The sequence below is a fragment of the Emydura macquarii genome, unplaced genomic scaffold (genome assembly GCF_026122565.2).
Source record: "Emydura macquarii macquarii isolate MOO-44397 ecotype Brisbane River unplaced genomic scaffold, CSIRO-AGI_Emac_v2 contig_3390, whole genome shotgun sequence".
Taxonomy (NCBI): domain Eukaryota; kingdom Metazoa; phylum Chordata; order Testudines; family Chelidae; genus Emydura; species Emydura macquarii.
The window spans coordinates 1,289,617-1,411,512 of record NW_027133527.1 but is presented as its reverse complement, the minus strand read 5'-3'; the positions used below and the strand labels follow the sequence as shown (position 1 = coordinate 1,411,512).

The window sequence follows — 121,896 nt, the reverse complement described above, 5'->3', positions numbered from 1 at the left end:
AAATGATCAGGTTCAGAGTTGAAACGAGAGAGTTTCTGGACATCCGGGTGTAACAGACAGACTATCAGCGGGTACAGAGGGAAGCATGAGCTGCGGTATCCCAGATGGAGGGTAAAAATACAAGCAGTCGTGTAAGGGGGTACGTTGTTCATGCAGCAATTACGTTGAAGCATGGTTTGTAGGAAGGAGAGACGGTCATGAAAGCGGGTTGAGCCGCTTTAAACGCCAACCCAGCCCCCTGCGCTGATCCCTGCTAACCTGCATAGAATGGGGTAGGGACGCTGCTGACCGCAGCTCCGGCATGAGGCTCTCCATGTCCACTCTGCCTCCAAGGCAGGAGAAGAAGGGGAGGGCCCAGCAGTGTGATATGAGCTGTAGATTATGAGCCCCCCCTCCAATAACCTGTAAATCCCACAGTTGCAGCACGGTGCTAGAATTTAAGACTCTTAACTCCAGCAAGGCAGGGCTTCCATCACTGCGCTACAGCAAACTCCTTCAGCTGTAGGACTGTGGTACTGGCTTTATCAGCTGTGGGCTGGCAACCATCACGATATGACTGACATCACTCCACGGTGGGGCAGGTCTGAGAGTCTGTGCAGTACAGGCCAGTGGCGTACCGAAGGGGCCATGCCCTGGGCGCCGGACTGCGGGGATGCCGGCTGGGCCCTCCAAGGAGAAACCACTCCCCTGCTGTTGCAGGTGGCCAGGGGCCGTCGGGCTTTGACATCCCTGGTGGCCGTGCCAACCCCAGCTCAGGCCTGCTGGCGGCTGAGGGCTCCCACTGCAGGGGGAGTAAGCGTCCTTCTAGCCCCTCAGACCTCACGCTAGGTGCAACGAGGGAGCCACAAGGACCCCATTTATGCAGGGGCCAGGCAGCCAACCTAACGGCAGGTCTCTGGGGCAGAGCCCGTCACTCACCCCTGCCACTGGGCAGCCCAGGAGCATCTGCCCCTGTCACTCCTGCTCCTAGCAGCACCCACCACCCCTGCAGCGAGGGCAGGGGGGAAGTGGGGGATAGGAGGAAATGGGCCTGCAGACACACACCCCCATGGGGCACTGCTGCCGACAGGGGGAGGCACAAATGCCAAGTATTGGCCCCCAGGCACCAGAGACCCATGGTACGCCACTGGTAGAAGCTGGTCTGTTTGGCCCCCAGTGGCCTCCAAACATTTTACATTGCACGCCCCTGACCCCTCCCCAGCGGCGGCTGGGAGCAGGGCCATGATTGGGGCCGGGGTCTGTGACTGGGAGCAGGGCTGCGGTCAGGTCCCCGAGGCTGGGAGTGGGCCCTGGTCAGTCAGGGCTGAGGCTAGGGCCGTAGGTGGGGGGCTGGCTGAGGCTGGGGCTGTTGCTAGGTCTGGGACAGGGGGCCGTAGCCAGGGGCCGAGCTGGGAGCCATGGATGGGGGCTTTGTCCGGGCTGGGTCAGAGAACAGGGCCCAAGCATAATTTTTTCAGGCCCAATACAAACTTGTAACACAGGCCCCCTCCCACACACATACCCATAGGGGTTGCATCCTGGGCCGGGCACCCCAGGGCCTCCAGGCCCTGGTAAAGTGTACCCTTTTTCCCCCTCACGTGGGGGCCCTGTCAGAGAGGTCTGGGCTGCAGCTGGGGCCGGGAGCCAAGGCCAGACCTGCAGCGCTGCAGTGGGGACAGGATTGACACTGCCTGGCCTCAGGTCTTCAGTTCAGTGCCGCAGCTGTGGCCAGGGCCCTGGCTGGCATAGAGGAGCGACAAAGCTGCCTCTTGTGTCAGCAGGCTGCAGGAAAGGCAGCTCATCACCCTGCATGCTACAGTCAGTTAAACCCAGGGAACAAATTATTTTCCTGATTTAAAAAAAAAAAAATCCTTACTTCTATGTCCATTTTTCTGGAAAACTTTAGGGCGGGGAGAGGAGAGAGCACCCAAGATGCGCGTCTCTGGGTGTTCACTCGCCGGCAGGCATGGATGACAGGTGCAGATTGATTACGGTGTGAGGGAGAAGGATGGAGGACGAGCAGGGAGCTGGCAGAGGATGACGCGTGGGCTCCAGGAGCTAGATGTGTTGTGTGTACATGCTGTGGAGATGATATTTGTACTTGAACTAAAGCTTCATCCCCCATCTTTCAGCATTAGCATGGAATTTCCAGGAATAACCCTACACGACCAGAAGGAAGTGGGGGAGCTGGCTTAGCACATTTCCAGCTCCAGTTTCTTATGATCCCAAAGCATTTTGCAGATTTAACAAACTGACATACAAAATTGGCAACAGGACGACCTCACCCACCCCCTGAAATGCAGCCTTCTCTCCTTGAGAGAAACAACATCACATAAGAGTTTAGGAGGCTACAGGGGTGATTTTTGTTTTTGTTTAGGTTGCCATCTGTAAATTACCTGAGAGGAATTTGGCCAGGATGCATCTATGGAAACCACAGTCACCTCATGCCTTCCAGCACGTACTTAGCACAGCCCATGGACAGAAGCAGAACAGAAGAGGCAGCCAACTGTTATAGAAAGTAGGTGGAAGGAATAGCAGGGATTAGCCACACCCTACCTATGCTTTCTTGGGGAGAGGGGGCAGGACTGCACCTCTCACAGAGTGGGCTGTGCTGGCAGGGAAGAGGGTGGAGCCAGAACAATTAGGGGATGAGTTCGATTCAGGGCATCCTCCCCTGGCAGAACTCCCATGGAAACAAAAGCTGCCACCCATCCCCGGGCAGAAGCACTAAGGGGAGGGCGGTATTAAGAACAGCACCCACCCTCTCCGGGTATAGCCCCTCCGCCCTTGAGAACAGTGGCCTTGTAGGTTTAGCAGGAAGAGGATTTTTTCTGTCATTGACTTCCCGCCCCTCCATGACATCAACACCAAAGGAATCTTAAACAAGACTTTCCAATGAAGCCATGTCCATTTCCCCCAGCTGCAGCAGAGTTCACAACATTCGCAAATAGGGCAGCCAATCCCAGCTACGACACTTCGGTGGTGGGGTGAAACCTGCTCTACCCTGTCCTCACACTCAGGCAGCAAGGGCCCCTTCCCCTCCACAGCAAAACTCCTCCTGGTCCCTGGGGTCCCTTCGGAGATGGCCCAGCATTGCTCCAGTCCATTTACAGATCGCGCCAGGGGATCTGCTCTCAGCTTCTCTGATGTTGCACCTCTTCTCCTGCCCTACACCTCGCATGTTGGAGTTTCAGCCCAGGGTCAGGAATTACAGCAGAGCCCTTCCAGGGAGAGGTGCCCCCTTCCGTAGCAGCCAATTCCTTCTTCGGAAACAGCAGCTCCCATGATCTGCAGCCTCTGTATGCCAGACGTTCATTTTTCCTTACCTGGCAGCACCAGTTTGCAGCCTTCGCTGCGTCCATCACAGCACCAAAGAGAACCACAACGTCAGCCTCTGCTCCCTCTGCACCCACCAACTGTCCTGCACAACAACCACACTGCCTTCTGTTCTAATGGTCCCTCTTAAAGGGGCCTTGTCCCATTCACTTGTAAAATTCTTGACTTTTCTCCGCTGTTTCAGTCTATCTGCAGGAAGAATCCACTGCCAACCCATCCCCTTCTCCTCCAAAAAGTGCTATGAGACCTTTAGAGACCCCAAGAGGTCAAGATGTTGGCTTTTGGTACATGTGTGAAATGACAAAGGGCATTTCAGGAGACTGTAAGGATGTTTTTGTATATCTCCCTGTCAGGGAAATACCCGCAGTTATTCATCATGGTATTGATGAGCAACGTAATGTAAATAAAGGTAATGTAACAAATCCATAGTCACCTACACCGTTACAGGTGTCATTCTACTGCGCATTATAGCCACTGGGAACAGAAAGCAGATTCTCCCTCTTAGGATCCCTATTCTTTGATTTAAAAGAGATTCTCCATTAATTGTGCGCAATATAGGGCTTATGACATATAGGACAAGTTCCGATTCCCTCCCGCCAAGACCAGCAGTGCATATAGTCTGTGGCTATTTCATTACAAACGACATCATGTTTAGAAAATGCCTAGAGCACAGCAGAAGTCCATTCACTATAGACCGTGCTGCCATACAGCTACGTTACCCTTTGTGTGATGTAGGGTCAGTGGAAATAAGACCTTCAGGAATGTGGAATGTAAATAGAAATAGTGTAACTAGCAACATTCCAGCTTTTGTGTTATAAACTGGGAACCACAAATAGGCAGCTCAAGAGGTAGAGCGACAAAAACCTCTGGTGCGTTTGAAACCCAAGCCTGGAACCAGACCTGAGTTTTGCAAATGACTGCTGGTTTTACAGTGGATATAATCAAAACCCTACCACCAAACACAATCCCTCTCCCCCAACTTGGGGTGTTGGAAATCTGGTTTTAGAGTCTGGGGCTTGCACCCAGCTCTTTATGAAACAATATATTAAAAACAACTTCTGTTCAGGGGAACTGGAGACCAAGGACTCTGTGCTCACATAGTTTGTGAAGGCAGTAGGCCCCTGGATGGAATTTCCTTGTATTCACGGTGGAGCCTGCCTGGTATCTTTGCTGTGTACGAACACTGCAGAGAGGAGATCCTTTTCTCCAAGCTATTCAGATAGCATTCGTGCATTCTAATCCTCGAACACAAGAATGCAGACCTCCAGGATAAGTGAAAGACTTACAAGTTACCAAGCCCTTGTAGGAACCCCTGGTGGGTATTTGGGCCTAATTCATTATGGTCCTGCTGCTGGATGGCGGATGGGGGGGGGGGGGGGAGAGGGGAAGGGTGTCAGGCTGTCACTCTAAAAGCACTGAGCTTGAAGCAGTCTTTATGGGCCAGATCTTCAAAGGTATTTAGGAGCCTCATTTCCACTTAAATCAGTGAGTTAGGCTCCTAAATACCTTTGAGATTCTGGGCCCGTGTGCTTACAGTCAGCCTTTAACTTTGACCTTGAAATAACATTCAATAGCTTCAATCCACAACTCCTTGAAACTGGGTGGTTTCTTTGCAAAGGGGAGCCTCGCCTGCCTCCCCTTTAGTTGGGCTTGGGTCCCAGTCCTCAAGTAGGGTGGTTTACCAGAGAGTTTGGGTATCCCTTGTTATAGGAAAGGAAAAGATAAGGGTACTTGTAGAGCATCTGTGACTATATTGCACCATTTTTCAGCTTAGCATCGGGACAAGACGCACTGGTAGCTGCACTTATTATGAGTGTCTTTCTGAATAAAAATCCAGCTGTGTCCTTATCTGGCCTTCATTGACATTATTTCTGAGCCGCCATCATGGATTTATCCTCACAACAGCCCCTGTTGGGTAGGGAACTACTACCATCCCCATTAATTGAGGCACAAACAGTGACCAACCCAAAGTCACACCAGGACTTTGTGCCAGCATCAGGAATTGAACTCAGATTTCCCAAGTCCCAGTATCACACCTTCATTCCAAGAATATCCTTCCCTTTCCCAAAGCAGGAGCAGCCTCATCAATACGCATTGGTTAAGCCACACCTTTTATTGTACTGTATTCCATGCAATATGTTCATGTTTAATAGCATGACAGATAGGGAGGGGTAATGTTAGACACAAATGAAAGCAGAAAGGTCATTTGTATCAGGTCCTGAGTAGGAAAGGCACATAGTTACCACTTAATTCAACAGAATAAAAAACCTAGACAGAGGAAAACACAACACTGGAGGCCATACGAGAAAGGAGGAGCTTCAAGTTGGTCGACATGGAAGTCAGTTTGATAATGACCTATATTTTCTCTAGGTCTTTAGTTCAAGTGAGCTTTGTGATCTCAACACACACCTAAAATCACTTTCCCATTCCTGTTCCAAGAGAGTCTAAGCTCCCCCAAATTCAGTCAGCACCATTGAGCATCAAAAGGTGGATGTGTGTGGTGGGGGTAGCTTCTTCCCACAGGGATGAGCTAGGAAAGGCTGGGTGATGGAAGTGGTGTGAACTGCAGGTCACATCCATCTGACAACGATGGATTATTGGAGCATGGAGGATTACAGCAGCACCAATGACTTGCCATGGCTAGTAGGTATTGCTATTCCCAAACATCAAATAATACCGGCAATGAAAGGCGGGGGGTGGATACAGCAGTAAAACTGAGCACAAATGCTGTAAAATGTCTCTATTATCCGGTATCAGAAACCAAAATGATGACAGCACCTCATAGTGAAGCAGCAGCAAGACCCCATACTGCGCTTGTTTTAAGGCGGGGAGGGCCAACCTCGCTCTGATCTAGGAGGCCCAAGGTTCCCATGGAAATAGCACAATGGATTCCACATTCACTATGTGAAACAATAATGCCATAATCCTCCAGTGGGCCTGTCAGCAGGAGACATAACTTTGCATGTCTGGAAGCTGTACACAGGGGAGAAGTTAATACCAAAAGTGGGATGAGGTTCTCGGGGATAAGATTGGCCCAGGCCTTTGCTCCTACAAGGCAGCCATGCGAGCAATTCTCAAGCAAGCTACTCTGCCGGAACGCTGTTACAATAGTGTCTTCTCTTGGGGAACAGGAGAAGGAGATGGGGATTTACCTCAACATCAGGACACGAGCAGGGCAATCCTACCCTTCTTCAGTTACGGTGCAGCCAGATCTGCCCCTGTGCCCACCTAAGTGGGCCTTATCTGTATTTTGTCACTCACAATTCTAGCGGGTAGCACCTTAGATTCCTCTTGTGCACCTGGCCTTTAACTCAGTACCAACGCTGCTTTTCACATTCCCCTTACCATTTCCTAGAAGCAGCAGTCAATCCACAGGGAAGTTCAGGGCAGCCCCTCCAACAACACATCACCACGGATCAGAGGCATTTCTGTCACATTCATGGGCCTGGTTGGACAAAAGTCTATTCATGGTGGTAGCTGGTGTTGTGACAGGTTTGAGGAGGTTTTCCAAAGCTGTTGAAAGTGGGAGGAGGGGTAGGAAATTGAGACAGCGACGAGGAAGGGTTATATCTGAGCACTGTCACCTGGACAACTCCAGGTAGATTTGAGCCTGTCATTTTTAATACGAACCGCTGAGCCCTGGTGTCTGAAGTCATACGTCTGCAGAACAGATACAGTCCAGTTTGCTGAAAGGCAGGCTCCTTGCACTGTAGACCCCCGCTATAGGCCTCAAACTTGACCTGGAGTCTAAGGAGGATGGTTCAGTCTTCAGGCTGATCCAGTCACTGGGCGCTCTGCTGAGATGGCCATCACAGCTAGCTCTGAGGACGGATCCAAAGTCCAGTGAAGTCAACAAGAATCTATCCCTTGACTTCAGTGGGCTTCAGCTTAGGTTCTAGGAACAGAACTGGGGTCCTCTCTGCACCCACCGTGTTGCACTTAGGTGCGTGAACGGTGATCAGATTGTAACTTTCACTACCACCGTAGGCTGGATTTGAATATGGCCTAATGGCAAAAGGCTCCATATCACTCTATCAATTGCCGGCCATGCCCAACCCCCTCTGTTCAGCAATAGCACTGCTCGGAGGGTGCTCTGCTATGCAGAGAACAGCTCTGACACCCCTCCTGAACCTAAAGGGCCATTCCCTGGTGTCCATCTAGTGTCCTGCAAGACAGGTAATGAGCCCTCGCTATATTCTGGGTCTCTCAGTGCCATGATGCTGAGTGATAATGGGACAACGTCTTGTCGATAGGTGAGGATATGACAACTCTGAGCCCTGGCGCCCAGACGCCCAGTCACCAGCTGCTGATGCAGCATCAGGACCCGAGGATGCGAGCCCTAACCCAGCATCTAAACTGGGTTATTTCTCCCTCCCGCTCCACATGCCCAGTAGAAACAGGTGTTTCCCTGGCGGCTGTGGCAGAACGGACTGGGAGCAGCAGTGAGGGGCAGGTTAGCAGGAACTCTTGATACGCTTCTTCGCTGCCTCACAGACCTGTGCACGGGACAACACAAGACCGCCAGCGCTTCCGCGGCATGGCATTTCGTGAGTGGCGCGGGAGGGAGTGACAGCATTGCAGAGACGCGCTGTTGCCGCACCAGAAGGGTTCCTTTAAAAATATAGTAACCGAAGAAAATAGCAACTCACATGAATGATGGAAGACGTATATAATGTCCAACAAAAGCAATCCAATCGCACAGGGTCAGATCCTGGGGTCCTTTCTTTGGCACGGCTCCCAATAGGAGTTTAGGACTACGGCCTTCAGGATCTGACCCATAGATAATAACAGGGTCAACTCCAAAGTGGTGCTGCAATTTCTGCTGGAGTCAACAGGTGCTGCCAATGCTCCCCACCTCTCAGGATTTAGCCTAGTATGAATACAGGAGCTCCCTGCACTTCCCAACCATGACCCCTTTAGTTCACTGCAGCCCTTCTAAATCACCAGCAGGAGCTGGTGGGAGGTGCTGGGGGAGAGTCAGCTCCGAGGTTCACCCACGCAACCATAGTGAGTTTCCTAGCATTGCTCCTGCGTGACAGAGCACCACAGCTAGAGCACCGAGGTTCCTGAAACCCCCAAATCTAAATGATCAGTGTGAGACTAGGATGGCATGGAACAGGCCCCTCGCTCCCTGCCTGGCGTGCCAGCTGTCCGCTGCTGCATGAAAAGAGGAAGACAAAAGTCTGACACTGGCCCCTGGAGCAGGCAGCTCTTGGGTCCAGCCCCAGGGGTCCCTAGCAGTCGGGGTTAGTGGACAATACTAGACAGGGCAGTGACCACTAAGCGATCCCTATGCAAATCCCAGGCCTGTGCGGTTTGCTGTGTGGGGGCTGCAGCAGCATCTCTCGCCTCCCCTGCTGCATCTGTCTCCGACCCCAGCCCTGCAGGGCCATTCCACGCCTGGCCCCAGCCTCCTGCAGGGCTGGCATGGGGCGAGTGGATTCCGTAAGTCAGTGGAAGAGCAGATCTTGGGCTGGGTAAGCAGCATGGGGCATTGAGCATAACAGCCTCCCCCTTCTCCACGGGGAGTGGGCACCTTCCCTTCTCCCTCCCGCCCCCGTGGCCTGAACATCTCACGGCGCCGCAGCGTCCTGCTTTGTCCGGCAAGGCGTGTACGTTTGTGCGCTTGCTGGGGGGCTGGAGCCTGCTTAGCTCATCCGTGGAGCCCTGCGTTCCTTCTGCTGATGGTGCTTCTGTCCCTTCCTTGTCACTCACCTCCACTTGGAATCTGGAACAGGCGGAGAAGCGAAGCTCTTGGCCATGGCAGGTATGCCCGGGGCTGAACCCCCGCCACCGTGGCTTTTCTCCCAGCTGTCTGTTATTGCTCTGCTCTCAGGAGGGATACGTCCCCTCACTCGGGGCGGAGTTGAGGATCCAGCAAAATCAGAGAGAGAATCAAACACTTCTCCCCCTGACGGTGTAGCTCAGTTCGTAGCCTCTCTGCCCCTGCCCACCCCTCAAACCACTGGGCTATTGAAAGGTCTGGGCTGAGCAACTGCTCTTTAACAACCCTCCGCGCTGCTGCCCCTGGCTGAGTGAGGCTGATGACAGACCGTAGTGCATAGGTCCTCTTTCCAGGACAGAAGGTATCAGGATCCCAACGTCTCTTTGCCCCGTGTCTCTGGAGCATGCAGACAGAGACCCCTAGCACACACTCATCCACCCTCTGGGACCTGATGCTAATGCTTCTTGCTTTGCCTAAATGGAGCTAACGGACCCAGAACTGGTTCCTCTCCAGCTCCAGCCCACACAGCCCGTGGTGCTGACAGGGCTTTGTCACTGCACTCTTCCATCCCTTCCGTGACAAAAGGGGGGGGTCAAACCCTCTCCACAATCCCCCTTCAGCTCAGGCCGGGTTGATCTGCAGCAGCCCCGCAAACTGCCCGCAGGAGAGGTGGCGCCCAAAGGATGCCCCCAGCCGACATCCGCCAGCCAGCTCCTTGCTTTCGACCAGCAGCGGGGCTGAGGGTGTCGCTGACCGAGGCCGACAGAAGCCATCGCCTTCCACCCCACGGGATGGTGAAAGGGGAGGTGCTGTCAACAGAAACCAGAGCCAGCCCAGCTGTAGAAGGGCCCAGCTGCCATGCATGACCAGGGCCCGGGCGCCAGGTGGGACGGTCACAGCCCACACATCCGCCCTTAAGAAAAATAAGGATTGGGAGAGCGCGTGGGGCTTCCTGAGACCGCACGGTAGCAAAGGCCGCATTGGACAGGCAGGGGCAGGGCGTGCTGGTGTCAGAGCAGGTCGGGCTCCGCCACGTCCTGGGTTAAGGCTGTAAGTGTTCCAGATACTGCGGCAGGGGGTTCTCCTTGACGTATTTCTGAATGTACCAGCACGTCAGGTGAGCTCGCAAGTCCTCTTCAACCACGAAGTCCAGGGCTGCCTAGAACCACAAGAGAGGACAGACGGGTTACAAGCGCCACACGCCCCTGGGAGCCAGCTGTGTCGGGATCACGGCTTCCACGGGACAGCGCAGCGGGGAGCGGCCCTCGCTCCAGGGACGTTACCCCAGGACTCCTTGAGAGCGGTGGCCCTTCAGTCGGGCGACACGAAGGGAAACCTGCCTTGATCTGACCATCGCACAACCCAGGGCACGCCGAGCAGTTTCAGGGACCGTCCCTGGAGCCAGGCAGCAGGCCAGATGCTCCCCTCTGGGGTCAGGGGCAGGGGGAAGCAAGCTGGGGCAGAAAAGCTGAACTCTGCACCCAGCAACCGCAGCAGCCCGAGGGGTGGGGTGGGGGGAGACACACTGCACAGGCAGGATTTGGAGGCACGGTGGCGGGGAGGGCGAGCGGCCAGAATCTCCGTTCCCTCAGGACCGGCGGCAACCAGCTGCAGCAGCAGCCACTCCTCTCAGCGGAGGGGAGCCCACCTGCCTGCTGCACGGTGGCCAGCCTGGTGCTGGCAAGATGCGGCGAAGGCTCCCCAGCGGGAGCCTCCTGCCAGAGCCATCATGCTGCTACGGGCCTGTGGGAAGCTGGCCTGTGTTTCTTGCTGCCCCATCCTCCTCCCCTTTTCCCTCCACCACGGTGCCGGTGGGGAGTGAGGGGATGGGAGTGACAGGGTGGTACTGGAGTGAGGGGGCGGTACTGGAGCCCACAACCCCTGGTGGTAGCGTGAAGTTGCTGTTGCAGCAGACGCTGCCGTGGCAGAGACCCTCCGCTGCACATAAGGGAGGAAAAACGAATGCCGTTCTAGCCGAGAATGGTGACAGGAACGGGCAAACCCCTCTGCCCAGAGCTAGGAAGATGCCTGCTGCTGCTGCTGCTTCCCACCAGGCTGGGGAAAAGTCTCTGCCCTTTTCAAACGTGGCACCGTCCCTTCGCCTCTCCCACGGCCTCATGCAGACAAAGGAGGCGGCGAGCTGTCCTCATCTCCCCTCTGCGTGACGCGGAGGGATTACTGCTCTAGGGAGAAAAGCATCAGCGCAGGAACAGCGTGCCGGCTGTGCCTGGGGTCATTGGAGGATACGAGAAGAACAGCAATAGGAAACTAAGCGCACTGGTATAAACTGGTGCTGCTTGCCCCAGAGAGAGAGAGAGAGAGAGTGTGTGTGAGTATGTACATGGGGATGGGTGGTTTTTCCCACTTCTCCCCTTTTGAATGTTCAATATAAGACTAAGTGCTTTAAAAACATGCCAGAGTGTTCCCCGCTCCTTAACTGATTAATGACTGAGCACCTGGGGTGTAAGGGGCAGGAGATGCTAAGCTGCCGCTGGACCTGTCTAGGAGGGGAGGAAAATGGAAATGCCTTTTGAATGCTGCATCTCAGCCACCCACAGGAGGGTCTCCGCAGAGCTCTCAAGGACTTCCCCAGAAGCAGCACGCTTCCCTCGACTCCGTGCCTGGACGGTCAGTTTAAACAGAGCTGGTCCAAGGTTCAAACCTTCATCCCCCAAGCTCCCGCCATCAAAGTCATATCCAGAGAGAAGTCCCCATCCACTGCCCCTGCTCTGCTAGGGACCAGGCAGCCCCCTGAAGACACAGAGGACACCCCGGCCAAGAAAAGGACTATGAAGCAGTGCTGGAGTGGGCGAGTGAATCCCAGAGGGCCAGGGCAGCCGACAGCCCCTCACGTGTTCTCCTAATCCTCTCTGTAGGCGGTTGTGGGCATGTGGGGGGAGGGGAGAGAAAGTTGGAAGTTGCTCCTCCCCCATTTTATTTTTGGGCATAGATGCACAAAGGATGCAATCAAATGGTTCCAGCTGGAGCAGAAAGGGGCACCAGTTGCGAGGGAGGAAGGAAAAAGGGCTTCACCTGACCCAGGCTGCGGGATCCCCCTCCACAGCCGAGTGCTGGCAGCTGTAAAAGAAATGTGTGAACTGCAGCGTAAAGAAGGATTGACCCTCCCTGTCCAGCAAGCTGTGCAGGAGTGGCCCGGGTAGTGCAGGGGGCCGATTCTGCTCCTGTGTCTCTATAGCTTTATGGGCTTCAAGGGCCCGACTCCCGCTTTAGGGGAGTTCAGAATCATGCCTTTGCAGGGATATAAATAGGGCTTTCATCTGCCCCGCTCTTTACCGGCATTTATGTAATTCACCCCGCCCTAGTCCTCTCGATGGTTAGGCCTGTTTTGCAGGTGGGGAAACTGAGGCACAGAAGTAAAGGGCCTTGCTCAAGGCCACTCACCCGATCAGGTCACACGCTCCTGAAGGTCAAAGGGAGTAACTTGTACACTGCAGGGGGAGAATGGAGCTCTCAATTCCTGGCTGCTAATCCCAGACTCATACCATCCTGTCCTTGTCCCCTCTCCGGTACCGCTCTCAGCTGCGGGGAGAGCAGCAGGGTAGGTTTATTTTCTGATAGAAAGAGGCAGCAGTTGGATTAGTAGCTGGCTGTGATGGGACTTGCATCTGCAGGCCAGAAATAGGAACCTCTGAGTGCAGATTTCCATCCATACGGCCAGCACCCGAGAAGGGGAGAGGACAAGAATGCTGCTGGCTGGTCACCGCGTTCTCACTCATCACAGAAACCAGCTGCTGAGAGCACCCTGTGCCTGAAATGGAGCACGCGGAGCGAACTGTCCCCCAGCCCACAGAGCAAGAGCGAAGTCCCTGCTTCCATGACATGGCTGCGCTTCTATAGGGACTGTCGTCCCGGCCTGGCGAGGGGACAATCAAGCCAAGCTCTCCGATGGCAGGAAGAAGACAGAGCTTTCAACAGGCCTAGAAGATGGTTTGGAGCAGGTGAATTTCTCCCTCGAGCTTCTCCTTCTTTCCTGGGAGCCTCGGGTCCTTTCACCTGCCGGTGGAAACCTCAACCAGATCAGCAGCTTGGAAAACCCCTGGGGAAACCCAGTGAAGCTCAGAATGGCCGTACTGGCTCAGACTGACGGCCCCGTATCCTGTCTCTTGATGGAGGCCAATGCCCGGTGCATCAGAGGGAATGAACAGAACAGGGCGATCATGGCGTGATGCCTCCCGTCGTCCACTCCCAGCTTCTGGCAAACAGAGACTAGGGACAAGGGCCTCAATAAAAGGTTTCCTGCTGGGCACGACGCACATTAATTTAGGGTCTTGGAGCAGCACGTCCCTAGAGCTGGATCGTAAGGGAGTCGCCAGCCCTTCCGCCTTTGTGATTGGGGGTGCCTCCCAACAGCCCCAGAGACCCCCTGCTTGCTTAGCGCCAGCGACACATGCCACCCGCAGTGGGACAGGCTGCTCTCAACACGCGTGAGGCTTTGCAATGTCTGCTGGAAGGAGAGCTGCCCTGCAAGACAGCTCCTGTCTTACTGTCCCTGCCCATGGCTCTAGCCCAGGGAAGGAGCCCCGTGCTTCACGCGGCACGGGAGAGCGGTACAGCTGTGCAGGAGGAACAAAAGCAAACCGCTAATAACGATCACGAGCTGGTCGAGTGTCTCAGGTCATTCAGCAGCACGCAGGGGACGAGCCAGGGGCGTGTTGCGCAGGGAGCACGGGGCATGCAGCGGGGTGGGTGGCAGAAGGGGACAGTGGGCGCAGCAGGAATCAGGAAGATACAGGAAGATACAAACAGGTTTGCCGCACGGTGGAGGAGAGGATGGGTCAGGGGAAGCAGAGCAGGCCCCACAATCACCAGGCTAATGGTTGCCTGGTTCCCGTTCAGATGGGGATGCGCTCTAGGATGGGGAAGAGCAGGCAGAAGCAGTGAGGGACTCACCCCAAAGGGAAGGTTGGTGGTAACAGTCGGTAACCATGGTGGTCCTGGCTTCGTAACAGGGCTGACTGATACCCATCGGGGCCAGAGCCCAGCAGGGAGATCTAGGAGGGCCCAATGGTTCCGGCTCACTCTGGAGCCAGCCTAGAGAACATCCCCCCCACACCGCTTCCACGGAGCGCTCGAACGCTGGTGGCCACGCTGCTGCAGATGTGCCGTGTGTCTTTGCTTGTGCCTGCAGATGCCAAGTGCTGTGGGGCAGGGACAGACTTATGTCAGTGCATCATCTTCTAGACTGACAGCAGTATGGAAAGCAACTCGGAATTGGGGCCAGTGCTCTGCGGCGGAGCCACTTTACCCTGCCCTGCCCTGCCGGCTAAAAGCCCTGGTAGGAAAGGCCAGGCACCAAACTGCTAGGGATTATGTTACTGACTGGGATGCTGCAGTATTGGTGCCTGGCCTGGAAGAAAGAGGGTTCAGTGCCTGGATGGAGTGGGGCTCATGGGACCCCTGGAGCAGTAGACGGTGCTGGTGGCATGGCTCATACCTCTCCCGGCCATCATCACTCCTGCCGCAGGCAATCCAGAACAGAGACTAGTCACCGGTGGCCTTGGAGGGAGAATCAATGTAGCAGTAAGGAGCGGAAAAGCAGAGGCTGCCGGGCTGGGGAGAACACGGGGTAGGACAATAAGCAGAGAGGTGTACAAATGATGGAGTAAGGCCTCAAGAAACCAGCCCAGAGGCAGGCAGGCTGGGGTGCAGAGGCACGACTATCCAGGCAATGAAGTTCGAGGGCAGAGCATCACTGCAATCGCTGACTAGGAGGCGTTTAGCAGAGAATGTCCTTCAAGCGGCATGAAACTGTCAAAAGGGGAAAGTAAAATCACGAGCATCAATCCTGAGTGGGTGGAGGCAGGAGGGCATGGGGGCGAGCGGATTTCTAAAGGAGAGGCAGGCCCATCCCACAGAACATGCAGCGCTGCTTGTAACGGAGGAACTGGGGACCCCCGGGAGGGAGAAAGAAGAAGACGACGACGGTAAGAGATCATTTCCAAGGTCACTGTTGTGAGATAACCTGTCTAAGTCCCCAGGCCTAGAACGTGCAGCAAGAACCGACCTGGGAAATGCACACAGAACCTGGAGGAAGAGGAAGGAGAATATGACATGGGGCGCTTGGAGGTGCACTTGCAGGTCACACGTAAAATCAAACTCCACTTGGGCATCAGGAAGTGAGGAACGCCAGCTGGGATCGGTGCTGGGGGAAGCCAGGGTGTGGAGGCAGCGTGGCAGTACGTTCCTGGCACTGTGAGGAGGCGGCAGCGGACCAGGGAGAATTGGGCAGACTGGAGGACGCTCTGCAGGGCAGCAATCGCAGTCTCATTCAAATCAGACTTTGGGGAAGAGCCACCTTTGCAAAGCTTTTCTTCTGCTAAGGACAGGGTGGGAGGTTCTGGGCTCCTCCAGCTCGCAGCAGTTCTGGAACCCCCTCCCTGAGCCCCACAAGAACACCAGATCCCCCTATCCTCCCAGATCGCCTCCCACACAAAGCTCCGCGTTCATCCCCACGGCACACACGGGGAAGAGACAAAGCACTTGCCAGCCACTTTTGCGAGTCAGTGATAAAGGAGGCTACAAGTGTAGGGCAAGGACATGCAGTGAGTAAGGTCAGTCAGCTGAGGAGACGGCTCCAGGGGGCCCTGGCAGGATTTGAACTGGCAACCCCTGGCTTCCCAGTCCACTGCCCCAACCCCTGTGCCACATGGCCAGGCCCCTGCTGCCCTTGGCTAGGGAATGGGAAGGACACCAAAAAGACTGGAACAAGCCCTCAGCTACATTATCGCATCGGGCGACAGGAGAGCAGCAGAACCATTAGCGCAGTCTCAGGAGATGCCAGCCCTCAGAAACTCACGTCTGCCACAAGGCCCACAAGAAAGGAGTTCGTAATAAAAAATATCCATTCATTCCCCACACTTGTGCATTTCCCAGTGCAGCTTATCTTCCACGGGAACCATTGCGAGCTCTTTGGGGCAGCGGCTGGCTGATTTTTGTTTATTTGGTGCCAGGAAGGAAGAGGAATCAGTGAACTGAACTAAAAATCCAAGCTTCGGGGCAGGGAGGAGAGGTTAACGTGAGGGTCGCAGCACCTGTAATTTGGGGTGATTTGGTTCTGCTCCCACAGTGAAGTCACTTTGACAAAGGGTGTCCGCTTCAAAGTTTACTGACCTTCTAGAAAATAAGGTGCCCAGGAAAAATACAGTGAACAGACACAATGCTTTGGATCTATTCCGCTGTGCAGTGGCTCATTAGCACGACCGAATAATGGAGCAGAGAGACGCAGGGAAGGCAGAGCCTGAAGAAAAGCTGCAAACAGAAGGGGAAAACAAACGTGTGTGTGTGTGTGTGTGTGAGAGTGTGTGTGTGTGTGTGTGTGTGTGTGTGTGTGTGAGAGAGAGTGACACATATGCTTCCACCTCTGCAGCAGGCTCACCAAAATGCTGCCTGCAAAACAAAGAAGGTCTCGGGGTGTCTAAACTAAGGGAAGGAACATAAATCAAGGGGCTCTGTTCTCTCACCGGCGAAGCCATGAGCCAGAGCACATTTGCACTGTGGGAACGCAGCTCTGGTCTCCACATTACAGGAAAGAGATGGAAAGATCGCAGTGGAGAGCAATCAAAGTGATGTATGCATCTAGGCACATGAGTTATGAAGAAACACGAGGCCAATTCGGCCTCCGGAGCAGAAAAAGGAAGAGGAACATTTCCTGCAGAGAAAGATGATCAAGCGAGAGGACAAGGGACGGAGCAATGCAAAGAAGCCATTTCAGAGAGTAACGGATTCGGGAACAGAAGAAAAGCACTAGCCCAGAAGCAGAATTTCCTTCGTGGCACAGGGTGGTCGAGATAGCAAACCGCCACGAAGCGCAGAGGCAGCAGCTGGGCAAACTGCTGGCAAAGGAGAGCAGAAGGAACATGGCCGTTCAGCAGGATTTATTAGAGCAGGCTGTAATTGGCCATATGGTCTCCTCTGGCTTTGAGCATTGCGGAGCCTCTCCGCTCCTCCCCTTGCTCCTTTTGCAGTTTGCTCTTTACAGCCTCCTTTCAGTGAGTGTTTCTAGGCAGCGTTGGTGCAACCCACCCATAGGCACGATGACCTCTCCCCCCCTTTCTCTGCTGTTCCACCAGGGATTTTGGAGAGGGAGGGAGTTGCAGCTTGGTGGCGGTGGCAGGATTTCAAGATTTGGAAAAGGCCAAGGTTTTGCTCTAAGCTGGTCGCGTTTCACCGTTTGGGTCAAAATGGGTCAACTCTCGTGAGCTCTAAACACTCTGCAGAAGCATCCCACTGCTCTTAACCATTTGAGAGAGGCAGTGTGGTGCAGGGGTTAGGGCACTGGAGCCGGCTTCTTGGCTTGGCTCTGCCACTGACCTGCTGTCTGACCTTTGGTGACTCACATCATGTCTCTGTGCCTCTGCTTCTTCTCCCACCCTTTGTCCATTGCGTCCCTTAGCCTGTAAGCTTTCTGGGGCAGGGACCACTGCTCACTATGCATACGTACAGCACCTAGCGCAACAGGGCCATGATCTCAGTTGGGGCATCTGAACTTATTGCAGTAGAAGGAACACTAGTCCATAAAGAAAGCCAAAATGTCTCTAGAGGCTGGTCGGGTCGTACCTTAGCCAGGTGCTTGGCTATTCCTCTTCCTCGGTAGGCGTCTGGTACCTCCGTGTGCTGCAAGTCTACTATCCTCTTCCCCACATACTCATAGAGCAGGACTGCCCGGTCGTGGCAACCTACGGAATACAAGGCAGGAGTGAAACTACAGAAATACCTTGGGGGGGATAGTTCCCACTGCTCGGAGCGAATGCAGCTCCCAATAGCACCACGCTGGCACGGGTGTCCATCCTAACTCCTGGCATCTAGGGAGCATCTCTGCCGAAGCAGCTTGCAACATCCCTGTATCCGAACAGAAGGATGCCACCACGGTCTAGCCCGCTGGAACGTATTGGCTCAGATGTTGCTCTCAGTTACACTCATTTAAATTAGGTGTAACCCAGGGCAGGATCTGGCCTACTGGGATAGCTGTGAGGTTCCCCCACCACACACACCTTACCTTGAATTACCATATTATGATGAAATGACTTTAATATGCACAAATATTGTACAAATTCTGTGCTGGCTAAAGGTTGTAGGGAAAGGGGAGATGCGTGGATTAAATGACCTAACAGACAGATCTTTCCTCTCTAATATATGTCATCATCAAATGTGACACACAAACATGCATGACAAATGACACACACTCAGAACATGTTACAACGCTGCTAGTTTCTCTTTGTAATTCAAGTACGGGGCAAAGATGTACGTGGAAAGTGGTGTGTGATACATTTAAAAGATTTTGAAATTTGACCAATATTAGATGAGAAACCACTTGAATTCTGCATCTCCATAAGGCTGGTTATGTTTAAAGTCTCCCAAAGGGATTTGTACCAAGGATTTAGCTCAGAATGTTAGATCATGACTGTTCACCAGCCCAGACACAGAGGGCACTGTAGCTTGTGCAATCCATGGACTGGTCTAAGAAATCAGTGTCACACACCACCAGATCAGAATGGCAGCATTTCATACCAGTGTCGTGCGAGTGTGATCACAAACTGGGCTGGACCATGCAGAACCTGGCCCAGGTACTTACTCATTCTTACCATCAAGAAGGGAGGGGCGCTGGGTCGGCCCTTCACGATGCACAGTGGGGATGGGAGGGGCGCAGGAGCCTCCCAGCTGCGCCTCGTGAAGGGCTGGCCCGGTGCCCCTCCACCGCAGACCGGCACCCAGGGGACTGACCCCCCCCTCCTGCTTGGTCCGTGGCGCAGACCTGCCGGATCTGAAGTGGGGCCCTCCAAAGTGCAGGGCAGTTGCCCTGATCCTCTTGCATACCCCCCTAGATACTCTGAAGTATCCCCAAGGGTTGAAAATCTCTGGTTTAAAGCAATTTACAAACTGGGGAAGGTCACGGGAGCCTCGTCCATCCAGCAGCAGAACCGCCTTTCACTGGCAGGATTGGCTACCCAAATAGCTGGATTGGTCTCGTTTTTCCTTTTCTTGCTTTACCATCTTTTTTAAAAAGGGAGAAAATTCAATGCAAGAGATCACACGAGGGATGCCCAGTGAAGTGCTAGGTAAAACCAGGAAATTAAGAAATTAAAGTTCCAAGAGCAAGGTCACAAGTGAGCCACAAAGGAAATATTTGATCTTGTGTTCTGTTTTTCAATGTTGAATAAAGGATGCCTGGATTTTTTTAATCAGAGTAAAAGCTTTTTTCATGCTTTTTCCTCCCCTTCATAGATCAATTTAAAATTGTATCCGCTTTGGAAGATTCTATGGTGAGTGAAGAGCTAACAAAATACTGGGGAAAAACATAGTATGTGATAAAAGACGACATCATAATTCACTTGCAGAACAGAAGGGGGCTGAATTAAGGTTGCACAGGAAACCTTTATTCTGGCTTTGCCCAACTTCTGACTGCATGACTTTGCAACCTTCACGTTCTTTTAACTGTTTTTCTGCGTGTGTCATTTCCTAGGGGGGGGGAAAAGCAAACTGAAAATACACGTTCCTTCATGCAGCATCCTATTGACAGCCACATGGGTCATAAGCAGGTTTGCAAGCCCTTAGCTCCGCCGCACAGACCTCTAGCACTTGAGCTAATGGAGTAGCTCATAGCAGTAGTAGGTTATCATCCTCTACGTGGACCAGCACTAGAAGGGAATGAGATGCACACTTTGTCCCAGTGGGTTTCACAGGCATTTGCTGACAGCAGAGGAATGGTGAAACTCTTCAATCTTAAAGGTCCATTCCAGGCTCTGGAAGGGACTGTGCTCTAGTAGGCAGAGACCCCTTTTTCTCCCACTTCCCCCAAAGCTTCATCCCTTCTGCTCACCTTCCCTCCTGTTCCTGGCCCAGTCACGTGTCTTCCCCAGCCCTGGCTCCTCCTCCTAGCCCTGGGCTCCCCATCGAAGTCCCAGTCTCTTCCCTACTTCCAGTCTTCTTATCCAGCCAGTCCCACTTCATCCCTCCTGGCCCTCTGTCCGCTCCTCTCTCCTCTTCCCCTCCAGCTTCTAGTCACTGCTGTATGCCCTGAATTCCAGTTTCTTCCTCTCCACTGGCTCAGTCTCCTCAAACCCTCACCCCTTGTCCCAAATCTATTTCTTTCCCTCCCCCCCACCCTAGTCCAGGGCTTTTGTCCCCTATGAATTTGAGTCAGGCAGATTCCTCCTCCATGCTGGATGCCAGCTGCAGGGGGGTGAGGGAGTCATTAAGAACACGATGTGATGTCCTGGGTCTTGAACCCAGGCCTGGGAGGCTCCAGACAGCCACCACATCCTGGCCTCCACCCAATGTCTGCTGAAACCTGGTGGGCGGAGAAGCTACTAGGAGTATTGCCCCCGCCAAGGCGCCACACAAGGGAGCTCTGATCGGAGGATTGCCTGGCTCCACCGACTGGTCCAGTTACGCTATTTAAGCCAGGAAGAGGAACAGGAAATTTGTCCGAGCAACAAGGTGGTTCCTGTAGTGGCTGCGTCGGACCCTGCGTGTGCCTGCCTCCTGCACCGAACCCCGTTCCTGATTCCTGGCTCCTGCCCTTACGCCTCACCTCCAATCCTCAGTGACCAGTCCTGGCTCTGACCCCAGCTTCTGACCCCGACTCTGGCTTGACCCCTGGCTCGAATAACTGGCAGTTGTGCTGACCCTTGGCTTCATTCCCCAACTGGGATGCCTGCTCTGACTACTAGGCCAGACTGCCTACATCCCAGTCCATGACACACAGGCGAGAGAGAGAGACTCTCTGCTTTTAGTTATGGTGGCCAGCCCCATCCGTGCCCGCTGCAGCCCTGCGGAGAAGCACACTCAGTCACTCTGTGGGGATGGCACCCACGCAGACGGCGCAGTCTGGTCGGCACGAGGAGTGATGAGACGCTTGAGCATGCTCCGTGAGGACAGACTCTTTGGGCACGTAGACATTAAAACTCTAAGGCGGCTCTACTGAGCACGTGTGAACGGCAGTTTCTCGAAGGCCGGCAACCTGGCCAGATTTGAGCCGATTTTCATGGGGATGGCAAAAGAATTTAAGCACGTGCTTCAGTGCTTTGTTGAAACAAGGCCCAAACGATTATAGTCGATTAATATGGCCCTGATCCACCAATGGGTACGCCCAGCTGCAGGCTGTCTCCTTCGCAAATTCCCATTGAAATCAGTGGGACATCGGCGTCTGACCCTTCGCAGCATCACCGCCTGTGTCATTGAACATACAGCATAAAGATACCAAATGCACGACAAAGTCCCAGTCACATTGTGGTTGAGGCCTTCTCTTCCCTTTCTTGGCTTGGTGTGTGCGATTTCCACTTTGCAACCCTACCACTGCACGAACCCTGCTTCTTGTGTGCAGCACAGGGACGGGGGTAAATGTATGAACTGGTTATCATCATTGCCCTGCGTTCGCTACGTAACCGAATCTGACACAGCCACAGGCCAGAACGTGAACTGCGTTTTTCAGATGGGAAGAAACAGCCAAGAGATGATTTTTTCCATATTCCATTCCACTTGCCAGTCTTCCACTACCTATCCCCTCCCCCCAGTCTCTTGGGAGAGAGACTTACAGAGAGGTCTTAGTTGTTCGAATGAAAGCTTTACACAGCATGAAGTGCCACTCACGCTGCTGAGAAATTAGATGAAATTTTTCTCCAGTTTATCTCCGATACAGCATCTGGTTTTCAGTGGGGTTCCTGCCTTTTTCTTCCCCTCTTTTCTCCTCTCTCGCTTTTTTTTTTTTTTTTAAAACATTCATGATTTTCCAGCTGCCTGGATGAAGCAGAGGAGGTCAGGCGACTTTCCTGAGGTCACACAGTGAATCAGTGGCTCAGTGAGGATTAGAATCCAGGTTCCTCCTTTGTTCCAGACACGACACTCCCGGTCTGATGCTACCTGTGCCGGCTGCAGCAGGGCGGCGCTGGAATTCCAGAGGCAGGAAACAAAGGGAGCATCTCCAGTGCGTAAAAATTCAGATGGCAGGGTGGTAACAAGACACCTGCACCAGGTCTTCACCAGCATTCCCCCACTGCCAGAAGTGGTGGCACTATACTCATGCAGGAGGATTGCTGAAAAAGCACCTCCTCTCCCCCCCACCACCAGGACTCTACTGAATGAAACGAAATGAAAACCACAGTGATTCTAAGTAAGAATTAAATAAAGACGAGGGTATTACAGAAGCGCTTCCCCACCCCCCGCATGGCAAGAAAGGAAGCATTCATGAGGCATCAGCTGAAGCAACTAGACCCCGAGACAGCAGGATGTTCAGCCAGCCTGAAGAGCTGAACATCTGCAAGGGAGTGATCCCATGCAATAGCGAGTCCGAGAGCATGTCGGTCTGTCCAGGGGAAGATTTAATGCCACGACTATGGCGTTTGATCAGAGCGCGCTGGAGGTCTCGTCTCTGCAAAGGAACCCTGGACAGGGGATGGGCCATCACAGGGACTGATTACAAGCAGAAATGCGCATGCAATGCAGATTATAGAGCTGATGGAGTAGAGGATTAACCTCTCCACCCCAGTTTAGGGATGGCACAGAGTGACATGAACAGTGCATGTACCTGGTTTCTGTTCTCTTCGGGGAGCCCGGAGACTAACTTGCATAAAACCCACAACTGCTCAGGGTTTGGAGAACTAACCTCCAGCCCCCCAGACCATGCAAACCTACAGTGCAAGCTCCCCATCCCTGTTGCTCACCACCCACCACACCAACAGCTTCAGAACAGGGCCTTATGCAACGGTGGAAGCAAGGTGGAAAACTTAGGGTGTGACCCAGCTGCCACAGGCACTCCTGGGAAACTGCCAAGGATGGCAGTGTAAGCCGGGGCAGCACCTAATGGGGCAGATCCCCAGCAGACCCAAAGGAAAATAGCTCCAGTTTGCAAACTGATGTTTGCCAGAGTGCAACGGTAGCTTTTGTTTATTCAGTCTGGGAGGGCGGGAGGAGGGGGGCAGGGGTAACAGAAGCAGAGGGAAGGCTGCTAAAGGGGGGGCAGCAACTTGGCACTTTGGCAGTGAAGCTAAGTCCACTGGACCCAGTTCAACCCAGGACCGCTGGATGTAGCGGGTTCATCAGGACACTGCAGCAGGATTTCAGTGGACAGACTGCAGCATGCCACGGCAGGGAAGACATTAACCGACCTCCCCTCCACCGCTGGACATAGGAAAAAGCTCACCCTCTGGAATAGTGGGGCAGCTAGTCAGAGGGCAGAGAATCAGCAATTAGGGTGGCTGAGCATAAAGCCACACGGGGTAGGAGAAGCTGGGGGACGTTAGGTGGGATAAATTCATGATCTCCTAGTGAGAGGCCGGATCCAGACACTCGAAAGCATTAGAGACCCCCAACCTCACCGTCCTCCCCACGCATAAGCACGTCCCCTCCCCGCCAGCCACCCCATCCAAGGTTCCCTCTAGACACGGCCACCACCAAGATGACACCATCATGTGACCGGCATGAGTGCTCGAACCCGGACTAAGCTTTGCCAGCCTGTTTGCCTGCAGGGCAATGCCTCCGGCTCTCTCACTCTGAACAATGAGGGCTGTATCAATACTAGGAAGCCTCCGAGCAGGAAAAAACAATAGAACAGGCAGCGTTCGGGTGGGGGATGGAGCAAAAGGCTGCAGTGTTCCAGGAAACATCAGGGATCACCAGCTGGGTGGCCCTGGAAGGCAAGTTATTGTCTCACATGGACTTTCCCTTCAATCCCAGGGTTTTGCTTAACTCTTTTGTACATTCAAGCACTAAAATAAACCTGGAAGAGATTACCCCCTCCCACCACCATCCAGGAATATGGGAAGGGCAAGGTGGTCATGATTCTTTCCTCCCCCTGACACCTGATGTGACACCCCGCCCCCAGTCACAACTGGCAGGTTGAGAAGCTGTGCCTTAGACAAACACACATCACCCCCGAGTTTGGCCCACTGTGCCTGCCAGAGGCTGAGCTGGTGTAACTCACCCGGTGCGCAGCCACAAGCCAGGTCTGTAACAAAATCAGCAGCTCCAGGCAGTTGGGAGAAGATGTAGGTCATGTTACCCACACCCTGGGGGAATCAGCCTGTCCTGGCTACCATGAAGGTCTTTCTAACCCAACTCTCGGAATCCATCTGCTTGCCCCCAATCCCCATAGTACCTGAGCACTTCACAATCTTCAGTGTATTTAGCCTCAAACACCCAGAGCTACTATCCCCATTGACTGAGAGTCTCCCTCTGCCTCAATTTCCCTAAATGACTGTCCCAAAATTCACACAGGAAGCTTTTGGTGGAGAAGGGAATTCCAAGTCCCAGGTTAGTGCCCTAACTCCCAGTGGAGTTTCTGCCAGCTCCTCCATATTCTGCACACAAACATAACTCTAGTAATGATTTATCACCATAGAATCAGTTTTTCGTCCAGCCCCACGGATGCTACTTAGAGGCTTCCGTCCCCCTGCACAGGGTTAGCCAGAAAGCTGCCCTTACAACTGAGGTGTGTTTTATAAGTTGTGTGACTGTGAGCAAATAAATAGGAAATTTCACTCACACCACAACACCCATGAGGAGCCTCCTGACGTCAGGGTGTGGGGCGGGGGAGAGAAATCAGAAAAAGGCAAGATTCCATGAGACTGCAAAGAAAGAAGAACGGCAGCCAGGGAAGTTACAATTCGTTTGTAACAGAGAATGTACGAATCATCCAAGGAGCCAGGGCCATTGCCAGGTTCCAGCATCCCTCCCCTCCTGTGGCTCGGGAAGGCAGCTCCAGCTGTTACAGCTTTACCGCAGGAGAACTTGGCTGTCTACAAATCAAAGAGGGGAGTCCAGGTGGAATTCATGCCTTGAAACAGTCCGCCCCACAGCCCAGGGCTTTGAGATACTTGGCACAACAGGCCTGCTGAAATCAGTCAGGAATGGAAAATTGCCACTGTACACACACTTTTAAGTATCCAACACACTGCTATATATCCTACAATGTATAGCTCTACAGTGTATGTAATAATATCCCACAGAGAACCGCACTTGGGAGAGGAGCTAATTTAGGACGACAACCAGAAATGAAATATTAGATTTAAAGGTTACCAGGAACATCCCCTCAATTCCATAGGTAGGCTTAAGGGGATTAGATTTTCAGTCGGTAAATGTTGATTTCATTGTACACACACAAAAACTGACCATAAAATATTTCCTGTGATAATAACTGAAATCTACAAATAGGCAAACGAAGAAGAACGGTGCTTGAGGATTTAAGAGTAAAAAAATCCAGCGATTCAGACTTTTGAATGAGGCTTGTTACGAAAAGGACTAGCAAGTGAATGGTAAAAACAGGTATGCTTTGTGGTAAACATTTTTACTTTGTCTATTTCAACCTGGGACGCGGACACTTTGTGTTTTAACAGGTTATAACGCTTCAACGTTTCGAACTGCAGTATTACTGTCATTAACTAGTTGTCTGACACCCCCCCTATCATTTCTTGCCATTGTGAAAATTAAAAAAAATAAAATAAATCATTTTAATAAAATGCTCTAAATAAATTGAATTCTGCCAAGCCTACCCATAGGCAGAAACACTGTGCATAATCAAATCCCTAACCCAGCGTGTGGCTTGAATAACTGAGCGGTGAGCTGGGCTTCTGGGGGGAGGAGGGGCAGAGGGTAAAGAATTTGGTCCCCACATGCATGGGAGAAAGGATAGCTCATATATACCGGACTGTAGCCTCCTGCTGCCCCAGCGGCACTTAGCTCAGCCATGACAGCACATGCAGTCCAGATGGGGCCAAACATGGACACCCCCAGCCTCCATCCTGAGCAGCAGGTGAGAGGAGCAGAAGAGAACATAAGAAACATTCCTCCTCCCTTGCTCTGTTGTGTGTACAATGAAGAGAGCGAGGGCTGACTGTCCCGGGAGGGCGGGGGTGTTTGAGGGGCACAGGAAAGATGCATTGATTCATAGCAAGATGGGCTGCAAGAATACAACTGCCTTAATAGCTTTTGCATTTGCCTACATGATCACTGGGCACCCAGTACCTAACTCATCCCTTTGGGACATGGCAGGAGCATGAAAGACACAGATAGTCTCTAAAGAACACCAGCACGTGCTACTCCCATCCAGGGCCCTTTCTGAGCCAATGGGGCCAAGCACAGACATTTCTAGCCAGAGTCGGGATTTCTTTCCTTGACTCTTTCTTGTTTTCCATTTCCAAGTGCTCCAAATGTCCCTCCCCATCCAGCTCTGTTGCGGGGTAAGCCTCCCCCACCCCCACCCCAGCAACCTCCAGCGGGGAAGTTCGAAGGGATGAGGGGAACGGGGTGCTCCCGCAGGGGCAGTCTACCAGACTGGGTTTCCTCAGCCCTGAGTCCTGCAGGTCGAAACGCTATCGGCTACCTCTAGTGACAGGACAGCAGGGCCTAGTGGCCAGAGTCAATAGTCGCCCTCAGGTCAGGGCAGTGTGACCTGGCGGCCCATTTGTGTAGTGTGATGCCCCTTTGCAGGGGGTGGCGCCTGAGGTAGGGGGGCTCTGACCCTCCCTGCTCCTCTGAGCTCCAGCCCAGGGCCCTATTGGTGTTGGGGTTAGTTCAACACCAAGTCAGCGGGGATTCTCCCAAAACAAAGCGGCTCGGAGCCTCCCGCATACCTTCTCCCTCTTCGGTGGTCAGCCGTGAATGAGCTGGGCTGCCCCTTTTTATGCTAGGGCAGCAGTTGGAGCATGCCCAGCAGAGTCTGGGGGGCGGGACTTCCGCCGCCCATAGAGTAGGTTTAACTGTTTCAGTGCGGGGTAAGCCCACCCCGTCACAAGAACAGCCACATCCCAGAGAAATGAAGTTACGTTGCCAAAAGCTTCCCAGAATCCTCTCACCTCCACTCAGACCCCAGCTGTTCACAGTCCAGGATTCCCCTGCAGCAGAGACCATGACCGAGTCAGAGACTAAGTGTGACATCAGATGACTTTTCATTGCCATGTTATAAAGCTTTTCCTACGAGAAGCTGAATGGATTGAGACCCAACGACTCTGGGAATGAGGGGATAGCCATTCAATTAGCTGACTAGAGATCTGCTTCGGAGGTTGGGGCCCTAGTTTGTTTATTAGAACTCAGAGGTGGTGGTCAACAAAGTTTGCCACGTGTAATAAAGCATCTCCACAATTTACATGTAAGACTTTCTTGTGTAGACGTGGCCTCAGCATCTGTTGCTATTGCTAGACAGAGGCTCAGTGCTGGCTTTTTCGGCTGTCTATCTGGAGGCAATTTAGAAAGGATTCCCACCTATGCTAACGCCGTGTTAACATTAATGTTGAATTACTGTTGGCATGAGCAGGAATTTTTTGTCTAAGAGCAAGACCTTCGACTCCCCAATGAAACTTATCATGCAAATACCCCGAGCATGCATTCCAGCCAGTCACGGATGCTTCCAGAAACTTGCATATAGTATTTGAAATTAACCAAGCAAGGTGGGCAGGGAGAGATGCAACACTGGCAAATACATTAGGCAGGACAATGTCAGGGATATAAACCCTTACGTGTCGGGGCAGCAACATCCTGCTAGCTGGGAGACAGTTCCCCCACCACGGGGATCCTTGCTCCTTTATCTGAAACATGTCTCATTTCAAAACAAACTGGGAGCGCAGAGGCGCAATCTCAGGACTCATGTTCACCAGGAAAAAAAGGTGTTGTTCTCACCGTATGTCAGCTAATGAGGGAAACGCCTAGTGAAGACAAGGTCAAAATGCAGGGTGTATAGAAGGTCTCCGGCCAAGCCTATTGCGCTCCCTCCCCAGGCCTCGCTCTTCCCCCCCCCCCACAGGGCAGGAGGGTTCCCAGCATTGCCCCCAGCTGCCCTGGAAACGGGGGGGGGTCTGTACCTGTGGGGGGGGGGTGCAAGGGGGGCACAAATGCAGGCTCGGCTCTGCCACCCCCTCTCCCCCTGCACTTACCCGGCATGCAGCACCCACTTCTCCCACTGTAGCCCCGCAGCCTGGTGCCAGCTTGGATGGGGGGCTGTCTTACCCCCCGACCTGAGGGGGCGCCAGGTCGGCCCTTCACAATGCATGGCAGGGTGGGGCCCCCGCCCTTCCAGCCTCCGCGGGCCAGGTCACCAGCCATCCAGCCCTGCAGCCTGGTCATGGAGGGTGGGAGCCGCAGGAGGCTGAGGGGTGGCTGCTCTCGCTTCCGCTCCTGCACCCCTCCCCCACATCGTGAAGGGCCTGCCCGGCCCAGGCCGGGGGGTGAGGCCACCCCATCTGAGCAGGCCAGCCCTTTCTGATGGGTGGGGGGCGCATGAGGCTCTGTGCTGCTCAGCGCCTCCTGCGCCCCGTGCACGTCATGAAGGGCTGGCCCAGCACCCCGCCACAGGCCGGCGCCTGGTCCCCCCCTCGGTACGCCACTGTCAAAATGCTACTGAGATTCAGGCTGCGTCACATAAGTGGGCTCTGAATAGATATACCGTAGCATCATAGCTCCTAGGAGAGGAGCTGGTGACATCATGGAGCCGGGAACCTGCTTAGAAACAGATCTAAAGGCTACAGATGAGCCTTGCAGAACAGATGCAAGAGTAGCATCTCCTTGTCCCAAAAAAAAAAGTTCCCCTGTCAAAGCAGCCCCTGCAGGATGGAAGAAAGTTAAGAGACTGGGCCACCATCCCCACTTCCTCCCGCTTCGGGTCTTGCTGCAGTGCAGAGGGAGGCTGGCGTCAAAGGGGGAGAAGCAATCTCCATAGCGAACGGATCCTGAATTTGAGTCAGACAAGCTGCGCAGTGCCCCACCTTTGCAACCAGCCACCAGCAATATTCAGTTTGCAGCGGTTCTGGTATTGGTGACCCCTTTCACAGAGCAAACCTCTGAGTGCGACCCCCTTGCTCCCATGGGCGCCTGTCCCTGGGCCCTGCGGGCTCTCCACTCCCCTAACCCCTGCGCTGGGCCCTCTTCACCCCTAACCCCTGCGACCCGCTCCTATGGCACATGGGGAAACAGACCTGCATGCACGGAGAGGCTGGTATTGCTGCCTGCTTCCCTATCAAAAGCCATTCCTACAGGCACCCCTAGAGGGCTTTGGGGGGGTGGGGGGACGACAAGGAGCAATGTCAGGGTTCCCTACATCCCGGTCACTTTCCCCACTTGGGCTGCATAAGGGGATGGCAGAGAGCAGCTGCTCCTGATGTATCTGTACATCACCGCTCAGGCCCTCCCCGCATGTTCCTCCACCAGGAGGAAGCAAGTGGGCCAGGGCTCACATCTTGCAACCCCCACATAACCACATCGCAACCCCCTGTTTGAGAACCAATGACTTACAGCACGGTAAACCAACACTTTCCATGCAAGACAGGCAAGGGTTCTGGCCTCCCACAACAAAACCCAGTTTCTAGCAATGTATCTTCTCAGCCATCCCCACAAGCTGTGGTCAGGCATTTAGTGAGTTGCGATCAGCTTCTTCCATGAGCTAAACTGCTACAGAAAAAATGAGAGGCGAGGCAGGGGAGCGGGAGAACAGAAAGTCAGCCCGATGTCTCTCAGAAATCTGATCAGAAAGATATGCAGCCAACTGCCATTCACTGACTAGCTATCAGATCAAAAGGGTTCTGCAGCTTTATGAACTCTTGGTTTGGTATGATGAAAGCGTATTTAACAGATCTAGTCTTTGCATCAGGACAGTTTTCTCTTGCACTGCTGTCTTGTATTAGCACCCTGGGAGTTTATTGCTTTGTCAGGTATCCCCTAAAAAGAATTTCACTGCATGAGGAGAAATACATGCATATATTTCTCAGCATGAGAGGTTTTCCCCTCTGCACACAAACAGCAAACCTATTCTTCCATTCAGAATTACTTTTATTTTGTACTGAGTGCCTACACAAGAAAGAACACAAATAAGGTCCCTAGCAGAGAACACAGTGTATTTGTGTCCTCTGCAGCAGTTTGCACCTGAACAGAGAATGGCTGCTGAATTCTGCACACGGGGAAAGCTATTAGAAATGGGGTTCAGGACACAGAAAACAAAGAGCCATCATGATTTCATAGGTAAAGAAACCCACCAGGATTTCAAAAGATCTGTTCCTTTCAGGATAGTGGTTTAAGTGGACCACGGCGTGCAGTAGGGATTAGTGGTTCAGATAAAAGAGAATAAGAACTTAGAATAAGAACCCTTGAACTTTCACCTAGAAATTAAATGGAACCTGAATCTTTGTGGTGGTTTAGAAGAGTTAGTTAATTTAACCAAAGTCATTTTCACACGCCTCTCCTTCCCCGAAATGAGCTCTGCCGGCGCTGTAAGAGATCAGGGATCAGTTACAAACTCTTGGTTTGTTAGTTCTGCAAACAACTGAAAAATGAAGCGTGATTCTATTTGGTGCCACCCCAGCTCCACGTAAGTTTCCCCCTTGCCCTGGCTCCCTTCCCTGGCTCCCTTCCTGTGCCCGGTCCATTTTGATCCTCCCTTACACAGATATGCCAAAGCAGGAATCTCTCCCTCTCAGGGAGAGGGGTCTGACTAGGAGGACTGGAGAAATGCTGTAGGAAGTAGTCCAGGGGCTACTGGTGGTGCAGTCACAGACCTTACTTAACTGCTTGCTACAGGACCCTGGACTGGAAACCAGAGATGAGAGCGGGCCTGAGTGCCCATACCAACCACTGCAGAGTGGTACTGCTCACGGCAGCGAGCTAGTGTTTCTCAACAACCAGTCTGTGGACCGGCGCCAGCCCCTGAGATCTCCCTGACACAGTTTAAGAAAGCAGCAAGCCAGCCCCTGGCATCAAAAAGGTTGAGAAACACCAAGCTAGCAGACTGTCCGGGTCACTGCAGGGGTGACAGAGTCAGGGCGGCGAGCATGAGGACTAGCTGACGCTGCTTGAGCAGAAAGTCTTTGAAGGACTTCCAGGAATCGCGAAGGGCCGAGTTACAAAGCAGCCGTTCTGCAGCTCTATGAGCAGGAGGAGAGCTGCAGACGGTGGAAGAGAAGGAATGGGGCGCTGAGTTGACAGAGCTAATCCCCAGAATCGCCTGAAGGGGATGCCACTCCAGCGTGGGTAGTGAACCCTGACACGCCATAGCAGTATACCAGCCAAACGTTCCTAGTGTGGATGCACCCATCCTGGCAACACTCCACTTTTGCTGGTATAGCTTATGCCTGCCCCAAAACACTGAAATGAACCATACCAGCCACGGTGGTGCCAATGCAACTATACCTTCAGTATGGGCTTTTTGCTGGCACAGCTGTGTCGCTCAGAGATCACACCTCTGCACACCCCTGGCCAACATAGCAAAGCCAGCAAAAGTTTATAGTGCCTCAGTTGGTTTTATTCACACCTTATTCTGCTCCTCGGCCCCAAAGATTTGCTCTATTCCAACGTTAAATTCCCTATAGAAGGGCTGCTTTACTTAGACTCACACGCGGTCACCAACATGAAATCCCCTCCCAAGGAAGCCGTGCCCAAGAGATGAAAAACAAACTAAATACCTACAAAAATGTTCATGGCATTAATAGGACCATTTTGCAAACCATCGTTCTGCCGATGCCTTCCATTCCTGTCTCCTCCCCTGTTTCCTGTGTCATTGATTTAGACAGTAAACGCTCCAGGGGCAGGATTACTCTGTGTGTAAAGCAGCACCCCAACCTTGGCTGGTCCCCAGGCAGTACTTGATGATAATGATAGTACTGTGTAACTTGCAGACACTCCCTTGTGCATTACCTCCTGAATTTGGCCCTCTGAGCATTAGGAAGTCTGAGGGCTGAGTTAGGGTGACGTATGGCAGCTTACATCGACGTAACTGCGGAAGCACCTACACTACAATATTCCTCCCACCCACCTAATAACTCCACCTCTGCAAGAGGCATAGCGATCGGGTCAATGCAGTTAGGTTGACGCAGCGTCTCTGTAGACACTGCGTTGCTCACATTGCCTGTTGCTGCCTGTGACGGCCCTAGGATGGTGGAGCTCCGGTCATCAGCACCCCACAATGCCTCACTTAGGTCCATGTAAAGGCTCCTGGTGAAGAGGTGCATCGCTGACAGAAGGAGCATAGTGTGGACACGAAGAGCCGATTTGATCACTGTGGTGGCTGTAGGTCGATCTAACTTAAGTCGACTTAATTTTGTCATCTAGACGTGCCCCGAATCAGTGCAACTCAGTGGCTGAGGGGTCAGAAGAGAGGAATGAAGCAAGAGAAGCAACTAAGAGGATGATGTAAAGAGGTGTAAAGCAACCCTGCCACCCCCAGCTTTTTCTGACTCCTTGGCATGTGACTCACTGATGTATCACAAGGTCTAAAGCAGCCTGACCAAGTGAAATGGAATCTAAGGCTCCGCTTACACTGGGGTGATTGCCCCATTACGCTACTTTACACACCTCCTGTGAATTTAGTTCCTAGTCTTACAAAATGAATTGAGCCCAACCCAGCCCTCCGGGAAATGCTGTGTATTTTTAGTAAGGCTAATGCATGCCACTGAGCCAATTCCCGGGGTGCGGAATGTCTCCAGCCCTCATTGAGTTGTGGGTGCTTGGCCCTTCTTAAACGCAGGCTCTGAGTGCATTCAGCGCATGGGGCTTTTTTTTTTTTTTTAAATGCCAAGATTTTGATCGAGTCAAACCTTACGTGGTCAGTTAGCCGCTAACCCTCCCGCACAAAGAGGAGAACCCAGGGCATCTCTTCTGGGTCTTAAGATCACAAGCCCATCCAGCTCCACCCTCCCCTATAGATAAGGCCTTGTGTAAATTGCGGGTTATTTAAAATAAATAAATAAATAATCGTGGCAGCATCACGGTTAAGGGATGGAATTTCACAGGAGACTCGCAGCCGCTGAGCCCCCACACGAACTGCTGCGACTTTTCCAACACTGGGCAGATGGACGTGGGCATCCCAGCTTCCCCCTCCCAGCTGAGGCCACAGCTGTTTACAGGGCGAGAGAGAGGGGGGAAGCGGGCTGGTCCTGTCCCAGGGATGGGGGGTGGATAGGTAGCAGGCTGGTCCCACTCCAAACTGCATGTGGTGGGATAGGCAGGGGGTGTCTTATCACACGGCACTGTCCGTCTGGCCCAGCTCTGGTGCTGCTTCCTGTCTGGCCAGCATGGGGGTGGCGGTGCTGACAATGCGCAGCAATTAGGAGCCCCAGACTATCTCGGGGCAGCTAGGCCCAGGGGAGACACCGGAGGAGCTGAACCTGGGATCTGCCGTTTGGAGTGTAAACAAGCGTGAGGGGTCCCTGCCCTGGAGGGAGGGATCGGGGTGAGAGCAGGATCCACCCCCCCAACCTCCCACATGAGAGGGCCCCTTTCACATACACAGCCCCATCCACCCACGGTGGGAGGGCCCTCTTCACACACCTACTCGTGCTCCAAGCGGCTGCTTGGAGGGCCGGGCTGGGGCTCCGAATTGCCTCGCCTTGTCAGTGCCAGCCCAGGGTCCCCGCTGGCGGGCCAGCCAGGCAGCAGCTGGTGCCAGGCAGTTAGCCTCCCCTCTCCCTTGGCCACCACGAGTGGCCAAATTAGCCCAGTGCTGTGACTTTTCCAACCGCAAGGAGGCAGACGTGGACACTCTCCAGGCTGTTGGGGGGACGACATCACGATATTGGGCTAATTTCACTGTTTCCAGGCAGTCCGTGAAACCGTGATTTACTCAGGGCTGACAGACAGCTGGCCAAAACGGAGTGTGTGTGTAACAAGGGAGTGCTCTCTCGCCAGCTCCTCCCCCACGCCACCCTCCAACAGCTCGCCAGCTGCGGGATGTTGCACACTAGCGCTGCTTGAGGCTTTCCTGATGAACATGAAGCCACGAAAGAAGGATGGTCCAATGGCTAGGGCATCAGCCTGGGACTCAGTAGACCTGGGGTCAGTTCCCTCTGCTACAGGCTTCCTGCGTGCCCTTGGGCAATTTAGCCTTGTTGCAGCTCAGTTCCCCATCTGTTCAATGAGAATACTGGTACTACCATCCCTCAGGAGAGTGCTGGGGGATACGTTAAAAGAGGTGGGTGCTGTTCAGATACTAGACAGGGGAGATTGAAGGTTCCCACAAGTGGCTTCTGCTGCTTGCCTCCTGTTCACTTGTACACGTTCCAGTCCACAACCGAGCATTGCGTGCACCCAATGTAATGAAGAGTAGGGCTAACAGGAGCTGCTGCCTTTGGGCCAAACTCTGATCTCAGTTACACTGGCATAAATCCCGAGGAACTCCTATAGACTTCAGCAGTGAACCCGACTCCTACTTTGGTAAACTGGCGCAGTTCCTTAAAATAGGTGGAAGCCACACCCAGGGAATGGTTTTATTTTCTCCCCCACTAGAGCATTCCCCAGCTCTCAGCCCGAAGAGGAAATGCAGATGGGACACTACTCCTAAGCTTTGATGGCTGGAGTGTTCAAAGAAGATCATTAAAGCTATTAGAGGCAGTGACTGCAGAAGAGAAAGGCAGACCTAGGAGGAACAAATTGTTCTGTGAAGCTACTGCATCCACCTGACCCAAGGAGCACTCTACCAAGAGCGAGACCAGATTTCTTAGCAATGACACCACGCAACTGGCATGTTACTACGGAGAAAACAAACAGACCGACCCTAGCACACAGTATTAATCAGAGACAAAGCAACTGCCATGGAGAGGAATTTACTTAGAAAACAGAAGGGCTCACACTTTTTTAAAACAGTTTCCTGTTGAGAATTTACCTCAAGATTAAGGAGTCAGAGGACAGCTGTGGTATGTTAAAGGAGCTCTGTCAGCTAAAAAAGAAAATCATATTGTGAGCCGTTTTCTTCACCTGTGTTGCGAACAACACTTTAGCAGATTAAAAATCCCCCTGGCTTCTTACTTTCTGCATTTCCTTCAGGCGGGACAATGAAACTCAGCAAAGTCTGCTTCTGGCCAGTTTCACTTTCAGTGTTTCATGGTTCAGCATTTGGGATGCAAAAGAGGAATGGGAATGTGTTAAAATGAAACAGCTGTTTATAATTCAGAATTCTAGAAGCCATATATGGTAAGGGATTTTTTTTGGAGGAAAGTTAAGTCTTCCCCCTAAAATGATTAATATGCTTCACATGAAAGAAGGGAATTCCATCGTCAGGTCACACACAGAGAGCTAATGGAAACAAATGTTGAACCATGAACAGCTATAGATGCTGATACATTCTTAACTATTTACTTCAGTGTTTCAGGCACATAGGTACCATTAGGTGCTTTTGATATAGCAATGACTCCTGAAGCCCATGTGAGGGGCCCAGAGAATTGTTGGTACACCTGCATCATGTTGCATGTGACAAGAGCATTGTGGTCTGGGTGCTTCTTCATACTCAGAGGAAACACACCTATGTTTGCAGGTTTTACTCTGTTAGGGGGAATTCAAACAACAGCATTAGAGTATGCACAGCAGAAAGGGGAGAGATGAGAGGTCTCTGGGTACTAGAAATTTATTGGAAACAAGCATCAAGCCACGTTCTCCTAATGAGAGATGTTTATCTTGTGACCACTTCTAGGTTTTGATTTTATAAGCCAATGGCTAATAATAACTACAAAAATAAAATAGATTGATTGACAGTGGAGCAATAAACATGGAGCATATTTGAGTGGTTTGAATACATTTGTGGTTTTATTCCCAGCTCAGCCACTGATTCATCATGTGACTTTGAGTGAGTCACTTAATTTCTCTGCACCTCCATTTCCTCATCCATAGGATGGATATACTACTACTAAATTTCTATAAAGTGTTTTGAGCCATGCAGCTGAACAGTGACTTAGAAGTACTTAAGAGTAACATGAATAGCTCATCATACGACTGCTGAGATGTTGCATTTTGAATCACATAGGGCCAAGTTTTCAAGAGAACTCAGAGCCAGATTTTCACGTGCCCTGTACCCAAGCACAAACCACTGAGACACTGATGATCAACACGCCCAGCTCTTGAAAAATCTGATGATCAGGATCCAATCCAACTCCCACTGAAGTGACTCTCATTGACCTCACAGGAGTTAATTCAGGCCCTTACTGAAGTGACTCATCTTTGGTCAGGCTGAAATTAGCTTGCACTTCATGTTTTTGACTAGGTGGTTTTCTGCTTGTTTGACACGTATTCTCCCACAAGCCCCTTTTCCAGACTCTAAGGGTCACTTTGCCAACAACCTGACTGGCGGAGATTTTAATCTGGAGTACTCTGATGAGAAATTAAATCTTAATAACCTGCTGCCCTCAGCCATCCCCTCACTTTTTGCACGTGCAAATGTTTTAAACAATGGCACCAGTTTATGACTCTACAGACAGGTTTCAAAGGGGATCCCATCACAATGGATTTATTCTAATCTCTTGCAATTCAAAGAGACTCCTTGGTTTGATTATTTTCTCTATCCTCCCGTGCTCACCTTGCAATTCTTACTGTTTCTCACCCATTGTTGAACCTGAAGATTGCACTTTGTAATTAGTGGTTTAAAAAGAAAACAAAAACAAAATCTAAAATAAAATGTAGGACTATTCTTGTTGTTTTATTGAGAATGCCTCCTACTGCACGTATAATTTCTCAACTACCCATCCACATTTTTAAACAATCTACCCTGCAATTTCTGGAGAGCAGGAAGATAGACTATTTTCTCCAATGTGGCTCTCAACTAAAAAAAAAAAAAAAAACAGCTTTTAGGATCTTTGTATGTTTGGAACTAACCATTAAAACTGTGGCTGAGAAAAATACCACAGGACGTATTGTTGGGTGCTTATTTCTCATTTTTACAGCTAAGTAAATACAGCAAGAGAAATAGCTACGAGGGTCCACGTTAGAACCAGATTGTGGTGACATTAACTATAATAAACCCTGATCCTACAAATACACCCATAAGTAGTTCTACTGATTTCAATAGGATTTCTCCTGTACTAAGTGTTCGCAGGATTGGGCCTATAACAGATCAAATTCAGGCCCACCCAACCTTGTGCAAAGACCTATCTACCCATGGGCCCCTGCACTTGCAGGATTAGGGCCTTAGAGAGGACTTTACATTTATTTAGCTACATAATAGCTTTAATTGGCATTTTCTGACTGTTATAGGGCAGCTTGTGGCCTCCAAGGCCTTAATCCTGGAAATACTCACACATGTGCTTAACTTAACTACTGGCAATAGTCCCGCTCAAATCAATGAGCCTGCTAGCAGTAGTCAAGATAAGCATAGGCATAAGTGTTTGCAGAATCAGGGCCTAACAGTTTCCTTCCTCACCCCTGTAACGCTACACTTCTAGCTAGAAATTACTTTAAAAAAATAAATAATAATAATAATCTGCAGCCTGGCTTTTTAACATTTCCATGACATGCAATTCGCCAAGAGCACCAAAATCAGAGAAGTCACTCTCCACGAAGTTCCTATCTGCACTTCAGATGTTTTGGATGCACCTATCAATTAACAACATCCCCCTGTCCTGAAAACTGCATGCTATGGGACAATCTTTCACATCCCAATGCAACATATAGAAAGTCTGCCATTTCCACTGTGAGCCCTTCCGCCACCAATCTAAAAACCAAAAGGTATTTAAACAGCGCGCCTGTTAGTTTTGAGTATAAGATCCAGGGCTAGTTAGTTATGTCAGATGGTGAGAGGAGTTTGGGGAAAAAATTTTTTTTTTAATGTGATTAGTCCTTATCTAGGGAGGGCTGGGAGATCAAGGCAGTTAACAGGAAAGTGGGTAGTATTATCCTTACTGGCCTGTTTATAAATAGAGACAAGGTGGGTGAGGTGGTATCTTTTATTGGACCAACTTTTGTTAGTGGAAGAGACAAGCTTTTGAGAGTCACAGGGTTCTTGTTCAGGTCAGAAAAGGTAACCAGCGTGTCCCAGCTAAGAATATTTATAAACAGATCTTAGGGGGACAGGTGTTCCCCTACCAACCTGAGAGGAACAGATACAGTAGGGCAGCTTACCAGAAAGTAACAACAACAGGATACAGGAATGGAAGGTTACTGCAAGAAGGGCTTGCACCACGTTTCTTGGACCTTTCTCTCCCCTGTATCGCTTTGGTATCCAGTGGCTCTTTGTTGACATTTGCCAGAACTAATCTGCTGCATAACCACCCACGATGTTGCTGCAAAATAATTTAGGAGAAGGGAAGAAAGAAAGAGAGAGCATTTCCTAGCTCTGAGAGGAAACCCGGTCTCCGGTTTAGCTAGAGGGCACTCTTGTCGTTCCCAGCCTCTTTGCTTTACTTGCAAACAAAAGATAGAAAACCGGTGGGGGTGGGGATGGGGGCGAGGGTGGAGGATAGCGAGAGAAAAGGAAGAAAGAAAAGTGAGATCCCAGGGTCAGCCGGAACCTTACCATTCAGCCGCACTGTGAACTGTCTTCTCTTGCGGTCGTGCTCCACCTGGATGGGGCAGTTCTGCTCCAGGATATTGAGCTGAGCTGCATGTGCCATGTTGCTGGGGGGGCGGTGTTAAAGGCCTAGGGGGGACAGAGAGATGTATTGACTTCTATGGCTGGACTAGACCCTTCTCTGCCCGGTCAGCTGGGGAAAGGGGCAGACCGATGACCAGCAGGGAGAGACATGATGAGCTCCTCCTGAAACTGACACACCGCAGGCAGCAGCAGCAGCAGCAGCAGCAACCAAAAAAAAAAAAAAAAAAAAAAAAAAAAAAGGCCAGGAAATCAGCTGTGAACTCACGTGCTGACCCCCCAGCCAATGCCCGAGCAGCCTTTTTGTTTTGATACATTCCATTCGACTCTTAAAGGGACACTGCACCTATTGGGTTGAAACCCACCCCCATTCCCGCACCTTCTCCTCCTCCTCGTGTATAGAAGTGAACTTCTCCGCTGACTAAGCAAGAATCAATGTTGCCTTAAGAAAGAGGGTAGGTTTATGATTCATTTCTCTCCACCCCAAGTGGTTCATTCCCTCCCTAGAAATTATAGAGCCTGCTGATTGTCCTCAGATGGCACCTGACCTCACCTGACCTCACAAGCCTACCTCCCTACTCTGTGACACAATATGGACATCCTACATCATTTCTTTTTTTTTTCCTGTGGGCTTACCTACAGTGGGAAATGTTCTGGGGCAAAGCTATGCTGGTACAATGAGACCGCTATAGTTATATCAGTATAAATCCTCATGGGGACATTCTTATTACAGAATTAAAGTGCCCTTTTCTGCCTGAGTGCATGTTAGTTTGAAAGCAGTTGAGGGAATGCACCTGTCTTCAAAGAACATGTTTTTCTCTGTGGGTCATGAAATCCTGACAAGTGGCACCACAGGACGTAACTTTAATTAACAAGTTACGCTGTTTGGCAAAAACAAAGCTAAAAGCAAAAGTTACCCATTGCAAAAACAAAACGGCTGCCTTACGGACAAAGTTCTTGTGCAATTTGTCTTGTGAACTGAACAGGCTCACAACTATCAAAAGAATACATGTTCTGCCACCTTACAGGATACGATCGATGCCGAAGATTAAAAAAAGAATTAAACTGTATAGTCGGTGATTTTTACTCTGGTGGCAAATCATGTGCTATCTGAAACATAGAGGGCCTGATTTTCCACTCACTTATAGAGCAGTTGCTGCTCCCTTCCTCTGAGCCCCCTGGCCCTGGCACAAGTAAGAGTCGCTGCCACCGTTCCCTTCCCTACTCTGCTGGGATGGCTGTCACAAGAGGCAACAGAGCCACCTCCACCAGCTTTTTGCAAATGGTGAGTTCCCCAGCACAAGGGGAATTCTTCACTGGTTCTCTCCAGCTGCTTTCAGTCTACTTTGAGCTGTGTCCGTAGTGCAGAATGAATTTAGCTGACCAGACAATCCAGGCCCCCTTATTTAGGCCCTGACCCTGCAGTAAACTCCATGTGGGAGACCTTTGTGTCCATGCAGTCCCTATAGGTGCAGGGATCTGTCAGTGAAGACCTCATTACTGGACCTCAGTCTTGAGAGGACTGAGTCTCAGCCAGATGTTCCTTCTCTATGGCCTACTCTCCATTAGACACTGAATTAGACTCCATTTGATGCTGCATAAATCTAATCTAAGAAGCTCAGATGAGGGCTATGTAAGTACCTAGACAGAGAATTAATACAAGTTCCTAGTATAAATGTGTCTGATAGTTTTCACACAATGCAAAGCTAGACTGTGGAACTCATTGCCACATGAGGTTGTGTAGGCCAAGAATTTAGCAAGATTCAAACAGGAACTGGATTTTATATGACTATCAAGAATACCCAGAGTTATCCTCATACTTCAGGTCTTAGTCCAATCTTTAGCGGCTAGAAATCAAGATGAGATCTAATGTGGGGGCAGATTATCCCACATCTACCTATTGCATCCTCCTCTAAAGCATCTGATGCCGGCCACTATCAGACTGAATACTGGAGCAGATGGCCAAAGATCTGATCCAGTATATATAGGAATTCTCATATTCCTATTTTTCTCTCTACCAACATGTGTGATACATTTCAGTGAATACATTAAATACTGTAGAAAAGATTACTGTAGAATACTACATCATTTTAATTCTATATCAAATGGGAGGAAACTGGGAATAATAATAATTAATAATACTTTGTCCAGCTATAGAGCCTTTCAACCAAAGACTCAAGGAGATTAACAAACTTGAATTAATTACCTTCATCAAGTCTTTGTCCAAGGTTACACCCTACATAAGCAAGGAAGGATAGTCCAGTGGTTAGGGAGATCTGGGTTCAATTATTTGCTCTGACACAGACTTTCTGTGTGACGATAGGTATGATGCTTAGTCCCTCTGTATCTTTGCTTTCCTCCCTCAGAGTTGTTGTGAAGATATATACAGTAAAGATTACAAGAGATTCAGATATTACAGTAATGGGGGCCATATATGTACCTTGATAGAGAGAGCTAAGCTCAATAGTCCTGACTAGTAGCCCACTGCTATAACTACGTGTAGCTTCAGATGGTCACGTGAAAGTTTTACCAAGAACCATGTGTATTAAATGAAAGAGAGAATTTCATTTCATGTGGACAAAAGCAAAATCCACACACCTGGATTCTTTCAGCAGCCCCCTGAAAGTATGTTGCAATATTAGATGCCATGGATTTATCTTCATGTTGCATGAGGATTCCTAGGGCTTCAAAACAGGTACTCAAACGCCAAAGCGGTGTCTCTCCCAGATGAGCTAAGGAGAATTCCCAACTGCTTTCAGTAATTGATATCTTCTATCAGGTTTCCAGCCACGGAGGGGCAAGACTGTTGCATGTCATTGTCTAAGATCATGGAGTGTTTAGCTGGATGATCCACCACCAAAACACACACTGATCTCTCCATCCCAGAGCCTGCAAATTCACAAACTGATCCACAGCATGTAATAAAACTTTAGAAATGTGTGGTGGCCTTTTAGGAATTTTTAAAATCCATCCCTTTATGGAAAATTATAAGACCATTTGAGCTCTGTGGGGAATTTTATCTGTATCTCTGCCTCAGGCCGGCATTAGAGCTACCTCTGAGCTGTCAGATACGCTTATTCTGCAAAGTGAGAGCTGCAACTGACGACAATCAGCTCAGACAGACAGAGGGAGTCACAGGCCGCAGAGAAGGTAAAGGTGCTCATAAGAGAACCTCGTCCTGGGAAGACAATGGGAGTTCTGCCGTTGACTTCAGTGCTGGTGTCTGCCTGTTATTCTGTGCCATTAGGATTCAGGCCGTGAAATTAACACTCAGGGATGATTTGTGCATTTTTTACACTCTACCTAGCAATGGTGTCACGTTGTCAGATTGAATTTTGATGATAAAATATTGTATTGATACACCTGCAGCACCTTTCTCATCTGAGGCTTTCAAAGCACTTTCGAAAACATGAGTTTAACTAAGCTGCACAGCAGTGTGGGATTTAGCTGAGAAATACAGAGGGATTGTTTCATTTAGCCCTTTCAGGGCAACCACTCCTGGTGTGGAAACCAGCACCTGTTTAACAATGCACAGCAACACTGCACACTGGTTTAGGAGAGGAAATGGAGAACAATACTTCATTTGATTTAAACTAAAACGGCAATTCAGGGAGGCGGAATGTAATTACTGCTGTTGGAATTTCCCAAGATATGAAGCTTCACACCTCTGCACTTGCAAAAAGTCTCAGCGACTCTTTTACACCATAAATGGTCAAGCCCTCAGAGAATTTACTTTTAACTGGAAAAGCAGCATCTCCAGTAGCAGAATTACTGGTTCAGTATTGACTCAGAGGGAAGGGTGCCACCTCCGAAGTCATCGGCCCCACTTCCTGTTGTGGTACCTAGGAGATCTTCGCTCCGATACTGATCAAAGCCCATTCCTTTTCCGAGCTGGAATCACAGGAGAAGGTGGCATGGCTGCCAGTCTAGAGTTCAAACTCAACTACTGATTCATAGACTCAAGTTTTAAAGCCAGAAGGAACTATTATGATCAGCTAGTTGATTTCTGGCATACACAGGCCAGAGAATTACATCTAGCAGTTCATGCGTTAAGCCTGTAATTTGTAGTTGAACTAGAGCAGCTATCTAGTCTCCATTTAAAGATTTTAAAGGTGCAGAATCCACCATCTTTCTTGAGAAGTTGTTCCAAAGTTTAATCACCCTCACTATTAAAAATATGTGCCCTATTTCCAATCTGATATATTTTAGCTTCGGTTTCCAACCACTGGATCTTGTTCAGTCTTGTCTGCTAGATTAAAGAGTTTTCCAGTCCTTTAAACATGTTTTTAGTTGCACTCTGAACCACCTCCCATTTTTCAAAATCCTTTTACAAGTATGGACACCAGAACTGGACACAGAATTCCAGTGACAATCTCACTAATGCCAAATACAGAGGTCATATCATCTCCCTACTCCTATTCAAAATTCCTGTTTATACATCCAAAGATTGCGTGCACCCTTTTGGTTACAGCATCATATTGAGAACTCAGAAATTTGATAACAGAGGGCTCTTCAATCTAGCAGACAAAGGTTTAGCACGACCCATTGACTGGAAGTTGAAGCTGGACAGATTCAGACTAGAAATAAGATGCAATTTTTTTAAAGTGAGGGTAATTCATCTCTGGAACAACTTACCACATGTGGTGCATTCTCCATCACTGGAAATTTTAAAATCAAAATTGGATGATTTCCCAAAAGATATGCTCTAGCTCAAATAGGAATTTATTCCAGGAAAACCTATGACCCGGGTCATACAGGCAGTCAGACTAGGTGATTTTGGTGGTCCCCTCTGTCTTTATCAATCTATTTTCAGTGGGTTTCCAGCATACCCCCTTTTTCCATGGTCATTCTTTTCCAGGATGCAGACCCCCATCCTGTAACTATGACAAAGATTATTTGTTCCAACAATTTATGCCCTGAATGTAACTGTATTAAAACTGTACTGTTCTGAGTTGGGTGAAATTTGTTATGGGTTCTTCATTGAGACTGATAGTTGTGAACACACTTTTCAATTAACATAGCTGTAAGGATAAGCCCTACCTAGGACAAAGTGAATATGTGAACCTGCCTAGGAATTTTTATTGAGTGTTGTTCTGGGTAAGTGTGTGTGTGTTTGTGGGAAGATGCAACACACAGCATCAGAGAGCTATACAGACAGCTGAAAGGAGCAGCTGAAAGTGCGGTGTCTGACCCCGAAAGAAACCTGAGGGGAGGTTTTTTGGGTCAGGGTGCAGGCTGAAAAGAGTGTTCTTGTTGTGAGTGAAAGAAGCTGTTTCCTGCTCTTCGATTCCCTGTGTGTTCAGAGACATGGAGCTTTGTACACTCTTTGTAAATAAACAAAACTGCACCAGAGAAATACCTGACAACCACAATTTCTGCTCCCAACCGGAACATTCCTTGGGGCTCAAACTTGACTAGCCACTCGGGCCAAAAAGGGGCAACAGATAAAAAGTAACTGATTTCATTTCAGAGACAGAGAGCAAATTACACTCCAACCTACTTCTAGGCCAGCCCCGATCTCCACTGGACTTCCTTAGTTATTGTAATCACTGATAACCAGAGTGCATCCTGGGGGGTCAGAGTAGAGTGAGGGGACGGGTCAGGCTGGGCATCATGGGTCATGAGAGCAAAACAGTCCATTTTAGAATGTCAGCTGACAATGCCCATAGGAAATGCAAAGTGCTGGGTAAGTAGTTCCAGTGGTTAATTACCCTCACTGGTAAAAAAATTGGTGCCTTATTTCTAGTCTGAATTTGTCTACCTTCAGTCTCCAGCCATTAGATCTTGTTAGTCTCCATCCTGCAAGATGCTGGACCCCCTGCAATTCACACTGACTCCCATGGGAGTCAGGGTCACTCACGACTTTGCAGGAGTGCCCGGCCCCTTACAGAATCGAGTCCTATATGTGCTAAGCATTATGATGCTGGTTATTAATGTGCTGAATATACTTCTTATTGGCTTGGCTACTGAGGACATTCAGCATGGCTGCCACTTCCAATAAGGAGGTGGAAGTTTCTCCTGAACATAAGGTTTAGTTTGTGGCACCCTAGACTCTCTTCTGATTGGTTTTCCTTTGGTAGAGATGCACTCAGCAGCACTGTCCCCTCCCACCTGCGTGAGAGCCTGGGACAGTAAAGAATTTGAGGCATGAATGTGGGTGGAGAATATAAAATCCTTATGCGGGTGATTTGACTGTGTGTGTGTGTGTTACTCAGGCAGCTTACTCTGCTGGTCCTTTAACTAGAGTTCCCCAGCCTATCCTATGTTGTTATGAAAATATGTGGAGGGAAGGCACAGTTGATTAAAGCTCAGGGCAGAGGAGGAGGATGGTTAAATCGCTAACTTTCCCCCCACTGGAGTCCTCTGTGGGTCACATTCAAAAAAGTGTTTGGTGGCTGAAGCCTACAGATCCATTTTCAAAAGTGGTCAGTAACCATGAGTACTTCCCTTTTTGGGTGTCTTCACTGAGGCACTTGGGGGCTGATTTTCAGAAGTGCTGAGCACCTGAAGCTCCCACTGGCTTCGTACGGAGCCATCGGTGCTCAGCAGCTGTGAAAATCAGACAAGAGATGCCTTAAATTGGGCTCCTTAAACATAAACATGTTGACCTCAGCGCTTGCTTGACACTCGTCCATAACACAAAACCCACCACACAGTGCTGAGCCAGGGAGCAAAGAACAGGGAGGATGGGAAAGGAGAGATGCTCCTTTTATGCTGAAGACCAGGACGGAGATAGGAAATACCAGCGTGCCAGGGGGTGATGGGAAAGCAGAGGAGCTTCCGAGGGCTTGTGTGAGCTGGTGAGCTGATGGTAGGGGTGATGAAGGAGCAAGAAGGAGCGCTGGGGAGTGTCTGATTTCTAACTTTCTCTTTCCTTTGGAAGAAGCGCTGGCATTCAGCTCCAGCTGGAGCAGAGCTGCTATGAGCCCTTCCTCACCATGGTCAATAAACCTTGGCCATTAAAATGCAAAGCCAACATTTGTGCTAAAGAAACCAGGAGGGGCCACTTCTAGAGCTGAAAGAGATGTACTCCAGGGCCCCCTAAGTTTCTGGCCTCTCTGCTGAGTCTGCCAGTGCCACAAGCGGGCCAACTGATGCATTGGTTTTCACCAGGTGGACACTTACCTACAGGCAACTGGCCCGAAGCCACCAGTCTGTTATCAGACAGTGACAATGCTTGGTTATTCCCAGCCGGTATTTGAACCAGTGACCCAGAGGTGGGAGACTTGATATCTCATTATCAATCTCTGAGCTATCCAGTGCCCCTTAAGAGCTGTCATTTAGCATGGGATACCTGTCAAAATCAGATCCATTTCTAGGCCTAACTGTTGGCATTGGCCTTTTAATATTCCTTCCACTAGGTGGCACAATCAACACAAATGAAATGTCAGTACAGTATTCCTGAAACAAGTCTTAAAAACAGCTTTCCCATCAATCAGATTCTGTTCAGGTCCTGGGGACTTCTTTGTTATCTGGGGTGACAGTGGGTTGAGGCAGAGGATGGGGAGTTATGGACAACCTGTCTTGCTTGCTTCTCTTTTTAATGTGCATACTTTAAAAGCATGGAATGTAATCACGACATAGTTACGTATGGGGGATGATAATTGAATCCATACAGAATGCCAGAATCTTGGGAAGGAGACAGTGGACGCAGGATGAGAGAAGGCACCGGTGTGTGCAGGGACTAAGAACCATTAGTGAATTGCAGACTCTGGGGAAGGCTGGAAAAGTGAGCTACGTGTGGAGGGCGAGGCAGTTGGTATCCCAGAGACTCTTTCAGGCTGGGAAAAGGATGGAGATGGTGGGAATAGAATTGACTGGGGCGGGAAGGCAGCAGCATAAGATTGAGAGTTTTGGAGCGGGGAGGGGGGCTGTGGGATTGGGATTCATCAGGGAGGGAAAGCAACAGCGGGAGTGGGGAAAATACCAAACTTCTGTGGCTGTCACTTGTCTTCTTCCAGCAACATTCCTTGAGGTAACCCGAAAGCATGAACTGGCACCTGCCCTGAAACTGATGCCTGGCGTCTTTCGGCGGCTCTTTGTGGCATTCCCGAGTCCTGTGGAATGTCACCGTGTTGTGATGTTTTGTTGTGTAGCGATGACAGCTCCCTGGAGTGTGATGGCATCTCGCTGCGGTGTGATTCAGCTTGCTGCAACCGGGCAACACGATGACACGCCGATGACGAAGCACAGCCATGTTTTGCTGCCCCGTGCCTCTGCCTTTTCTGGCAGGGCTCAGCCAGGTGGTGCCCCGGCATGGCCACGTTTCGACGCGCGGCGGCAGCGTTTGGGCCTGGTGCGGTCACACTTTGCGGCGGCGTGGCACCGTTTTGGAATAATGGCCTGGCCGGCCGTGTTTCGACGCACCCTTGGCCACCCTTTGAATGGGCCGTGGCCACTCTGGCTATGGGGCCACTGCGGTTTAATACCCCGACGCGGCCACGTTTTGTGGCAAGGGCTGATTTCGCCCCTTTGGACCCACCTCCCTAAGGGGGGAGGGGCGAGTGACTGTCTGGGGTCAGGAAGCGGGGCAGTGTAGGGGGGAAGGGTGGAATTTCTCAGACATCCCTCCCCCCCCATCTCAGCCTGCAGGCTGGAGATCAGGGCCACATGGGGGTCAGGGAGGGCGTGGCGACGATGACCACGCCCCCTTCCGCCGGCGGCCCAATGGCGATAGCGTTCCGGCGGCGGGGGGAGGGGGAGGCGTGGCCAGCCGCGCGGGGCCCAGCTGCGTGGCTCGCCAGGCTGCGGCTCAGTGTCTCGCCTTGCGCCAGCTGGGCCCGCGCCGCCCGGGCACATGCTCCGGCCCCCACCCGCGCCTAGCCCTGCCCGGCTCAGCCCAGCGAGCGGCCCGCCACCTGCCATGTCCCTCCCCAGAGGTAGGAGAGATCTGCCCGGCTGCAATCCCCCCCCTGCGCCGCGTTACGGGCTGGGGGAGGGGGTTCTCCCGGGTGTCCCCCCCCTCCGGGCTATGGGGTCCCCCCCGCCCTCCCTGCGGGGTGCCAGGCTGGGGGAATCCCTCTGCCCTGTGCGGCTGCGGGGGAGGGTCCCCCCAGTGTGCTCCGGGGCCCTTCTTCTGCCGGCTCCAGGCTGCGCCCCTCCACTGTGTTCCCTGCGGGGTGCCCCCCCTCCCCCGCCCTGCTGGGTTATGGGGCTGGGACCCCTCTTTCCTGCCGCCCTTCTCCCGCTGCCCCGGCCGCATGCACGGTAGAGTTGCCCCGGCACCAGCATTCTCGCCGGTTCTCACGGGGCTGCCCCGGGTGCGCCCGGTTCACCTAAAAGCTTCTTGATGCGTGTTCTGACCTCTCAGGTCGCTTGTTCTCTTCCCCTCCTCCTCCAGCAGAGAGGGGGGGGAGAGAGTCTGCTACCTCCAGGTGGCATGCTGCTGCTGCTGCAGGAGACCCTCCACACAGGGCTGAGACTGGGAAGGGGCACCCCGGGTACTGGGAGTGTGGCATTAACACCACAGGAGCAGCCCAGAATCCAAGAAAGAAGGTGGGTGGGACAGGGCCGGTTCACAGACAAGGGGAATGATCAGCATGACAGATCAGTCTTGCATATGTCTGGACACTGCTAACCGGACCCAAAAGAATGTACCCATAATAAGAGGTCTTTAATGTGACACAGATTCAAGATAGTGTTGGTGTTACTTGCTCATGGGTGGTGATGCCACTTGGGGAAACTTTTGCGGTATTAGGAACCAGAGTTGTGACTTGGTTGCAGTGGGTGAAATCTCTGCAATTCCGATCGGATCGGACTAAATGTTTTTCCCTTGTATTCCAACTTGGATGCCGTCTGAAAGCCAGCGGCCAGGAGGTGGTAGTTGGAGAAGGTGCTGTGGCATTTCTGAAGCTGTGGGCTTCAATTTGAATAAGGTGTGTGAGCGTTCAGATGCAGGACTTTGCATTGGCCTTTTTCTGGGTGTGTAGGGCCATCGAGAAACCTTTATAAGTATATTTATTCCTCAGTACTGACTCGAGCGTTGAAATATGGACTGGATGGACTTTATGTTATTTGAGTAGTTAAAGCGTAACTGAGTAAGTGTTATGTAAGCTGGGAAGATACCCTGTTGTTGCCCAGTCTTTCATGTGTAAATTTCCTGTTATCTGTGTACTTGCTATACAACCAGAAATTGATAGGGAGCACTAGTTATGGCTCTTTCACTTCACCTCAGTTATGTAGAATAGAATCTTTCAAGTTCAACTCTCTTGTAATCACGTTATAAACAAAGAGCCTAGTGTGATTTTGGTTCTATATAAACAAGTATGAAAGTCAGCATTCCCGTTCCAAGGGATTTACAATCTAAGGCCTTGATCTTGCTATCACTTACATAAATGCTTAACTTGAAACATGTGAGAAGTCCCATAGAAGTCAGAGGGACTGTGTGCGCACACACAAGTGTTCGCAGGATTGTGGTCTAACGTGTTAGAAAGCTACATATGATTAAAGTTGCTCATAGAGAGAGAAACTCTTGATTACAAACCTGAGAGTTTTGGTTTTATTACAGTAAGTTACTTACTTGTTCTGGCTTAATTACTGCAGTAAGTTTGTGGCTGAATAAATAGACTAGTGATTTCCACAGATGGATCAACTGGACAGTGTGCTTTGTCTGTCCTTTGCTGAGGTGTTACAGTCTGAAACTGTCAAGACTGACTCTGGCTTTCATTGGAAGTGTTAGATTAAAATACAGTAACTAAACCAACTGGTTAAACAGTCAGTCTGCTCAGCTGAGTAACTGTCTACTAGAGACAGTATGAGAAATAAAAATAGCCAAATATTAGTAAGTTTTAAGTATATCAAAAGTTAGGGTTTGTATCGCAGTGCACACATAACGGTTGTCATCACTTTATTTCATTTTGACATCAGTTTGTAACCAAGCTGGGTCAGCAATTTCATATTCAATCCGAGTAATGACCTGCGTCGTCATGATGCAAAATCATTATTTTTGTGTATTTTGTGCTTTTAGACAAATAAAAGGGAGTCAGGCCAGTTTGCCATTCAATCCCAAAGATTTATTTGCAAGTTCTGGAGGAAGTGACCACTCGAAAAACAACACAGGCAAAAATGCAATAAACATAATGTTTATGATGACTTTATGACTACATTACTTAAATAGATTTATGGGAAAGATGATGGCAACCGTTTTTTTCAAAAGAAAATCACTGTTGCAGCTTAGTAGACTTTGCGGTGCTCTGTGAACATAAATTTTGGTGGAGGTGTGTGGTGCAGGTACATAGCAGTAGCATGTGATGTGACTTTAATAGTGTGAGAGAGAAGTGGATGTGAAGGAAATACACAGGAGCATCTGTCTGTCTAGCACTCCTGGCTTTGTCGCAGAACTGTGTTTGATCTTTCACTGTATCGGACACTAACTCGGAGTTCTGACACAGACTGACATGACAAGTGCATGTCTGTCAGGCCTTGCCAGAATTTTCCCATGTGTTCTTGTTACGTGCGGCTGACAAACGTGAGCATGTGTCATGGATGTTATTATTTGTATAGCTCCCGTGGTATGCCTTGTGCCTTACTGATGAGTAAGAGGACAAGCTCTCTGCCCTGAGGTGCTTGCAATCTTAAATTAGGCAGCTGACATAATAAGAAATTACATTGGGGTGGGTTGAGGAGGATAGGAAAAGGAGTAGGTGGAGATGGAGAGGAAAAATTATTCATGATAATACTGGTGGTATCTTGCCTTGTTAAAGATGGAGGGGGGGCAGATAACTTCAGACCTATGATTAGTGAAGGCAGGAAGGGAATGCATGAGGTTTAATTGCTGCTTCTCATTTATCACTGGAAATAAACTGGATTTAGATTTTTGGGGGACTTTTCTCCCTGGGTGATGCACAGGAAATTTGAAATCAGGACTCATGTGAGTAGATGAACAACACATAAACATGACTTGGTTTTAAGTGACTGTGTCTGAAACGGGGAATGTGGACTTGAGTTTCCTGTTTGCTGTGTAACTGCAGCATGAATCAGCAGCAATATAATGGTTCTGAATGGAGCTGTTGACTCATATGCAAGGGAACATATGCTAGAACTGGCTTCCTGGATGGAAGGAGATCAGCTCTGCTGTTTAAAAAGGCAATAGTGAGTTGGCCTCATGGATAGAGGAGGTGAGCCCTTCTCTTTCGTTAGCAGCCTTTCTGTCTGATGATGGTGCTGGGAGTTTGTTCTCTGCTGAGGAGCTGGGTGGGACTAGAGCAAGAGCCCGATGCAGGAGAAGCATTTGCAAGGAATCATGCATTAGTTTGCAAGGTTCTTTGCCTGTGGGCAGGTACTGAGTGGGGGGACATGCTTCCCTCGGAACGTGCCTATATTTGCTTTGGGGAAAGCGGGTGTTTTCAAGCTGTCTGCATTTTAAAGCTGCTGGTTGTACAGATTGACCTTTCTAGTCTTTTGAGAAGAGCTGATGCCTGCCCCAAATGCAATTAATTGCTGTTAATGTCCTTCTGGGTGCCCTTCTACAACATCTTAACACGTGTAAGTCATCCATTGCTTTCTAGTATATATGGTTAAATTGAGTCAATTCAAGTATGCTGGTTATCTTATTGGGCTGAGATTGACAACGCCATCTCAGTCCATCTAATTTACAATCCTTTGTCTGACCTGAGTGGTTTTTCTTGGCTGCTTCCCTTGTCTCCTCCAATGCTGCAGTCTACGTTTGGATCAGCTACCCAATTAATCTGCTTCCACTGGAAACCTCTGCTCCCAACCCATGAGGGTTTAGCTACAATCTCTGCACGCTATCCTGTTCTCCTCTGACTTGCTTTGTACCTGCTCATGCCTTTGAAATATAAGCTGGTCAGGACAGGTACTGAGCACTACTTGCCTGTTGTTTGGTGACATATGTTTGTACTATAAGAAAGGCTTAGTTTGGAGCAAGTGCTTTCTCTTGATTAGGTTGCATAGGCTACATTTCATTGACTGTTGTGGGATTAGATCACCCTGGCTATCCTATTGGGTAGGCTGAATTTCCAGCATCCGCTTCTGTTTGAGGAAACTCACTGAGTGGAGTCTGGCCGAGTCAGCTTTCTCTTGTCTATTGCTTCCATTTCTTGGTCTTAATCTGATCAGGATATGAAACGAGGGCCGTTTCTCTCTAACTCTCAGAGGGGATATCTATAAGGCCCTACTTAATGTGCGATATTATGGAAATAACAGATTCTGCAATATTAGGCTTCTGCCGCAGTTTTGACAGCGGGAGCCCTGCTGTGTGCAGGGCTAACAGTGGGAGCGAGCCCCTGCTCTCAGTCCTGGGCGGCTGACAGTGGAAAATTGTAGAAAAGTAATAATGGACTTTATTACCACAAAGAATAAGGACCATTATTACTTTTCTGCAATTTTCCATGGCTTGTCTGCAACTCAACCACAATTTTTTGACAGTCCTCCCGCAATTCAAGCAGGGCATTGGATACCTACAAATGTCTCATTGTAACTTTCAAAATTGGACGACTGTGAGTTCTACTTACTCATAGCATCGTCTTCTGCCTCTGTAGTTTCTTTAGATGCTGCGTAACTTCAAACTCTTGCGGGTGACGCTCATGAATGGAATGATGTTGGGTGAGAGGCTCTGTCTGTCCAAACATAAACACCTTGCATGCACTATATAGAAAGTGTAGCTATGTGCTCAGCTTTCGAGCTGTGTATAATTCACTCACCCATAGATTTAAAGGGATGCTGTCACAGATAAGAGGCTCAGAATATGGCTTGCTTTTTATTGTGCTTTGTTTTTCAAAGTCCATGCTGTTCTTTGTTCTGAAAAGCAGATGCTTTAATTAAAAGCATTAAAGGAACATTTGGGTTCTAAAATTTGGGGGGGGGAGAGGGAATGGGGGAAGGAGAGGGAAGCAAATAAGGTGTTTTTATATGTCCTGAGAAACAAAGGTCCTGGTAGATTTCCCCCCAATAAGGTAGGCAGAAAGCTACGCATTGAAATGAGGAGGAATGCAACCATGACATCTGGAAGAGAATGGGTGTGAGAACTGGGTTGGAGGGAGGTTTTTTTAGCACCAGCAACAAGGTAGCAAAAGGACATTCTTCTCTAGTGGTCTGAGGTTCTCTTCGGAGACAGGAAGAATGAGTGACTGAGAAATGTCAGGTGTCCTGCATGTGAGCATCTGCTTTTCAAACCCATCTGCTTTTACTTCCCTTTTCATACACACTCATGCGAAGTGCTGGATCTGTCTTTCCTGGAGCACAGGCCTTCTATGTGTGGATTGTGGTTACTGTGGCTTCAAAATTAGATTATAAAAGAGAGGGTTAGAAGAAATGTGTTTAATTTTTCTTTGCAATGGGGCTTGAATTGAAATTAGACTCGTATTAAAGGGCAGCTGTATTTCAGGAGAGACAGAAAAATCATCTGTGAATGAGCTGCTGGTTTCCTGGCAATATGTTCTACCCTGATGTAGGTAAATAAAGAGTGTGATTTATTTAACACTGACTAGTTCATCCGACATTTTTCGGCACTGCACCCCTTGGTTTGGTCATTCTGTCCTCCACGTGGAATGTAGCTAGGTTAGATGCATCATGCAAGTCAATGGGTTTAAACTCCTAAGCTGTCATGTAAAATCCAGACTGTTCCTACAGTTATTGCAGCTGATTAAAAATAAAGGACTCAGATCTGAGGCTCCTTTTGTATCCAGGCTTTGCAGTGGCCTTCTACACAGTGAATGCTGTAGTATGGAGGGACAACAGGGGATTTTAGCTCTGAAACCACAAAAGCAGGAGCAGTCCCTTTTTTCCGGTTTGACTGTATTTTAATTTAGTGTTCGAGATTCATTTTAACCATTATAAGGCATAGAGAAGCGCTGTTGCTCTCTCTCTCTCTGTGCACTGCTCCTGCTGTGTTGCACTGTGTCTATTACCATGTCACAGACCGGAAAAACTCTTTTGGAGCCAGTGAAATACTTTGCTTAGACATCCTGCATTTCCGATTGTGCACTGATGCTCTATTTCACAGGCTGGCTGGATACCACTTAATATTCATAAGGGCTGTACTTAGCGTGGGATTTTGACTGTGATACAGGTGTAGGTAAGAGGATGATCTTAAGCATCTGTTATCACCTGAATCTTTCCAGTGCCTTCAGACTCTGCTGTCCCTGTCCGTCATGCTGTTTGCTGAAATGGCTGCTTTGTTGTGTCTCTAGAATGGAACTTTTTTTTTAGGAGGATAGGTTGTTGGCCTGTTGTTCAACCCCACCCTGGAGGACCAGTGGACTGCTTTTTGTTTGGCTGGGGCAGTCCTACCAGGAGTTCAGCGCTCCTCCCAGCATAGTTCTGAGGGTGGTTGGAACACACAAACCTTCCCGCTGCATCAGGGTGTCATCGCCAGGGAAGGAACCTGTTATGATGACCATTGGATACTCCTCCTTTCTTCCTACCTTGTCAGGTCAGAAAACAGCTACCCTTCCCTCCCCATCGCTGTCTTCCTTTGCATCAGGAGCATGCGAGCCATGAGACACGAAGGCCTTGTCTTCACTGCTAAAAAAGCTGTTTTTTACACGTCAGGGTAACTAACGTGCATGAGTTATTGTAAGGCAGAAAGACAGGGAAGACCGGGTACTTGAGTTTTTCTTCAAGCTAAACTCACCCAGGTCAACCCCTGGCAGGGGTAGAGTGCTGACCTTGTACTGTGTCTTCAGGGTATTTTTTTTACCTCTGGCTAGCGCCAGTGCATTAGTTGCCCCAAGGTAAAACAATGCAGTCATACTACATGTCAAAACACCTCCCTATCCAGCCTTTGAGAAGGGCAAATGTTCAGTGCAATCTTGCTGCTTTCCTTGCTGCTGCTTTCATAATGCTTTTAAATGAGAAATATGAAAACATTTTTGATTCCTGGGTTTTAAGGCCACCTGGTCTGACTTCCTGCATAGCCCAGGCTAGAGAATTTCACCCAGGAATTCCTGCATCAAGCCCAGTGGCTTGTGGTTGAACAAGAGCATATCACATAGAAAGACACCTGATCTCGATTTTAAAGATTCCAGGTAATAGCTGGGTCTCTTTTATAGCACTTTTTGTCAGTAGATCTCAATACTTATCTTTACAACGTCCATATGGAAGTGCTATTGACGGTATTTTTACAGGTGGGAAACTGAGGCTAAATAACTCACCCAAGGTCACTCAAGAAGTTTGTGTCGAAGCAGGGACTTGAACCAGGATCTCCCAAGTCCTAGGTTAATGACCCAACTACTGGGCCATCCTACCTGTCTAATGGAATTGTGACCGAATTTAGACTCTTCGAAATGATCTTTATCCAAAATATTCCTCCCACCCCCAAAATTAAACACTGCAGGAGTTGTCTGATTTGTGCTGTCTCTGCAGTGGGGTATGGCAACTCCAGGCTGGGAAGAAAATGACACTGCTTTGCTATTTTTCCCGTTCTCCTGCCTACCTCCTCATGAGATGGTATCATGGCTCCTCCTACCATGAAGCAAAGAGAAGAGAGTCTGTCAGTGATGTGCAGTGTAAAGGCTCAGCTGGCACCTGCTGTGGTAGAGACTTCCAGAGTGAAACAAGATGTGGGGTGCATAATATAAGTGAATTAGCTCCACACACTGCAACCTCCCTCCTTCCTGCCAAGGGTTCGTGTACACTAGGCCTTTTAAACCTTAGTTAACGGAGTGACTTGATAGCACCTTTTGCAGAGGCTAGTGTGTGGTAGATGCTCTCCAAATATTTGTTCCAGGCCACAAATTTCAAAACCTTAACAAGTTTGGATGTATTTAACAATCCGTTAACTCCAGATTAAAAAAAGTCTAGTGTAGACCAACCCCAAGAGGAGGCAGGATGGGGAGGAAACAGTGTTTGTAGAACATGCAACCCCTCATCTCCCCTTCCCTCCTCGCCCCCCAAAAAAGTTCTAGTGCTGGAAAGGAAACCTCACAGTGCACAATACAAGTAATTTCCCAGAAGAGATGCCTAACCTTAGACTGTGGTTTGGCACTAGTGTCTGGCAGAGCTGAGTACAGCTGCTAGTGCCAGATAAAGTTACAGGCGTGTGACGTCACAGTTGATTGTTTCCAGCAAGACTATGGCTCTCCCTGTCCAAGGAAGTGTTAGGAGCAGAGTGTGTCACTTTCAGGCAGTCGGTGATGCATGTCCTGTTTGTGTGCCAGACGAATGTACTCTTGTGGTGTTGGCTTTGAGACTTTTGGCACCTTCTAGGAATATAAAAATAGTAATGCAACTTTTGATTTTTCTGGAGCTCTTTATGGTCCCAGCAGAGCATGAGGATGAATTTCTGACGGGGGGGAGGGCAGGGGCAGTTGATCTTGAGTCCGGGATACGAGGTTTGAATAAAGCATTGGGTAAAAGCTGCTGCTCTTTAGTTTATGGGGGAGGCAGACATTATGGAGAGTGACATGCAGGTAAAGGTCTCTTAACACTGGAAATTGATGCTGTCCTTCACCATTGGGCTCCAACATAGGATTGTGGTAGAGGAGTGTCTTTGTAAGAGATCTTGCCTGCATCTTCCTTTCCATGGATGCTAAGATAGGAGAGGATAAAACGCCCTGTGTGGTTATACTGAGCCTGGTCTACATACTGTGCTCATACTGATCTGAACATATTTTGGGTAGGGGTGCTCCTTTTTATATGTATAGATAAGTGATATAGCTAAGGCCATATTGTCGGCATAGCTATACTGGTGGAAAGGTGCTTGTAGTCCAGTCAATTTATGAGTAAGCTATGCCAGTATAAGCACCTATTTACTGGTATAGCTGCACACTAATTGATTGTACCGCTTTAACTAGATCTATTTCTACACCCACATATTTAAAGCAGTACAAAAATGTGTGTAGACCAGCCCTGAGTAGCAGCACATCTGGGGGTTCTTCTGGTCCAGTTGTAAGTCTCTGAAGTTTATTATGAAGATGATCAGGGCCTCGTGCGACTAGTAAATACAACTCACCATGGCAATATGGCAACTCAAAGTACAAACCAAAGGCTGGGGAGGTGGTGTTCACGTTCTGCTATAAGAGCTGGCAGGTGGTAGTTTGAGGAACCATAAATGTGCTGGGTCAGGTCATTGGATGAGGCAACATTGGGGGTGTCTGGGAAATACCTGCCCAGCTAGTCCAGACTTGCAGATAAGTATTACTTCATGATGTATGTGTATAAACACCATCTTACTATGGACTTAATGGGGACAGCTGAAGAAGCAGTCTTCCTGCACTGGTCAAGAAAATCCATTTTGGCAGATTCTGCTACAGGTGCTATTGCCTGTCTGGGCTGCTTTCTGGGCTCCCTTGATGATCTGCAGACACAGCACAATCATTGTTCGAGAACAGAATACCTGTGTGTTCCCTGGTCAAGGCATTTGGCTGTATACCTCAACGCAGCCAAGTAGGTATCCGCTCTGACTGCGTGCATCTTTCTGTGCAGGGTTTCCTCACGGATTGTGCGGTTAAAGCTAGCGTGCTTATTCTGTTATTGAAGGGGTAACTGTTCCATTTGGTTAATTATCTCCTTTGTCTTTCGGAGCTAGGTCTCTTCCCTGGAGCCATACTGGTTGTCAGAGCTTGCAAGCTGAGCAGGATTAGGCTTAGTCAGTAACCAAATGGGAGACCTCCAGGGATCAAAGCAGGAGATCGTATTGATCCGGGGCATTTCTTCCGAGCCATCACGGTACCAGTGCCTTTGCATTCTGCAGGGAGCTGTGATGAAATGCAAAGACCATGTTCCTTACTACTTGTTACTAAGGGTGACAGGACTCTTTCCGCAAGAGACCAATATGCTTAACCCACATTCTCTCAAAAAAGCACAATCTGGCTCGTTAAATTCCCCATATAGGCTGTGGCGACGGTCCGTTCCTGTCCTGTAGTGCTGCTGCGAGTTGTCTTGCAGCCGGGGGTGAAGGGGTCGTTTATAAATCCCTTGCCTACCTAGAGCTCAACTAATGTTTGAAACCCTTTGAGATCCTTGGTGAGGTGTCCTAGAAATGCACAGCTGTGATTGCTTCCTCTGCCGCAGATGGCACAAATACAGCCATTTGCCCGCATCTGGAAAACCATTTCCATTATCAAAAGTTGCATCGTAATGACTGTGGTCTTTTTAAACGTGTCCCGTGTATTGACTGGTGTACTAGGGTCTCCCTGGCCTTTCTAGAAGTAAAGCTGGCCCACCATTTCCACCTAGCATTGCCTGTTTAAATCATAGCGTGTCAGCAGGCTGCACTTCCTGTTGTGACTCCTTTTTCCTATTGGTTGACAAGCTGAGTGTTCAAAGAAACCAAATAAAGCAACAGTATAAAAGCGGCTGCAAGCTGCCGGGATGAGCGGTGGTGTGTGGGTGGAGGTGTTGTGAATGGGATCAGTGCAGGCCTGAGCGTAACAGTCTCGGCTGGGTGTTCGCTTTAGCTCTCTGGCAGAGCTTGGATTTCTTAAGGCTTGAGGCCATGCTGCTATTCTGGCTGATGCTCTCTCCCTGTGTTTTAATGCCTGGAGTATACCGTGCTCCGCTAAGGGAGATTACTGGTCTCAGGCCTGCACATTCCCTTCATTCACTCTTTATGATCTGTTCTCACTGGTTTATGGTCTCCAGCTTTAGTGAGACGTAGAATGCTGCCTCCGGCTTTGAGCAGGCTCGCTGCTTACCCTGGCAATACGCTGCGTGGTGGAGAGGGGCCACGGTGGGGCTGAGAGAACTGGAACTGCCAATGCAATGCCTAGGATGTCCCACTGAGGGCCGTGCGTTAGCTGTGGTCTCTTTGCCCGAATGCTGCGGTAAAATCGGGTCTTTGCCCAGCTAGTGCTTCTATCAGGTACTAAACAGAACTCAGCCACTGCCTTCTGTGAGCCTCTGAAGTCTTGGTCAGTAGTTGTAAACGTGGGCAGGTGACTTGAGTGTAAAGTGGCAGAAGGTATCTTAATATAAGTAGGAGGAAAGTTGTAAGTGCATTTTGTTTGAATCCAAACTTTATCGGCCTCCACACATTCCTTATTTAGACGCGTCACCACCTTCCGTTCTCTAACTGGTTGTCATTCTGACCACCCTGCTGTTGTCTGACTCCTTTTTTGTGCATGGAGTCCAAGTCGCCAGGAAAGTTTGCAAGTTTGCCCTTGAGTTTTGGCTTCACTAGGAGTTTCTTGTGCAGTAATTGTGGGTTTTCCCACCTGAGAATTTTACCCATGGCTTCCCCTCAGTGAGCCCTGCCTGTAACAATTGCATGGAAGAGAGCCAACATGGTTTTTTTTCCCTTTTAATCTTTCAAAGTTTGACTTCTGTACGTTCCATTCCACCGCCGTGTCTTTACTCCACTTCCACGTTCCTCCCTGCAGAGTGGCCCACTCCGAGACGCTTCTAGGCTTATTTCATACAGGAAGCTTCTTTTTCTTTTAAAAGCATGCCTCTCCTAGGGCTTGCCTAGGACTTCCCAGTGATTGCAGGCTGCAGCCGAGACAGCTATGTTGACTCACAGCCTGCTAGACCTTGACCCAGGATGTGAGCCTGACATGTTGGGACTAGTCTGTCTGCCTGGCAAAGGCTATATCCCCAGAGCAGCATGACAGTTGTTTAGAAAGGATTTTATACAAAAATTCCTGCAAAGCTGAGCGCTTATTTCCACATGACTTTGGGAAACTCTGGGCAATTAGAATGAGCGGAGTTGAGAGACGGCAGCGATCGGGGCAGAAAATCGTGACACTTGCATAGCCAACTGCATCTCTCTCTAGAGCCTTCCCCTGTCTAGGGTAACCTAGTGCATCCTGGCGCAGGCCGTGATGTTGGCATTTGGAAACACTGGTTGAGGGCTTAGGTGTCTTTTCCCTTACACACGCTTAGACCCTGATTCACCAAGGACTTGAAGCACGTGAGCAGTGCCATTGACTTTCCTGGGACTACTCTTCTCCTTAAAGTCAAGCACGTGTCTAAGAACCTTGTTTTTTCTTTTAATTCTTGTTGCCTCATTGCTGATGAGGTACATGGGCCAAGCTGGGCGCTTACCTCCTTCATTAGGACTTGGTAGCATTACCTGTTCAGTGGTTAGGATTAATGCCCATAACCTGGCAGTTGTTGAATGCAGAGCTTTGTATGTGGGCGTGGAAATGCTGCTGTCCGAAGGTGAAAGCCAGGGGCTGCTTGTGGAGAACTGGACAAAGTATCATCTGCTCTGTGTAGCGTACAAGACTTGACGGAGCCTATTAAAGTATCTGTGCATAAAAACCTATTGGAATATAGTGGGGAAAGGAAATTTAATCCCAGTTGGTTTGATATGGGAAATGGTGTCTAAGATATAACAGCTAGTGTAAATGAAGTGGGAGATGTACAAGATATGATCAGTTATAAATTAAAAAGAAATGCAATGCGGCATCAATCTGTCTGCAATGAACTGTGAGATCAGCAGCCCAGTTTGAATTCTTTCCCTCTCTAATAAAAGCGGTAGAACGTCAGATTTACAAGTACCTCGGGACTGGAGATTGTTCGTAACACTGAAATGTTTGTAACTCTGACCGGAACAGTATGGTCGTTCTTTCAAAAGTTTAAAACTGAACATTGACTTAATGCAGCTTGGGAACTTTATTTTGCAGAAAGAAAAATGCTGCTTTTAACCATCTTAATTTAAATGAAACAAGCACAGAGACAATTTCCTTACCATGTCCAATCTGTTCTAAACTTTCCCTTTATTTTTGTAGTAGTTTATGTTTAACACAGCACTGCACTGTGCTGTATTTGCTTTTTTTTCTTTTGGTCTCGGCTGCCTGATGGTGTACTTCTGGCTCCAAATGAGGTGTGTGGTTGACTAGTCAGTTCGTAACTCCGAGACTCTGCTATAATCAAAGCCACCGTCTGTCTCCCGCAGGAGGGAAATGATGCAGCCAGGAGCAAATGAATATCATTTTCTCCTCTGAAGATGTAAAGTGAAGTCCTTGGGTTATGCCCAAATAAAAGTAGTAGTGATTCCTTTGACAGATCGTCATTGGAAGCAGAGAAAAAATCCTCTGTAGTACCACTGTTAACCAAAAGACTTTCACTTGTGGTGAGCTCTGCTTAGTTCTGTCTGGCTTGTGTGTCTTCTCAGCCTCTCCTGGCTGCGGAAGGTTGTCTTAGTGAGAACAGAATCAGACAACTGATTGTACATGTGGCATCTCCTTGCTCATCAGCAAAGATCCTGGGTCTGTGGAGTTCCATGCACCAATATACTTTTACTGCAGGACCCATACCCCTGTGAAACTGAGCTGGATCCTGTACTGGATCCTATGCATCATTGATGGGGGTGACGTGTAGGCAGGCCTGCTGGATTCATGGATCCCAAGCCTGCTGGATTCATGGATCCCAAGCCAAGTTCACAGTGCCAGCAGTTAGATAACAAACCAAAATGTGTCCACTGCGTTGGAGCTGGAGTTGCTGAGAAGTAATAACCACGCCAGTGATGCCATAGTTACAAACCCAGAAGGGGAAACTTCCCTCTAAATTCTCCGTGCAGCTGCCTGCCTTGTTCTTAGACTGGAAATTGCTTTTCTGAAGAAGGGCCTGATGTGGTCTCGGAGCCAGACAGAACACCTGTGTTTGTTTTTATTGTGCCTCTGACCTGCTTTCAGGGATCACAGCTGCAGATGGGGAAAGCTTGCTCTTTCTTCACCCAGCTCCATTCGCTATAGCAGGTGTCCAGTCAGCTTTAAACTTGCAGCAAAGATGAAAAATCCCTCTCCACTTTTCTTTGGAAGCAGTCGAGATATAAATGAGCTGCTGGCTTTTCAGACTCTCCGTACAAGCCCCTCTGTGCATATGTACCTTTCTGGACTTGAAGTGAGGTAGGGAGAGAGATTATGCTTAGAATAGTGTTTTTAAAAACGCTTTGCTTTTCTCTTATTCCGTCTTGCTTGCCTTCGCTTAACAATTAAGACACACTTGGGCTGGGATTGCTTTCCAGATCTTTGTCTTGGGGCTTCAGGCCAGCCCCCTTTCCGCTCCCGTCCTTCCCCCAAATGTGTGCGCAGCTGGCTCAGTGTAGCCCGCCTTCCTGTCACAAGAGATCCCTCGTAATTCTGAGAACAGTTTACTCTTTAGGGCTAGCTGTTTGGTGCAAGCGTGCAGATGGGAGGTTGCAAGGGGGTGATGAGTCTGCAAGCTGGGGCTGCGCATTTCCTGACTCGAGCTTGCACTAAGGAGCTGAGAGGTTGGACTGTCAGTCGTGGGTTCCGGAGTCAGCCTCTTCGGAAGCCTGTCAGCCAGGGGCAGTCTCACCCCTGGATGGGTCTGCGTTAGGAAGATGCTTAACGAGGTCTATATCCGAGCTTCAAGCAGGGGGACCAGGCCCAACTGGTTGGGAGCGGTAGGAATAGGAGAGGGAGGCAGGTGGTTTAAAGCTATAGTGCTGTGCGCCGCTGTAGACCCGATAAGAGCCAAGTCTTAGGTCAGAGCACTTCTGTTTGTGGGAAGAAGCATTGCCAACACGGCTGCTCCGAGCAAGCGCTTTGGGAAAGGGATCTCCTGCGAGCGCCTGCCTCCGAAGGCCAGAGAACTAACTAGCTTGGAAATCCCAGCCGTAGAAAGGGGCACTGATGTAAGGCGTCATCGGAAGAGCTGAGGATGCAGATGGGCATGGCTGCCCTGGGCCCTCTGCCTTGAGCATCGGAGCACCCAAGACGTTATCTGCCGTAGCCATGCATCTGGTCATCGTACTGAGCTTTCGTATAAGCCCTGTTGCAAAGCTGCTTAATTCTTAGCACATATATCGTGTGTTGCATATTTAAGGCAATGTACAAACACCACCAGCTTGCGATTCCTCACTTCACTACTTCCTAGCAGTGACCGGTCTCCAGTATAAGTGGGAAGCATCCTAACCGCTTTGGATCGGATCCCAGGGGTGTGATTACAGCCCTGTGTGTTCTCTAGTTCTGAGGCTCCAGAACCAGCCCTGTGGTTGAGCATCTCCGCTTGCGTTTAAAAAACAAACCAACCCACAGCCTCTTTTTCCTAGCGCTCATGGCTGTGCAGGTAACCTGGAACCTGTGAGAATGTAACAATGCACTGGTGTCCTCTTGAAAGTGCAGCTGGCCCAAATCAGTAGCTCAGACAGGTGTGATCTGCTCCATACATGTTGATGGGGCATTAACTCTGAAATCTAAAGCAGGCAACTTAAACGTCAATATTGTGAGCCACTTTGCTGCTGGCCACGTTCAGCAGGAACAGCAGCTGATGTGCTTATCCCACAATCCCATGCTGCTTCCAGGTCCCCAAATCTCCAGCGGCATCTGCCAAAGTCCCTGGTTTTCCCCTGACTTCCAGCCGCTGCCTAGCAGTCAGGCATTGTCAGTACGATGATCTGTTATGTTGAAAACCGGGAATATGGGCACAGCATAGCATTGACTTGAATATTCGAATAACTAACCCAGAAGCGACTGTATTTTTGTACTGGATTCACTTGAAAGCCTCTATTTAAATAAAGCGGCTGCAGAACTTCTAGTCTGCCAGGCTAGCGTGCAGCAGAATCCACGGGCCTGGCTGTGGTGGGTTGAGGTGCGGCTTGCTAGAGCACAAGACTTTGACTGTGACGCATGGATTGTTGGGTTTCCTTTGCATGGGGGCACACTCCGACCCTGTAGAGCATCAGTGTTACATCCTGCACAGGGGAAACTGCAGCTGCCTTACAGTCGGTGCACTATGTGCCCATCACTGTTGTAGAGGGTTAAAAGCCCAGTATAGTACAGCATCTTGTAAGGATTGTCTGTTGCTGGGAATAGACCGTTCTCTCTGACTGTTCTTCGGTTGTAGAGCAGCCTAGAAAAATCCGCTAAGAGGAATGTTGCTACATCAAGCTATAACATTGCATTTTTATTGGCGGATAGAGAAATGTTGACAGGTTCTATTGAAACCAGGCCCCCTTTCATAGCTAGAACAATTTTGGGGGGACTCGATTATGGTCCCTTTTACGAAACCTTTCTGTGCAGTTATTGGTTCTTGAGTGCAGCCGACTCTGTGTGGATACAGATGTGGAAGCTGAATTTTCTGATAAGCGACCTTGACATTTCCCAAGTTGAGCTTCCGTAGTATTTTAATTGCAAGGTCTTTATCCCAACAAGAGCTTAAGGAATCTGTATGGTCATGGTTTCTTCTCTTGCTCAATTCTGATGGCTGTTTAACTATCCCCTGGCCCCCAGCCTCCTAATCTATCTAATCCAGTGTTTCTTAACCTGGGGGTTTAGAGGGGTCGCAAGTGCAGAGCTGGTATTGGGGGTGGCAAGAAAGGCAATTGCCTGGAGCCACAGGGGCTCCATGAAACTAAGTTACATGCCTCAGCCCCGTGGGGGTGGGACTCAGGCTTCAGGGGTACAGTAGTTTGGAAAGGTTAAGAACCACTGATCTAATCAGTTCCTGTTTATATTGGTTTGTAATAGCACTTAGCAGCTCCAGTCCTAGAAGGCATTGTGCATGGCCCTGTACAAACACAGAACAAAATGACAGTCCCTGTCTATTTAGTCTAAAAAGTCCTGTGTTTGTACATAGAACTGGATGAAATTTTTGGTTTTAAAAAAAAATGGAGATTTGGGTCAACCAAAAGATTGAGACTTTTTGTCAAATTTGCCAAATTATTCCACTTGAAAACGGGGTCAGAATAAGTGTTTAGTTCAACTGCAAGATAATTATTTAAACCTTTTTTGATTTGGTTAGTGAACTGAAATATTGGTTCTTTGCACAGCTCTGGCTGGAAGATCTGTTTAGCATTGCCTTATGTTTCTTATTTTAAGGGACTCTTAATCCTTGTCCCTCCGAAACATTTAAGGGGTGGGAAATGGACCCTTCTTACCATCATAAAGTTGTTGGTGTTAAGGGGCCAGCTATTACTAATTTCTTAATTTTTTTCCAAAATCTCTGGATCTTCCATATGTGTCTTCAGTTTTCCTTGCTTAGGTATTAACCCTGGCTAAGTATTTCCAAATCATATTTGCTTGCAACCTTTTAGAGGGGAAGGGTGGTGTGGAACAGGCCTTTTGTTGGGAGAACTCTGTTTTAGATCACTGCTATGTTCAGAGTGTGCTCTTCCACTTAGTGGTGGCTGCTGTTGTGCGGGAGATTGCATGGACTCTGAAAGCCAAGAAAATTGCAGATTGGCTGACTAGTTGGAGCAGACTGAGTCAGGAGGACTCTGCTTTGTATTCCCAGCTCTGCCATGAACTCGGTTGGTCAAGTTCGTCACATCCATTAAGGTTGAACCTTTCATAGCTTTGTAATGGGAATGAGATGCGGGAAGGTAAATCTGGAGCTTCTGTTCATTGTCTCGTAACACAAAAACAAGGGGGACACTCAGTGAAATTGAAAGTGTTAAATTCAAAGTTGATCAAAGGAAACACTTTTTCACACTGTGTAAATAGACGGTGGAACTCTTTGCCACAGGAAGTTGTTAAGGCCAAGAACTTAATAAGATTCAAAGATGGGTGGGCTGATGGGTGGGGATAACAAGAACATCCAGAGTTGTCATAATTATTGCTAAAAAATTGGGGAAGGGATACTAAACCCCATGCTTCAGGAGCTTACACCAGTCTCCATGTTAGAGATCAGGATGAGACCAAGTGTGAGCGGCAGATAATACCACATCTTCCTCATGAATCATCCAGTGCTGGATGATCTCAAAGACAAAGAGATGGATTAGATGGATCTCGGGTCTCATCCCGATTGGCAGTTCCTGTTTTAAGAGGCTTTGAAAATCTCAGCCCGAATCTATAGCCTAAGGGTATAAATCCCACTAAGAAAACATCCTTTCCAGTCATTTTGGGCCATGCTACAAACGCTACTTAAAACTAGAGCAGCCTTGTTATGTGAATATGTACAGTTATCTCCATCTCTGACCTTTCTTTCATCCAGTGCTCATGGTCCAATGTCGCCTGCATAATTAGCGAATATTTCATGAGTGAATCAGGTATGTTTCTATTCCTTTAAGGAAAAGAAGGAACTTGGTGCAATATCTTTCCCAGGCTGACTTGTGATGAAAACAAACAAAACCACGTGCTTATCAAAGCTTGAATCTGGAGCCTAAGTACAAGGTTGGCTTCCTTGGTGTGGTTTGAGGGACAGGAGAAAATAAACATGCTTTGGCACCTATTGTTCGTATACATTTGTGGAAAGATATTGAGATTTCACCTCTACCCTCCCAATTCCTTATTTACAAGCACAGAACGTACAATGATTTTCTTGATTTATTTTACCACCACGGCTGTCATCCTGCAATGGTAATGGAATGATGTTCCCACTATTTGTTGTGGTAATAGTTGTCAGAAGCACAGCAATTTGCATGTCACCTGCTATATAAATAAATACAGACTCTTTCTTCCCCTTGTGCTTAGCACAGACACCCTGGCCATAAGCAATGGTCTTGATGTCTGCCTGATTTCTTCAGCATAAATACTGCCATGACTCGGTGCTCCTTCATCTGACTAACTTTAAACAAACCATTTGTTTCCCCCCCCCCCCCCCACCTCTATGTTATTGTCATGGCAGTCACTTGCAGTTCTTTGCTAGGGCAGCTGGTGCTTGCCTGCTTGGAGGAGCTTCCTTTCATTGCTGACACACACAGGTTGCAATGTGGACTGGGATGCAAAGCTTGGCCGGGTGAGGTGAATCACTAGGGAGAGCAAGGCATTTTGCATGAACAGGAATGTCACAGTTGCACAACTATGTGCATTTGAAAACACAAAACCCGAATGCTACGTTTTTGTATATGTAAGAAGAAAAAAAGAAGTTTGGTGTATTGTCAGTTTCTGTTGCAGTGCCTTTAATTCAAGGAAGCCCCTTTTAAGAAGACAGGTGGAAGTGTAAGCAAACACAGCTTTATGTTTATAAGCCTTCTTCTTTTGCCTTTTTTCTCTGACTAGTTCTCACTGTTTGCATTTTGCTTTAGTTAGAATGCAAGCACCCTGGGGCCGGGGCCAGGGCCAGTCCTTTTTTCAAATGAAGCACGCACCGTGTCAGTCATGGTCTGTGCTGCATGGCTAAGGGGGATCCCCCAGCTTTATGGAAAGGGGGATGGAGTTCTAATCTGCTCTTTCCGCATTGTGCCCATTGCTGTGCATGGTGACACAAAAACTACCAGGGAGACCTGACATTAGCCTGTCTGCACAGCGGTCACGTTTAAGTGTTCCATTATTGCCTATGAGCTGAAATCCTCTGCATTTGGTTTGAAGGGGTGTGTCTGTAAAAGCTGCCTTTTAAAATCCAGTTTAATGATCCACTTTGTCCAGAATGTGTCCTGATGGGATGCATTTTAAAAATCCTGTACTTCAATGGCCTCCATAATTGGCTCTGGTCCAGTTTCCTGTTTGATGTCATGTGCTATTTCATTGCTGCAGCTTTTACAACTGTTGAGCTTTCAAGTGTAATCTGAGCTGAAACTGGCTAACTTCAGCAGCTGCCTGTGAAGGAACACTGCACTCTGCCATCTCTGTCTTTTCCTCTTCCTCCAGCGCAGGCAGGCTAGAAAACTCAGAATGATCTAATTGCTTCTGCTCTGTGCACGGGGTGTCGGGGGGAGCAAAGAGAGATCATCGCACAGGGCTGTCGAGTCTTTTGTGCCATGCATTCTTTTTAAAAATAAGCGGTGCTGTTTGCAGCAAGCTCTCTGCATTGAATCCTGCAGACATTTTCCCCCCACGCCTCAGCTGCTTCAAGGCGTGCCGTTTCTGTTCTTCATTTCTGGGAAACCATGGACAAGAAACAAGGTATATGTTGCAATTTCCAAAACACGTGGCGGGGGAGATCTAAAGAGCAATTCAGATGTTGAAAGGGACTGTGGAACTTGGTCATTTTATTCCATGCGGTTATTCTGTGTAACCTTGCTCAGAGGGATCTGTATTTGTGGTCAGTTAGCTATTTTTAAAGATACTGGAAACTTGCATACGTTGGGGCGTTGGTTTGAAATGCCAGCTGTAGGTAGACAGGCCAGCATGAGCGTGGAAAAGTCTGCAGGGTATAAAGCTAAGTTTGTGCTTGCTTTTTTTTTTAAAGCATTTGCCAAACACAACGGGCTTTCCGTGTGTTTTGCACAAATATTCTTGTGCTGACAAGAGAAGTCCCATTGTACTAGGATTGTGTGTGAATGCTCAGCATGGAACCTGCAGTTCAGAGCTGTGATTCAGCAGAGGTTAACAGGTGACTTTTTTTTTTTTTTTTTTTTTGGGTTCGGCTGCAGGCAGCTCTGACTGGAAGGGGCTTTTTATGAACTGCTTTTTTCCTCCTCCCGGTTCACTTGTTGCGCTTTGTTTTCTACTTCTGCAAAAACTCTACAAAGATGCCTGCTCCTAAAAAGTGCCCGTTGGGGTGACTGACCGTACTCAGCATTCTTTTTCCACTGCTTTGATGGCTCTTTCCCGGCTGCAGAGTGGTGCAAATATTGCTAGGGCTCGCCGCTGGCAGGCGACTCCTGTGATCCAGCTCCCACCTTTGCTTCAGCTTGCTGTGCTTTTATCGAAGGAGGTTGTCACCTGCTCTGTAAGCTGGCCCTTAAGGCTGGCTTTTATCTGACTGTTCTTCTGTGGCCTGGATGAAACACAATGGGTTTCCCATCTAGCCGCCTTTGTTTGCATTTCTTCATCCCCAAATCAGTGATCTGACTGTCCTGCTCAAGGGTGAACAGAACTTGTTGGATACAAAATAAAATCCTTTGGACTGGGGGTGTTGCTAATCTCCCTTCTCTCACCCTCAAGTCAACTGGGGGGAAATGCTCTAGTTCTCTTCCCAGTTCTCATCTGTATGGTAGGGTGGGTTAGCGCTGCTGTCCTTCCTCTGCACAGTGCCTTCCCTGGGGCTGACACACGGGAGTGCAGAGGCTGTGAGGCAGCAGAGGTTGCATTTCAAAGGTCAGCTCAGTCAAATAGCTTTATTTACCGTTCTTAAGATTTGTCCTGCCAGTTTCCACCCACGTCTGCAGGGAAGGGGATGATAAAGCCGGTAGGGAGAGGTACCACACAATGGGACTTGGGGAGGGAGGAATGCCCTTCCTGAAAATATATATGGAGGTGGAATTAAACAGCTCTAGGGAATGTAACTGACTGTTTTTGTCTTTATCAAGATTATGGCATGAGAAATTCAGTAGGTAGCTTTTTCTAGGGAGGGAGGGAGTTCGTCTTTCAGCCTAAAGGATGCAGATATGTGCCTGTGATGACATGCTGGGGACTCGAATCCTGCCGGCACGAGGAACTCCTGCCAACGTTTCCCCTACACTGGTGCAACCAATGGTAGCTCTGCTCAGAGCGGTGTGAGAGGACGTGGTAGTCAGTGTGCCCGTTCCTTGTCTGCACAATTTCCTCGATCAGTAACATCTACATCAGCAGAGCTGCACCCGTGCAGAGAAGAACTTACTGTTGTTCTCAGCGTAGATATACCCGGTGGCAGCTGAGAACTTGCTGTTGGACATGTGGTGTTTGTGTGTCTCTAGGAACTTGACTGAGTTAGATGATGCTTATGAGCCTTTTGAGTTCTGCATCCCTGAAATCATGTCATTCTGATTACCGTCCGTCTCTTCGCCTCTTTTGAATTCTGACATGATCCTGGCAGCATATGGGCCCGATCCTTGGCTGGTGTAAATCGATGGCACCATGCTGAAGGCTGTGAAGCTACACCGGTGTACCCCAGCTGAGGATCTGGCCCCATGTTTCTCAAGCTGCTTGTGCTAGAGGTGAAAACACTGGGGAGCTGGGATGAGTCCAGGTTCTCCAGGGCAGCAGGAAGCATTTGTTTGTAGCTGTAGCGGATCTCGAAGTAGCAGCCTCTAAAACCTTTTAGGAATTCAAGTGTGTGGGAGAGAGGATAATCAAGATGACACATGTGGTTAAGAGCTGATATGTAGCCGCCTGCTGGGGGTGGAAACGGATGCTTTACCAGGAGCAGGTTAGGATGGAAAGTCTTGAGTTGCAGGGTTTTGTAATTCTCATCCCACTGTCTTTAAAGTCCTCTGGCCCCCCACCCCTTCCTTTGCCCTGAAATGGGATGGCCATATGCGTGTCAGGAGACAATCCCAGTGCACCTGGCAGGCTCCTGGGCTCATTAGACCCAGCTGTGGTCTTGGAGTTGGTCTGGCTGATCTTCGGGTTGTGTTGTGCTCTCGTTAAATACGTGTGTGCTATGGAGCAAGAGGCTGCATGCAGAACGCAGAGAGCCCTTAGAGGGTTACTGTTTTCCTCTTCCCCGGGAGAGCGCTAATGATCAAGCTTAGAATACAAGGATCAGCTGCACGTCACCGGCTCCCGTGTGAGTGGCGTGTGCATTGCAGCAGCTGGGTGTGTGGTAATCAGTGTGACTGTGAGTGCTGAGGGTAGGTTTTGTATCGGTGTTAACAGCACAGCCCGAGGAAGGGAGTTGGGTACGGAGCCTGGCAGTTTCTTCTTGATGACTTGGTTTAGTGGTTTTTAGAGCTACGCCAGGAAGTCCTTCAGGGCGTAGCTAGACTAGGGGGACCGTCACACACACGTTGCGTTGCTGCAGCTGTCTCGGTAGCCGTACTGGAGTAGATCACCCTCGTGCATGCCGCATTCGACGCTGAGGTAGCGCGGCTGTACTGCTGGTCTGCAGCAAATAGCTACAATTGGGGGAAGGGGGTGGGGAGATGGTTAAAGAAACTATAATGTCACCCATGTTCCCCAGTACAGACAGGTCCCATGCTTGTCTTCTAGAAGAGCGAGGGGCAGGGTTTCACCAGGAGCTCTGAAACCGTCCCTGAGAGCTGCCTCTTCAGTCTGTCTCTGTGACCGTAGCAGCTGGATGCCTCCGTCTTCAATGTATTTGTCCTTGCAAAACTCCTGTGAGGCCAGGCAGGGCTGTAATCTCCATTTTACAGATGGGAAACTGAGGTACGGAGGGTCTGTCTACACTGCAGTTAGACACCCGCAGCTGGCCCATGCCAGCCGACTCCGGCTCGTGAGGTAATTTAATTGCAGTGTAGCTGTTTGGGATCGGGTTGCAGCCCGCGCCCGAATGTCTGCTCTGCAATTAAATAGCCCCTTAGCCTGCGCCCGAGTCGGCTGGCACAGGCTAGCGGCGGGTGTCTAATGGCAGTGTAGGCAGACCCAGAGAGAATAGGGGTATATCTTCGCTGATGGCGGTGAATTCGCCGCCATCAGATCAATTTATCCGGATCGATTGAGCGGCAGTGGAGACCTGCTCAATCGATCTGGAAGGCGATGCAATAAAACCACCTCCCAAAAAAGCGTAGCGCTGCGTCGACGGGAACGCATTTCCCGTTGGCGCAGCGCAGTGGAGACAGCGTGCAGAAGAGAATTTAGCAAGTGGACATAAATTACGCAAGGTACGCAGAGTAGCTTGTGTAACTCCCGTTTACTACCGCCGAATTTCTTGTTAAGTATAGACCAGGCCTAAGTGACTTACCCAAGGTCATGCAGGAAGGCTGTGGCAGAGCTGGCTAGTGCCCTGAGCCCTGCACCATCCTCCTCCTCTGCCATTGCAAGAAGAATGGTCTCTGCAGACACACAATGTATTAAGTAACACAGTGCAGAGATGTCTGACTTTGAAGTAGATTGCCGCCCAGCTGCCTCCGGATGGACCCCTATGTCAGGACCAAGAGGGGCGTCTCCAGCGGGTCAGAGTGGTACATGGAGCCTGTGTAGGCACCGAATATGTCCATAGCACTGTGCTGCAGGGAAGCCTGTAGCATAGAAGCAGCATTGTATCTGCTGCTGGTAGTTACTATGGTAACTTGAGAGCAATAACAGTGGGTGAATGGGGCAGCAGATGGAGTAAGCAAAATAGCTGCCTTTAAACCAGATCCAGCTCGCTTCAGTTTCCAGCCGTTCCAGAGGCTTTTTAACAGCCACCTTCAGTTCTGGCTCCCAATGGGGCCTTAAACCAGCCTCCCTTTCTGTGCTCGTAAATGAGCGCAGCTGCAATTTTATGGGAATAATTATTTGCAGGTGCACACGAAAGGCATGTGGGTACCTCGTGGGTTTGCGGGGGGCATTCAGCGGATGTTGACTTGCCCTCATTTGTAGGCACCAAAAAAAAAGGGGGGGGGGGAGGCTGGTGTTTTATCAAGCCACACCAGCAGCTCTGAAAGGTGCCAGGTCCCATGTACAATTGTAGAATGACACGTGGGTCACTCCCTCCCCCAAAACCCACATCCCTGAGTGGCAGCTCGGTGCTAGCCGGAGCTGGACCTTGCACTCTGCACGACAGGACGGCAGTTTGAGATCTGGAATGTCACTCCATCTGAACTAGCCCTGCGAGGCTTCCACTGCCTTTATCAGTTAACTGGGACGGCTGAATGCACAGGGCAGGAAGCATGGGAGCAAAGGGCTGTCCTTTTGGGCAAGGTTGCATTCCATCGTTGGGGCCGGGGGTTGGGCAGGAGGCAGAGTTCCTTTCAAAGGCCCCAGCTGAGTGCAGCTCTGACATCCCTGCGGTTTGATGGATCTTAAGGATGTGCCAGACTTGCTGACTTTTGCCCCACTGCAGGTGAATTCACCACTGCAAGTGAATGGGACTTGTGCTCCCAAGTCAGGTAAGCCCATGTGGGAAATCCCACCCTAAGGGCTTTGCTAAGTAGGGAGTGGATTCAAGCACCTGTTTAAATTAAGCACATGCTGACGTGTTTTGCTGATTCGGGGCCGAAATGAAGCGCAGAAGCCCATGAGTCCTTGGCGTGAGCTGCAGCGGTCGGGGAATCGGGCAGAGCAGAGCGGTGACGCGCGCTGTCTTGGGTGGGCCTGCATTCGTGGCTGTGGGGAGAACACTCTGCGCCTGGAAATGCATGGCTTCTGGGGGCGACGCACGTCAGAGCTGGTGAAGGGATTTGTGTGGTGTTTCGTGTTTGCTCCTGGATTCAAGAGAGTATTCAGAGAAGTACCATCAGCATGTAACTCTCCCAGGGTTATTTATAGCTTCCCTCACCCCACCGAGCTCCAGAGGGGGTGTCAGTAGGGAAAGCTGCGTGCTAGCAAACCTGAAACTGCAAGGGCCGCAGTGTTGACAGCTCGCTAAACATAAGGCAGACTTTCCAGCCCGGCTCTTTCTGTTAGGAGCTGACCACTTGTCGTGCGCACTCAGGGGATCCCCGGGCATGTAGGACTCTTGCTGGCGAAGACGCTGGGGATTTCGTTGTGACACCAGTTACGGCTGCTTCCCTGATCCTCAAGTGTTGCAGCTGCACAGTGGGAATACACACGGGATCAGAGCTGACAGGCTGGTTTTGTGGCCGCATGATGGGGAAGGGGAGGCTAATAATAAGGGTTCCTGATTGATCCTGCCTCCCTGAGTGGGCCAGGCCGGGAATGCCGCTGGTGCAGAGTGCTTTGTGCTGGGCCGGGGGGAGAGGAAAGGGGGCTACCATGCACAGCAGTGTCCTAGTTGGTCTAGGAGAATTGACAGGCTCCAACGAGGGCTTCCACCAGGCCCTTTGAGCTGGAAGAGGCTTCTTCAGTGCTTGGACAGGGGTAGAGAACACCCCTGGGGAAGCCTTAACCTCTCCGTTGCATTGGGGCATGTACCCAGCTCGATGGTAGCAATGGTCATCAACCCAGCATGCCCTGTGGGGCAACTCACGGTGTCGCTGCTGCCAGGGAATCTTCCTGGGGCGAACCTCGGCAGCCAGAGTCCCTGGCGCAGTTGGCAATTGGGTGGCCAAAGACGGATGCCTTGCCCCACGCTCTAGCTCAGCGCTGTGGCGTACGTTTTCACCCGAGCACAGGGATTGCCTGTGACATGAGGCGGCTGCTCCATTTCGCTCCAGAGCAGGGGAGATGAAAGGCAGTGGGGTGGTGGAGGAAAGGCCTCGGATATCCAGTGGCTGCCCGAATAAAGTTTCCCTGCCCGCTGGTGTTTGTTTTGAGCCATGCTCCAGCCTGGTGTGAGAGCAGGTGGTGGTGTTAAGCCCTTTGACTGGGGTGCCAGGGGCTGGAATCCAACCTGGCATTTGCAGCAGCAGCTCATCAGAAACCTTCAGATCTGCTTTTTCCACACCCCCGCCCCCCCCCCTCCATGTTCTGAGCCATTAGCAAGGCTGCGGCTTGCGGGAGGAGGGCCAGACGAGAAGTGGCTTTCAGGAGTTCTTATTGTCGGGCGTCTGGTGCCGGCTGGTGACAGGCAGAGCAGCAGTTTGTGTTGGGAACACTTTGTACGTCTCGTCTGTCTGATCTGGACGCAGAGGGCTGTGGCAATTGCTGCCTCCCCTGGGTCCATTAACACTACCGCAGGAATTCTTCTCTCCAGCACACGCAGCAGCTCTGCTGCCGTTCAGCGCTAATGCTCTGTTGTCCCCGCTCTGAGATCGCAATCTAAAGTCAGCTCTGCTCCCCCTGTATTGTGTGCAGAGAGCTAGACAAGCTTCTGACTCTGCTCCCATGAGGCAAGCGGGTAGGTATCATTCCCAATTTGCAGGGAGGTTGTAGTTTGCTCAAGGCCATGCAGCTGCTAGTAGAACTGGGGAGTTCCTGTGATCGGGCCCCTAGAAAGTCCCTCTCTTCGGGCATCTTCTAGGTCAAAGAGCTGTTAGCAACAGCAGACTGCAATCTTCCTTTGCGTACTTTCACAATGCATCAGGTTGGTGTCTGTAAAATGCGGTTTTAAGCCTCTCAACAGCTGCCCGCTTGCTCCGCACGGATAAAATCGAGGACGCTCTTGTGCTGAGTGAATCTTGTAGGATCTGGTGAAAGGACAGCATTGATCAGAGGGGTCTGGGCTTCCGTCATGTAACATTAATGGTGTGGCGACCTCGTGCGGCCAAAAGGTCTCATGTCAACCCAGCGCAGTTAATGCATAAAATGAGAGAGGGGAGCTTGGCTTATTAAACGTGACCTTTTGCAGAGTCTCCGCTGCAGCTTCCAGGCCTAATACATTCTGCCGAGGCTGGCAGAACAAGTCCTTGCAGTATTTTGTCTCCACTTTTGCTGCCTCTCTGTTTGTGAGCCCCTCCTACCTTTGCGGAAAATACAAACAGGGCCTCTTTCCTTTTCAAGTGTGCGTTGGGGGGTTGGTGTGAATTTTGTTTTACCCTTTAGCACGGAGGACTGATTTGTACCAAGCCTTGTCTTACGCCATTAAAACTGATCTAATCTTTCTCCTTTTTTTTTTTTTTTTTAAAAGATCCCAGAGGATCTTTAGAGCCATCCAAGACAGGTAGGTGCCCAGCAAAATGATTTATTTAAGCTGACCTGTGTAATTAACTGAAAAAGCAACCAGCCAGGCCTGGGGTTCTAGTGGCCGTAGAACTGGGCGGTAACTTTGATGCAGGGTAGGAGGATGTTTGCGGCGGGGTTGTGTGGGGGGAAGTGGAGGGGAAAGCTGGGGAATCAGGAAAAAGTGTCTGTCTGTCAGGTGTATCTTTTCTCTTTCAGTGAAAGGCAAGAAAAAAAGGGATCTGAAAATAACATGTGTCCCCATCAAGCAACCAGTCGTGAACCCAACGTAAGTCTGTTGAGAACTGACTTTCCATGCGCCTGCGTGTCTGCCTTGAGATTTCAGGCTAAGGATTTGCCAACATGAGAGGAATATTACACATCAGTTTTAGAAATCAAACTTTTTTTCTTATTCTTTTGGTAAATTTAATTTTAAAATCTTTTTCTCTGTATTGTGGTAGTGCCCAGGCATTTGGCTGGTGGTGGGACTGACCTCTGATCCATGCAGCAAGCCAGTGATCTCACTGCCGTGCTGTGTGTGTTGTGTGTGTTAGGATTAGAAGGGTCACGTGAACTGTGAGCTAGGTGCGCGCGTCAGAGCTGGGAAATGTTATTTAACGGGCAGCTGGAATCTTGCTGCATCTGTGTTAATTTAAATCATTAACGCTCGAATGCCTTGGTACAAGGAGGGTGCAGAATATCTTGTTTGTTTTTTGTTGCCACCATCCAGTGCCTGCGTTTGGTGCCTACTTGTATCTCTGCTCTCTGGAATGTGTCTCGCTCCCGTTTGCTGTGGGAGTCATTCCTTGTTACATGCGGGATGGCGAGCCCGGCATAGCAGTGAACAGAGCTGGGCATAGTGCAGACAGATTGTGTGTAGACAAGGTCCTGCACCACACCTGGTTTATTCCTAAACTGCTCCTAGCAGAGGCCAGTTGGAGAACCTCAGGCTCATTCATTTATGCCCCCCTCAGCATTTGAATGAAAGTCTCAAGCCTAATGTGTGAATGCACCATTATCTGCCCACCCTGGTGCTTGTTCCCAGAGCACTCTGTGAAAGGGAGGGGTGCTGTCCAGGAGCGTAGGCCCCGAATGTAAGTTTTCTGAGCATTACTAAGTGTAACAAATCTTTCCATGACATTAGAGAGTGGTGCAGGGCTTTTGCTTTGGGATGAAACCGTTCCTTGAAGGCAAATATTGCAACGGTGTGCTAGCGCATGAGAACCTGGAGGCTAAACTGTTCTTCTGCTCCAAGCTAAGCGGGGGGGGTGGGAGTGATGAAAAGTAAACCTAGATTTGAAAATGGATTTTAATAATAATTGAAGATGCTGGGTAGTAACAGGTAAGGAACCACCTGCAAAAATCCAACAGATAGTGTCCATTGCCGCACAGTGCCACTAAAATGCTAGGCCTGCCTGCATGTCGTAGGTGAGTCAAACAAGCCCTTAAATAGACAGAATGCTTCATCTAGCGTCTGTCTTCTATAGCTGGGTTTTTCATACTTCTTGGCAGTTATGTTGGGTTGATGGGTGGATGTCCTGGTGTGATTGGCTGGGCTGGTCCACCCTAAAAACCTCCAGTGTCATAAATCGGTGTGTCTGGCTGATCTCCTGAAACGATGGACTCTCACTTGGAATAATTGACTCCGCTGGGTTAACGATGACCCAGCCTAACAAACTCTGGCTCACGTGCACTGCTTGACTCATGCGAGTAGGCAGCAAAGGCTCCACGCGTGAGTAACGCTATGCATCCACTCCAGTGCTGGCAGGATGGAGGCCTGTATTTGTAAGTTGGAGCCAAGGACAGGGAGATGTGGGGAATGCAAGCACTGAATGGGTTTGAATCCTGCTGTGGTATAGCAAGGTCAGTGGCTGCGCTAACTTCAATTTTTTTTCCATGCAGGCCTCCAAGGAACTTGGACTCCAGAACCTTCATTACTATTGGAGATAAAGTATGTTTCAATGGCTTTTTCTTCTTTGTGTCCTTGCGTGTACCCCTTCTCCTCCCTCCTCCCCCCCCCCCCGAACATCTGTGTTAGATTCATGTCTCTGTCTGTCGCCAGTTGTCAAACTTCTCCAAAAGCAACTTAAATTTCAAAGCGCGTTGAGCTCATCCTGGCGGCGGCGTGCACTCCTGCTGCCTCAAGCGGGTTTCCCATGATGGGTTGATATTTTAGTCAGCAAAATCTTCCCCACGCTCCGTGCTGAGTATCTGCACCACGGTCTGAAAAGGTGACTGGCCTGTGTAGAACGGCCGAGTGGTGGGGCTGGGGGGGAAGGGGAAGGATTGGGGAATTGGTGAAACTTTTGATGAAATTTGAAACGTTGCGCCCAGTTCTGCTTAGCAGTTAATTGATTAAAGCCAAACGGGACCATTCTGATTCTCCTGTCTGACCCCCTGCATGGCATGGGCCAGAGAACTCCACCCGGTTCAGAGTAGAGTGAGCAATGGGATGCTGCTGCTCAGAGGTCTGCTGGGGTGGGGACCTTTGGTCTCCTGTGTGGGCCCTGCGGGACAGAAAGGAACAAGCCCAGCAGTGATTCTAGGGGGAGGTGGGTAAGGGGTCTGCACGGCAGGACTGCAAAACCTCTGCTCTCTGGACCCCTTGTTGTTCAGAGGCAGGTAGCGCAGTGCATTCGGTGCAGTGTGTGGGGCTCTTCAAGATGTGGGGCTCTTTTAAGAAGAGAGGCCATGCTTCTGCTGTGCATGGACATGAGGGGAGCCCTTGGCCCATTATTGGGAGAGCTGGAGGCTTGTCCAGAACACCTCCCCCATCTCACTTTCCTGTGCATTCACTGTCAGCCTAGCTATACCCCCCACCTCAGAGGTGGTGGCAGTCACCACGGCTGTGTAGTACTGTAATAGGTCTCTTGTACCTTCTACAGAAGGGTCTCCGAATGCACCCTGTGATGTAGGGCAGTGTTGTCTCTGTTTTGTATATGGGGAAACTGAGGGACAGAGAAGACAAGAGACTTGTCCAAGGTCACACACAAAATCTGTGGCAGAACTGGGTCTTCGGAGCTCCAATCTGTCTCCTTTAGGCCATTAGCCCAGCAATGTTCATGAGAACAGAGCAGAGCCCTGCAGCTCCATGCTTCTGTCGCAGATGGCGGACACTGAAACATGCCACGCAGGTTTGAAGAACTTTAATAATAAAAAAAAAAAAGGCACAAAGACTATGGATAGCATATGGGGATGGAGAAAGTTGCATGCTGGGATCTTGACCCTTAGCTTCCAGACATCCCTGGACGAGTCATTTCTATCTCATGACGCATTGCAAGAATTTCCCAGAGGACACTGCGCTGGATGGCAGTGCGTGGCACCTGGGACGCACCATGCTTTGCATTGATTCAAGCACCGCACTGATGCAAGCAGCCAAGCATGCCCGCGGGTGAGCGATACACCAGCTGCGGTGGCCGAATGCTGCCGTCGCTTGTGTCGGCCGAAGCTCGTAGTGTAGGTGTGGCCTTATGTCGTTAGATCACTTTGGGATCCTTCAGGATTGAAAGCCTTGCCGTGGGTGTGCAATGCTAGTGTGCTTCTGGAACAAATGCCATGTGGTACAGAGGACAGACACCGTCCCCCACCTGCAGGACTGGGATTACAGGCCTGATCCCTTGGACCCCACACCGCAGACCCAGGCTGTTGCTTGAGCAAACAGAAATATCCTTCCCCTGGCGGTAGTATGAGGGCCCTTATCCTCTCTGTGGGCACTTGCTACGGAGCAACGTGGCATGTTATGTGGCCTGCTTCAGTGCCTGCCTTACCGCAGAGCCAACGGACTGCGTTGAAGCCCTGTGTCGGAGGGAATGGATACCCGCCGGCTGTGTGCGGCACTGCACAGCTAATGGGCAGAAAGTGACCTTGCCCGGAGGTGAAGGCCCCCGCCCCCAGTGTGCAGGAGCTGCAGTCAATCAGCGTGAGCTCGGAGCACCCTCACTGACAAAGCAGCTAGTGCTGCGAACTTCAAGGGCTGTTCACGGCAGGTCTCTAAAGAGAAGCCGTGCCTGGGTCTTGGACGAGTTCTGTGACTCCCCGCCTTTCCTCTCCTGTCTCCCTGGGATTTACCACGCAGTGCTCAGTGAGCTAATGAAAAACACCAGCTGGAAATAGTTGCTGCCCCTTCAAGTTCGGCCTCTTGTTATGGGGTCTCCTGGGGCCGTGTCAGGCTGTTTGCCGTGTGGCTAAATATAGTGTCTTGGCCGAGAGCTATAATTAGCCTCTTACCTTCCACCCTGGGCGGGTGGCAAGTCGGGGAAGATCTGGATCTCCAGCCTGCGGTGCAGGGGGAAGGGGAAGCCTGCACTCATTCTGGCAAAGTGGCCCCATTGCCTTTGTTCCATTGTGCAACGTGCATGTTAACAGCTTGCGGGGAGAGATGCTTTGGAGCTGCTGGCAGTGCTGTGCTCTGAGGCGCATGGAGCTCAGGGAAAGGACTCTGCTTGCTGGTCTGTCTGTGCCCCTGTAGCTCTCCAAGCAATCCCAGTCCAGAGTTGCATGTTGCTGCCCTACGTTTAGGGTTACTAGGTGCTCTGAGCTGGCAGTGCGCGTGCTGCTTGCCACCTGATTTTAATGGAACTGGCTGGCCAGAAATGTCCCCTCCCTCTCTGACAGGTGCATGCAGCTCCTTTCCCCTCCGTAGGCTGCCGTGCTGTGGTATGAGCACCTCTGCCGGCCTCGGCTGCTCCGTTGCGTGCAGGAGTCTTGCTTTGGCTTCCTGTGACACGGGACTTTGCTGCTGCCTGCACGTCAGTCTGGAGCAGCGCGGGGCAGGGAGATTGGCTGGGCACGGAGGGAGCCACTGACTGCAACGCTCACGAAATGTCTGCTTCGGAGGCAGCGCAGACACCCCGTGGGAGCTGGGAGTGTCCTGTCAGCCTGACCCTGCCTGCTGACCTTCCCCCTTCCCTTTCCAGCCTCCTTCCAGGATTGTATTGCAAGGGAGGTGGCTGGTGTCTTCCTGTGCTGGGCAGCGCATGCCTCATGGCTGAGCTCCAGCGTGTAACTCCCCTGATTCCTGGCCCGTGTGGGTGCCAGAGATGTCCGGCTTTACTGGCTGGTGTTCAGGGTTAAAAGGCAACCTGCAGCAGAGCTCTGCCTCGACCCTTATTCGGCCAGGTGACTAATGCAGAGAGGGCTTTGTATGGCCAGAAGCCCATTGGCCACATCAGCACGCAGCACCGTTTCCCCCGCCGCTCTGGGTGTGACCTGCAGGCATTGTTTCTGGAGCAGAGTCCCCTCTTGTGCAACAAATGTCTTACCTTATCCTTCCTTCTTCGTGGCTTAGCTTTGACTCCTGTGTAAATATTTGATTTTCCGAAGACCAAAGCAAAATCCGGCACCATTCCAGTCTTGCCTTGCAAAGGGAGGGCGGCAGTTGGCTGGGAGGAGTGCAGGCAGCTTCCTTGAACAATTCTTGGGGCGAGGAACAGATTGGTCTCTGTTATGCTGAACTGGTGTGTGACTAAATCTCGGATTAGTAGCCCACGGATACCTACGGGAGGAAGGATGGTCTAGTGGATGGAGCCATGGGTTGGGCTCAAGAGACTGGGGATCAGCATAGGTGCAAGCTCCCTTTGTGACCTTGGGCAAGTCACTTAATCTGTCCTGTGTCTCCGTTCCCTATCTGTTAAACGGGGCTCGCACGTATAAAAGCCATTCACGGTTGTGGGGTGCACCTATGTGAGGTGGTGATGGCCGTAGGATGGCCTAGACAGAAAGTAGAGTCCTGGAGTGGGTGAAGCAGTTTTATACCCTAAGGTACTCTACCATCACGAGCAGCCATGCAGGCGTCCCACTTCAGCAGCTAGAGCCCTCTATTTACATTCTGCTTTGTCCTGTAGCAAGGGCTGTAACAGAACAAACTGGATGATGCAAAGAGCAGAAGGGAGTGTTTGCCCTTTCTGCTCCTCACTATGAAAGGTGTGTTTAAAAAAAATCTCTCCCCTTAGAAATATCAGGAACATGTTTAGTCTTCATCTCTTAGCAGGAGGCTCCGTTAGGTGACTCTCAGACGTGCTGGGAGCTAGCCCAGCCTATGATAGAAGGGATAATCTGAGCTGACACTTTCTTTTAGGTGTTAAATGCAACAAAATTAAACAATCTCAATTAAAATCCCTCCCTTAATTAATCAGCTGTCACTTCATGGGTATGAGGGAAATGATAGGAATTGCTAGACTGGCCCTGACCATCTGATCTAGTATCTTGTCTCCAACAATGGCCCATAGCAGTTATTTCAGAGGAAGGTGCAGAAATCCCCCAGGACGCAGTGGTGGGATAACCTGCCCCCAAGGTAATATGTCGCTAACTCCGATTTGTTAGAGATTAGTTTATGCCCTGAAACATGAGTTTGGAGCCTTCTAGCGCTCAGAGGGTTTTTTAAAATCCTTATTGTTATAACTGCATTACTCTTGTTATCCAATCCGCTTTTGAATCCTGACAATCTTGCTAGTTCTTCAGCTGTCCAGAATCTCCCAGGGTAGGGTAGACCAGATCAGAATTGCTGAGGTAACAAGAAGACGACGACGACTATTTTTTGGGGGGAGGAGAGTGAATCAACTTTCAGGCTTTCCTTCCTTACGAGTGTAAATAAGGCAGAAGTCCTTTTTTCCCTCCCCATTTCCAGTTGCCTTAAATTCATGGGGCTGTACGTGGATAACCATGCAAGTTCCTTGAAAACAAGGGATTTATGGATGTCTTAGGGCTGGAGATTAAACATTTTCTCTCTCGCCTCCATTCACCCAACTAGAAAATCTTTGCTTCATGACCAGCACTGAATGAAATTCCTTCCACGTCCCTAGGTACGTGTCAGTTTAAAGTAGCAGAAAGTGGAAGATCTCTTGGCTAGCGGCCTTGCACAAAACCCATTGATCAGATTCCCCAAAGGTCTATGGATTAAGCTTTTGTAGCGGCACGTTTGCTGCTTGGCTGGAGTCTGAAAAGTTTGCAAAGCAGAATGGAGCAGGGGATGAACAGGATTGCTGGAGGTCACGCTAGGGTCACAGCTGCACCCAAGGATGACCTGGCTTCCCCACGTTTCCTGTGGAACATGAGATGGTGCAGGGTAGAGTGGGTCCAGCATTCAGATCAGAATCGCTTCTTGTGTTGCCAGAGGAGCAATTAAAGTCCTGAAAATTATTCAGCCGCTATGGAAATATCCTTGTACCAGTAATTCTGGTACTGAGAAGGGGTGATGTGGGGAGGGAGACGAGCAGCATTTACTGCCTCCTGCAATAGCAGGACTTAAGGGATAAAGTCCTTGGCTCTGGCAGCCAAGTGTTAGTGGGCTTTATACAGCTCATGGGGAGGCAGGCAGCAAGGAATCTGCTTTCCCGTCTTAGCAGTTATCTCAGACATGGGGCCGGGAAAACACACAGTGCCCAGGCTGCTATAACAGCCAGCGCGATGTGTCTTTGTTAGTTAGACACAGCATGTGTCTCCCTGCGTCAGGGCTGCCGCGGAGTTCGCTTGAGGTGACTTGGTGGCGCCAGAATGTGTGTGTGTGTGTGTGTGTGTGTGTGTGTGTGTGTGTGTGTGTATGTGTGTGTAATTGATTTCACATGCTTGAGCAAAGCCACTCAGTGGCACCGTGGTGATGCGGAAGCTCATGGTAGCTTGGCTGTGGTGTTCAAGCTGGGAGGGGGCTGGTTTCCTGAGGCCTTCTCACGGTCCTGTTTAAATCCCTTTACGAAGGCAGTAACCCGGCAGTGCAGTTTTTTGCAGTCTTTGGAGTACGTTGTGTAGCGAGTTATGTGCTGCTCTCCCAGCTGAGTAGTCTTGGGCTGTGTACAGACACAAAGCCTGTCTATTATTTCTGTCTAGCGTGCAGCACTGGCCTAGGCTGTGTTGTCTAAACTATTAGAAATTTGTTTAGGTGACTTGTGTCCCAGCCAGGGCAGGTAAAAGCCCAGCATAGACCATCGTTCATGGCAGCTACTGCCTGCTATGATTGTCAGATCTTGAGACATTTCAATAACTTTGGACATAGCGAACGTCACAGGAGCCTGGTTGGGAGGAGGCTCTCCGACGCACTGAATTCAGACCTCAGCTCAGCCCGCTGGAGGCTGTTAGCCCATAGCGGGTCTTTATTTTGCATCGCGGCATCTCCTGTGCGCTGGCAACATGTGCAGAACAGCGCTCAACAGGATGGCGCTGGGTTTCCAGCATGGGTGGGCATGTCCAATGGAAGCGCCCGTGGTATTTCTCCTCTTGTTCAGCAGGAAAGTTGTGGTGGGACAAAAGAAAAGTGGGCTACTTTAGCATTTTTGGAAGGGACACTGTTGCAACCTCCCCTGCCCCGGCCCAAGCTAAATGAAGTTGTTACTGTTTATCTGACCTACTTACAGACACGGCAGCAGTCAGTGAGGATGAGACCTGGGACTAAAATCACACTCGAGCCAAAGAAGTAACTTCACTAGCTGTGCGTTGGTAGCTGGTTGTTATAGGCCTGTGGGCCCATCTCTAGCAGGAGCCATGACCAAACTGACCCAGTGTGCTACGGTCCCGTCAAAAGGAACGTCTGGGGTGGATGTTTCAGGTCAAGGCTCGGTTCTTTGGATTGGTGTCCGTTTTCACGGTGTGGCGCTGCGGGGAGGGATTCTAGCCGCTCCGTTGTTGATCACGTTTCGTCCATTTCCCGTTAGTGCTGTTGTAGACTGTAATTCGTCTTCTCTCCCCTCAAGAACTTTGAAGTGGAGGCCGATGACTTGGTGACCATTTCGGAGCTGGGCCGTGGGGCCTATGGAGTGGTGGAGAAAGTACGGCACGCGCAGAGCGGCACCATCATGGCCGTCAAGGTGAGAACAGCCCACTGGGGTGTGAGGGTCTAGAGAGCAGGGAGCATCTCCTCTAGAAACCCAGTCCAGCTCCCGTGGGAGTTGATGGAAAGAATCCAAGTGACTCCATTGGCTGTTGCACTGAGCCCCCGTCTGCAGGTGAAGTGCTCCTGGGGTACCTAGGTGTGACTGAGACCCTGCCTTGCTCCATGTGTGACTCCAGCATTGCATTGCTGGGCCTGGATTTTGGGAGGCGAAGGGGAAAGCCTGAGCAGAACCCACCTTCTCGCAGGGAACGGAGCGCTACTCCCGCAGTGCACAAAGCAAACTTTGAAACCCCAGCCCCTTCATTCATGCCCTCGGTCACTGGAACCTGCTGTGTAGGCCACTTGGATGTCTAAGTGGTTGTTCAAGTGCTGGCACGCGTCAATACCTGCCATGGAGTCAGCCAGTGATAGCGGAGACTCCTATCCCTCAGTGGTACCCAAGTACGCCTTCTGGAAATCGGGGACCTAGGCATCTGAATGGCCTAAAGTGGGTGCAATTGTGTGTCAGCACTGCAGATGCACAATGAGAGAAGGTTAGGCTAAAAACCGGGCCCTGAAAGTTCCAGGCACTTAGTGGGAGGTTTTTCCCCCCCCACCACCACTCAGGTGTCCCTTGTGGGCCCAAGAGCTTCACCGCTGGCTAATGACCTTTTTTCTCTCAGAGAATCCGCGCGACTGTGAACACTCAGGAGCAGAAGAGGTTACTGATGGACTTGGACATCTCCATGAGGACGGTAGACTGCTTCTACACGGTCACCTTCTACGGAGCCCTCTTCAGAGAGGTAACAGGGCTGCCGTGCTCCACGGCACGTGGTTCTTACCCTGCTTGTGGTACAGGGGTGAAACGGTTTCTTGAAGAACCCCATGGTCCGTCTCCCTTGGCTGTTCTGCATGGGTGGTTTTTAGTGGATGGTTGGACTCCACCATGGCACAGATCTGTCAGTTCTCCAGAAGTAGCAGCTCCTCGGCCACCATATTACACCCACATAGTGCCACGGAGACGGGGGGAATCTCTCTCTCTCCCCCTCCGCTGTACCACCTCCATACTGAGGCTCTGATCCAAAGCCCATTGCACCAATGAGGATCTTTCCATTGACTTTGCAGTACTCTGGACCGGGCCCTAAACCTGAAACCATTCTCCAGTACTTGCAGTGGTATCTCAGTGAAGGTTTGGCCCATGTGTCTTCATCGCTCCCATGCCCCAAGCAAACATGATGCTGTGATACACAATGAGTTGCTGCTTCCGGCAAGAGCTTACAGGTTCATCAACAGGGCAGGCATTGCCACCTCCATTTGGTCTCAGCATGTTTCTGTGCAGGGGAATTCCTCCTCCATGCGAGCTGTTTCTCTTGTCGTTAGGGTGACGTGTGGATCTGTATGGAGCTGATGGACACCTCTCTGGATAAATTCTACAAGAAGGTGCTGGAGAAGAAGATGACGATCCCTGAGGATATCCTCGGGAAAATCGCTGTGTCTGTGAGTGGCTGACTTTTGAATGGAGAATGTCCTTCAGGACGATCCCCCTCCTGAGCTCTGTAAGCTCACACTTCCCCAGGGCTGGGCACAGACGCATGCTGCACAGGTCCTAAGCTCTGTGACGTTCATATGCACACAAGGCGTTGCCAGCTCTGTTGCCCTGAAGTTAATGGCAGACATCGCTTGTTCATACACATGCTCATTTAGAAGCTGGTGGCTATTTTGCTGGGAGAGGCTGACACTGTGAGGTTCAGTGTGTCTAACAAGTTCTTTCTCTTCTGATTCCTAGATTGTGCGAGCACTCGAGCATTTGCACAGTAAACTGTCAGTGATTCACAGAGGTAAGTTCTGAGTGACTAGATGACATGCCTGCACGAGTCTCTCTCCTTAGAATCCATCTTAGACGGGCACAAATCCTGTAAGATGCTGGGTGCGTCTGACTTCTGGATTCATTTTGCAGAAGGTGCCTCAGAATCTCGTGGGACAAGCTGAAAACCTAAGGGCCGGACCCTGAGGGCTGTTTGGCACCAAGTTGTTCTTTATAACCCAATCACACAAATCTGGGCCTTTTCTCCTTTCCAGCTTGAATGTGTAGCAACCATATTTTCACAAACATCTGATTCTTACAACCTTAGCTCTTATAAAATGAGCAGAAATTGCAGGCTACGGTTAGAAAAAAATCCCCTAAACTTCCTTGCAAATTCACTGGTGGGTCCAGCTGGCTGGGGTTTGAAGGATGAACTCATGGCTAAAACTCTGGGACTGGGAGTCAGGAGAGCTCGGTCCTCTTCCTTGCTCTGCTATAGGCTTCTTAGATAACCCTGGGCAAATCACTTAATCCTTCCGCACTTTGGGTTCTGCATCAGAGGAGATCTATCGACTGCCTAAGGAGGTAGAAGGTTAGCTCCTTGTCCAGCATGCATTGAGTGTAAGGTGCTGTAGAAATGCAAAGTATATTAAAAATAAATGTGTGATATTAAAAAACAGAGACACTGGGGTTTTTGATTTCTGCTCTAGTTTCCTTTGGCTTATCCTCTCTCCCTTGAGTCAGCAAGGATTCCCTGCAATGTCTTTAGAAGATAGAACAGTGACTTCCTGGTTTTAAATCTCCTTAACTCTGTAGCCCACTTCTTTTGCGCTTTCTAAGTTGAAGTTGTAACCTGTTTCCTCTCTGTAATCCTGTTAGATGTGAAGCCTTCCAACGTTCTCATTAACAAGGAGGGGCACGTGAAAATGTGCGACTTTGGAATCAGCGGCTACTTGGTGGACTCAGTTGCTAAAACCATGGATGCGGGCTGTAAACCCTACATGGCTGTAAGTGCCTGTGGCTGCATAATCTGGTCTGTTATCTTAAGACTGCATTCAGCTTTGGATCAGATGGGGATGGGTCTATCCTTCCCTAGCTGCTGACTTTAAGTAGGAACAGAACGGGGTAGTTTGAAAACAAACCTGCCCTGAAATGGAACTGATCATAGTGTTCTCTGGGGGCCCTGATTCAGCAAAGCACTGAAGCACTTGATTAATTTGAAGCATGTAATTGGCTCCACTGACATCACCGCCCAAGGGGGCACGAAGCATTTTCACTGTAACCCAGGCTGTTTCCCAGGCCATCTTCTGTCCTCAAAATAGCACAGCGAATCTTCTTACGAGCCTTGTTGTTGGCCGAAGATGCCTGTTGAAGGCTGGCACCTCATTGGCCAGTTGCTAGTGTGCTGACATTTCTACTTATTGAGCTTTCAGGAACCTTGTTCTCCCAGCGTTACCCACCTATTGCTGTCTGAGCATATGTGCAGACTGTAAGCTCCTTGGGGCAGGAACTGCCCTTGTATCTGATGGATGCACAGTGCCTAGCACCATGAGCGCCACCATAATTAATGATAGTGGCGATTACAGGAGAAGCCATTTCTGGGTGTTGGAAGGTGCGGAAAGGAACAAAATTAACTCGGGTAAGACTGATCAAGACATTGCATTGATCAGTCCTGTGTAGAGGTTGTACAGCCGAAATGCTAACATCGGCCTATGGTGAGTCCGCCCAGGCTGGGTTTCGTAGTCCAGGATATATGCTGGTAGAGAGAGAGGTGTCTGCGTGTGTCTGTCGTCTACGTTCGGCAAACAAGATTGAGTTGCATTAAACTCTGTCTTGTCGTTACAGCCAGAGAGAATAAACCCGGAGCTGAACCAGAAGGGATACAATGTGAAGTCCGATGTCTGGAGTCTTGGAATCACCATGGTAATGGTGGTCACTCGCTGTGGTCTGTGTGGGGGTGGGGGTGGAGGGGCTAACTCTCTGGCTTCATGGGAACATGACTGGATGAGGACACGGTAAGGGGCCTCAGGCTTTGGCCCTAAACAGGCTGGCGTTCTCCTTGCATTCCCCCTGCTGCTCACCTCGGACAGCTGTTTTGCTGCTGGTGGCTGTGGTTTTCACAAGTGCATTGAGCAGTATCAGGTTAGCTCCGGGCCACTCCCCGTTCCAGAGGGGCTTAAATCCCTTGGCAGGTAAATGAAAATGTCAGTCTGGGCTGTGGGCTACCAGGGGTGTTGGGTCCACACTGGCTTTGCTGACGAAGAGGGTGTTGGTGCTGCTTGTGGGAAGGCAGGAGCTTTCGACACAGCCTTCACGGCCCTGCCCGCCCTCTAGTTTCCCTCTCCACAGCTGGTTACAAGGAACATGGTTCAGTTTGTACCTAAGCAGCAGCCTTTCTGCCAGCACAGCTGTATGTGCCATGTCCATTCCCGCCAGACCTTGATCTGTGTAGCAGTGCATTCTGGGAATATCTGGGTAAGCCATGCTGTAGGGCCAGGAGAACAGCATATGGATCGGTGCACTCCGGGGTATCTCACTGCCCAGAGAGTAGGGATGAAGGAGGGCCAGCCAAACCAGTTACAGAAGGCACAGCTTTTGGGGCCTAGGTGTTGCGAGAAGTGAGTTGCACCAGTGGGGAGCCTGTAGCTGGTGTCATGATTACTAATGGTTAAGCCATGTGCTATGAGGACACAGCCATGCCATTAACTGGTTATAAATATGATTCATAGTTGTGGCGGCTTAGGGTAGCTTATTTACCAAGTGTAAGAAACTGCTGTTTCAATGAGCATCTAAAGCCTTCTGGCATCAATGGATGAAGGAAATCCCAGTTCTTGGCTCAAAGAAGTTAAAGCCTGGGAAATGTTTTCTCCATTTCCAAGAGACCAAGAGGCTGAGTGGGTAGGATTTTTTTTTTTTAAGGATTTCCTCCAAGCTTTTAGCCATGACATTGGTTAAGTTGGTTTGTGCATTCTGCAAAGGGCCACCTTGGCAAATGTTCTCTCTCCCCCAGCCAGTCTTGTCCCCCCCCCCCCCCCCCGTAAAAAACCTCCAACCCTTGCCAGTTCTTCCTGTTTGAATTTGCATCCAATCTGGAGCTGAGCTGAGTGGACATCTGTGCAACGGCCTGGAAATGTGATCATGCTTTAGTTTTCCTCCCCAAAAGCAGGAAGCCATGCGATGAGAGATTGTGTGAATGAGGAAATCTATAAGCTCATTTAAAAGCAAGAGAGAGGGCGCCACTGAAATGCTGCCATCATGCAGCTGATTTTCACCCCGACTTCGATGATTCTTACTAATGTCTTCCTCTGGGCTGGCTTCCTGTTTTTATAACCTAGTGGCTTGATGACGTCAGACCAGCACGTTTTCAGGACTCTTGGCTCGTACCAAATAGGGTCTTTTCGGGGTGGGTTGCACATCTTTCCAGCAGCAAGAATCAGAACCCAGACTGCTCACCCAACTTGAGACCAAAGCTGCTTGAGGCTGCTGCATTGCCTACCCGGTGTCTCTGCAGAGTGTCCTTAGAGAGCTGCTCTGCCAGCCTTGCATGTGCCACGCCATCAGTGACTCTTCCAGCCGAGGGCAGGAATGAGTCGTCTGCAACACGGTGCCATCCCCCGCGGCCCTTTGCAACACTACATAGAGTTTTTACGGGGCAGCTCTCATTGTAGTAGTTAAGGATGTAAACGGCAGAAGCTAAGCCTGGTACAGTTTGCATCGGGCCACGAAGCTGGCTAGACTCTGGCTTCCATGTGTTCCAAAGCCCTCAAGGGGTATCTCAGCCACTGGCCTTAGTTCTCTTTTAGGAACCAACCGCACGAGCCCCCTGACTGATCTTCGCTACCCTGGCAGGGTGTGTGGAGCTGTACCTTAAAGATACAGCTGCGGCAGCGGACCCAGAGAAAGAACAGCTAAGCTGGCTAGAGATGTGGGAGAACTTGCAGTCGAGGGGAGATGAGGAATGCTGAGTGTTCAGGCCTGAAAGAGCTGGAGGAGAGCAAGCAAGCCAGAGGAGAGTGCTTGCCGCTGATCTGTCCCTCAATTGACCTAGCTCCAAGTTACCATCAGGCTTCAAAGAAAAGAAGCCTCTGGGATGTGTTCCCACAGGAGGTTGGAGATTTTTGCTGGGTTTAAAGGGGCAGCCTAACTTTGACCAAGAACATTTGAAGTTATGCAAGCAAGGGTAGAGGTGGTTGAATCTCCTGGTGCCGGGGCATAAACCAATCACCAAATAAACATCCCCTCCCTACGTGATTAGCATTACTTGATGCCTCCGGATGCCTGGTAGGATTTTGCCTTTCACTGAAACATGCAGCAAAGGTTGCTGATTAGAGTAAAGAGAGCAGGTTTGATGGATTATTGGTCCAAGCAGGTATAGCCAATCCTCTGCTGACTAATTCTCTTCCATTGGCTTTCCTATTCCATGGGTTTGTTTTTTTGTGTAGCCGTATTCCCTGTGGGAGTTTAGTGTAAAGCTCAGAAGGGTGTCAGGAATCTTAAAAGAGGCCCAGATGCCATGTGATGGACAGAGTAGTACTGAAGGGACACTTGCAAAGGGGTCAGAAATGGTTTTTATTTTTCGTGGAGAACTTTTTAAAAAAAATATCCTGTTTTCCAAAGTGTGTGTGAGTGAGAGAGAGAAGCCCAAAACTGGGCAAAGAAATGGAGCTGTGGGAAAGCATTTTGGCATCTGGTTTAATTTTTTTAATGAAAAACTGGAAAATGTTGGCAGGAAATGTTCACTTTGGTCAAAAAGCTCATTTAAAAGAGTCCCCATTTTTTCACTGCAATGGTACGAACAGTCAGTGCCTGGTGTACTCTTGGGGGATGTCTGTCTGCAGCTGGTATGCTCTATTGCTGTGGTGCCTAGGACCCCATTGTGCCAGGTGCTGTACAGACCCAGAACAAAAGACAGTCCTTGCCGCAGAGCGCTAGCAGTCTAAGCAATATGAAGCTGCAGAGCAGCCTGAGGACATGGACATGCAGTATTTTCTCTCCCTTCCCCCCCTAGATTGAGATGGCCATTCTCCGCTTCCCCTATGAGTCCTGGGGCACCCCCTTCCAGCAGCTCAAGCAAGTGGTAGAGGAGCCTTCGCCCCAGCTCCCTGCTGATCGCTTCTCAAAGGAGTTTGTGGACTTCACAGCACAGTGGTGAGTGTGTCTGAACCCATCCGGAGGCTTCCCAATGCTGAGTGCTCGTGTCCCGTATCAAAGCACAAAACATATTTTTACCCGGCTTTGGGTCCCTGTCAGTCTGTCTTTCCTATCCCCTCGTCCTGAATGACCCCCCCCCCCTTGCAATCTGTGCAGCAAACACTCCACAGATTGCTTTGGTTTCCCGCCCTGATTCAGCCAGGCCGCCTGAAAAGGAACAGATTGCTCTTCCACGTTGGATGGTTCACACTATTGAAATTTCAGGGGTGACTTGTTCAGCTGCAGAAACCAAGCCCAGAACAACCCCTTGCAGTAGATGCTGCCCATCGCCGCCTTTGACTGCCACTTAGAATTGGGTGAAGCCTGATTGTGACTTTCAGAGGATTAAAGCGCATCTCAGCTTGGCGCCTTAACCTACTTCAGGCACCATTTTAAGTGCACCTAGGAGCTGCACTGCAGTAGCCTTCAGTTCTCAGCTGGGCTTTAGCTGGTCCTATGATTCTGGAATGGGCAATGCTATGCAATATCTGTCCCGTTCGGGGGTACCAGACCCTTTTATCTCGGGCACAGCTTGCACGTGCTCTGGATGTACAAAGTGAAGGGTGAGGTTTAAATGTGGCTGATTACCAGGCCAGGAATGTGTTTGTGTCGGACAATTCTGTATGTAGGGCTCTCCTGTTCTCCTGCCTAATTGATTTGCAAGGCACTTTGGTTCAGAGCCAATACCTGTTATAACCAAAGGGAGATGAGAACTGATAGCTGCCTAATAGAAAGAAGAGGATGCTGGCTAGATGCTCCCACTCCTGTCCCAGCCTGAGATACTCTGTAGTCCATGGACAGCAAAGATAAAGCCAATGTTTCATGGAAGTTTCTTTCTGTTCCAGCTTAAGGAAGAACCCTGCAGAACGAATGAACTATTTAGAACTTATGGTGAGTGTCTGTCTTTTTTTTATTATTCTTTGATCTCACAAAATCTTGCCCTGTAACTAAAGCTAAGTGAATAGTCAGTAGGTGTTAGACTGTACACAGAGGCTGGGCTGGGCTGGGGGTGTTTCGGGTGTTTCAAGTCAGTGACATGGAACAGGGGCAGGTGGAACAGGCATATTGAAGTGCCTGCCGGCCAGGTGCGTCATGCGTATTCAGACTTCCATCCCCTCATCTTCTCCCATCCCCTCCGCTGCTGGCTGGCTTAGAACAATCTCAGAAGCTGGTGTGACAGCTGCCATTGCGGCCAACGCACCAGAGACTGAACCGTGGACCTCCAGAGCTAAAACATGAGCTGCTGCAGCTTGAGCGAGTGAACGGAGACTCCCTAGCTGGGGCTGTGCCAGCCCAGAGAATCTACTGACCAGCACGGAGGAGGACCTATGACACACACACTCGTCACTTGCTTACGCTGCTTCTGCCCTCTGTTGTTCAGTGTGGTCCAGTCCTCCCTCGTGCCTGGTTTTGTTTTTTATTTTTTTTGGTGCTAGAATCTTGCCTATGCTTTGAAAGCAGAGGTCAGAAAATGTGAAATGAATCTGTTCAGCTCAGCCTACTACTGAGATTCAGCCCAGGGCCTCAAGCCTGCTGTCTTAAAGGATCAGTGTACCTGGGGTATACTGGGGTTTTCTTGTTGTATTCGCAGAGGGGTGCGGTTGTGGTGCCTCTCTCTCCCACAATGCATGGCTGGCTTTGTGACTTCCGCTGGTGAGCGTGTTCGGTATTGTCCTTCCTTATGGCTGAGGTGACACCATCTTGATTCTTGTTGGCAGGAACATCCTTTCTTTACCTTGCACAACACCAAAGAGACTGACATGGCCTCCTTCGTGACAGAGATCCTCGACGAAGACTCCTAATTCACCGGCCTCTCTGCCACGTACAGTCACTTCAAACCAACGTCCTGGCTTCCCTGCAGAAGAGAGAATAAGGACTCATGTTAATGGTGGTTTGCACAAATTGCGTCTCCCCTGCCCGTGTGCGTCTCCGAGCCGGTCAGGCATGGCCGCAGGCTGGTTTTTATCATCTGTATGCTGAAAATTCCACAGGCAGGACCTTTGAAATTGACACACGTAGTAGTCAGGGCTGTTACTGACTAGCCCATGGGGCAGAGTGGGCTCAGGAGATTACCTGCTGGTGCCAAACGTTCCTCCTCAGCTGTGTCAGGAAAGCAGACTCCTGGTGTCTGAGTTGAGGAATCTGTTATGCACGCGCTCCCTCCGTTGTGCCCCAGAGCCAAATCTTCTGTCCCCCCACACCCTCCTCCAAGGCCTGCGGGGCGGGGAGAGGAGTGTGTCTGCTCCTTCAGCGTTCAGTCTTGCTCTGCTGACCCTCAAGCCCTGCCCTTCCCCCGGTGCCATGGCTGCGGGGATCCCCCGGGGCTCTGTTCAGGAAGTGGTCTGTGGAAATCTGGGCGCAGCTGCGCTTTGCTGCTGCTGGTGGGAGAGGCTCCGGAATCAGAAGTGCCTGGCTCTGCAAGGCTGCTCCACAGCTGAAGGCGCCTCTCTCTTCCTAGAGCCTGTGGAGCCAAACCCACACACGGGTCATGTTTCCCTAGACTGTTACAGGGACCTTCTCTCCCTGCCCGAAAACCTGTTCACACAGTCCAAGCTTGTTCTGAGCTCCTGCATCCACTTCTCCACCCACGCTGGCCAGTGCGCCCCGCTCCAAACAGACACAGGCCCGTGGCATTTGGGGAGAGGATTCCACACGCCATGTCCCTCCTCCTCCTCTCCCCCCTCCCCCCCAATAAACCGGGGGAGGGATTGGCAAGGCAGGCAGGTGGCAGCTCCCACTGGCAATCTTTGAGTGAGGTTCCAAAATCCCATTCTCAGGGGTGTTTCAGATTTTAATAGCGGCTATCCCCCCCCCACCTCTTCCACCTGGAGCTTGAGAACTGACCCAGCACTGTGACTCTTGTTGGTTTCTGAGGTTGCTTTATACCTATTTGGTCCCATGTTAACCAAAACAAAACAAAAAAAATCTATTTAAAGCCAATGAATGTGTACAGGCAGTGTCGGCAATTGTACATTTTACGTGTGTATATATAATGGACTTTGTAACTCATTTCCTAGTTTTAATCCAACTAGCTATAAATTAAACCCTTTCCTTGTGGGGGCAGGGGGACTCCCCCTTTAGCAAATCCACTGTGAAAACCTGATGATGGGTCCCCTCTCCCCCCAGCCATCGAGGCCTTTGAATGGGCCGGGAACGGTGGGGTTATCTAACTTCTGCTGTATGTGATCACAGAATGCACATGCCATATGTGGATGATGTTTTTAAAATGGATGTTTTCTGATTTTTTTCCTTTCTAATGCATTTTTGTGTGTGTGTGTGTGTGTGTATATATATATATTTTTAAATCACTGATGAACATACAAATGTATATGTGGCTAGAGGGTTTGGTGAATGGCTAGCAACTTTCTGGTTACATTTGGGGTGGCTGGGATGGGTCACAAAAAGGCAGCCTGGCCTAAGAAGTGTGGGGTGTTTTTTTTGGTAAAAATGCGTCTTTTGAACTGAACCTTTTTAAAGACACCTCCTCGAATTTTGTACAGGGGAGAGATCTGGCTTTCCGGGTGCAGCTCCATTGACTTGTGCTCTGCCCCTTTACAAATCGGGTCCCCTGAGTTCATGGCTCTTGTAGTTCTGTAGCATAAAGTCAATTGAAGGGGAAATCGACCAGAGTGGCTCCCTTGTGGAGACTATGCTGGACTAAGTCACTTTTATTTCATAATAATTAGTGCACTTCCAAAGCCGAGCAATTATTCCAGTAGAAATTGACTGTTCTGGAATAGCATCCCCAGGGGCAGTTATTGCAGAACAGCTTATTCTGCAATAGCTATTCTGGTTAATTTCTCATTTTAGAAAATCCCTTCCACCACCAGCCCGGTTTATCAGCTGGAGATGGCTAAGCCCTGTTCTATTCAACCTTAAAAGTACCTTTTTAGATTTGCCTGTTGTAAGAAAGTGATTAACGCTTTTAACTGCTCCCTCCTCTAACCCACTCTGCAAACCACCTGGAACTCTCATGATGCTTTTTGTAGGTGCACCCCTACGGGCTTGGGATGGCAGCTTCTCTGCTGAGCTGTACAATTCTGTTTTTCCTTGTTGGTTAGTTGGGATTGTTTTATTTTGACTAAGCTTTTTTTCCTTCTCCCCCCACCCCTAGTGTTTTGGGGATTGGTTATCATTTATTGCATGGTTTTTTGGATGCCTTTCACTTCTCCTGGTAAAGCCCTGGATCTGGCTGGATTCCTACCAACTCTCCTCCTGACGATGGTCTGGGAAGGATTTTCCTTCTGCTTTTGTGTATGGGGAATCACATCTGGGGAGTGAATCTTACACCCTGTGACTGATGTGATGCCTAGGTATTGTTCTGCCTGCCTGCACCAGGAGTAAATCTTGCTCTGTGTTAGTTTAATTTTATTTCAGCTTCACTGTTCCAGTATGTGCCCTTGTTTTCTTCCCTTCCAAGGCTTTTATTCTTCTGATTCTGTTGCTCTCCCTCCATGGATTGTTGGAAGAACTCCAAGTAACTGCTTGGAACCCAACTGAGCTGGGAGAGAGAGAATTGTTGCCCTGGGAGAAGGTCCTCTCACCTTGTGCTTACGAGAATGGTCTGTAACCATTAACTTGGTCATTGGTTTTCAATAAAATAAGCCCCCAAACCAACTCCTCACGTGCTTTTCTTGGAACATCAACACTTGCTCATTCCAGCTTCTCCTACCATCTGTCTGTCTTTTGAATGTTGGAGTTGGTTTTGAAATACATCAAGTGTATTCCAGTAATGCCCCACTTGCTGGAGCCAGACTCTGTGGTGCTAGGCACTGTACAGACATATACCCAAAGACAGCTCCTGCCCCAGAGATTGCAGCTTTAATTTAACACATGACAGCATATCCATGCAACATAGGGGGAAGGTCAGGGCAACAGCTGTGTGCACAGTTTGTAGAGGTACTGGTATAAAAGGATTTTGATTAGCAGTGTGGCTTAGGGGATAGAGCACTAGAGTGGGATTCAGGAGAGCTCGGTTCTGGTCCTGGCTCAGCCATTGGCCTGCTGGGGGACTTGAGGCAAGTTACTTCCCCTGTGTGCCTCAGTTTCCCTATCTGTGCAATGGGGATAGTGACACAGACCTGCAGAAAGCGCTCTGAGAACTATGCCTAGCAAGCACTATATAAGAGCTAGCCGTTGTTGCTAGTCTTGGTCTGTAACCACAGTCCCAGCCACGCCCGGGTGTGTGCTGCCATCAGGGCAGAATGGATGCTTAAGCCATGTGGAGAAGGATGGAGGTTAAATAGGAAGATTCTGCTAGAGTGACTGTTTGCGGTGGAGAGTGGCCCTGCCCCAGCTAGCAGGGATTAATGACTGCTATTGTCAGCACCCGGGGCCGTGCTGTACCATCATCAGACAGTCCTGCCCTGAAGAGCAGGCAGTCTAAGTTCTGTCCTCCAGGGCCGAGGGTGTATATGGAAGTTTCAGTTCTGTGGCTATCAAAACCCGTTAATTCCTGCAAGGAAGAGCAGTCAGGTGTAATAATAGGGCTTTAATTTTTCCACCAGCCCAGGGTCATTGCATCCTTATTAGACACCTACCCTTCCATGCACTTAGCCTGTGCAGAAATCGAGAGCAGCTTGAGGCTCAGATATCCCACCTGCCACCTACATCAGCTGTTAACCAGGCTGCCCAGCCCTCATTTCCTTCCTTAGCACTGGGGATGTTATGGGGAAACCTTAGCTGCAGAGCATGTTTATTTTTAACTGAGTGAGCCACCAGCATCAGTAGCGTATGGAGCCTAATAGAGGCACAGTCACTGAATGTGCAGAATCCTGAAAAGTACTTTGGGGTTGATGAAGACAAAGCGGGCCCTGAAGTGTTTTTGTGCATCCAGGAAGCTGGGAGCAAACACTGGACTTAACTTTGTTTAACTCTTAAACGGGGGGTGGGGTGGGGGAAGCCACCCTCTTCCCACCCTCCAGCTGGTGCAAGGCAGCGATTGTTCATTAGAATATCCATTTGAGAGGCTAGCGTTTTACAGGTAGCAAGGCTATGAGAATAGGATTCCTGCCAGATTCCCTTGCTGCCTTTCAACAGGTGCATAGAAACTCTGGGACTCATCAGCCAGGCCCACTTTCTGACCTGCCCTGCGCAAGTGGGAATGCTGTTGCGGGAGTTTCCCTGTTGCCTGGAGGGCTGAATGTTCAGCTGATGTTGACTTAAATGCAGGGTTCACTTTTATGGGATGCAAGGTTGATCCTGGCTTTGCAAAAGCGGTTGCATGTCTTGAAAGTGTAGTTATTGGCGGGAGGGCTTGAGGTGTTGGCCTGGTGTGCTGTCTTCTCTTGCAGAGACCTCACTCCCTGCCACTCAAAAGTAGACCTGGCCTCATGACATGGACCTCTCCCCCATCCCCAGCCAACCTCCTTTCCTGGCCCTCCAGTGTTGATCTCCTCCTGCTTTCCTCAAACATTCCCTTGCCAGTGAGGAAGGATGGGGTTCTCTTCCCAGCTCTGGGAGCCTTTTGTGCCTCTGTCAGGCCATTGGTGAAATAGGGCTAAGGACCAGCTTATGGAACGGATCCCTGACCTGCCGACTTCCCCTATGATGTGACGTGCTGGAGATTATTAAAAGGAGCAGCCAAACCACTTATTTCACACTCTTGCACTAATCAGAGCAGTGTCTTCTCCATAAAGATGTCCACTGAAACATTCACTGCTGTGCAGCTTTTTGTGTTAAATCTAAGGCAGCTGTAAAATAACTGGTTCCTTAGTTGTGTTACAGTAGCGAGGTGTCACAGCCTGCCCGTGGCAGAGTTGGGAACAGAACCTTGCCCCAACCCTCTTTGGTCTCCTGACTCCCACCCCACTGCCCTAGCTGCAGTCCATTCTGCCTCTCGTGCCCCACAAAGCCAGCTATGATTCTTGTTGCAAAATGCCTAGAGGTTCCTCATCACAGCCCTGCTGCAGTGGCCTGCACTGCCCCCATTTCACAAGAAGGAGAGGTAGCAGCCCAGGAAAGCATCTCTGACATTCTAATATAAGGGGATAGAGGCACTATCTGTAAATGGATTGGTGTGATGGATCTCCCCAAGGTACAACCTGGAACTGTGAAATCGCTGTGATCCCTTAACTTTCCAGTCTGGGCTGTCTCTCTCAGTGCTGTGCTAGTGACAAGCGGTAAACCCCTCCCGGTGCTGTGATCACTCCGCGAGCAACAGGCAGGGACACACTCAACCAAGTTGCATGAATGCTCTAAGCCACACGTGTACTATACAGACACACTAACAAATGCACCCCAGCAATGTACCATTTTACACTGCTCGAGGCGTCCTCTTGAACAATGCAAGCTCATTAATTCGTTCACCACTCAATGAAAGGATAGTGGACATGCACCAGTCTTTGTAATCTAAGCAGATTCCCCAAGCACTTTAGACAAACTCACTGGTAAAAATAAAACAGTCAGTTGATTAACTACAGCAAGATTTTAAGTGATTATCAGTGGTAGATATAAAGGGCAAAGTTGGTTATGTAAGAAATGAAAGGTAAAACTGCAGTCAATTCTGAACTATCAGATTAAGCAAGATTTGAATCAAGCAGTTTTTCTCACCCCACTAGGTGGTGTAAGCAGTTCAGTTCTTAATGCACGGGCTGAATTCTCTCTTCACCCTAGGACTGGTCTCCTCAGTTCAAAGTCTTTGTTGTCCCAGCATTCTTGTTGCCTTCAGCATAGGTGGGGGAGGAGAGAAATCCTGGGCTGATGTCAGACTCCAGTTTATATCCCTCCCCCCCTTCCGTGTGCATGGAAAGATACTGTCTCAAACATGGAGTCAGGGATCACATGTTCTACATCCCCTGCTGAGTCACGGGGTTAAGCAATCCCATTGTGTGAACTCAAGTTTATGGAATTGTAAATCTCTTGTTTACAATTGCCCTGCTGGTCAGTGGCCAATAATGGTCATTTAACACCCAGGGAGGGGTGAGTCACCTCTTTTGTCGCTGTGGTGGAGCTGTGGGTGTCTCCCTGACACTCCATCTATTTTAGTAACACAGCAAAACGTCATGCCTTCACCTACAATGGAAACACATAATTCAACCTGTTAATAGTGTTCAACAGATCATGACTTCTCAAATGATACCATGCAAGGCATGCTCTGTATAAAACCTATCACGTTGCTGTGATGAATAGGGGGCGCCAGGGTGCTCTTTTGAGGTACAGAGTGTCACAGTGAGGAAACCCTAACCTGATCTTTTGGGGAAGATCTTGGGTGCGGCAGGAGCTCACAGCTGAGCTTGTGCCCTCATGCAGGAGGACCCTTAGCAATGGCTTTGGTTCTGACCCTGCCCAGCTCCTGAGAAATAAGACCATCATCCCAAACAGCCACTAGATGGAGGTGGTGGCTAGTGTTTGCTGGGCTTGATCTCTAATAAATCGTGCTTTTTCACTGCTTTCCCTGCAGCAGTGCCTCCTTTCTCTCCTGTGAGGCCAGGCTTTGAGCCTGAGGCCCCAATATCTTGCCTGGAGCAAGAATTCCCCGAGATGCCCTTTGGAGCTGCAGTTAATTCACTTCCAGCTGTTTGAAACCGCCAGAAAGTTTTTTTTTTTCCCTGCATGAACTTTACCAGCAGGCAGCGGCAGTGCTGGCAGCAAGGCTGTGTTCATCATGGCCTGCTCCTCCCTTGGTCTTTTGGTGGGGAGAGACTTTGGCTTCCTGTGTTTAATGAGCGCACCGGTGCCCCCCTAGGGTAGCAGAACGTTCAGGGACCCACCGTAAGAGTCCCTGTGAGGACGGAGGGAGGAACAGACATCGAGGTGGCCCCATCGCAGGGCAGAACTGTCCATTCCTTTGCCACCTGCCGCTTGTATTTGTATCTGATCTCCCCCCTTCTTGGCAGGACAGTCTCTGAGCAGATCTGCCCCTCTCCTGCCTCGCTCTTGTGCCCCAGAGGGTGAGAAGTGCAGAGGCGACCGTCTGGGCTCTGTTGTGGGGCAGCCCCAGGAAATGGGTGACTGATGTACCCACAGGAACTGGGCCAGGGGAGGCCAGGCTGCTGCAGCCCATATAACTAGTGTTACAGGCAGCAAAGAAGCAATAGAGGGGCAAGTTGGGGAGAACTGCGGGAGCCTTCCGTGGCAGCATCCCCATCTCTGTAGCCCAAGCAGCGGGAGCTGCAGATCAGCCACGGGGCTGGCCCCCAAAGGAGCCAGCAAGAGCCATGCCTGGACTGTTTCAGGGTCCCGCTCCTATCTGCCTCTCTCGCCAGGAGCTCGCTGTATTTTATAAGCACGTGCAGCCTCCCGCCCACCTGGGAGGCCGATGTTCTGTTCCCGCAAGGCCCGGGGAGGCCAGTGGCTACAAGTGCCCAAAGACGCCGCTGAGTTTGGGTGGCCAGGTCTAGACACCCCTGGGAGGTCAGAGGTGCTCAGCAGCCATGCTGCCCCTGGGCGCTGAGGGTGCCTGGCACCTCTGCAGGATCAGGCCTATTGAGTCTCCAGCTGGGTGCCCGCCACCGTGGCTGCTTTGGAGAGGTTGGCAGAGATCTTCCAAGGAGTCAGCGGCGCTGGGCCAAGATCAGAACCCAGGAGACCCGATGCCCAGTCCCTGGCGCTAGCTGCTTTGTCACTCTCTGGCCTTTAAAATCAGGCATCTGGCTGAAACATACCAGCCCCCCTAAGCTCTCCTGCCCTGGCTGAAACATACCAGCACCCCCATCCTGTCTCTGGGCCCAGCACCTCTGTCAGCAGTAGGGCCGACCTGGTGGGAGCAGAAGAGCGGCACTGGGCAATGTCAGATGAGCCCACCCCAGCTGTGCTTTGGGCACAGGGGAGTGGGAGTAGATGGTAAACCCTTCGCTTTAATACAAGCCATCTCTTGTCAATGTCAGGGGCGTGGTGGGGGAATAGGCCATGGTGTTTCCCAGGCAAAAGGCTGTCATTCATTACAGCTGGCGAATGAATCTGTTGGGGAGGCTGCCCTGCAGCCCCCAGCCTGCCTAGTTAGAGAGAGACTCATTGTCTAGGCGATTGAAGTTGCTGGGAGAGAGAGAGCCAGCCCGGAACAGGTGCTGGAGTCAAGTTGGACGAGCAGCTCCGCCCGCCCAGCTCCCCTAAGCAGAGATTAAAGGTAAAGGAGCTGCAGGTTCAGGGCAAAGGCTGAGTCTTGGCTGGAGTAGGTGGGAGGCAATTTCCCCTCTCCAGTCTCCTGCCTGCATTTTGGGGGGGAGGGGACAAGAGGAGGGTTCCCACTTCTCTCTCCCCATTGCCTCAATGTCCCGTCCCCCCCCCATCCAGTTCACTTCCTGCCTCCACTCCCTACAGAGTGCCTGAAGTTCTGCTTTCAGCCCTCCCACCCCCCAATCTGCTTGCTTGGGGGGGGCCCCACGGGTGAGGCCTTCTCTGCAGAGATCCTTCCCATCAGTGACTGGCTGTCGCTACACAATCACCCTCTGACAAGGGTGGCCGGGTGACGGCGAGAGGCTGGACTGGGCTGGCAGCTGCTCCCACCCCAGGCACAGAAGGTCCAGCGTTGCAATTTCACCTCTTCAGCTGGGGAGGTGGAAGCATGGCAAATCTCCAGCAGGAAGGGCCCAAGTTATAGAGGTGGGGGCTTGTGCGGCCCTCCTAGCCCTGGCTGCTAGCTACACACACTGCCGTAGGAAGTGAAGCTGGAATGGACTGAACGGCCCTGGAGCCCAGCTAGGATTGTTGCCTTCAAGGGGTTTCCTTAGAGCCTGCAGCGGTGCCACTTGGTGTTAGGTGGTGCTTTGTTCTAAAGCTAAACAGTACTGGGCCTGGTGTGGGTGTGGAGGGGAGACAGAGGTGGGTGGAAAAACCAGGTGCTAGAGGAAGTAGCAGTGGGGAAGTCAAGAGGTGCTGCTCAACTTTCTGAGGCAGCCTAGAACTGGTGTTGGGGAAGGATTATCTAGAATGGAGTCCGGCCTCCCAGTGCTGGGCATTGGAAAGTCCTAGTGTATCATAATACCTGGCACCTTTTCATCCATGGATCACAAGAGATCATTATCGTTCTCCCCATTTTGCAGATGGGAAAACTGAGGCACAGAGAGGGGAAGTGGCTTGCTGCAGGCCACTGGCAGAGCCAGGAATGGAACCCAGCTCTCCCAAGTTCTACTGCCCTGCTTTATCCAGCAGGCCACACATCCAAGAGGAGGGCGCTACCCCCAGCACCCTGATCAAAGCCCACCTCTGGCAAACACATTCTGCCTAAGTACCTTAGGACCTTCCCCCGCAGCAGCATCTGGACACAGTGTTCTTCACTTCCTGTCCTCAACCGCGGTGTAGCATGGCTGTGGGTTGTTGAGAGCTGCAGGGCTACATCCCAGAGGCAGCTGCATTTCAGCTGTAGAATTGTTTCCTATTTCACCAGCAGAATCCTGAACTGCAGCAGTAGAGAATAGCCAAGGACGAGCAGTGCTTTGCCCAGATGAGTTTTAACGTCACTAGCGGTCAGGCTCTCTCCCATGGGTCTGGCGCAGGGCCTTGTGCTCTCCCACAGCCAGTCTTCACCATCCCCTGAGCTGGAAGGACTCAACTTTAAGCAGCTCTTGCCAAACTCTCCTAATGACTGGCAGCAGGGGAGCCCTCTGATAAGCAAAGCAGGCAGGACAGGGCATGCTTTACTGGTGGAGATTAGGCAGAAAAGCTGCAGCTGTCCATCTCTGCCTCCATCCCTCCCATTATCTCTTGCCTTCCTCCCTCTGCTGCTTTCTGCCCTTGCGGGGCCTGGAAAGACTGGAGAAGAAGGAGCATGCCTTGCTCTAGGTAGGGAGTCTCACCCAGGGATTTGCTTCTGGGGATGGACGTTTTGCCTTCAAGTCAGCCTCCAGTGAGGTCAAAGCAGCAGAAGGTCAATGGATAAAGAACATGGTCTCTTTTCAGCCAGGCGGCAGGCTGCTTACTGGCCCTCCCTCTGCACATAGGAGCCAGCAAAGCGCCCAGGCAAATGGCCCCAGGCCTATGGCAAGGACATGCTGCAAGCTAGGCATGTGTTTAAATTTGCCTCCGTGTCAGCCAGGGGTCAGGAAAAGTCCCCAAGAGTGAGTGTCCACCTCCCAGCACCCATTTACACTGAGCAGGCTTCAGGTGTGCATGGGCTCTCTAGCCCTAGGCATCTACTCTGTACTAACAGCAGTGGGTGGTTATTTTTTAGAGAGGAAGGAGCTGGGTTCAAATCCTGGCTCCCCATGTCCCTGTGCATGATTTAGCTGGGCACAGTCATCTTTTGGCTGCCTTCTCACTACCCAGCTGCCAGAATAACAGGAGCCTCATGGGAAGCAAAATCCTTTCCACACAGCGACTGTAACAACGTTAGCAACAAATGCCAAGTGGTCAGGGCCTGAAGTACCTTCCACGGGAGAACTCTGGGAGAAAGTGTCACGCTAGCGCAAAGGGGGAGTAATAAATCTTCTGGGATGGCTTAGGGCTGGGTCCCAGACAAAGCCATAGAGGACCTTCTGTTTCAATTAAACCCTTAATAGCTACATCAAGGAGCATTAAAAATGTATTAGTGCCTCCAAGGAAAGGGCTTCAGCAGAAGTCTAAATTCATCACTTAAAGTTACCTGATTAGGACAAAGATTTTTCCCCCTTTTCTTTTAAACACCAGCAAAAGGAAGCTATTTCCTTCTATCCCACTGCCATCTGTTGCTCCCCACTCACTGTATTACCCCAGGTCTGCTGAGCCGGACAAGACAGGCACATAGCACTCAAACAAACCCCTCCCTAAGAAGATAGAAAAATATGCCCTTGTTTAAAAAATGAGAAAGACAAAGCCTCGCAGGAGAGAAAAGCACCTACCTGCTCAGAGGAAGGGAGAATAGTAATACTAAGGCTGCAGCTGGTTGGCTCTACCAGATTTAAAGGGCCAGCCCTGCCCCGCCAGAAGGCATGCTGGGAGCAAACATTTCTATAAGAAAGCAACACTGCAGCAGAGCTGCACTAAGAGGAATTAAGAGATCAGGAAAAGGGGGTGGGCCTGTGTCTTTGTTGTGCATGCCCACTGACTCACAAAGGGGGCTCTTGCTTTGCTGTAGCTGTTTGTGTCAGTCTGATACAAATACTACAAAAGAAGCGTGTTTTCTGTCTTTTGCTTCCAGCCCTTCTGGTGTATTGCTCTGGTAGTAGTACCCTAGAACGATATTTAGGAGGTGCTGTACAAATGCACATATGGCATAGCCTTTTGCTGAGGAGAGGGTCTAGTTAACTAGTCGGGTTAGGAGAGGGTGGAACTAAGCAGCCAGAATTCTGGAGTCCTGGTTTGTTTATAGGAAGGATGCAGCATCCAATGTCAGGGTATTTTAGATCTACAGGCAACTTCTCAGTAACTGCTCTGAATTGGAGCGTTCCCACAGGCGCAGGGTGCTGGAACAATTCGTATAGTGGAGGTGCGGAAGCAAACTGTAAACCCTGTTTCTAGTGGAAACCACTTCAAGCCGGGGGTGCGGCGGCACTCTTAGTTCCAGCACCTGTGCACAGGCCATAGATTTATGCTACCTCTGCAATTCTCATTCTACCTCTCTCTCATCTCTATCCAGCCTGGGTACTGCTAAGACACCCCTCCAGTGTAGCGCCTAGGTGCTAGAGACCTGACAATGCTGAAAACCAACATTTCAGTCACTCGGGATTAGTCTCACAATTCTGGAGTATGTTCCCAGTAGGCCTTACGATAATTTACAATAGCCAGTGCTGTCCACCCCAAAACCCATTAGATTTAAAACAGTAACAGATGTGGTGTCTTCAAACCTTTAGGAGTCATGTTTTCAAGCTTTTCTCAGCAACCATGAGGGCTAGAAACATTTGTTCCCCCTAAAGGAAAGCTCAGATACTGATGTAATCACATGATTCCAGAGCTTTAAGAAACACACCAAAGAATATAATGGTGAGAATTGGCTGCCCCAGGACTGTACAGTGAGCCTGGAGGGGCCAGTTTCCTTGCTAAACTCTATTTTCACCTCTCTCAAGCCTAGAAATGAGCATTTTCTCTCTCTATGTTTTACAAGTCCTAACTCTCGCTTCTCCCTGAGGAGGCAGGCACTGTTGTCCCTAACCTAGAGATGGGCGAATTGTGCTGCTGTCCGCTGTCCGTAACTACTTAGCTGGCTAAGACTTGGGTGTGTTGATGCTGGACCGCACAGGCTGTGACCTAGAGGGAACCACCTAATCTAGGTGAGTCCAGCAGCTTCATTCAAGAGGCTTTTGTATTCACCATGACGGGGACCTTTGTGGTCCTTTTCTGCCATGAACCCAAGAGTGAACACTGGTGAAGCGGAGGCAGCAGTACAGAAAATGAGCACAATGACTGGTGGTCATGCCCAAGGTCACGGAATCAGGGAGTGTCAGAGGGGGCATTAGAATTCCATTATGCCGGCTTCCCCACTGCTTAGCCCTGCAGCTCTCCCGCTAACCCACACCCCTCATTCCTCTTGACCTGAAATTTCTCCCGCTTCCTTTTCTTGGTTTGAACTCAGAGAGGGGGCTGCTTTTAGGTGAGTCACCAGCAATCCTCGGTGCTGAGGAAAGGAAGGTTTAGCTGGGACCCCTTTGCCCTGATTCTGAGAGGGCCGGGGCCATATTTGGAGCTGTTCAGGGCTAGGAGACGTCATCCCTAGTACTCCGCATGCCTGCCTGGTGGCTTTCCAGCACCATGAGTAGCTGCTCTGCCTCCTCCTTTCCCCCCTCCCGCCCATGCTGTGTTAACCTTTCTTGAAACACACACAGCCATTCCAAGCAGTGTTGGAACAAGCCCTTTATTTCCAGACCCGGGTACCTGCACTGGCCAGGCTCTTGTGCAGGCCCCCCGGAGCCTGGTGACCCCCTGTGGCTTGCGTTTGATGGAGGGCTATGAACTGCTGAGAACTGTCAGTGAGGGGCAAACGCAAGGGATCCTGAGCGAAGGAACCCCTGATGGTGCAGGTAGAGGCCACGCTCTGGCGCGGGGCAAAGGGGGATTGTCCACCCACTCCCAGTGTGAAGAGGTGGGGGGACATTGCCCTTTGACACCCCTATAATCACTGAATGGGGTCTCTATTGGCAGGCTGCCTGCAGGTAGCTCTCCTAGGGCAAGCAGTGTGGCTAATGAGGGAAGTTCTAGCCAGGGCCTCCGGACACTTGGGTTCTATTCCTGGCTCGGTTACTGGTCTGCTGAGTGACCTTGGGCTAGTCATGTGATCCCTCTGTGCCTCAGTTTGCCTATCTGTAAAATGGGGGTAATGTAAAGCGTGCTGAGATCGCCTGATGAAAAGTAAGAGCTCGGCGTTACCGTTATCCCTGTGCTTGTTATGTCACATCCAATGTGTGCCGTTCTGTTCTGGCTGTGGCAGGAGCTAATTCACTTCCCAGTTTCCCTGGCTATGTCACAGGACGGCACCTTTCAGTGACTGTTCAGTGAGTGCACCCCTCCCTCTCCAGCCCCAGACCCTCTCTAAGCTGTGGCTGCCTGTTTTATCTTGGTCCTGTCCACGCCGTCAGCAGAGCTGTGCTCTAAAGCGTCCTCGCAGAGCTGGCCTGCACGAACCTTTCCCAGCCTGGCGTCCAACTCTAACTGCAAAATTCCTTCAGGTGACTGCTCCAGCAGGAGCCTACAATGCACTGTGACCCCCACAGCAGGTTCCTGATGGCAGTGTATCGCAGGCTGCCTTAGGTGCGCACACATTTGGCTATAGCGGTATCTGGAAATGGAAGTCATTTCTATACGCAGCCCTTCTGTAGACTGTCTGATCGATCAGCGGGCGTGCCAGTCCCAGATCAGCAACCAACCTCTTTATTTCTGTAGAGTCACAGACTACAGATGGCTGCTGCCAGCCCAGGATTTTCCAGCTGGACTCGTTACACGACTCAAAGCCACGCTGAATGCTGATCCAGGCACCAGATCTCTTCGGGCCTTTGCAAAGAAGATGTATTGAATTATGCACAGATACTAACAATTCACCAACGCAAGGGGGGGGGGGGTGGCACTGGTGAAAGTGCTTGTGCAAACAAGGCTCAGACAGTTTTATCACCGATTTATCTGACTGCATTTCAGCTATAGAACAGGCTGCTTCCCCATCCCTGGTTATTAGTAGCTGGGATCTCAGGGACAGGACCCGCATGCTGCATCAGAAGCTACAGAAAGGGAGGGAGCTCCGCTCTAACAACGCTCAAAGTACTTGAATTGCAAACTTTACAGCTTGGGGGAAGGTCTAGAAAATAAAACGGGTTTTAAAATTGCAATTGCAACCCCCAGCCTTGAAGTGAGGGCCTGGTATTTTACTCTTTCCCTGTTGATCTAATATTCTGTCCATACTAAAAGCTTTGCGTACGAGGAGGGGAAATCTTCATACAAGCAGGCGGGAGATGGAAAAGGCCCAGGGGATTGTATGGTCTGGCCCACCTCCCGCAGCTCCTGGCTATGTGGGCTGGATCTCTGCAGAATATCCTTGCATGCTTTATTCAGGCTCGTTCTACCCGCCAGCCCTGGTTCTTCTTCCCCGATAGAGGAGACCAAGCCTGATTCTCGGAAGGCATAAAGTGCAACTGACAATCCCCTTGGTGATGCTCCGGGCCTCCTACCTTGTAGGGCATGTAATTGCGGGTGTAAACACACAGCAGCTGCCATGTAAATCCAGCGGCCCCAAGCACTCAGGCAATGGATCGATACGCGGCTGGCATTGCGACAGCTACAGCAACAGGGCAAAGCCGGGACGGCGCGCTAGGTAGCACCATCCAGTCGTCTGGAGCAGCCTGTTCTCCCGCTGCTGAAGTAATAAAGAGCCAGGAGGAAGCTGTGTGCTCCGATGGGACCCAGTAACCTGGGTATCCCTGACAGGCCTGGAAAGGAGAGCGATGCACGGCAGCAGTGTGTGTGTGTGTGTGTGTGTGTGTGTGTGGGTGTGTGTGTGTGTGTGTGCGTGGGGGGGGGGGCTAGAAGGGGCACAGCAGCAATGCTGATTCAGACAGGGAAGAAAAGAAGGGAGAGCTACAGTAGCGTGAGAGTCTTACGCAAAACCCCACTGAAAGGACGTCTCCTCCACCCCAGCTGGAAGCACCTGCAAAATCTGAGCCTCCTGGTTGCCAGAGGGGGGGTAGTGTGATCACGCTTACCAGCGCAGTGACCCCCACTGACCTTACTAGCCAAACTCAGCTCTGGCCGCATGAGAACCTGTAGGGAACAGGATGCTGATTGATTCCTACGGGGGGGGGGGGAGGATCAGCCCACGTGGAGGCGGGGGGTGAATGCTCATCTCCGTTGACTCATCCCAAGGCTGCAAGGAGGCAGGTCCCCAAGGACGAGGGAGGAGTGACTGCGAGGGTGAGCCTGCCCGGCAGGCTGTACAAATTCAGAGGATCTCTGCTCGCTGCAGGACGGGCTGGGAGGGGGTAAACGAGGAAAGCCTGCTGGGATTTGCAAGCCAGCAGGACACGGGGGCGGTGGGATACGTCTGTGTGAAGCAGGCGAGAAGGGCACCAGAACCCAGCAATGCTTTCTCAAGGGACAGAATTTGCAACCTCCACGTGGCCGACGCTGGAGCAATCGCCGCACTCCTGAGCTGTCCCTGTCGCTCCCTAACGGCCAAAGGCCCCTGCCCATCCCGCCGGGTTTGCGCTGAGCGGGAACCGAGGGCCAGCGGGTGTTACTGAGACAATGGCAAAGTCTTTCCAGAGACGGAGACCGAGGGAGCCAGAAGTGGGTCCCGCTCCCTTCCTCCGTCAGTGGGGGCTGCCGGGACACGGCAGATGTTCGACCACAGAAATGCGAAGCAAAACGGAGTCCCCGAGCCCTCCTATCTAGCGCTGAGGGCCCTTGACTCCCCTGGCAGTCGACGGGAGCTGAGGGAGCCCAGTCCCTTGCAGGATCTGGCCCTGCTTCCACAAAGCAATGGAGAGAGCGGCCACTGGCAAAGTGGCGACATTTAGGTCCACACCAGGCGACCCGGATTCTGTGACGACACTCGCCTGGGCTTGTCCTAGAGCCCTTGATTGGCGAGGGGGAGCTGGCAGCCTGTCGGATGGGGGCGGATGGTTAAGCGGATGCAGCCCGAGTGGCTCCTGGGTCCTCGGAGGAGCTGGGTGGGGTGAGCGGCCGGCTGGAGGGCGGCATGTGTCAGCACGGAGGGCCGGCTGGCTGTCACCAAAGACGCTGGGTGTCGTGCGGCAGACAGCCAACGCCAGTTCTACAATAAGCCACTGGGACGGGTAGGGGCATGGGGGGCGTCCCTCTAGGCACCTGTGCCATGGAGATCCCCTCCCGCCCTGATCACACATGCGGCAGGCACTCCTCATGCAAAGTTCCAGCTGTGCGAGCTTTCCATGGACCCCAGTCGTTTCCCTAGACGAGAACCTGCTCCTCGCCCACGATGCCATCCTCGGGCAGCATCCGGGGGCCTCTCCTGCTCTGGGACGGAGTTGGGGGGAGCCCCGTTGCCAGCAGGATCTCGCCAGCAGGAGCGGGCGAGGTCTGGAGTTAACAACCGCCTTGTTAATAGCTGGCCATCTCTGCTGAAAGCGCCCCCCTTTCCTCCCTCCCCCCCCCCCCGGCCTGGCCTCTCGTCGGGACAGCTCCCCATCCTTCACGTGCCTAAAGTGGGCCAGCGTGCAGCACCTTTGCAATGCAAATGACGTGACCGGGGAGCCAGGCGCCGGTGAGAACGGAGGCCCCATCGATCAGGCTGGCAAGGCCAGCCGGGGTTGCTGAGTCAGGCACTTTGCTGCCGCTGCTTGCCTGAAAACAATGGGCTGCACTAAAAAGCCGTCTCCAGTCCCTTCGGTGCCGGCTCCCGACCGCTGCCATCTCAAGGGCATTCGTTTCTCTACCTCACTGCTGGGCCCCCTGGGGTCTGAGCTATTTCTAGGCAGAGAGGGGCCCAGAACCAAACAGCTCAGCCCTTTGGAAAGATTCTGATCTTGGCCTGTTTCTGGTTCTGCTCGTGACCCACTTTTCCTGTCTGGCCCCATCTCTAACTGCAATGGGCTCCCCCTGCACAACATGCACCTGCCAAAATCCAGAGAGCTCAGCGGCCTGCTGGGGAAGGAGGGGCTCGTGTTTCTGTTAGACACACAAAGAAATCTAGGGCACGGGAACCTGAGAAGATTAGGACTGGCTGGCTCCATCCTGCATGGTCGGGATGGAGTCAGACCTACATGTGGTCTGGTGCTGGGTCCTCCCGATTTTGCATCTCCTCCTCAATCTCCACCTGCAGCTCCCTGCAGTTCCAAGTCCTGGCTCCCACCATGGTCCTGACAGTGCCCCTCCATCGCCAGCTCCCCCCATCAGCGTGCTGGGCCAGAGCCAAGAGGTGGATTCCCTCTCCACAGCCCATTCAGTCCTTGGCCTTCCTGCTGAGTTTAGCAAGAAGGCCACCTGCAGTGGAGCTGGTGTCTAGTCTATGGGCTTGATTCTTTCCTGCTTTGCAACTGGGGGTTTGTAAGAGAGAGGAGGAAAAGTTACACAGAGCGCAATCCTCTAAACATTGACTGTAGCTCCCCTGGCAAGACTTTTTCTGCAGCAGTCCCCCATCGGACAGAGGTTCTGCGGGGCTGGGATGCTGCGACGCCCACTTTACTCTTTAGAAGCTGGAGCCTAGTTTGCAAGGATTTTGCCAAGCGCCTCCGGCACCGGGTGGAAGTGCAACCCCGGGGAGTTATTAGCAGCTCTGTAATTACTGTAAAGAATTCTGTGTTGCCAGGGGGGTTCTCCTGCCTCTAAAAATAAAGCAAAGAAAGGAAGTGAGAGAACTGGGGAAAGCGGGGACCCAAAATAGCACAGGGGTGGAAGCAACTTGCAAGGCGAGTACAAGGGGGTGCTGGGGACTGGGTGGCACAGAGGGCATCACTGGGGGGGAAGAAGGCACCGATGAAGGGGGACTGACAGGTTGTGGCACTTTTATAGATCTCTCATCTGAATATTGCTAATTATTATCATTTTCCAGATGAAGTGCCAGCCAAATTTAGCTTGATGTTTTTCCCCCGTGAATTTCAGTGTTCATGAAAGTGTGGGTTTGACAGCAGCATCTGTTAGAGCTGGGCCTTGGGTGGGAAGGGGAGGAGCGCAGGTTTGCCTCGCCCAGCACGAGCAGACGCACCTCGGTCCCAGCCCACACCTCCATGCTCTTCCAGTCCTGGATCCCCCCGGAGCTCTGCTGATGCCCCTCAATCCCGACCCGCAGCCCCCTGCTGTTCCAGTTCTGGCTCCCAGCGCGGCCCTGCCAATACACCTCAGTCCTACGCCTCTCTTGCATCTCCCTCCTGTTCGAGTCCTGGGTCGAAGTACGAGAGAGGGCTTCGCTCTCCATGGCCCTTTGGTTCTTGACTTGCCACTACTGGTGTGGACAGCCGTACATGCTCAATGGACAGGCCTAGTCTATGACCCTGATTCTCCCCTGCCTCATACCCAGCGTTCCCCCTGACACCAGGGCAACGCGGGTGTGAAACATGCCGGTTCACAGCCGGTAGCGTCCTCCATCCCCTTTGCACAAGCAGCGGAGAATGAGCCGGGTCTCCCCAACTGACCAGTGTGTCCAGCCCAGCCTTCTTTTGACACCACCAGCTTCCAGGCTGGACAAGACCCTGCCTTGCTGCAGAGGGTGGGCTGTACAGAGCAGGCTTTTGGGAGCCCCTCAGCCATGCTGCCACTCTGGCAATCATGGAAGGAGATGAAGCCGGAAACTTGCGTCAGGGAAGGGGGCCGAGGCGCTGGGGGATGTTGAAAAGTATCCTGGGAGTCTGTAATTGGCGCATCTCTCAACTCAGCCGCACCCGGCAGGTTCCCATATTGTTCTTTACACCCCATGTGAATGAGACCTGGCTGGGAGGTGGGCAGTGGGGTTAACCCATGCACTGCCGGGCTCTGAGGCTATGGTGCTGGCCATAACACGCTGGTGGGGATTGACTAGCTAGGGAAGCGCACCGGACGGAGTGGGGTTGTGGGACTGCGGAGGGTTGAGGAACAGGAGAAGCAGTGAAAGGCCTCCTTCGGCCTTGCAGATCAGGGGCCACTAGCTGCCTTCCAGGGCGAGTGGCCGGCGGGTGGACACCCTCCGTCATTGCTCTGCTCCGTGGAGCTAGGCTCGCGTGAAGAGCGAGCTGCATCCAGCCTGTGCCCAGCCCCGTGGAGTGAGCCTCTCCTCTCTCTCTCTCTCTCTCTCTCTAAATCGTGTTCAGTTCGACACCCAAGTTCCAGGCAGCAGGGGAGTTCTCCGCCAGTCCGCCCCGAGGGCCGAGTCTCCTACAAATCAAATCAATCTCCTCTGTGCTCCTCGCACGTCCGCAGCTTCCTCGCGTGCGCGCCGCTTAATCAGAAGGTACAGCTCTGCTGATGGACGTCCAAGCAATGTCTGTGCTGAAAGGGGAATAACCAGGAACGTGCCCCAAACGCTTCTCTTGAACATCAGCGACAAGCGGGGGCAAAGGATGGGCAATCAGCAGCTCTCTGGTCCCCATCCCAGCCCCATTCTGTCGGCTGTGGGATGTGTCGCACCCCGTGGGGTCTTGGCCTAGGTGTGCCATGGCTAACACGTGACACAGCGCCATCTCACGGGCCCTGCACTGTAGGGATCCAGCAGGAAACAGGCTAGAGAGAAAAATGGAGATTGATTCTCACAGGGTATGTCTTCACTGATAGCGGCAAATTCCCCGCTGTCAGAGCGATTCTCCGGGCTTGACCGAGCGGAAATGAAGACCTGCTCAACTGATCCAGAAGTCAAGAGAATAAATCCACCCCTGGAAAAAGAGAAATGCTGCCTTGACAGGAAGTGCAGCGTAGTGGGGGCGGCGCGCTAAACTGAATTCAGGAAGTTGACGGAAGACATGCAAGCTACTCTCCATAGTTTGAGTATCTCCCATCAACTGCCACTGAATTTGCCGGTAAGTGTAGACCAGGCCTGAGTCAGACACTGAATCTGGCTCCATCTGTCACATTATTTATGGAATTGTTTGGTACAATTGAACGATGAAATTAATAAGCAGCAGCTTTAAAACAAACATAAGGAAGGACTTATTCCCACAACCTGTGGAACTGGTTGCCAGGGGATGTTGTGAAGGCCAAAAGCATGAATTGGTTCAAACAGAACTAGATAAGTTCACGGAGGATAGGTTCATCAATGGCTATTAGCCAAGATGATCGAGGATGCTACCCCATGCTCTGGGTGTCCCTAAACTTCTGACTGCCAGAAGCTGAGAGTGGACGTCAGGGTGTGGATCACTCGATAATGGCCCTGTTCTGCTCATTCCCTCTGAAGTATCTGGCGCTGGCCACAGCTGGAAGGCAGGATAATGGGCTAGAGGGACCATTGGTCTGACCCATATGGCCGTTCTTATGTTCTCACACTGTTTTGCCCTCTTGTGATGAACTGGCTTGTTTGTGGGATAATCATAATGATGAATAATTAAAATCACTTAGCTCTTCCACGACATTCTTCTCTGTGGGTCTCCAAGTGCAAACGAGCAGTACAGAGATTCCTCCTGTCCTTCTACTCTTTTTTTCTTTTTGCATGGCCTATTGAAGATGATCATTATCTAATCACTTATGTCTCCCTGGGAAGGACAATTCCAGGCTAAGTTCACCAGGTGCAAGTGCATTAGCGAGATGAGGAGCTCGTTAGTGGCTTTGGGATGAATAATTAAGAGGCTGGTTCTATGAAGGAGCCCAGCTTCCATCACAGACAAGTGCTGCTATTTTCCCCCCTCTGCCCGGGGAGAACCAGCATAAAACCAAGCCTGAGTGACAGATACCAGCACCAGGCCATGCGCTGTGAAACTGGAGACCCTGCTAGCGTCGCTGGTTAGAAATGGGATGTGGGCAAAGAGAGGGGGAAAGGGGATAAATATTTTTGTGCAGGGACAGCTGGAACTCTGCTTCCCTTTGCTTTTTGGCTTCCGGCAGCACCTGCTGGGTTATTGTTAGTTACGCGAGCAATCAGCTTGACCTTTGTGAATGGGAGTTTTGCTGTTGGCATTAATGGGGCCAGGCCCTTATCCGCATTGCTGACAAAGCCTAAGCCGACCCACAGATGCTCCATCCTGCCTCCTGAGCTCTCTTCCTATTGGTGAATCCAACAGCATCCCTGTCTGGATTCTGCTGCCACCTCCCAGCACTCTTGCTGATCACCCCACTCTCTCCCGATGCCAGCTCTTGAGGCTCTCCCAGAAGCCTGTATGGCAATTACTAGCAGTGTGACAGCAATTAGATATGTCCCCTTCCATGGTACTGGCACTTGCTCTGGGGATCCGAGCTGTCATTTTGGAGAAGCAATGTTATTTCTCCGCTTGGCGAGTTTCATGCACTCGGGCTGCCCTGAAACAAACCAACTCCAGGAGCCGAAATGCTCAGCAGACACAAAGGAAATGATTTTCCACAACGGTTTCTTCAACTCCCATTCATCTGTAGCTCAGCCCCTTGTTCCAACTCCCTGGGACAGAGACGTGCCCCAGGCACTAAGGAGACGGCAATGCCATGGGAGGTGTTGCTGACGAAGAGATGAGGCTGTCAGTTGTTTCCAGGCTAGAATGGCAGGCTTTTCATTCAAAAAGCGGCTCTGCACACCCAGGCACTGAGGTGACGCAGAGAGCAAATGCTGCAGGGCCATCTTTCTGCTCTACATACTCTACATACATGTGCAGCACCTAGCACAATGGGACCCTTGCTCCCTGTTGGTGGCCTTTGTGGTCATACCAATAAATAACCACAAGTAATAATAATAAGTGGGAGCAATAGGACCAGGGCCCTTTTACATTTCAAAGCAGGTCCTATTTTTTGTGGGATTCCTCCTCTAATATTTGGTTTTGCCCCGGGGCTGCTCCTTGCTCACTGCAGTGTGTATCCCATCTTTCAAAGGACGGCTGACCTTGCTTGCGGACGACACAAGGCAGATGTTAAGGGGACTTCCTGGCTCAGTAGGTTTGCTTTTTGATTACAGGCAAGCCAGCTGAAGAGGAGCAGAAGCTGGTGGCTTAAAGGGGCTGTTGTCATCTCCGTTTAGGCTCAGTAGAGAGGTTTCTGTAAGAAATACAGAGGTGGTTTTTTTTTAAAAAACCCTAATAGGAATCGAAATATCATGAGTTGAAAAGAAAAAGTCAATGAAAATGGCTTAGTGGGACATAAAGAGTCAATATTGCCAACACAGAGCATTCAAAAACCATGAGTCAGGCCCCAAAATCAGGAGACTGGCTTCGAAATCAGAAGATTGTCGAAATAATCCATGTTGGGTTCTTTTTATTTGCTCTCGAGTTTTGGAGTTGTTCGAGATCACCAAGTCCACAGCTTTTGCCCTCCATCCCTGAGCACTAGCAACTTCCCTTGTATTTTGTGATGAAAGCTGAGGTTCTCATGCAATCATCTGACTCCAGGAGCTGGAGTTTTAAGGCCCGTAAGGAAATCGTGCGAGTTGGCTCTGTGCCGCAATGAAAACCCAGTTGCAACAGTTCTGGGCTAGTGTATGGGATCCAGGAAGAGAAAGTGACTGTAAATATAAGTGAAACTGACCGGGTCCAAACAGCATCACCAGGGAAAAATAAATGATACTATTTTTTCCATTTGTCAAAGCTCCTAGGGATTTTGGGTCCCCAGCTTCAGGCGCTTTAAAGGGGCCTGATTTTCAGGACGTGCTGAGAAGATGCCCTCTGGAAATCAGAAGCTTTTAAAGGGGCCCAAGTTGGGTTCACCAAATCACCGCTTGTTGTTGAAAGTCCTGGCCAAAAACAGAGCACTGTGGGGCTTTTGCAATGGTGGCATTTTGGTCTCTTCTGTTCTCTGCCTGTGGAACAGTTTAGTTTCTCAAGGACTGAAATGCTTTAGTCTGACTGAACTCTTGGGGTTTAATATAGGGGGATCTGGATGAAATTGAATGACCCAGGAATGGCCAGGCTTGAGGATCCAATGGTCCCTCCTGGTCTTAAACGCTACAACTCTATGAAAACTTTAGATAAATAAAAATAGAAATGCAAAGAGCTAGCTGAATGCTGCAAATGTGTCGCTGAATTCGGGGTGGCTGTTTGGCTTGATCATGCAATTCATGTACCTTGGTTACTCATGCTGAATGAGGGTTGGCAGAAACGTTTGGGGAATGGCTGTTCTTTGTACTAACACTTGGATTCCTGTGTGAGCAAGAATCCACTGTTCCTTATCTGATGTTCAGTATTTGTTATTCCCCTGTAGAAAGCCAAAACGGTGTATTTAATATGCTCCAACTGGCCCTATGAATGCATGAAAAGACTGAATACAAACATATGACCTACTGACAATCAGTCTGGCACAAGGGGCATGTGAAAAAGGTAACACATGCAAGGATGTGACATAAGGTGTGATCTAGTTCAGTAATTACCAATAAAATGTAACAGGAGTGTGGACAGCAAAGAGCTCACCCTGGCAAACCGGGGAGGTTTTGCATGACAGCATATGATCAAACGGACTTCCAAATCATAAAATACATTGGAAAGAGTCTCCCTGAATGTGTTTTGAAACTAATCTCAGCCAAGGGAGAATTGCTAAGGGCTGGCACATTTGCACCTGTGCTAGGTAGTGTTATGGAAATATCTGCTGCCAAGCGCACACCCCCTCCTCCATAAGCTGCCCACATTGGGCCAAGTTTGTAGTGTTTGAAAAGACAGCACTGTTATGGGGTTCAGGGTGCCATTCAGATCCTGCAACTCTGGGTGCCTTACAGTGCTTTGCTGCTGTAGTTCCCAGCCTGGGATGTCCACAACCAGCCTACAAGCAGGCAGGTCGTGCACTGAGTGTCTGTGTGTGACGCTGCCAGTCCTGGTTCAGCAGCTCAGACCCCAGCAGCCTGTCTAGAGCAGGATAGCTGCACTCTGGCTTTCACCAGCCTTGGTTAGTACAAGCAGGGTGACCCCAATACACCCCCAGTTCTGAATTTTCTCCAAACCACGTGCTCTGCAATGTCCAGCCCTCTCCTGGACAGTTCAGAGAACTAACAACGTTTGTTTGTTCCTCTGAAGACACAAAAGCACCTCACAGCTTATTAACTTAACTGGGGGTAAATACACCCTCCCCTTCAAACACAGCGCTGAGTCGGTTTGTAGTCAAAATAAAACTAATTTAATAACAATGGGCACACGTTAAGTGATGCCGAGTCACCCAAACAAAAGTAGAGGTTGCTACAAGCAAATAAAAGTGAAAACACATCTCAACATCTAAAACTTAATCTAGCAAGGTACAGGCTTTGTTCAGGTGGTTTCTCTCATCAATCTTCCTCCTTCCCAAACATGGCTGACTTGCCTTCAGTCAGGCCATTCCACACAAGTACAAGATGCTGGCTTCCCTTGTCTTCCTGGGTGAAAGATCTTTGCCTGAGCAGGTTTCTCGCCTATATTCAGTTTCCAGAGACTCCATCCCCTCCTTGGTTGAAGGACCCGTCTTTCTCAGTTTGAAGAGCTTTGTTCCCTTGTGTCTGTCTAGTGATGCATGCCAAAGATGGCTTCTGTCCTTTCTTATATCTTCCAAAGTTCAGTGACTGTTCCACGAGGCAGATAACCTCATGCTCTTCTTTCCTTCCTGTGGGCTTTCCATCCCCTTGCTGATTTCTATGAAAATGGGCTTCCGTTATTTTTGGTCACGCCTTGCTTAATCTCATTGGAGACCTCTCCTTCTCTCCTGTCTGGGAGGGAACCTGTTCCTCCCTGTTTGGCCACAGATTTTAAAGCATAATATCACCTATCCATATTTCCCCATACAGTGTTAATACAGACATGGCACGGTGCTACTAATCACCAGCGTGTCATTAGTTTTCAGAGAAGACCTCGTTCTGTACAGCAATACCAATACTGTACAATCAGTTGGTGCAATTGTTTATCACTCGAGGGTCAGCCCCATCTTTATAGACCAGTAAACCTTTGAAATGGAGTCTTCGGAGGGTTACCTCTCAAAGTAAAGTTTATTCAAGCTCTGAGGGAGGTGACATGGAGGCTGGTGGTGAAAGAAGCTCCGTGCTCTTTTGTCGCCTGCTGGAATTTGCTAAAAATGCAAATGGTTCTGTTTCCTGCAATTGCCCTCTGACATGCCTGGTTTAAACACATTTTAATTATAATCCCAGCACATATTCATAACCCTTAATACACCCTGCGTACATATCACATGAGAATATTAATGATCGGTGAGTTATTAGTTTTCAAATGATACCTCACCAAGCCTATTTTATGCAAAAATTATTAGAGCAGTGCGTATGGTGTGAATAAGGGGGCTTTAGGGTCACAGGCATCTGGAGCTGCAGCTGATCCAGAGCGCTGCAGTGAGAGCACCCACGGTGTATTCCCCTCCAGTGGATAACCGTCAGGTTGTCTATTCCTTGGGACAGACCCAGATGATTTTCTGCTTTGATCCTGCTGTTTGTAAGGAGATGGATGAGCCCAAGCTCACCGAGACCTTGTAGGGCTTGATCCAAAGTCCGAGGAAGTCATACAAGAGATGCCCATTGACTGTCATAGGCTTTGGATCAGCCCTTGAGCAAGCGAGGTGCGACGCGACTGGGTCCTTGCCCTCCCTTCTGTGGGGGAGTGGCTGGGGTCACGCGGGTCTCTGCTAAAGCTTGTCTCAGTGTCCCTCCCTGCTGGGGCTTGCCAGTGGCGTCTTTGCACTGGTCAGATAGTAGACACCTAGCTAGATGGAGAGGCTGATGGCTACCTGCATCTCCCTGCCTGGGTGAGAACTCATCCTCTCCTTGATCCTATGCTCTCCCCTGGCTCATTTTAACCTCCCCTGCCCCTGCAAGACGCTGTCACTCTGTTTCTCAAACCCTTTTGCAGCTGGAGTTGAAGTTCCCGCCCTGCCTGAATCCCAGTTCATTTCTGTCTGACAGCAGAGAGCTGGCTCAGCTGCATCACGAAGCCCGTGGGCTCCTGCATGCCCTGCCTAGGGTGGAGATAGACACCCTGGTAAATGAGGGAGGTGCTGAGCTGGTCCCCGGTCAGGGAAAAGGGTGCTGAGAGGAGCACAGGCTGCCGCGAACACGTGGTGCCGGCAGGCCAGAGGGAGCTGGCATTGAATAGGAGACGAATAAATCGCCCGAGCTAAATAAAGAGCTCGCCACATGTTGGGTGAAGTCGACATTTCCAGCAGGAATGATGAGTGGGATGGTGGCACAGTGTGTACCCAGACTCGTCCTCCCGATTGTGAGAATAATACCACGCCAGCAAATCCCCGGCCAGCTAAGGACTCCGCGGCTGGCAGCAGCTTGCACTGCACAGCCACAGCTTGGCGGTCCTAAAATACAAACCCTCCTGCCCCAAAGATACAGCCCCCCTCTGCCACCTCAGCCAAAGGCACTGGTGCTGGAACTAGAGGTGCTGCCGCATCCCCTGGCTTGAAGTGGTTTCCATCATATCCGGGGTTTACAGTTTGATGCAATGGCGCTCAGCAGCCCCGCTGCACGAATTGTTCCAGCGCCTCTGAGCAAAGGGGGATCTCCATTTGCTCGTGGCAGTAGAAAGCCTATGATGCATGGCTGCGCAGTTCGGATGCCATCCTGTGGTGGTGCATATGCACAGGTGTGCACATTAGTGAGTGCACGACCGCTCCCCCGGTCAGCAACTTTCCACGGAGGGTCACAAAAAACGTTTGAACCTGAACGAGTTTAGCCTCCCAGCCTTCTCGTGAAGGAAGTAGATTGTAGTGTCCTCAGTTTACAAACAGGTAAATTGGAGCCCAGGGAAACACTGAGCCAGGGAAAAGAACCCAGGAGTCCTGACTCCCAGCCTTCCTGCTCTAACCACTAGAGGAAACCACCACATCGCGCAGTACCAGTGCATGCGTAGCTCCTGGAGAACAGCATGGGCATGTTCCTCTAGCGTGGCATGTGCTCCTCAGGCTACTGCGAAAGGGAGAAATGTCTCTTCACTCGCACATCTCTTGGTAGCCAGCGGTGATGCGGAAAGGGAGAAGCAGAGGTAGCACACCTGGGAGAAGTGCCTGGGGAAGAGTTGCCTGAGGGGGCCCCTGGTTTTGTGGCTTGCCTCCCCTCCAGGAAGTTGGAGCGTGGTGTCGTCTCTTTGCCACACACCCAGGCCATTCTGCCATCAGAACCGGAAGCACGTGTGGCATAAGCATCAGCCAGTTGCCTTCACCACCTCCTCCAGACCAGGGTGGGGGAGAGCGGGACCTGCATCTCCCTTCAGCAGCCAGTCCCCGGGCCCCACCAACCCGGCTCTAACTGTGAATGCAGCCTGAGCTCTGTGCCAGGGCTGTGAAATGGTCTCACAGCCACCCTACAAAGCAGAGCGAGGGATGTGGGTACCAGACTGCACTTCCCAGCCCCGTGGAGTGAGCCCCCCTGCATAAGCGACTAGCTGAAATCACTTGTCCACTCAGTCTAGGAAGCTGTGGGATTTGCACCTCCCGGGGCTGTGTGTCACTACCCTGGCTGCTTCCCAGAACCCGTAGGTAGCCACCAGCCCTTGCAGTGGAGGGTGGCCCCTTTGTCAGACTTGACCTGGTTGGCGCCAGCGTGGGATGAATGAATCCCCCTGCTAGCAGGCAAGGCCAAGCCTTCTCCATCACTCAGCATGGAATCAATAGAAACAAGGTTTTGATGTATTTTTAACCAGGCTCGAACACGTGCTCATGTCACGGTAAGTGAATTTAGCTGGAGGGCTGTGGAAGCTACATGAAGATTAAAAGGTTGTTCTTGTGGACACAGAACGGTCTCCTTGACCCAAATGGAATTATAATACAGCAATCCCTTGTTTCTCTTGGAAGGGGGCCTAACTGCCTCTGAGACAGTACCTGGAGAAGGCAGCTATTCCAGCAACATGGACGGGAACCCAGCCTATCAGTATTACTGTCTCAGGATCCAGCTGAAACAAAGGTTGTATAAAAGGACAAGATACAGGCTGTGATACATGTAAGGGTAAAAATTACAGGTGCTATTGATTTTCATGCTCCAGGGCATGAACTGATCACCAGCTGGGGTCAGGAAGGAAATTATTCCTCCCTGCCTGGGGATAGTACTGCACAAGTTGACTCACTGGGTCCAGTCCTACAAAGTACTGAACACCCTCCTCTCCTACTGATTTCAAAAGGCCCTAACCTTTCCACTGTAGCATCCAGGAATGCTCACCACCCTAGAGAGGACACTGGACTAGACAGACCATGGGTGTGGCAGCCTCCTATGCCTGTGTCCCTAACTGTGGGTTGGGGGTAGCGGGCAGCCTGATTGATGCAAGAAGAAGCAGGAAATCCAGCAGATGAAGTGAAATTTCATCAAAGCTTTTCCAGAGGCAATAATGACCCTTTCCACTTCTATGGAAACTAAGGCTCTCAACACACTTAACAAAGGTGGGGGAGTTTTATTACAGAGGGGAAACCGAGAGGCACAGTGACATGCCCAAGGTCACATAGTGAGTCAGTGGCAGAGTGGGGAAATGAAGCCAAGTCTCCTGGCTGTAGCTCCCATTATAGTGCTCTAACCACTGGACAATATTGTTTCACGCTCTGACTCTTCCAGGAGCTTGAGCACTTGTCTGTGCACCTAGTTGCTGCCCCCAGCCTATGGGATTCCCATAACATCCCAGGGCAGACCCTCCATTGCACACGATGACCTAGGTGCAGTTAGATAGAGGGTGCTATTAAAAGGCCCCTGAAAACCCTGCCCAATTCCAGAAATATTATGCTCAGGAAATAAAAAATGCCTGTGATGGATTTTGTCTATGGCATCTGCTCGCTCCTCCTGGGTCGCTCTTAACCCCCTGACGCACCTTGGCAGGCATCCAGCTGCTACGTCTCTTCAAGGTTTATAGTTGTTGTGCTGCTGTCACGAGGCGATCCTAGATTATGGCCGCGAGAGGCCCTTTGCCATCCCTCCACCCCCGACCATCTTTAATTAAAACTTTGGAAATGCTCCCCCCCTTTATTCCTCCTCGTTAATTAAAATCCTTGATGTGGGCCTGTGGAAGGGAGCGTGGCACTGAGAAGCAGCCGTTGCCTCTTTGATTTGTGTCCGTGCGTATGCCAATCTGCTAACCTGATTGATGACCGTACCAGTTGCGGGGGAAATGAGGAAGGAGATGCCGCTGTATCATGTGCCATCCAGCCGCTAGCGGAGCAGCTTTGTTCAATCCACACTGTCACAGGCCACATTACAACCCACATGGCTTCCTCTGGGTCTCCCAACCAAGCCAGGCTCCCTGCTTAGGGAGGATGCAGGGCAGATACCATCTGAGACTGCAGTGTGTCCGTAAATGCTTCTACTGCCCTTGGCTCAGGAGAGGATTCCTCCCCTTAGCATGGTTTATTTTACTGTTTGATTGGTTCAAAACCCACTTGTCCCAATCAATATCAAAGTCAGCTGCAAAAAGCCTGCCCTCCAGCCCAGAAATAAAACACTACCCACTCAGGTTCTGGCACATGGTGCTACAAAATTGGATTTGTGTGTGTGTGTGCTTTGTTTTCTGTGTACTGCCCCTTTACATTTTCAAATCTGTGTGCAGAGATAGTGCCGTGTTGTTATCAGAGTGACTGCAGATTGTGTATTTATCCAGGCAGCAGCAGCGCAAGCACCCTCCTCCCCCCACATCCCACCAACCTCTGGCACTTGCCTCCTCCATACCCAGAAACCACCTCTAAGGAGACGGGGTAGTTCTCTCTGGCCCCGATCCAGCCAGGCACTTAAGCAGATGCTTAGGTACAGGCATGTGGGTAATCCCATTGAAGTCAATCCCAGGTAGCTCAGCTGCTGTAATTTATTGGATTATAACAGCTCTCTAAGGAAGCCAATCAATGGAACTAGGCACATGCTCAAAATTAAGCATGTGTGTTGCTGGATTGGAGCCTCAGTCCTTGGGTCTCTCTCTG

General features: G+C 50.5%; 2 protein-coding genes across 5 annotated transcripts; one reads left to right on the top strand and one right to left on the bottom strand.

Annotated features, from left to right (window-relative positions):
• Positions 1–6,097: 6,097 nt before the first annotated feature.
• On the bottom strand, positions 6,098–38,482 carry NATD1 (N-acetyltransferase domain containing 1). Of its 3 annotated transcripts, XM_067534143.1 has the most exons (4): positions 37,850–38,228; positions 17,618–17,736; positions 10,147–10,199; positions 6,098–9,043 (listed from the first exon to the last, which is right to left on the bottom strand). In XM_067534143.1, coding segments are annotated over exons 1-4 (294 nt in total). In that variant the 5' UTR covers positions 37,971–38,228; the 3' UTR covers positions 6,098–9,042. The 3 variants fall into 3 exon arrangements, with proteins under 3 accessions (XP_067390244.1, XP_067390243.1, XP_067390242.1); XM_067534142.1 differs by lacking the exon at positions 37,850–38,228 and adding an exon at positions 38,244–38,482 and having other exon boundaries at positions 6,098–10,199; XM_067534141.1 differs by having other exon boundaries at positions 6,098–10,199.
• A 7,797-nt stretch (positions 38,483–46,279) lies between these two features.
• On the top strand, positions 46,280–94,778 carry MAP2K3 (mitogen-activated protein kinase kinase 3). Of its 2 annotated transcripts, none has more exons than XM_067534326.1 (13): positions 46,280–47,197; positions 74,340–74,372; positions 74,591–74,660; positions 76,274–76,322; positions 83,053–83,166; positions 83,855–83,974; positions 84,552–84,668; positions 84,958–85,009; positions 85,855–85,982; positions 86,821–86,898; positions 89,984–90,123; positions 91,011–91,056; positions 91,884–94,778. In XM_067534326.1, exons 1-13 carry the CDS (start codon positions 47,116–47,118, stop codon positions 91,965–91,967), a joined length of 1,113 nt encoding a protein of 370 aa, XP_067390427.1. In that variant the 5' UTR covers positions 46,280–47,115; the 3' UTR covers positions 91,968–94,778. The 2 variants fall into 2 exon arrangements, with proteins under 2 accessions (XP_067390427.1, XP_067390428.1); XM_067534327.1 differs by lacking the exon at positions 46,280–47,197 and adding an exon at positions 66,288–66,970.
• Positions 94,779–121,896: the final 27,118 nt, after the last annotated feature.

What these genes read in the sequence shown, in the direction of transcription:
- NATD1 (XM_067534141.1), bottom strand. Translation starts at nt 37,970, where the DNA reads ATGTCAACAAAGAGCCACTGGATACCAAAGCGATACAGGGGAGAGAAA. An exon ending in CCTGTTGTTGTTACTTTCTG is followed by an intron (nt 17,737 to 37,849) that starts GTAAGCTGCCCT and finishes TGTATTCCGTAG; the next exon opens with GTTGCCACGACCGGGCAGTC. An exon ending in TAGCCAAGCACCTGGCTAAG is followed by an intron (nt 10,200 to 17,617) that starts GTACGACCCGAC and finishes TTGTGGTTCTAG; the next exon opens with GCAGCCCTGGACTTCGTGGT.
- MAP2K3 (XM_067534326.1), top strand. Translation starts at nt 47,116, where the DNA reads ATGCTCCGGCCCCCACCCGCGCCTAGCCCTGCCCGGCTCAGCCCAGCG. An exon ending in TCATTACTATTGGAGATAAA is followed by an intron (nt 76,323 to 83,052) that starts GTATGTTTCAAT and finishes TCTCCCCTCAAG; the next exon opens with AACTTTGAAGTGGAGGCCGA. An exon ending in GCTGTAAACCCTACATGGCT is followed by an intron (nt 85,983 to 86,820) that starts GTAAGTGCCTGT and finishes TTGTCGTTACAG; the next exon opens with CCAGAGAGAATAAACCCGGA.